The sequence below is a fragment of the Pelophylax lessonae genome, assembly GCF_965119305.1.
Source record: "Pelophylax lessonae genome assembly, chromosome: 1".
Classification (NCBI taxonomy): Eukaryota; Metazoa; Chordata; class Amphibia; order Anura; family Ranidae; genus Pelophylax; species Pelophylax lessonae.
In genome coordinates this window covers 677,969,709-678,113,887 of record NC_138768.1, presented here as the reverse complement: position 1 = coordinate 678,113,887, position 144,179 = coordinate 677,969,709, and the positions used below count along the sequence as shown (strand labels likewise).

Below are 144,179 nucleotides of genomic sequence, written 5' to 3'. Positions count from 1 at the left end.
CTACAACATACCGAAGGGCCAGTATGTTGGAATTTGGAGAAATTGTACCAAGGTAGAGGAATATAAATTACAATCAAATAAATTAACTAAGATGTTTACAGAAAAGGGGTACCTGGAGGAAAAGCTATGTAATAAATGAGGTGATGAATATGGAAAGAAATCTCCTTATGGAAGACAAAAATAGAGTCTCTAATAGTTTATCATCAGATGGGGTAGTTGTACTTGACTACAATATACAACACAAATCGGTGGAACATATAATACAGCATAATTGGCATGTCCTCAAGCAAGATAAGATTATAGGACAACATTTACCAGACAAACCAAATTTTGTGTACAGGAGAGACCCCAACATCAGGGACAAAATTATTAAAAATGTGATAGAACCACCAAAGAACATTACATTTTTCCCATGGGAGCTAAAAGGGTTCAGAGGGTGTGGTCACTGTTATAGCTGCATAAGAGCCCCAAAAAACATAAAAAAGCGGAACAGTTTTGTTAATCCCAAAAATCTAAAGGAGTATAAAATTAAAGATCTAATAACATGCAAAACAAAAGGAGTTGTATCCGCCATAAAAATGCACATGCATATATACATATTTACAATATTAACAAAGGAGTAGACAAGCACCATTTATACAAACACTTTAAAGTAAAACACAACCAAAGCAGTAGAGAAATTCAATTTTGGGGAATTGAAGCACCAAAAAAACATTGGAGGGGTGGAAACTTTGTGAGAGAAATCAGTAAAAGAGAATCCTGGTGGATTCACTAACTGGGGTCTCTAGTGCCAGGAGGGCTCAATAAATATTTTGATCTGGGGTGTTTCTTAAGTAACAGTTAAAATAGCATGCTAATACGGTCTTTATATCCATATATTTGCATATTCAACCATAAGGATATCTATTACACTGACATCTTGCTTCATAAATAATAAATTATATTGTTGACACAAGTATAGTCATTATCCCTATTTAGAGCGCACAATATATATAAGACAATGCACGTATTATAATACATGATATAATAACATCTAAATCCATGTATATTTTTCACAAGAAAAATCTCCCAATTATTAGACATCAAGTGCATATATGTGTTATAAATGATGGTAACTATACACATACACATGTTAAAAATACATAAAGCAGGTATATACTGTATATGTTGAGGAAGATATGTTTATGCTCGGTACTAAATTGTAGGCTTATATATCACTCTCTGTGCACTATTAGTATTTTTGCAGGATGGTTCGTCCTCCGATGAGCAAATATATGCCAACCCATGTAAAATGTTGCAGAAGTATGCATTGCCCTCAGCTCATGTTTGATGGCAATGCAAAGCTTTTGTTGTGGGGTGGTTCGTCTTCCGCTGAGGAAATATATGTCAATCCATGTACAAAAAACTGTAGGTGTATGTATAGCTCTCGGTTCATGATAGCAATGCAAAGTATTGTTGTGTACGGAGTCCACATTATAATATTAGCCTGTCACAGCATCAGTGGTCAGTGACTATGATAGATTTGCGCAGTGTTGGCACCAATTCTATGGAATCTCCATTATAATAATTTTTTAAAGTCGTTTCTTGCATAATCTGTGACCAGTTTTTTGAACTTATATATTATTTAAATGATGGTATATATGAATATATATACGATTAAATCCGTCCAATATTTTATTTTATTTTAATTTTATATTGTTTATTTTGTCTTTTAATAAACTATGTGGTGATTTTAATGTTATACCCGGCATATCGCTCAGAGCAAGATCCCCAAATGTCCATCAGATCCGCACATACTCCTGCAGACTAGAGGTGATTATAAACAGATTATATCTCCTTAGCAACCTGTCATGTAATTAACGCCAGGTGTTCAGTAGATCAGCGGCGTGTACTTCCCCTTCAAACAAAGCCACCTCACTTCTGTAGAGGTGATTACAAATAGATTACATCTCCTTAGTAACTCGACATGGAATCAGCGCCCAACAACTGTAAGTGCGATATACTCATTTTAAATTAAGCAGTTTTTTATCAAAAAAATATTGGCAGTATGAATAGTTCCCTTTCCTTATATGTGAGCCATCCCCGAGGGACACGAGCATATCCACACTATTGAAGGAGAAGCAGCCCAGCCATCACCGAATTGTGAATTGTACACAAGGCTACAATTGACCAAGCTTAAGTGCAAGGTCACATACATTGAGGTGAGGCACCTACCCGAGGGGGGAATCACAACAATTGAGGTGGCACCGTGATTGTTTACAATAAGGATATCCCCGAACACTGGTGATTGGGACTCCCTTCCTTCATTGCACAGGAGCACTTCTCATGGACACTTGTATTTTTATACTAATTTAACATACTAGTACATTCAGCATGGCCAAATTGCATGTCGTTGCAAATTGGCTTTTGTGGGAGTCCCAGTGGATGGGCACTCTTGCAGTGCATCCTGAGATTGCTCATAAAAACCAGGGGGACATGTGACAGGGTGTCTTTGGTGGGAAGCAGAGTCCCAGGAGGAGGCTGATGGCTGGTCTCTCCTCCTGTTGCATATGTAAAGTGGTCTTAGGTAGTCGGCCTAGTGAACCAGGTGTGGAGCTGAGCTGCAGAGGATCCAGTGAAGCTGACCGTGAGGCTGCTGGCAGAGTCTTCCGGGAAAACAGTGTCCGTGAGTACCAGGGGACTTGCCAAAGGGTCTGCCCAGGAGGATCAAAGGCTCAGCTCACACAGAGTGTCAGATTAAAGGGGGTGCCGTATAGAACACTGAAGAGTAGGGACAAAGTGGGTGCCGAGTAGGACCCAGAAGAGCTATTCACAGTACATTACAGTTCATCTAATTCTTCACTTAGTGGCAAGGTGAAGCAGTGGCCTTGCCGCACTCAGCTTTATTCAGATGTCCTAGCAATTGTGCATAGTTTATTCAGTTGGAGTATCCCTCTCATGCCTTCTCCCATCCCAGTTCTCCAATAAAACAACAAAAATCCAAACCCCTGGACTGTTTTCTGACTGAGCCAAGCACTTAGAATATGTTATATTGTCAAGTTGTTTCTATGGGTAACCCAGGGGAATCCGTAACCAGCAGCTCCCATGGGAGTAGTGCTACATTTAGCTTGGTCTTGACATTTAATTTAACCACTTGACACCCCACCACAGTACATTTACTGCGGCAGAGCGGTGCATGCAGGCTCAGTCACGTATATTTTACACCCTTACTGTGACTGCTATAAGCAATAACAGTGTAAAAAAAACCTAATCACCCCCACCCCAAAAGTAGTGCAGTATCACTATGGTGACATTGAGCTACTCTGATGACAGGTTGTTAAAAACAAAATAGAAAAAAAAAATGTTAACAAAAGTTTCAAAGGCTCAGTCACGTATATTTTACACGCCTACTGCGACTGCTATAAGCAATAACAGTGTAAAAAAAAAAAACCCTAATCACCCCCTACCCCAAGAGTAGTGGAGTGTCACTATGGTGACATTGAGCTACTCTGATGACAGGATGTTAAAAACAAAATAAAAAAAAAATGTTAACAAAAGTTTCAAAAATTCAAGAAAAAATTATTAAATGACTTTCTTAATTTTTCAAAAAAAATTTGACAAAAAAAATGTCAACTTCAAAAAACTCACCATGCCTCTTACTAAATGCCTCAGACTGTCTACTTTCTAAAAAGGGGTAATTTGGGGGGTATTTGTACTGTCCCGCCATTTTCGGGGCTCAAGAAATGAGGTAGGCCGTCAGTACGTCAGAATTGATCAATTTTTCAATATGTATATACTATAGTTTGTAGATGCTGTAGTTTTCACACAAACCAATTAATATACTGTATACTTACTGGGATATTTTTTTTACCAAAGACACATTACCATGCCAATGCAACAAAAATCTGTGTATGTCAAGGCGTTGTCGGGCATATTGTAACCAGGCTTTTTTTTGTGGCATTGGTGCAGTAAAGGCTTCTTTCTGGCAGCTCGACCATGCAGCTCATTTGTCTTCAAGTATTGTCGTTTTGTGCTCTTTAAAAACAACCACTCCGTCTTTCTCCAGAACAACCTGCATTTCTCCTGAGGTTATTTTCTTTTCTTTGGCTTTTTCTTTGTATCCTGAACAATTCCTCTGGCAGTTGTGGCTGCAAATTTTATTGGTCTAACTCACCGTGGCTTGTTATCAAGAGATCCCAGAATTTTCCACTTCTTAATAAGTGATTGAACAGTACTGACTGGCATATTCAAGGATTTGGATATATGTTTACATCCTTTTCCATCTTTATAAAGTTCCATTGCCTTGTTACACAGGTGTTTTGACAGTTCTTTTCTGCTCTCCTTGGCTCAGTATCCAGTCTGCTCAGTGCATTCAAGTGAGAGCTAACAAGCTCATTGACTATTTATACACAGACACTAATTGCAAATTAAAAAGCCACAGATGTGGGAATTTAACCTTTAATTGCCATTTTACCTGCATGTGTCACCTTCCAGGCTATGTAAACTTTTGATCAGGGCCATTTGGGTGATTTCTGTTATCATTATGATTTAAAAAGGAGCCAAGCAACTACAGGTATGTGATAATAAATGGCTTCATATGATTATTATCCTTAAATAAAAAATAGTTTTTTGGCATGATCAGTTATGTTTTCAATACTAATGCCAAAATTTCACGATTTCTGCCATGTTATACAAACTTTTGAGCACAACTGTATATGAAGAAATTTGTTTTTATTGCATTCATTTTAAAACAGAAATGTTTTCATGTTTTGTTTACGTGTATAATAAAAAAAAATAAAAAAACCTAGTGGTCATCAAATACCACCAAAAGCTATATTAGTGTGAAAAAAAATGAATTAAATGTAATTTGCTTTGACCGCCCAATTGCCAGGTAAAGTAGTGCAGGGCTGAATAGCAAAACATGCTCTGCTCAAGTGAGTAAAAGAAACCTTTTACTGAGAGCATCGTGTAGATTGTCAATGCTGGTCTTCTTTTGAAAATGCTAGTTACCTGACTGTCTCTGCTTTCACTACTTTCTGAGTCATTGACTAATTATGTAGCCAGTAAAGTTAAAGTTGTAACTACTGACCAGCATGATCTTTTTTTATGTTATTTAACCGAAGAAGCATTGGAGCAACAGGATCAGTATTATAGCAAGGCAGGCAACTAATATTTTCAGAAGAAGAATTTAGTAATGGCACCCTCCCTATTTTTCCTAGCACACGTTCCCTTTAAGGAAAATGTTATACTTAAAGTGATTGTAAAGGTAAATAAAAAAAAAAATAACAAACATGTCTAAACTTACCTGGCATTGCACAGAGCAGCTGTGAACCTCCACTTTTTGGGTCCCCCGCAACCACTCCTGGCCCCACCCCTCTATCCAGTGCCCCCATGGGAAGCCGCTTGACACAGACAGCAGGACTTGGCCCCACCCCATGCTCCCTCGTCACTAGCTTTGATTGATAGAACTGGGAGCCCAGTGCCCCAGAAAAGCCAGTGAGACCCAGAAGTGAGGGGAGAGAAGAGCTACAGATGTGCATGGCGCTGGATCGAATGTGGGCTCAGGTAAGTAAAAGGGGGTGGGGGTGAGGGGGGATGCTGATGCCCAAACATTTTTTACCTTTCTGCGAAGAACGCATTAAGGTAAAAAAATGTTTTGGCTCTACAACCACCTAAAATGTATTTAAATGCAGTATTTGAAAATGATATTGAATCTGGAGTGATAGATGGAGTTTGGTGTTTCTGTCATATGGACTTGGTATCCTAAATTAATGGATTAATATCCTACTACGTAACAGGAAAATGCATATCCCACAAATGAAGAGTATAGATAGCCTGCCAAACTTTTAAGGCAATGAATGCCCCATAGGTCCTTGATTTGAGACTGGCTTGTAGTTTTAATGCTTGCCAGCAGATGTCCCAATAAACCTTCTATAAAAGCCTTTGTACTTCAGTTATGAAAAGCCAACAGTGCCTGTAGACACCTTATGACAGTTGTATTATACAGTGCATATTATTAGAGGAGATTTTTTTAGGTAATTTTTTAAATTTAATTCAGATGTATCATTATCCAAATTGTTTTCAATAGGAAATAACATTGTATAAGAGCTTGACACTTTCAGCAAAAGGTGCATAGTGGCAAGCTATCACACGATATTTTACTTTTTTATTATTAATTTACAAGATTTACATAGCGCCAACAGTTTGTGCATCACTTTACAATGTGAGGGAAGACAATACAGTTACAATACAATTCAATACAGGAGGAATTAGAGGGTCCTGTTCGTAAGAGCTTACAATCTAGAAGGGAGGTTCAAGTGAAACAAAAGGCAATAACCGTGAGGGATGGGCTGATGGAGAAAATGGAGGTATAGTTGTTAGGTGTGGGTAGGATAGGCTTCTCTGAAGAGGAGGGTTTCAGAGATTGCCTAAAAGCTAATAGAGTAGGAGATAATCGGACAGATAAGGGTAAGGAGTTCCATAGGATTGGAGAGGCTCTGGAAAAGTCCTAGAGGCAAGCATGGGAGGAGGTGACGGGGGAGCTAGAGAGCAGGAGGTTTTTTAGAGGAACGAAGAGAGCGATTAGGTTGGTATTTTGAGGCTAGACTAGTGATGTAGCGGGGGGCTATGCTGTGGATTGCTTTGTAAGATGTTAGTATTTTGAATTTAATTTGTTGGGTGAGTGGAAGCCAGTGGAGGGATTGACAGAGAGGAGCAGCGGACACTGAACGATTGGTAAGGTGGTGCAGTAGTTGAGGTGCGAGATGAACAGGGAGTGAACTAGGAGCTTTGTTGTGTCTTTGGGTAGAAAGTTGCCTATTTTGGAGATGTTGCGGAGGTTGAGGCGGCAAGATTTGGACAGCGATTGGATGTGGGGCTTGAAGGAGAGTTCAGAGTCCAGGACAACACCTAGGACCTTGGCATGCGGGGATGGGCTGATAGTAATGCCATCGATATTTATAGAGAGATCAGAGGAAGGGGCACGTGATGGAGGAAAAATTATAAGCTCGGTTTTGGATGGATTGAGTTTGAGGAAGTGGTGTGACATCCAGAACGATATATCTGATAGTAAATTAGTGATACGTGAGGAGACTGAGGGAGAGAGCAGAGGGGTGGATAAGTAGGAAGATAACCAGTGAAGAGTACAGTCACGGAGACCAAAGGCATGAAGTTTTTTGAGGAGGAGGGGATGGTCAACCGTATCAAAGGCAGCAGAAAGGTCCAGAAGTAGGAGTACAGAATAGTGTCCATTGGTTTTGGTCCTTAGTAGATCGTTTGTCAGTTTTAGGAGAGCAGCTTCAGTGGAGTGTTGAGGCCAAAATCCAGGCTGAAGGGGATCAAGGAGGCTATTCTCGGCAAGGTGGCTGCACAGTCAGTTGTAGACCAGACGTTCAAGAAGTTTGGATAAAAAGGGAAATAAGGAAATAGGGCATAGGTTGTTAAGATCTGTTGGGTCCAGTGAGGGCTTTTTAAGTATGGGGCTGACTAGAGCATGTTTTAGAGAGTTGGGGAAGATGTTAGAAGAGAGGGAGAGATTGAAGATGTGGTTTAGAGAGCGTAGAATAGGGCCAGAGGGTGAACATAGCATTTGCGAGGGAACAGGATCCAGAGGGCAGGTGGTTAAGTGGACGTTAGCAAGTAGTTTAGCAACCTCATCTATAGTGGTGGGGTTGAATGAGGAAAGTAGTGATCGCACCTGTGGGCATGAAGCATAAAGCATGGAAGGTATCTGAACAGCAATGATCTCCTTACAAATTGTATAAATCTTCTGTTTGAAGTGGTTGGCAATCTCCTGGGCAGTGAATGAGTCAGAGGGAGGAAGTAGTGGAGGACGGAGTAGAGAATTAAAGGTAGCAAAGAGTTGCCGGGGGATGGATGAAAAGCTGTTAATGAGAGTGATAAAATAGGTCTGCTTGGCAGTGTGGAGAATGGAATTGTATTTTTGGAGGGCAGATTTATATATTTGGTTGAGATCTTTCTGAGACCTAGTCTTACGCCATAGGCGTTTAAGAGCACGGCTATGCTTTTTCAGACTTCTAGTGTTATCTGTTTGCCAAGGTTGAAGGGGTCGGGGCCCGATTCGGTGTGTAGTGAGGGGGGCCAGTGTGTCCAGGGAGCTAAAAGTGAAGCGTTGTAGACAGAGGTGGCTAGGTTGGTGCAGGACAGGGGTACGATTTTGTCAGAGAGGTGGTCAGTAGCAGAATAGAGAAGAGAAGGGTTGAGATGGCGTAGGTTTCTGCGGGTAACTGTAAGGTAGCTAGAGGGAGAGGAGGTGGAGGAGAGGGAGGGAGTGAAACTAATAAGGTAGTGATCAGAGAGAGGAAAAGGATTGTTTCGGAGTGCATAGGTGGGAGAAAACAAGGTCAAGGATATTGCCTTCAGAGTGAGTAGAAGCATGTATCCATTGCTTCAGGTCAAAGGAGGAGGTTAGTCTGAGAAGTTTGGAAGTGGCAGGAGTGTTAGTATTAACAGGGATGTTGAAGTCACCAAGAATTATTGTGGGGATTTCGGAAGAAAGAAAGTAGGGTAGCCAGGCAGAGAAGTTGTCAAGAAAGGTTGATACTGGTCCAGAAGGGTGGTAGATCACAGCTATCCTTAGAGGAACAGGGGAGAAAAGACAAATGCAGTGTACCTGAAATGAGGAGGGTGACAGAGAGGGAGGTGGGTGAAGTACCTGAAAGGTGCTATGGGTGGGGTTAGAAGGATCCCAACACCCCCTCCCTTGTGTCCATTGGGTATGGGGGAGTGAGTCCAGAGAAGACCACCTTGGGATAGGGCAGCAGAAGACGTATTGTCAGATTTGTGAAGCCAGGTTTCGGTGATGGCGAGTAGATTAAATTAGTTAGTGATAAAAAGGTCATGGAGAGAGGTGAGTTTATTACAGACAGAGCGGGCCTTCCAAAGAGCGCAAGAGAAAGGGAGTCTGGTCTTGGGAAGAAGAGAGATGGGAACTAGATTGTGCTGATTGTGGCTGCAGCCAGGTGGTACAGGGTAATGGGTGTGTTGAGTACAGGTAAATGATGGAGGGCTTTGAGGATATGTCTCCAGAGGTTAGGAGAAGCAGAAAGGTGAGGGTGGCAATATGGGAGTGTGATTTATATGAAGGGACATGCCCCAGTGTCCTTGAGGTTTTGTGTGCGTGTGGATTTAGAAATAGCAGGAGATGGTGAGTGCAGTAATAAGGAGAGGACAGAAGAAAGGGTGATATATATAAGCTGTTGGGTGGAGAAGAGGGGTGAAGGAGAAAGAGTTTAAGGATAGAGGACACGGCTGTCAGAAGTGGTAGAGAGTGCATATTACAAGGAGAGAGAGCCGAAGGGGTAAAAAGGTCACCTGTAGCCAGTACGGTGTTTATCTCAGCCTTTCCTTTGTTCATTCACTTTGTGCATTCGCTGAAGTGCAGAGTCAGAAGTGCTCCCACTTATGGAAATATCCCCAATTTGAGAAGAGAGCCCCAAAAGCAAACATGCCCCCCCTTGCAAACGTGCCTTCCCCAAGAGATGCTGTTCTTATATACTGTTAGGGATGGGGTGGGTGCTTTCCAATTATTTAATCAGGAATTAATAAATAAAGGCTGGATAGACAGAGCAGGATTTTCACTTCAGAAACAGATTTATAAGTGGACAACTTATAGAGATAACTCTAAAGGTTAAAGGCTATAAAAGGTTATAAATTAAAAGGTAAGAGATAAATATCCTTTTATGTCTCTCAAAACCTCCAGCTGTAAACGCTCATTGCTTTAGTTCCTGGTTTTTCTCTTCCGTTCTCTACCTGATGTTACATAAAATAAAATGAAAAGCAAAAAAATATTAGTTATTATTACCTGTGCCTGAGAACTATGAAGACTATGTAACCAAACCTCTAGGTTTTTGGACCCACGACTTAAGGTACATGTGCGTAGAATAAAATTTTCAGTGTTTTTTCATGTCCAGGGAGCTGCAGGTAGTGTGTACAGCTGGCCATGGAAGTGCATTGCTCTGTGCACTTCAAAATTCTTTAAATGTAAATGCCCTTTTTCATCAGCCTTTATCAAAGCATACGTATAGATCATATTTTTGGAATGAGGAAAGTATGGGAGTTATTAGTTAGTAAACTGTTTAAATCCAAAAACTTAAGGTGTGACAAATAAATGAATATAGACTAGTGTCTGGGAACAGGCTACAATGTACTGCCTCCGGCTGTGATCTTCATAAAATCTGAACTGCAAGAATTATTATTATTTATTATTTTTTTTTAATTCTTCAAATCTCACATTTGGAGGATCGCTGGGGATGCAGAAATTCACAGTACTAGTTTGTGCTAGTACTAGTTTGAACTATTCCGGGTGCTGCTTGAGTGATTTACTGTTTCTATACTAAACACAAAGGGTTACTTGTCAGCGCCTTCCCTATTCAAGTGTTGCAAAGGCATTTCCTGATTTGACAAGGCTAGGAGGAGGGGCGGATGATGTCATACTCTCATAGGGGGAAGGGATAGCCTAGGTATATACTACACAATATGTTCCCTTGCCCTTTGTCCTATGAGGACTGAAAGAGGAATTTGTTGGGGGTGGGGGAGTGTTAGATAGTGTTTTTTAGTATTACCAACCCTTGCTGCTTCATACAGTATTAAAGCTGAGCTTCACTCCTAAAGGGAAGTTCGGCTTTTTGTCTTCCTCCCATCCTCCTCTCTCAAATTTTCGAACGTTTTTATTTTTTTGGGCGAAGCAGGTACCTCATTTTGCTAGGTTCCCGCTCCCACTTCTGGTCGCATTGCTTAGGCAATTCCACTAGAAGATCTGTACCCCTCCCTGCCCGCAGCCTTCTGAGACACTTCACAGATCCCTGCAGGCTACTGGACCATTTACACAGCGCAGCGAGGCTCGAGCACACGCATTTGGAAGTCGGCTGTGAAGCGGCAAGGAGTCACAGCCAGCTTGCAACACTAAAGCTGGCTGTGACTCCTTGCCGCTTCACAGCCGACATCACAGCTAAACAAGGAGTCACGGCCAGCTTCCAACACTAAGCATGCAGGCGCAGGGGACCCGAAGACCACCATAGAGCCAGCCAGGGTGGGGACAGTACTGGATCCTTGGACAGGTGAGTGTAACTTTATTAAAAGTTGTCAGCTACAGTATTTGTAGCTGCTGACTTTTTTTTTTTCAAAAGGCTGAAGAACCTCTTTTATATTTTTGCCTGATACAATAATTACTTTATGCTATAATAAAACATAAATGTAGCACTTAGAACATTATTAAAAGTCCAAATGTTCTAAAACATATTTTGAAATAGTTCAATAAGTGCAGATCCACACAAAATGGGTGCTAGGAAGGATCCGTCACCAAAGAGAAAGTTCACACTGACCCTTACCCCAAATGATGGACTACTCAATCAAAAGTAGTCAATTGTGCTTAGAAATATTACACTCCAGCTCTCCACTCATATGAGGTAAAAACATCTAAAGTGCTGACAGGATCCACCATAGACAGACTCTTACAGCATGAGCATATGGGAATAAGCAGGAAGAAACTTCATAGCACAGTGTTACTGACAAAGTATTTATTTATAAAGAGCCAATATTCTCACAAACATAAGCGTTAAAATCACATGTAAATCCTCATAGCATTAGTGATGTTTCCAACCAATAAGGTGGCTGACTACCATGCGTGGCAGCGTCACAAGACCAGGCTCCTCCTAATGCGTTTCATCAATCACAGACATCATCAGGGGTGCTTATGTAACCACAAGCAAATTGGAATCTGTTCAACTGTTCAGACAATATATACAAAGGTGAATCACTAGGCCCCATAAATTTGTGTTTCAGACCGTTTTGTTGGGGTACATGTGATGTGCACTTGACATGTGCCAAATAAACAGCATAGTGTGCCTTTATTGAAAAATAATTTGTGTGCCAAAAAGTGTCAAATTGCAATTTATTGCAGGAATGTCAGAGTTTTTGTGTTTATAAATGAATATGTGGGTTGCATTGGACTGGCTTCTTTACATAAGACTAGGTACAGATGCTTACCAGAGGGAGACCAAGCTGGGAGAAGCTTCCGCCTCCCTCCCTCCTCCACTGTCTAGCTGAACAGAGGGTAGATGTCAACAGTAGGGATAAAAGAAAGAGAGCCCTGGTCTAGTGCCACAACTTTTATTAAAATAGAATAAAATAAATAGATACTATTCACAAACATAGGTAGCATAAAGGCTCATATGACAACTCTCCGTATACTCGAGTGATCACCGAGTTTGAGAGAGTGCAACTAAGTTAAGTTGTCAGATGAGTGTTTATGTGACCTATGTTTGTGAGTAGTATCTATTTATTTTATTCTATTTTATTAAAATTTGTGAGACAGTGCACTAGGTCAGTTCATCCTCTTTCTTTTATCTCTACAGAGTTCTGAGTGCAACCCCGATCCCATAGGGCAGCAAGGCTTTAAAAGATTTATCAATTTCTGCAATAGAGATATTGTTCCATCTGGGTTTCTCGCTCATGCACAGGGGATCATTGTTGTAGCTTGGTACACATTAACTGCCTGGCTGAGCTGAGTAGAAGGTAGAAGTTAACTGGTATTTTTCTCCTGATGAGTGTCTGAACAAACACGCACCAGAGGCAGCAGGCAACTCTGTGCTGCACTGCTGCCAACACATCTTTCCCTCCTAGGATTCACTTAATGATCATAGGCAATGGAGGTGAATAAGCACAGTGACAGTGCTCTGGGTGTTGTACACACTCACTGTCATGTACCTGAAAGGAGACTGAATTGCCAAGGTTGGCCTCTCATATCTCCCGCCTTGGCTCCACTGAGGATGAGACAGAGGAAGCATAGGGACAGGTGGGACAGGAGTGCCTGTGGGTGTTGATTGCAGAACCTGCAGCAGGGAATGCGACTCCAAGGAGGCTGTGGAACAAGAGGAGCAGGAACAGCCGTAGTGTGCAGAGGACTGGTCCAGACAAAAGGGACACTAAAGGGGCACTCTACTTATGCTGATGGTTCAGGCAGCTTGTCAGGACTCTGGTGGCTGGAACATACAGCGGTGTACAGAGTTGGTGCAGCAGACAGCCAAGCAAGCATTCGAGTAGTATGGGGAGCCAGGATCAGATGCAAAAGCAGGGTCTCAGGAAATGCCAGGGTCCTCAAGAGGCGGGCAGAGAGGTACCAAGTCATGAGCAGAGCCAGAGACAGGAACGGAGCCAGGTCAAGGGTAAATGACAAGACAGAAGCAGAATCCAGTATCAGGTCAAGAACACGCCAGGTCAGTAACAGGGACAACATGCAGGATCAATCAGGACACAGGTAACAGGGAGAACATGCAGGATCAATCAGTACACAGGACATAGTAAAGATCAGTCAGCAAAGATATGGGATTAGGCTCCCTTTAAATAGCCCGTCTGGCGCCAACAGGAATTTTGCCTGTAAATGTGTTAGCCGTTCTTCGGGAACTACCATGCCCATATCTATGCACCAGATGTCTCACAGAAATTCCCTGACACTCACTGTGCAATATGCTCCTAACAAACATACATCCCTGTACCCAGGAGCACTGTGTGCATATTTGTGTACACAAATATATATGATGCAGTGCAGGGCAGTCAGAGCCAGAGGCATGATAGGAATGACACAACACCAAGAGTGCCAAGGCTGCCTTCTCCTTTAGTACTGTATTAGTAACTTGCAGAGTACTATTCAAATCTAGAGTAGTGGCATAGCTCTTTTGGTGTGACTCAGTTTCTCTTAACTCATTTCATGTATAAGGCTGGTTGGGCTAAAGCAGGGGCCTCCAAACTTTCTAAACAAAGGGCCAGTTTACTGTCCTTCAGACTTTAGAGGGCCGGACTGTGGCCACCAGAAGTAGAAAATGTACAGTCATCAGTGGGAGTAAACAATGCCCCATCTTTGGTGTCAGTGAGAGGAATTCTGCCTCATTGTTGGTGTCACTGGCAGGAACTCTGCCCCAACATTGGTGTTATTGGGAGGAACTTTGCCCCAACGTTGGTGTCAGTGGGTGGATTTATGCCCCTATGTGTGTGTCAGAACATGAAATATTGCCCAAAGGGCCAGATAAAAGCAAGCAAAGGGTTGCATCTGGCCATAGAGCCACAGTTTGGAGATCACTGGGCTAAAGCAATAGGAACTACTGCACGGCTTTAACCATTTGTTTCTCTGTTTAAATTTCTTGCCATTTTATTGAGAGAAAACTTTAGAAACAAGGTCTGATGTCATCTGCATTCTGGAGTATTGTGTGCACCCCCAGTCTTCTTTCCCATTTTTTGGCTTTTGAGGGAAGAATCATTCAGTTACTGCTTCTATTTTGAAGCTCATTCTTGAACATTTAATTTCAGTTCTGTCCTACTACACACCTAAGTAGCTTTGTCAACTTTGGCCATCTGTCACCCTCATCAACACTTTCTATTTCAGTTTGGGAGAACCTTAGCCATTGCCTCATTTTGTGCCTAGTTGCTTACCACTAAACAAGAGGTGCAACATGGTTTTTCAAAAATGCTCAGAGGACAATCCTGCTGCTATGAGTGACCTTGCCCCATTCTATCAGTTCTGGGGGCGATTCACACGTATCCACTGAAGGAATTGACACCTGTTCTCTGGATCTTGGGATTGTTATATTTTTAAGGTCACCCTCTTCAGAAGCTTCTATATCTATGCTGTATGAGACCTGCTCTGTGTCTATGAGACCTTTCTTATTCACCGCTAAATTTTTGTCAGTCTGAGCACAACTGATGGTTGTGCTCTGATGCCTTTTACTACAGAATCGAATTCTGACCTTTTTGGGCTTTTAGAGGCCTCATGCACACTGCAGATAAAAGAAACGACTCCAACAGTCATTTGAGCTGTTTTGAGGTCCGTACACACTATAGGTGTAGGGGAGTTTACAGGCAGACAAAAAAAAAATCCTTTGGGGTTCTTTTCTGCCGGTAATCTCCACTGACCCTAAACTCATGAAAAAGCCTATAGTGTGCATAGACACACAGGCTAACTTGGAGGGGAGTTAACAGGCAGAGAGAAGTACAAGCTTAAAACAGCTCAAAGACCTGTAGTATCAGCCTCTTTGAGCTGCAGTGTGCATAAATTGTCTGAGGCTCATGTCATTGTCTCTGATTAAAGTTGAGAGTCTATGACTGTTGTTTTCAATCTCATTGATGCAGTATACCCTAATATGCATCTAGGGGATCAACCTACTGTACTGGGTACAGTGGGGTAGGCAAACTTTGAGAGATGGAGATCAACTTGCACAACATTGAAGAGATCAAAGAACACTTTTTTTTTTTTTTTTAATTAACTAGCAAGCCTTCAATCAAAGGTAAAGATGGAATAAAGAAAACCTAGAAAAATATACTAAAACTAATGTCACTGTAAAAATATAAACTTAGCCTACCTAAAAGCTTAGTGAGAAACTCAGCACACACTTTCATTCACATTTTTGTGTCTAAGTAAGCAACTTCTTCATACAATTGCTCTTTTTTGGTAAAAGATTAAATTCAAAGGTAAGCAGCCAAGATTATTGTGCACAATGCCCTCAATGACCTAAATATTCATATAGTATTTTTTCTATTTATGAAAATTCCTTTGTATTGAGGTTTCCCAAGCTTTTACAATTCAACCACAGTGCTTAATTTAATGTCTTTTTGGCATTATACAATATGCCATATAAGGGACTGATTAGGTTTGAATGTTCCGCAGAGCAAAATCAGATTTCAAGAAAACACACATATCAAATTGGTGTGCTTGGTAGCTTAGTGACACATTTGTTGAACCACAAAAGCCTTTTTTGAGTTCAGGTGATGAATTCCCACTAAACCCAATTTAAAAAATTTTGATGTATAACTGTAATGCAGTCAGACTGCACAGTTTAAAAAAAAATAAAAAAAAATATCTCTTTTTTATCAGAGAAGTACTAGAGCAAGGATTAGAATACATAGCATATATGAGAGACGAACCGCTGTTCTTACATACAAGCTCTCCTGCGGTCTGACACCCCATTGAATATTGCTCTAATCAACATCACTCTTACTCTCTGTGCAGTGATAGTAATTAGAGTATTATTTAGCAAGGGTGAATGGGCTGCTGCTTGCATGTGAAAGCAGAGGTCTGACTTTCCTAGTGCTGCCAGCAGGGTTCTTCAACTTAGCAGATGAAAAAGTGGCATATTCATTTATTTGTAGCCTGACTGCAATACCATAATGAATTAAGACGTTTCAACTGGGCTTTAATTTTAAGGAAACCTTTGCTGCCATTACCGAACTCTTTCTGGTGATTGCTGATTATCTGGGTTATGTTTAGCCTCTTGGCAAAAAAATGTTTGAGTCGCTAACCTTGAAGAAATATGCACACCAGGAAAGTCAGAGTAAAGTCAGTTGTCTTTATTTGCATTCTTGTTTTAGGTAAGTGACACTAAGGGCTTGATTTTCAAGAAGCTGAGACTCTTCACTCATTAACCACTTGCCTACTTTGCACTTAAACCCCCTTCCCATCCAGACCAATTTTTAGCTTTCAGTGCTCTCACACTTTGAATGACAATTGCGCGGTCATGCAACACTCAACCCATATAAATTTTTCGTCCTTTTTTTCATAGAAATAGAGCTTTCTTTTGATGGTATTTATTCACCGCTGGGCTTTTTATTTTGTGCGCTATAAATGAAAAAAGACCGCAAATTTAAAAAAAAAACATTTTTTTTTAGTTTCTGTTATAAAATTTTGCAAATTAGTAATTTTTCTTCATAAATTTTGGCCAAAATGTATACTTCTACATATCTTTGGTAAAAATAACCCAAATAAGTGTACATTATTTGGTCTGCGTGAAAGTTAGAGAGTCTACAAGTTATGGTGCTAATCATTGAAAATTGATCACACCTAATGTACTGACAGCCTATCTCATTTCTTGAGACCCTAACAAGCCAGGAAAGTACAAATGACCCCCAAATGACCCCTTTTTGGAAAGTAGACATTCCAAGGTATTTAATAAGAGGCATGGTGAGTTTTTTGAAGTTGTCATTTTTTCCCACAATTCTTTGCAAAATAAATTTTTTTTTTTTTTTTTTTTACAAAATTGTCATATTCAACAGGTTATTTCTCTCACATGGCATATGAATACTTACAACTACACCCCAAAACACATTCTGCTACTCCTCCTGAGTATGGCGATACCACATGTGTGAGACTTTTTTACAGCCTGGCCACATACAGAGGTCCAACATTGAAGTAGCACCTCCAGGCGTTCTCGGAGCATAAAATACACTTTTCATTTCTCAACCACCTATTACACTTTTGAAGGCCCTGGAGCACCAGCACAATGAAAAAGCCCACTAAATGACCCCATTTTGGAAAGCAAACACCCCAACGTATAATCTATGAGGCATAATGAGTCTTTTGAACATGTCATTTTTTTCCAGAATCTTTCGGAAAATGTGGAAAAAAAATGAAAACGCATTTTTTTTACACAAAGTTGTCCATTTATAAGATATTTCCAACACATAGCATGCACATAGCAAAAATGACACCCCAAAATACATTCTGCTACTCCTCCTGAGTATGGCGATACCACATGTGTGAGACTTTTTTACAGCCAGGCCACATACAGAAGTCCAACATTGAAGTAGCACCTCCAGGCGTTCTCGGAGCATAAAATACACTTTTCATTTCTCAACCACCTATTACACTTTTGAAGGCCCTGGAGCACCAGCACAATGAAAAAGCCCACTAAATGACCCCATTTTGGAAAGCAAACACCCCAACGTATATTCTATGAGGCATAATGAGTCTTTTGAACATGTCATTTTTTTCCAGAATCTTTCGGAAAATGTGGAAAAAAAATGAAAACGCATTTTTTTTACACAAAGTTGTCCATTTATAAGATATTTCCAACACATAGCATGTACATAGCAAAAATGACACCCCAAAATACATTCTGCTACTCCTCCTGAGTATGGCGATACCACATGTGTGAGACTTTTTTACAGCCAGGCCACATACAGAAGTCCAACATTGAAGTAGCACCTCCAGGCGTTCTCGGAGCATAAAATACACTTTTCATTTCTCAACCACCTATTACACTTTTGAAGGCCCTGGAGCACCAGCACAATGAAAAAGCCAACTAAATGACCCCATTTTGGAAAGCAAACACCCCAACGTATAATCTATGAGGCATAATGAGTCTTTTGAACATGTCATTTTTTTCCAGAATCTTTCGGAAAATGTGGAAAAAAAATGAAAACGCATTTTTTTTACACAAAGTTGTCCATTTATAAGATATTTCCAACACATAGCATGTACATAGCAAAAATGACCCCCCAAAATACATTCTGCTACTCCTCCTGAGTATGGCGATACCACATGTGTGAGACTTTTTTACAGCCAGGCCACATACAGAGGTCCAACATTGAAGTAGCACCTCCAGGCGTTCTCGGAGCATAAAATACACTTTTCATTTCTCAACCACCTATTACACTTTTGAAGGCCCTGGAGCACCAGCACAACGAAAAAGCCCACTAAATGACCCCATTTTGGAAAGCAAACACCCCAACGTATATTCTATGAGGCATAATGAGTCTTTTGAACATGTCATTTTTTTCCAGAATCTTTCGGAAAATGTGGAAAAAAAATGAAAACGCATTTTTTTTACACAAAGTTGTCCATTTATAAGATATTTCCAACACATAGCATGTACATAGCAAAAATGACCCCCCAAAATACATTCTGCTACTCCTCCTGAGTATGGCGATACCACATGTGTGAGACTTTTTTACAGCCAGGCCACATACAGAGGTCCAACATTGAAGTAGCACCTCCAGGCGTTCTCGGAGCATAAAATACACTTTTCATTTCTCAACCACCTATTACACTTTTGAAGGCCCTGGAGCACCAGCACAATGAAAAAGCCCACTAAATGACCCCATTTTGGAAAGCAAACACCCCAACGTATATTCTATGAGGCATAATGAGTCTTTTGAACATGTCATTTTTTTCCAGAATCTTTCGGAAAATGTGGAAAAAAAATGAAAACGCATTTTTTTTACACAAAGTTGTCCATTTATAAGATATTTCCAACACATAGCATGTACATAGCAAAAATGACACCCCAAAATACATTCTGCTACTCCTCCTGAGCATGGCGATACCACATGTGTGAGACTTTTACGCAGTCAGGTCACATACAGAGGCCCAACATGCAAAGACACATAGCATGCACATACCATGAATTACCATGAATTACACCCCACAATACATTCTGCTGAGCAAAGGGTAAACAAAAGCTTACCTGTAGTTTTAGAAGCGCAGTTGTCCACAGGAGTTGAGTCCAGGCAGCAGGCAGGGACTTGATCAGCAACAGTGCATGCAATTCTCCAGGCAAGGATACCAGTCCAGTGTCAGTGCATGCGGCAGGCAGAGGCATGATGGCAGTAAGTCCTGCAGGCAGAAGTAGGGCCTCTGTCGGGATAGAATGGGGACAGGGGTAGAGGCTTCTCCCACCCAAATCGCTTTGAAGCCTCCGGGATCCAGACCCTAATCTGAGAAGAAGAAAAACAAAAAAAATTGTTTTCTTCATCCAGAAAAACATTTCTGGTCCCCTCACATATGCGAGACCCCTGTGGTATGAATCCCACTACTTCCAGAGGCAGGCAAAAATCGTGGTCAAACAGTCCAGGGTCAGTTCCAGAGCAGGCAGAGGTAGGTACAAAATCGGCAGGCAAAGGCGTGGTCAAATAACAGTCCAGGGTCAGTTCCAGATCAGGCAGAGGTATGAACAGAATCAGCAGGCAGAAGCATGGTCAAAAAACAGGCCAGGGTCAGTTCCGGAGCAGGCAGACATAGGTACAAAATCAGCAGGCAAAGGCGTCGTTGTATAACAGTCCAGGGTCATTTCAGGAGTATACAGTGGCATAAGGGGTGAAAGCGGAGGACTTCGTTTACCATACTAATAATTTAGACAAGTATGGTAACGGCGGAAACAGTCGTCTACACAGAGGCCTGGTTGGGAAGGACACTGGGGACAGTAATAGCGGGTGTCTTTTCGAATTCCTGCCTTGGTACACACCCTACATTTTTTCTGCCGTTTTTGGTCTCTTTGTGTGGGAGGGATTTTACTTGGAAAATGGCGTTCAGACAGTCTGCTTATTACGTCAGATCTAATGTTTTCTGGTGGGCCGTTTGGAAATATGAGGGTTGTGAAGATTTCCTCCAGGTAATAAAGGAAGGGTTGGGGGCTTTCGGTGGATTTGCGGTATAAAATGTAGGAATTGTATATGGCCAAATGAAAAATATAAATTGCTACTTTTTTGTACCAATGATAGGTACGTCTTGTGGGTAGATAGGGTTCCATCATTTGGTCGTTGAAATCCACTCCCCCCATGAATAAGTTGTACTCATGTACACATGTTGGCTTTCGGACTGGGCCATTCCTTCGTCGGGATTCCACATAGTTGTCATTGTGGATCGAAGACAACATGTACACGTCTCTTCTGTCCCTCCACTTCACAGCCAGAACTTCCTCATTTCTCAGACTCGCCGTCTCCCCTCTTCTCAGCTTGGTGTTTACTAGCCTTTGAGGAAAGCCTTTCCGGTTTTTTCGGACCGTGCCACATGCAGGAGTCTTCTTTCTGTGAAGGTTTCGGAACAGGGGCAAACTGGTGTAGAAATTGTCTACGTACAGGTGGTAGCCTTTTTCAAGGAGGGGGTAAATGAGGTCCCAAACGACTTTCCCGCTTGATCCCATGTAGTCCGGACATTCAGGGGGATGCAGCTGGGTGTCCTTCCCTTCGTACACCCTGAAGGCATAGGTGTACCCTGTGGCTCGGTCACATAGTTTGTAAAGCTTCACCCCATAGCGGGCCCGTTTGCTGGGAATGAATTGTTTGATGCCCAGCCTGCCAGTAAATTTCACAAGGGACTCATCCACACATATATTTTGGTCTGGGGTAAATAATTGAGGGAATATTTCTGAAAAATAATTTAGAAGTGGCCGAATTTTGAACAGCTTGTCAAATGCTGGGGAATTTCGGGGAGGGCACTGGGTATTGTCGTTGAAATGTAGGAACCTCATGATCATCAGATACCTGGCCCTGGGCATTACTGCAGAGTAGATGGGCATATGGTAGATTGGTTTGGTTGACCAATATGCTTGCAGTTCGTTTTTTTTATTGAGTCCCATGTTGAGGGTGAGGCCTAAAAATATCTTGAACTCCTCCACCGTTAGGTCTCTCCACTCAAAGGGACGGGAATAAAAAGATGTGGGGTTACTTTGGATAAATTGATGTGCATACAGGTTGCACTGGGCCACAATGGACGTCAGCAGGTCCTCCGTAAAAATTAAACGGAAGTAGTCAATTGGGGCAAAGTTCTCAGTGTTGACCTGGACTCCTGGCTGGGCAGTGAAAGGGGGGATGATGGCTTCTCCTGAGTTGGGAGGAAGCCACAGGGGGTTCAGAAGGGCATAGGGAAGGCTGGCGTTGGTCCTAACCCTTTGGGGGCGAGGTGACACCCCACTTGAGCTTGGCCTTTCTTGCCGAGGCACTGTGGTGCTGGTGGATGGCACTGCGGAGCTGGTGGATGGCACTGCGAAGCTGGTGGATGGCACCGCGGAGCTGGTGGATGGCACTGCCTCCTCCTCACCAGAACGCCTTCGTTTGGCAGGCGGGCAGTATTCCTCCTCGTCGGAGTCGGTCTGCGTCCCGCTGCTAATGACCGGCTCGTAATTTACTTTGGAGTCAGACTCTGACTCCGAAGATTCCGAAGCAGAAAGCTCCCTGTCCATGTCCTCACTGATTATATTGAAGGCCTCCTCGGCTGAGAAAATTTTTTTTGCCATCGTTGGTGACACTGATGGGCACGGTGACACTGATGAGCACTGGGCGGCACTGATGGGCACACTGGTGGGCACTGGGCACACTTATGAGCACTGGGCGGCACTGATGAGCACTGGGCGGCACTGATGAGCACTGGACGGCACTGATGAGCACTGGGCGGCACTGATGAGCACTGGGCGGCACTGATGGGCACACTGGTGGGCACTGGGCACACTTATGAGCACTGGGCGGCACTGATGAGCACTGGGCGGCACTGATGAGCACTGGACGGCACTGATGAGCACTGGGCGGCACTGATGAGCACTGGGCGGGCACTGATGGGCACTGGGCGGCACTGATGAGCACTGGGTGGCACTGATGGGCACTGGGCACACTTATGAGCACTGGGCGGCACTGATGAGCACTGGGCGGCACTGATGAGCACTGGACGGCACTGATGAGCACTGGGCGGCACTGATGGGCACACTGGTGGGCACTAGGCACACTTATGAGCACTGGGCGGCACTGATGAGCACTGGACGGCACTGATGAGCACTGGGCGGCACTGATGAGCACTGGGCGGGCACTTATGGGCACACTGGTGGGCACTGGGCGGCACTGATGAGCACTGGGCGGCAGTGATGAGCACTGAGCGGCACTGATGAGCACTGGGCAGGCACTGATGGGCACAGGTGGGCACACTGGTGGGCACTGGTGGGCACACTGGTGGGCACTGGTGGGCACTGATGAGACTGGGCACACTGATGGCACACTGATGGCACACTGGTGGGAATACTGGTGGGAACACTGGTGGGCACACTGGTGGGCACACTGGTGGGCACTGGTGGGCACTGGTGATCACTGGTGGGCAATGGTGGGCACTTTTTACACACTTACGATCTCTCCTCTCCTCACACTGCAGTCTGTGTGTGAGGAGGGAGAGCTGGCAATGAGTGATGATCTCAAATGTTTACATTTGAGATCATCTCTCATTGGATGCCTCGATCGTGACGAATGGCCGCTGTGATTGGCCATTCGTCACGATCTGTGATTGGCTGTGTCCAAGGGACACGGCCAACACAGATTATCCCCGGTGCGCGCTCGCGGGAGCGCGCGGGGAGTCTGTTACTACCGAGGCAATGACAGATGATCTCATATGTTTACATATGAGATCATCTCTCATTGGATGCCTCGATCGTGACGAATGGCCGCTGTGATTGGCCATTCGTCTCGATCTGTGATTGGCTGTGTCCAAGGGACACGGCCAACACAGCTTCTGCCCGATGCGCGCTCGCGGGAGCGCGCGGCGGGCGTGTTTATGGGAGGCCGTTTAAAAACGGCCTCCCGAAAATTCAAGTCCGCGCTGCAGCCGTATATAGGCTGTAGCGCGGATGTGAGCTGGTTAAATAATAGTTATGTTCACTTTCAATAACCAATAACGTGCAGAATAAATAAATAAACATGATCGACTAAATCTTTACTCAATTTACTGAATGATGATTATAAACTCCTTTAGCAAATAAGTATCAAAGTACAATGTATTAAGGCAAAAGGGTAAACATGGCAACCAAGCAAATTGTATTTGCAAAATGAGTTGCAGCAATGGCAGGACCTATATTTCTCCCAGAAAAGGTTTCTTTTAACACATGTTCCTAATTGGCTTAGTTGATGTGGAAATTGCTTATTACATATTTTCTTATTAATATTGTGGCTCACTTATGAGTTCTAAGCCTCCAAATCTTGGTTATGGGTCAATACAAAACATATAAGCAAGGTCACTTTAGCTGACTCCATGCTATAGGAATGTGATTGTAAACTAACTATATGGACACGCCAGCCCACTATTCTCCTTTCAGGAATGTGCCATTTTCCTTAGAAGGTCATTTTGCTCCAGTGGGATCGGGTTGACCGATTCCCTACATTCAAGTCCTATATATATCACAGGAAAAGCTTGCAATAACAGTCTCACATCAGAACTGTCATTAGGCATCTGTCTGAACCTGGTCAATCACACCGCAACAAGCGGCGGGGATTTAATGACGAAACAGTATCTTTAGTGAAGCATTCTTGTTATATTTTCTAATATTATCTCTCATTACTTTTAATAAATGTTATACTTATAAGTATTTGTGTGGTCCTAATTAGAGAATATTATGTTCTGCAGCACACCCACATATTGGAAAAACAAGCCTCCATCACTAAGTATACAAAAATACTTTACATAGGTTTGCGGGACTTTAAATGAGGCAAGTTGATCCTTGATTATATGAAATAAACGTTTTAATATTTTTATAAAAATGGATCATTATTGGCCTCCCATTGTAGCAACTGTTGATTATACACCAGTAGAAAAGGTTTACTTCAATTCATGATAAATGAATATACAAAAAATAGAAAATAATAATGATTATACATTTCAAGGAATACAACATAAATTACAATGACACTGGCAGGGAAGGGGTTAACACAGTAAGTGATCAAGGGGTTAAATGTATACCTAGGGGCATGTTTCTAACTGTATGGGGTTGTGGCTTGTGAAATGATCACAGAGACCTGTGTTCCTATATAGAAGGATCACAGGAACTCTGTGATCATTGCAGAGAGAAGAACGGTCAGCTGTGTACAACAGCTGCCCATCCTTCTCAGTGGGGAACGATCGTGGGTATCAGTCGGCAATTGGAGCCGCCTGCCCCATGCATCGGAGTCCCCACCGGCGGCGCGCGCTCACCCCCTAGAAGCAGGCGAATGACTGACATATACTTACGTTGGTTCGTGCAGGAGGGCCGCCCTAACTGCGGCGGGCGGTTTGGAAGCGGTTAAACTCCGTAGAGCTCAGTGAGGAGAGCTGATTGGATGTAGGGACACACCCCCCTTCACACAGCACACAGGAATAGAGTTGAAGCTGTCAGTCCAGACTGAGTGCTTGAATAACCTCGCCATCTTTTTTTCTCTTGGTGTCAAGAAAACTTATCAGAAGTGACTTATGCAGATAGCAGAGAAATGAAGCAGCAGACAGAAATTACACTTAGTGCTCCTAATTGAGACAAGTACACAGCATAGAGGGATTTGCTTTGTGCCTATTTCATGTCTGAGATTTACAACCACTTTAAAATAAAACAGGTATATATAAATTGATACTTTCAAACAGTAGCTAACTTGAAAGTTATTTTAAAAAGTGGGGGTCATTAGGTTAAATAGCTTTAGCTTTTTATAATCCTGGAATTATTTTGAGTATTTTTACAAAATTGTCATGCTAATAATGACTTTAACTCAGCCAAGTTTTGTTTTGTTAATTTTGGGAAGAGTATGGAAGGATTAGAAACCCTATTGGATCACCTAGAATGTTGATCGGAATGATCCAACTGTTGTACCCTTTTCTAATGTGTACTTTGTTCAATAAAGCTTTTTGGAAAAAAAAAAAAAAAGAAACCCTATCAAGTATTTGTCCTGGTGACCCTTGTCACAAGACATCAAGTGATGGTAAGTCAAAAATTTTATAGTTGTCAACAAGGAGGACAACTGTTTTGATGACAACGGTATAAGAGGAAAATTCCCCTCACTTTTAGTGGTTTATGCTTACTTCCTCTTGACACTGAAAGTAAAAAGAAACCCCTTATAATGAGACGGAGACAACAAAAAACATTTTGGCTATATATAGACTTTAATATTACATAAAAAGGAAACAGGATACAGATTTGGTGCAAAAAATGTACTTTAATTAGTGCTACATGTCTAAGTGCTTATTTGTGGTGACTGTATCACTACGCAGTAATGGTTTCCACAGCTGGTAAACCTAACATTCCATATTACAGTAGGGACATCCTGCTGCTGGCTAAGTAAAGCTTATATTAAAAAGTGCCAAAAAAATTACCAACAACAAGAATGAGTGAAAGGCAGTCAGTTTCTTTCTTACCTCATGCTCCTTACAGCCACAGCTTAGGTAATGATCTGTATGATCCAAATCCAGGAAAAGTAGATCAGTTATGATCAAGCAAACTTATTTGTGAAAAGCGTCAACTGTACTTGTTCGTGTATCCTTGATGCTTGTTATGTCTGGATTTTAATTCTATCAATAAAAGTCCATTCGTTTCCAAGTCAGAGTGCGGTCTACTTTTCCTGGATTTGGATTTTGCTTGGGTTGCGGACCGGACGTGCACCCAACAGTCGGAGACTCCATTGCTTACACCTGAGCGGCTACGATCCTTTTGTGTTAATGATCTGTATGACACGAAAGGATGGATTCGCTGCCTCTTTAGTGCCACTTTAAAACTTTTCTTTTGAGACATCACAGAACGAAGAAGCTTGGAATGAGCTAAAAGACTTTCAAAATTACTGTAGATGTTGTTTTATATCTAACGAATTATATTATATATTCAAACATTAACATATCTACATGGACTCCAACCTGAACACAAGAATGACTATGCATCAGCTCTGCTTCAACACTGTGATTGCAATGTGAGTCTATTATTAATATTAGTGCTTTGATAATACTCATAACAATAGACATTTTGGTGAATTACAATTTACAAAATATTTACACAAAAATGTACAGAATGTTGTAGAATGTATCACTAGTGTTTTACAGAAGCTAGACAGTTTTTACTGTACATATATCTAATATAAAGTTACAGATACATAATAAGAAACACTTTATTTTGCACAAAAAGTTAACTAAATAATCTTGGAAAAATAGCACAATATAGTCAAATATGAAGGTTTTATCTGATTTACATGGGACCTGAAATATGATATACTATTATATGACACATACATAAAAATACCACTTTCCTGTTAATTAATATTTACAAACCTTTGCTTATGTGTATCAAAATCCATGTCTAGCATTTAGTGACATATTACTACAGTCGGACTAGGGTACCTTGTTAAGAGAACTCCCAGCAAAACACAAAATTCAGTACATAAAGTGAGAAGCCTATAATTCCAGATTATATAAATTTACTGCTGATTTTACTCCTTTCGTTCTCCTTTAAGTAAAATGAGTATCGCATATTTTATATTGCTATCATATATATATATAAAGCTATATTAATATAAATAACTCCAACATCATTAGACATATAAAAATAACTAATGTGTAATTATGTGTATTTAATATATATGTTATGGGTGTAATTATGTGTATTTAATGTATTTAATATATATGTTATGGATATTATTAAACAAATCATTCTGATGCTAAGGGGCATTCACAATACCAAAGATCTTTGGTAACCTGGTTGACGTCTGAACAGCTAAACCATGATGAGAAAGGCTACATACAGGTCTTAGAGCAGACCTTCATCATAAAACGAATCTCCTCTTTACCTATCTCCTCCTCTCTCCCTTTCAGTAAATTGGAAATTTGTTATTTATTTATTTTTAACATTTATTGTGCTTCCCTTCCACAATTCACCACTAGGTGAGATCATCTGGGCTCCACCCCGTCACCCACCCAGATTCTGCACGTGCACAGATGTGCCACAGGGCTTGTATTTCCCCCTCAGTATGATAAAAACTGTTCCCTTAACAAGCATAATTTAATTATTATTGGCTTATTAATGTTAACTAGAATCCAATATTTAAAGTCCAATTCAAATTTCAGTTTAAATCAGCTAATAATCCAGATGCCTCAAAAACAAAAGGTGTGCAAAGTCTTACTGTACATCTTCTTTGGAGAGTAACCACAACTAGCATGCTACAGAGAAGGATGCTTGCTTTCTGCATGCAATCATTGGTCTCTCTGTAGAGGTCCAACCCAACCACTGCTGTTTTAAACCCATAGCTTTGCAAATTGAAAAGCTAATGCTCCCTGCTCATTGGAGAGCTCTAGCTTTGACTCTGCAGGGGGCATGTTGGACCTCTGCAGAGACACCATTGCTTCTACACATAGAGCAAAGTTCTTTGCTGGCAGGGAACAGGTCATGACTGCTTTCAGTGAAGGTAAACTGTAATACTTAACACATTGTTTATTTCTGATGCAATTAGAATGTATTTAGCTGATTAAACGAACAGTTTAGTTGAGACTTAACTTCAACCATAACATATATTATATATGTGTACACTTATGACCATATTAAATAGAGACTACTAATTATTAGTTAACTTTACTTAAACATTGCTTAGTGAAACATTATACACATTTTTACAGGCTTTATAATTATTTAGCATACAAATGTGTTGCCTCCAGGGCAAAGAACATTATACTTCAACAAAATATACACAGTAAACACATCTACAAATCAGTATATATAATTAAAACTCAAAATCAGTTCCTAGGTGGGTTGGTATAGCTGAAAAAAATGTTGTGGTCAGAGAAAACAGTTGTCCTCTGTGTACAATACTTGGTCGTTTTCCTGGACTCCTACTTCTTCAAAATCAGAATAATTATTCCTATGAAAATGGACGAATGATAAACATAATCAATAAAAGACCTTTGTTGCATCAATATAATTGTAATTCCTCAGACACTTTGCAAAAAAAAAAAAAAAACAATAACATGTCTTGTTAACTGGTATTACTACTTGTACAACTAAACCTGATGAACTAATTTGGGAGTTGATTTGCTAAAGGCAAAAAGACTGTTCTTTTTGAGAAATTGCACTTTTCAAACACATTTTTCCAAGAACTTAGTTCATGAAACTGAAGCTTTACTGACTCCCAACATCCAATTAATTGCAGAAAATGCTGTTTTTTTTTCATTTGCCTTGCACAAGATTGTATTTTCTTTGCAAATTGAAAATTCACTAAGCTCTGGGGAAAATGACCTTGCAAAATTCAACTTCCCTTGCAAAGTGAACAGCCTTTTTGCCTTTAGTGAATCAACTCTATGGATTATGACACTCTAAACATCACTGCAAATTAACAAAGCCCAACTTTTGTCAAACGTTTTTTTTTTTTTTTTTTGTTTTGGATTGAGCTGGGAAAAGTTAGAGCCTCTCGGTTTTACTGCCATCTACAGTATATCCCTATTTGGTATATTTCCCATCATGCCCTGTGTGGACAGGGAGAGGACAGGAAGTAATGTGGAATTCTTCCAATAGGAACATAAACAAAACACATTTTGTTTGGAAGGTTTAGAAGTACTAACATGTTTTTTATTGATTTATTATTTATTTATGTATTATTTATTTTAGGTACTAGTGCCATCAATTTACACAGAACCTTACACATTTATTGTACATTCACATCAGTCCCTTCCCTCAAGGAGCTTACAATCTAAGGTCCCTAACTCACATTCATACATACTGTACTAGAATACAGACAGGATCCAATTAATCTACCAGCATGTCTTTGGAGAGTGGGAGTATGTGCTTAGTTAATTGACTACTGTTCCCATCATTTCTTGCACAGGTGTCACACGGCCAGGAGGTAAGTAAAAATGTTCTTAAAAATAAAAGATATTTAGAAATCTCCATGATATTGTATAAAGGTCTACAGTACACCTTTATGGCTGTCTATATAAACACTGCTTGCATGTATGATGCTGAAAAAGAGCACATCCGAATATTTAGACATACTGTATGAATCACAGATAATTATTTACAATCCCAAATTATATCAAACCTGAAATACGTAAAATGTTTAGAAAAGCGAAGTCTTACACCCATATTAGTCATACCTCTACATCTGTGGTCTTCCTGGATAAAAACCAGACTTGCATTGGGTCTGTTTTGCCTTTCATGCTAATTGGACCTCTGTACTGTAAGTTGAATTGAGGATCAGCATTTTCAGGACTCATAAGACACCTATAAAATAAAAATAAAAATATTTTGATCAAAGTGAGTTTTAAAATGATCAGTATAGGTTTTATACCAAAGGCCTTATGTCCTGGAATAGGCAGTTCCTCCTACACTACATCCCTTATCTATAGCATGACATGGATAATGGGATTTTGAAAGGTAACATTGTAAAGCTTCCAACACCTAGAGAGATATCAAATAATGCAAGGAGCTAGTATAGCACCACGCCCATATGTGTATAAATAATTCAGTAACAAAAGGGCAGACTTTAAAGGTGTCAGCATACATAAGATAGTAAAATCCCATTTGCATTTCTAACATATACATAAAACATTTTCCATAAAAATATGTGAAAAAAAAATCTTGTCATAACATGCATTATACAAACATTACTGATGCTCCCATTTGCTCCACACACAACCACCTTGCTAACTGCAACAACAACAAAGTAAATTTTTATCAAAAGCATGTCTTAGTTGTATACTGTTATACATTCCATATTGTAATTCTGAGTATTTGGTAGGATGGAGATGACTCTTGTTTCTCAGACATCTAGGTCTACTGCATCAGGAAAAAATGGGGGTATATATTGACTAAATATCCAAAGAAGCAGCAGTTTGAATTTCTTTAAACTTTCTCAGGAAAGCGCAAGGACAGCTAAGCACAAGGCCAATTATAAAGATTCCCATGCAGGGCCATAATTACTTGTACATTGATTTTATTCACCTGGATATTACACACAGATTGCAATAAAACTGAAGAAATGTATGAAGGACTGCCACCTATACAAGTAATTTCCTCATTCTGGCTGGAGTTTGCTGTATGCTTCTTAAAGTGGTTGTAAAGGCAAAAAGAAAATCACTGCCAGCCCCTCTGTTTTATTATGCCATAACACACTATGTACATGTTAGTGTAAAACGATGCCTGTAATTACCTGATCTCATATCTCTTCTGGCTGGTCACATGACCTCTGGCTGCTCTCTTCCTCTGATCTTAGGGCTACAGCGGTCACGTGACCACTGTGCTGACTGCTCAGCCCCTCCTGCTGGAGCCCTTAGATGGGGGAGGGAGAGTGGCTGACCGGCCAGAAAAGATAAGAGATAATGTAATTACAGGCATCATTTTACACTAACATGTACACAGTGTGTTATAGCATGATAACAGGGGCTGACAAGGATCTTCATTTAACTTTACTGCCAGCTAATAATAGTGGCAGGAAGAAGGGATGCTCACACACAGGAACTGACAGGCAGGGGGAGAGGGAGAGAGAAAGAGAAGAGCAGTGGGATGATGGATGCACGTAAACTGACCACGGTAATCAGGGATCATCAGCCATGATTACCATGGTCAGCACACAGAGGGCGACACGGGATAAGGCAGGATCAACCATGTTGTTCACAGTTTAGAAAGGGGCAAATTAGACAGCACAAGCACTGTGCTGTTTAATCTGCTATGAGGGAACAGGACCACTTTTTTTTTTTTCTGTTACAACCACTTTAAGCAGCACAATCCACAGATATATACAATATCTAAAAATCAATATCAACTTCAAGCAAGAGTATACTAAATACTCCTTTTAAGCAACTCATTCAACAATTGTTTCAGCCCAAACATCCACCTAAGAGCCCAAGAGTCTCACCTATTTTTATAGTATAGCAAAAGGAGTGGGGACACCAGAAGTCCCACAAATCCTCAACAATTGGACAGAGGAAACTGCTTGACACCTCTCCTTGGCTTCAAGCAGTCTGGTCTACAATAGCTGGCCATCTACAGTCCTTTTCCTTCCCCTCTGATTTATTTTTACTTGCTCTCTATCTCCTAAATATAATAGGACTTTGCAAAATGTTAAAAGACCACTATAGTAAAAAGTCTTGTATTCTTATTAATTAATAGTTAGTCAATAATCAATAGTTAATACTATTAGTATTTACCGTATTATTTTCTTTTAAAATTGCACCCTGCCCTCACAACTGTCATCCTTTAAAGCAGTCATAACAATGCTAACACTTTTTTTACTAGCAACTCGCCTGGGCTAATTGGGCTTAGTGTATATCATTCCATAGCTCGCTGGCCTGTCAGTTAGCTTTTAGAATGGAATCTCCAGAACCTAAACATTTTTTTATTAATGACTCAGAGAGTTATTAAGGAGCACAGATCCTCATAACCCTGTATCTTTAAACTCATGCCTATGATCTTTATTAGGACTGGATTTTATTAACAAAAATCCCTTGGCACTGAAATCATCCACTGGACGCCAGCCTTTTATAAATGCACACGTAGACAAATAATTTAGAATTGTTCTATCCTGACTTAATTGCCCATAATATCTCAGTCATGCTTTGGGAAGTACAAACATTAAGTGACAAGCCATTTAGGTTAATAAGCTGAGCCATTTTACTGGGCATACATTTATTACATGGAGGAATTTTGCACTTCTCTCTTGTCTTACCCTTGGCTAATCTCTCCTATAAAGTGGCAGTAAATCATATTTGATGCGCCTGGTATCTAGTTACATGTGTCTCACTGTATTTTCCAGCTACAGCAGAAGAAATGTAAATCTTTATCTATTGGAGATTAGTGTGCTGAAATATTAGGCTTTTATAAAAAAAAAAAAAAAAACTTCTTGCATAGTCTCACTAAAAGTTCTTCAGGCTTAAGGAGTATTACCGGCATGGAAATGCAAAACAACGGTAATATTAAAAAAAAATGATGTATGTCTGCAATATGAGAGAAAAAAGGCTGTATAGAAACCAAATTGTACGGTATGTTATGTATGTATGTTCATGGTAACAGAACCGTGCTATCAGAGGCAAGGGTACCTTTAAATTTCATTATATTATTGTCATTCTAAAAAAAGATACTAATGATAGGTATTGATATGCTATGGCTTATTTTGTCATGTTTCCACTTAGAGTTAGATACTGTTTCGTGGGGCTTTTTTTTTTAACCCATAATAGTCATCTTTATGACCATAGCTTATATACAGTATATACTCCATATAAAGTTTTACTGTTTGGACTGCGGATATAGTGTACTTTTTTCATGAATCATTAGGAGCCTTTTTTGTTGTGAAGATATATGTAATACAAGTATTACCCACAGCGCATGTCCTGGGAGAGAAATAATTAAATTCCTGTGAGGGATATTAAATCAAAATATTTTGTGTTACAAAGAAGTGTGTTGTAGAAAAAAATATATAATTGCTATCAGAGCCGTATTGGGTAGCCTCTCAGCTATCTATCCCTATTGGCTAGATGGCATGTATCATTACCACTTTTACCCATATAAAGTGCTTTAACAGTGCATATAGTGACAGTGCAATCATATAGCAACAAATGAATATATATGAAATTATATCAATAATAAATAAAACATCTGTAGTGGAAAATTTACATTAAAAAATTACATTTTTTTTAAATAGTCCCAAAGTTCTGAAATTTTCCCAAAGTTCATAAGGTGGGCAAATAAAAAAAGAGAGATTGGTGAAATACAGTGGTGAATGTCCAATTGATCCAAAGCAAATGGCTACAGTGATAGTGTCCAAACAATGATCAGTGCAGTAGTGGTGTCACCCTCCATGCTGCTGCAATCTGGTGTAGGTATTGAAAACTCACCAGACGGTGTTGACCCCCAATGCCTTACGACAAGTGGGTCAGTAGAGCTTTAAATGGATGTCCAGCGGGGTCCCATCCGTCCGCGCCCGGGTGGTCCTGGTTGCTCCTTTACAAATGGCTCCTGGACAGGTGTAGGTAGAGTGGGTGTTCTTAGGCAGGGTGTATTTTCATGCAGACTGCCCTAAGTAATGGCCACATGTGTCTGCATGAAAATGCACCCTGCCTGAGAACACCAAAGGGCCCATGATGTTGTTTAACCATTTGCCAAAGCAGTACAGATAACAGTGATAGCTAGGTTAAGTTCTATTAAAGAAGGCATTCAAAATAAGTATTGCTGTATTTTCTCACAGAATATGTTGGGATAGCTGAGAGGCTACCCAATACGGCTCTGATAGCAATTATATATTTTTTTCTACAACACACTTCTTTGTAACACAAAATATTTTGATTTAATATCCCTCACAGGAATTTAATTATTTCTCTCCCAGGACATGCGCTGTGGGTAATACTTGTATTACATATATCTTCACAACAAAAAAGGCTCCTAATGATTCATGAAAAAAGTACACTATATCCGCAGTCCAAACAGTAAAACTTTATATGGAGTATATACTGTATATAAGCTATGGTCATAAAGATGACTATTATGGGTTAAAAAAAAAAGCCCCACGAAACAGTATCTAACTCTAAGTGGAAACATGACAAAATAAGCCATAGCATATCAATACCTATCATTAGTATCTTTTTTTAGAATGACAATAATATAATTAACATAGACAAAGCAAATTGTAATTATAAACCTGAAGTGGTATACTATTATCTTATTAAACAGACAACCTGCACCGAACACTTCCAAGATGGTATGCAAAAAATAGTTATTTTATGTATAAATGGTTAAGCAATTGTTTAAAAAAATCTCCACTATCAAGTAAATAGCAGTGATGTTTCAAGCTGTGTACAGCTTGCTGTGTTCCAGGATAGGAGTACCACTGGAAAATTGTAAAAATGGAAACAAGCTAGAGTCCCCATTTAAAGGCCATCTATTACTGGGTCAGATGACAGACAACTTCTTCATAGGAATGAGTAGGGTTTATCTGAGCGAATGCCAAAGACTTTATGATAGACTGGGAGAGTTTTCCTATGGGCAATGCAGCGTGGATCTGCCAGTATAATACTTTGGTGGGGGTGGGGGTGGCATGTGAGAGTCATTAAAAGGATATTTGTACAAAAATACAGTTATCCTTGAAAGTGCTGAACAGTATTAAATATTTTTTTAATGTCTTCAATAGTTGCATAGCTGTTCCTCTTGAAAAAAGGCACAAGTTCATTGAGTTCCAACAATAAACTGGTCCTACCGGTATGTGTATTCAGAAACATTGATCTTCCCTTTTTCCCCTGTTGTCTCTGTTCTGCTGGTCAAATTAACAGTATTTCCAAACAGGCAGTAACGTGGCATTCTCTGACCGATAACCCCTGTCACCACTTCTCCAGTGTGTATACCAATTGTGATCTGGAAGGGAGAAAATAATTGCAAAACAAGTTGTGTTTTATTCATCCGGCAAATTGAAATGTGAACAGAACAGATGGAATTGAATAACAGGAAAAATGTATGTAAAATAAAACATTCACAAGACGAAGCAGTATAAATGCACATCTACTTTGGTTGGAAAAAAGCAATCCTCTACATCAGGCATGTCCAACCTGTGGCCCGGGGGCCACATGCGGCCCAGATCCCCAGGCAATGCGGCCCACTGCCCCCTGACAATTTTTTTTTTTGCTGGGGAGGAAGGAAGTCGGGTGGGGGGCACGGCCACAGTGGCTTCCAACTAACGGTAGGCAAAGGCTGCCTCGGAGGGGGGGGGGGGGGGGCGGACACGAGCATGTGCTGTGCTTCTGACTCCTACAACCATGACCACTTCAAATCACTGAAGTGGTCATAGTGGTTAAAGTGTTCCTTTAATATCTCTCAGAAGAAGTAAACCTCTGTATACGGATTCCATTTCATTTGATCATCCTCTAGTTGTGTTAAATTAGTGCGGGGGGTGCGCCGGTGCGGGAAGGGTGCAGCGGCATTTTTTTACTTATATACCTTAACTATAGTATATATTTTATATGCGGCCCGAGAAAAAGTTTATACACTCAATGTGGCCCAGAGAAGCCAAAAGGTTGGACACCCATGCTCTACATGTTACTTGGGAAAATGCTTTGTAAAAAAAAATATTTGAAGGTGGCGTGGTGCACTACATAAGTTTAAAATATACGTTTTGAAATGGTTTTCTTCTTATTGAATAATAATCACCTGTACAGATTCTCCATCCACCTGAACCTGTCCAGCAATCTCCATCATATCCAGGGCAAGATGGCAGATAGAGCGTGCATGATGAACACAAGGCTCTGGGAGACCACTGACTGTCATATATTTGTCTCCAACTGTTTCCACCTAAAAGAAGATCATGCCAGGTTAAATATCCATGTAATGAATGAACAGCCTGTACAGCTGTAAAGAAAGCATATTCTGCATTTTTGTTTTTATTCATATTTGGAAGTATTTTCCTTTCACTTTGCTTTATGTGCCATCAAAATTTCATCCTAGGTTTAATTTTATTTATCAAAAATCACAAAAAAATATTAAAATTACAAACATTTTCAACAAACTTAATATCTACAAACCGTATAAATGGTTAGTATAAAAAGTAAAAAATACCATACATATTATAAGTTAATACCAAAAGACTGAACATTTAAATGAAGAATTAATTCATTTCTCAATTTGATCTCAATAAAAAAAAAAAAACTAAAAGCAAGCAAAGTTACCCACTTACATGGATTTTTTTGTGGGTGCAAATATCAAACTTATTGGAATATATTTTTGATATTCTGTTAGTTTCCAAACTTTATAAAAAGGAGCATTAGTAGGCATATTTTTTATCACTCTCAATAATCTTCTACTAGGTCAAACAGGAAATGATCAGACAAGTTATGAGAATGTTTGATCATTTGAAACATTTGTGGTGAGTGCAAAAAATTTTTATCTGATCCCTTTAAGCATGCAAAAAAATAAGAAAATGATCATTTCAAGGAAAAATATTTTTTATCTGAAATGTGGACTGTATAAAACAGTGAACTCATGTTATAACTGAAACAAAGTATTTTCATATACAGCTGAACGGTAAGAGCAAATCTTATAGTGAACTAATGCAAAAGTGCTGCATGTTGTGGATCCAGCAGGGCTTAGATACACTTATGCCAGAAAAGTAGCACTTTAGTTTGAAAAGGCCTAAGGGCCGATTCAAACCTAATTTACACAGGAACGAGGTCCGCATTCCTGTGTGATTCCTTCACGTTCCCATGCAGTGAGATTTTGCAGCCCATTCATTTGAATAGGGTGCAAATCACACTGTAATGCATTAAAAGTAGTGCATGCACTACTTTTCAAAAACACGCCACACCAAATTACATAGTACTGTGGTACCATTCAATTTGGTGCCCACAAATGCACTGTTTTTGCGATCTGCGTTTGGGGTGCTGTTAACAATGTATTGGCACATGCAGAAGATGCGTTTTGAGAGCGGTGCGGGGAACACCCATGGAACCCATTGCATACTGGTGTGAACCAGCCCTAAAGTGGAACTGGCACTCCAGATGTTTTGGAACTACATTTCCCATGATGCTCATGCACTCTGTAGTGTAGTTGAGCATCATAGGAAATGTAGTTCCAAAACATCTGTGGTGCCAAGGTTCCCCATCACTGCTCTAGAGCTTTCCAAGACTCAAACTAATTAGGAAATGTTTATTTATGCAATTGCATATTACACAATCTGCATTTTGCATGGAAAAATACTTGTCTTAACAGTTAAGTCTGTTTTGTGACCAAAGTGGCAGATTTAGTTTTACATGATGGTGTTACATAGTTACATAGTAGGTGAGGTTGAATAAAGACAATAGTCCATCCAGTTCAACCTGTGTAGGTGTGTGTGGCTGTAATCATCTCTCATACCCCTGAATGTTCTGATCCTTGAGATGCACGTCCAATAGTCTTTTGAAAGCCACCATACTACCCGCAGAAACCACCTCTTGTGGTAGAGAATTCCACAGTCTTGTAGCCCTAACAGTAAAGAACCCCCCACGTTGCCTGAGGTTAAAACGCTTCTCCTCTAGATGCATTGTATGCCCCCGAGTCCTCATGCAATCCCTTTGACTAAACAGCTTTTCTAAGCTGAGATCCCCATTGAGATATTTAAAAATTGCTATCATGTCCCCCCTCAGGCGTCTCTTCTCCAGGGAGAATAAATCAAGCGATTGCAGACGCTCTTCATAATCAAGGTCCTCCAATCCCCTAATTAGTTTAGTTGCCCTTCTCTGGACTTTCTCCAGCTCCAACACATCCCTCCTGAGGACTGGCGACCAGAACTGGACAGAATACTCCAGATGCGGTCGGACCAAGAGTGGACAAAGAGCTACTGTTTACCCATTTTCTCAGTTTTTCTGCAACTACAAGAGTAAAGGAATTACATCTCAGAACTATTGCAGAACTTATGCTAAAGAACACTTTTAAGTTTTATGCTAAAGGACAGTTGGTCCATTCAGATCAGAATGCGGTGTGTGAAAACCGCTTTTCGTGAGCGGTTCACAACGCACTGCAGTTGTCATCTGTAGTGGGTGTCAATGTTAACTTAATGACATCCCAAATGCAGGTCGCAAATGCAGTGAATTTGCCTGCACCAGATCGCATGGTACATTAGTACCATGTGATCCATTTGCTGTGCTTTTTTTTAAAGTTGTGCATGAACTACTTTTGGAGGGGTCCAGCCCAGTTTCAGCTCATTCAAATGAATGGGCTAAAATTGCACTGCACCTGCATCGCATGTGAACCGCACAGGAACACACAGCGGGTTCCTGTACGATTCATGGACCGGCGCTAAAACACAAAGCTAATTTTCAGCCATGGATAATCTATTACACAAACCGTGTACAGAAAATTAATTTGTCTCTAACTTGCATCAAAAATAAAAGAAGCGAGAGAACAGCAATGACAAGCAATGACAAACATGACAGTTTTAAAAAGTATCCAACAGCACAGAACTTTAGTAGGTAAAACAGATCCCTTATATACATTTTAAATCTCTATTTAAATGTTAACTGTTTATGTGATATAATAACTGCCATTTATAGCGCTGCAATCCCCCTTTTTTATTTGTACACCAGTGTTTGTATATTGACACTAATTGCACGCTGCTGTTATTGACATTGGGTGCTAACATCACTTTTTTATGACTTTTAATATAAGGACACTTACATGTCCAGTGATCCCGTAATTTCTTCACCCAAGCCGCTTTTTCTTTTGGGACCTGTGATGTGTCCCAGAAGACTGTGGGGAAAAGGGGGGGGGGGGGTGAACCTCTGGCTCGGTTCACCACAGCGAACAAAAAACACATTCTCTGTTAGATATTTTTCATCCAGTCAAAAATTAAGTCGCTATGACCCAACTAATGATTAGAAAATGGAATGAACTCTCCTAAAACTAAAAATTTGAAAACAATTCCACTAGGCCAGCTTTTAAGTGGTTGTAAACCCCTACACATTCCCGCAGGTGATATGCAGAGATTAAACAAATCCTCCTAATAATTTGTACCTGTTTATCTGCAGCTATCTCTTCTCTAAAGTCATTCCAAATATGGAATTTAGAAAGCATTTCTCAGCTCCAGAAGGCAGGGGTGGGGATCTGGTGTCATGCACTGCACAGCATAGAGCAGGAAACTGACTATATCCTGAGACCTGAGTGGAGGAATGCACACACACCAACTAACTGCCAGATTTACCAGTTTATGTTTTTCCTGGCTTTTGGAGGTTTTTCTTAAATTTTTTTTAGATTTTTTGTTGTTTTACAAATAAATACTACACTATGAGGATTTTTTCTCTTGCTTCTGTTGATTTATTTGATGAGACTGGTTGAGATTTCTCCACTCCCCCTCTTTCTTGAAGCTTTGGGAGAACTATTTAGTCAGAGAGGAAAGATATTATCATCTGAGGCCAACATTTCTGTCCTATAATCTAGACAGCAATTAATTCTGGTGAATCTGCATTTTAGCTATCCGGTGGAGACTGACTGTGCACAAATAAATATATCGGTTGGAAAACTTTAATTTTTGTGATACTGTTCGGACACTTGTACAATATAAGGACACTTTACATCATTTGTTTTCTATGTTATTTTGAACTATTTTATTTATACTCTATGTATGCACAAATATGGATCTTGATGTATGATTATTAGTACATTTTTGCTATTTCATTTAGTATATGTCATACACGTTTATGTGATATAATAACCATCATTTATAGTGCTGCATTCCCCCTTTTTTTGCATTAAATGTCAGCAGCTACAGTATCTGTAGCTGCTGACTTTTAATTTTTTGGAGGGAACCTGCACAGATCAGCTGCTCGTTTTGTCTCGGGGTGAGGAATAAGCCTATATTCACCCAATCCTTCATTCCCCCGGAAAACAGCAATCCCCCATGGTCCAGCAGTAGACCGTTCCTGGTCTACAAAGCCTGCTCTGGGCTTGATGATGTCAGAAACAGTCCACAACTCATGATCATTGTAGCATGGGTCTTGTGCTGGGAGGATCAGAGGATTAGTTAAGTAAATCTCCTTTCTCCTCGCCCCTAAACAAGCAGCTGACCCATGCAGTGTTGGCACAGCCCCACTGCAAGGAAATTTTTTTTTTTGCTTGGAGATGGGCTTTAACTGTATTGATCAACGCATATAGTCTAGCTTGTTCTCTCCAACTGCTGTTCATTTCACCTTATAGACAAATGGATTTTTTCGTGAGTCTGTCAAGATGTCAAATCTGGTGTAAACGTCATTCAAGAGATTGACAATCTTCATGGCTCCTTCACCAGAAGCATGTTTGCTGCAGAAAGCATTGAAACCCACGATGCCACTGAAAAGGATTGTGACGTTGTCATATCTTTTGGCTGCAACTGGCCTTTTATGTCTGAGCTCGTTAGCAACAGATGGGGGAAGAACAGAGTACAGCAATCTATAAAAGGATAAAAACATATCTCAAGAAAAAAAATCCATAAAACTTAAATAACAACTAGCATAAACCTTTTCCATTCATTCATTCATTTGAATTAAATAAACAAAAATAAATAAATCGCAATTTTATATAATTTTTTTTCATTGAATTATATTTACATTTTATTTCTTTAGTCATAAAAATGTGTACTTAAGAAGGTAAATGAAAGGTTTCTACTGGGAAACTAGAATTCAGACAATTGTCAGAAGGGCTGACCCATCTGTATTTCAATTTGGACTGTAAAATAAGCCTTCATCTCTCTCCTTCATCACTCTTTGAATTGTGTGAGTAACTGATTGTATGTTTGTACAAAGGACTTCTGTATGTACGAGTGACACTGGTCCTATTTCACACTTACATTAGACATTAGATAGTATGTGTGTGGTGGGAGGGGGGGGTGAGAGTAGCTCATTGTAGAGGCATAAGGAGGGGCCATACTACATACAAGTTAATGCTGGAATAATTGGATAAACCTTCACACTGATTGGTGCAGACTATCTGCTGCAAAATGTAAATACACATAAAGTGATTTTAACTATACTAATATCTGTGGAGACACGTGCACTCAGAATGTCCAGTATAAAATGGCCAAAAGGAGGTTGTTGGCACTAAGTATTTGTCATTGACATAACCATAAAATGATGAAACATTTCTCACGTATCAGTCTTTTTCTTCTCATCTTCTAAAGCTCTTAAGGTGTGCTGCAGACGATCAGTCAAAATTTCAAGTTCTTGAGTCAGTTTATATTCCTCCCTGAACTGCTCCCCAAGTAGTACAAGGTCACGGGTGGCATCATGGAGAGGGATGTCACTGAGATATAGACCTCTTCTGGTCAAGTCATCCAAGTTCATTACACTATAAGTAATTAATGCATTGATGATTAACTAAATATACACTTTGCTATTTCAGAAAAAAAAATCCTGGTTCTGCATAAAATATACTTTAAAACTTAAAAAACATACTTTTTTAGTAGAAAATATATAATGCATGCAGCTTGTATCATTAACTTTGACAGGGGCTCTGGAAGAGATCAGTAAACAACTTACTGTCCACAAAAATTGCACGGTTTATTCAAAATTCTATATTTATATTCCCATTTGGTGAGCCAAACTATATGCATAGTTGGTTGGATTTAGACAGGCCTTGGTTATAGAATGGCACAACCACAATACAAAAATAAATATTCATCACTGTTTATGGATACTAGGTGTTCATCATTATTTCATTGATTTTGGTGGTTTCATGGTTTGTGACATGAGTTTTTATTTCTCTCCTTTTTATTGTTTTGGCTCTAATAATGGGGGTGTGTTGTGGCCCCTGAAATGCCTTGGCTGTTTTTTTTTTTGTTTTTTTTTATGGTGAAGTCTCTTTCACCTTATGATCTGGTTCCCATTTCTGATTGTTTCTTTTTTTTTTAATCTCATCATCTCCACTGTGAACAGATACAGTGCTCAGCATAAATGAGTACACCCTTTTTGAGAAGATTTTATCAATATCTCAATGAACACAAGAACAATTTTCCAAATTTTGACAAAACTGAGTTTTACAGAGCATTTGTTTAGCTCTTTACATGAAAGTAAGGTTAATAATATAACCTAGATTACAAGATCTTCAGTTTTATTCAAATTAGTTGATGCAAAAATGAATACACCTCACAACAAAAACTACTACATCTAGTATTTTGTATGACCTCCATCATTTGTGAGCAAATCACCAAGTCTTCTAGGCATGTAATCACCATGTTGGCGACATATTGCAACATCTATCTTTTTCCATTTTTCAAAAACGACCTCTTTTAGAGCCTGGATGCTGGATGGAGAATGACGCTCAACTTGTCTCTTCGGAATTCCCCATAGGTGTTCGGTTGGGTTCAGATCAGGAGACACACTTGGCCACTGAATCACTTTCACCTTGTTCTTCTTCAGAAATACAACAGTGGCCTTAGAGGTGTGTTTTGGATCATTGTCATGTTGGGACGACAAAAGGCACAGAGTGATGGTAGCGTCTTCTCTTTCACATCTGTGAATTTATAATGCCATAAATGAAATGCAGCTCCCTACCAGCAGCACTCATGCAGCCCCACAGAAGGAAACTGCCACCACCATGTTTCACTGTAGGCACCATGCATTTTTCTTTGTACTCCTCCCCTTTGCGATGCCATAGAGTTTTGAAGCCATCAGTTCCAAAAACATTTATCTTGGTCTCATCACTCTAGAATACAGAGTCCCAGTATTCGACTTTTTGAGCATGGGCCCTGGCAAATTCTAGGACCTAGATTTTGCAACGTGTTTTTTTTTTGTGCATGAGCTTTAGGGAGAGGCTTCCTTCATGGATGACACCCATGCATGCCATTCCTCTGCAGTGTAAGCTGTATTGTGTCATGGGAAACAATCACACCAGTTTGGCTTTCTGTTAACTTCAGTGAACTTGAATGGTGATTTTCTTAACCCTGCTCATCAGAAGACACTACTGTCAAGATGTTAACTTCCGTGGATGGCCTGGACATGTCTGCGCGATGGTTGCAGTTCCATCTTTGTTAAACTTCTGTATCTCTTTTGCTACAGTATTCTGACTAATAAGTAAAGCTTTGGTGATCTTCTTGTAGCCTTCACCTTTTTTGTGACATTTCTCTTCATGTGGTGCCATTGCTGACAGCATGAAATGAGAAGGAGTTTTCTTTGAAAAGTAACGCCCTTTTATAATCAACTTTCTGACACCTATTTAATGAATAATTAGACTTGCCTGTCATTGAGTTTATTAGGATTTTTTTGTCTAAAATTTAGATTTGCTCTTAAGACTTTCATTGGGGTATATTTATTTTTGCAACATGGTCTTGAATGAATTTGTTAAGAAAAATATTCTTTTGTGTGTCAAATTTACAAATCTTGGTTGCAATCAATGACCCGCATTTGTGTAAGTATTTTGTAGTAAAGTGTCCAGTAGAAAATGTTGATTCTGAAAGGAAAGTAAATGTTTTCTTACAAATCTGTTGCAGTGTACTCATTTATGCTGAGCACTATATTAAATGGTACTTCTTTCTATGTAATATATAAATATCAATCAGAAAACAGCTCACTCAAGCCTCCAGCACTGGGTGCTCAGACCATGGTCCTCCACTAACGGACACAATGTAAAAAAAGATGTTGTACAATATACTGTACCAATAAATCTATTTCCACAAAAAGTCTCCTTAGAATAATCCAATCTGTTATGGGTGCTAAGTCTAAAAATACATTTGGGGTGCCTTAAAGGAGTTTTAAAGGCAAAACTTTTTTTTTTTTTTATCTTAATGTATTCTATGCATTAGGATAAAAAGCCTTCTGTGTGTAGCAGCCCCCCCCCACCTTTGGCCCCCCTAACACTTACCTGAGGTCCCTCTCTGTCCAGCGATGTCCACAAGTGCCTCAGCCATCCGAGATTCTCCCTCCTGATTGGCTGAGACACAGCAGCGGTGCCATTGGCTGCCACTGCTGTCAATCAAAGTCAGCTAGCCAATCAGGAGAGAGGGGGCAGGGCCAGATTGGGGCTCCGTATCTGAACGGAAACATTGAGCTGTGTCTCGGCTCAGGCACTGAACAGGGAGGAGGGGCAAGGATCACATAAGAGGGACCCGAGAAGAGGAGGATCCGGGCTGCTCTGTGAAAAATCCACTGCAACAGAGCAGGTAAGAATAACATGTTTGTTATTTTTATAGGGATAAAAAACAAGACTTTACAATCGCTTTAATCCCTAGTAAAACTAATATTTTATTACGTATAAAGTATAGCTGGAGCTTTTAATTTATTTTTTCTATAAAGCTGCTCTATAGTTTGCTCAGAGATATTTGACAAACATGACAGCTTACCTTGGAGAGCAGAGGAAGAGAATGTTGTCAGCTTCAGGCAAGTAGATCATCTGTCCTTTCAACCGAAGACAACTGATTTCATTGACAGTCAGTTCATCTTCTGTCTCTGATTTTTCCACATCAAGTAAACCTTCCTTAAATAAAGTATTATGATATGCATTATATTAGAATACATAGTCCCTTTTCTGCACATGTTCCACTTCATTTTAGGACTTTCCAGGTTATTGAGTGTATACTGGCAAACTATCCTTTAGGGAATGTAGGGAAACCCCAGAAGAATTTATCAGAAACCTAACCTAAGAAGAGTTTATTGCAAGCTTGCTTAAGGAAAATGTTCCTGGGACCTTGCCCAAAAAGAATGTACCAGCAAACTAACCTATGAAGAAATTACCACAACCTAACCTAAGGAGATTGTACTGGAAATCTAAACTAAGGAGAATTTAATGGTAACCTAACCTAATGCGATTGTACTAAAATTTAACTGAATAAGAATGTACCAGATATCTAACCTACGTAAAATGTACCAGTAACCTAACCTAAAGAGAACATCCTAGTGGCCTAAGGAGATGTACTAGTAATCTAATCTAATCAAATCAGGATGTTTTGGAAATCTAACCAAAATAGAATGTAGCAGCAACCTAACAAAAGGAGATATACTGGTAATTTACCCTAAGGAAGATCCACAGAAAACTGACCTAAGCAGAATTTACCAGTAATCTAATCTAAGAAGCACGTACGGGAAAGCATCCAAAGGAGAACGTATCAGTAGCCAAACCTAAGGAGAATGAATGTACTGGTAACCTAACTTATAAAGATGTACCAGAAAGCTAACTTAAAAGAGAAGTTTGGGTTTCTTTTTTTTAAAATTTATACTTACCTAGGTGGATGCAGCATCTATCTGATGCTGCATTTGTCCCTCCGCACTGAGAACCAAGTGATCAGACACTGCCGATCGCTTGGTTCTGACAGCTCAGTAAGCAGAGAGCTGCTGACCATCAGTCAGCAGCTCTCTTCTCTGCCCCCCTCCTCACTTACTGGAGCTCTGGGCTGTGGAAAGAGCGGAGAGGCTGGCTGAGAGGCTGAGCCGGGTGTTGGTCCAGGCACCTGGTGGATCCCGACTTCCATTGTCATGATTATGTGGTGCCTGGTACGACTTTTGGGACGTCAGCAGAGAGCGGACTTCAGCCCCCTCTCTGCTGAAAATGGGTCACAGGAGAGATCCATAGGAGATGTACAGCCAAACAATCTTTGGCTGTACATCTCCTTTAAGGGGAAAGTACTTGTAACCAAGCTTAAAGAGATTATACCTGGTGGTAACAAAACCTACTTAGAATGCACTGGTAACCTAGATGAAAGTGTACTAGAAACCTAACCTATGAAAGACATCACCAAAATCATTGGTTTTGATTAGTTAATTACAAAAATACACTATCACTAGTAGTAGGTCCTATAGTACCATGTACAGTAGGTGGAGAGATATGATGCAGAAGTGTATGTGACCAACACATTGGAGGGAGATGGCTGGAGTGGTTCCAAAACACTATAGTGCAGTACCTCTCAAGAGTCCAAAGATTCTCTATGGTAATAGATAAGGAAAACAGAGGGGTCATCCAGAATGTAGCAGTATAAATACCAACTTATTCACACAATTGGCAAATTTCAAGACAATGTAATGATTTTGGGCATATACATGTAGAAAAGTCATTCAGGATCAACTTTCAGGGATGGACCTCCGCAGAACAGGATGAGCTTCCTTGGGAGGGATTGCTAAGACTAAGTGCAGCAAAATGTGAATGAAAAGCAAGCTATGTAAATATCAACTCACAGAATTAAAGGGCTAGGAGCCTTATAATATGTGGGTCTTCTTCCTCACTGGGGTCCAATCGTCCATTAATCATCCAGATGTAGGAAAGCCAAGTGGGGTTCAGCTGTCACTGGAGCCTAATAATGTGGATGGGAGCCCTGGAGAGCACTGGGAGACCACAAAAGCCCAGTCACAAAACGCATAACCATGCCCACACAATGACATCACTTCCTGAGCCACATGCTCTCCACAGTCGACCATCTTGTGGTCTCCCAGTGCTGTCCAGGGCTCCCATCTACAGCCATAGGCTACAGTGACAGTTGAACATAGCTCTCCTACATCTGGATGATTAATGGATGATTGGGCCCACATGAGGTGGAAAACCAACGTTATATGGCTCTTAACCCTTTACTACTGTGAGTTGCTATTTACATAGCTTGCTTTTCATTTACATATTGCTGCACTTAGTCTGCTGTCAGCAGCGTTAGCTCTTCGATTGTCCGGCTTTGCATTGCTCCCTCATGCAGTGTGGGAGATTATTTATTTTTCCTTTTACCATTTTAATTATCTTTTATAATCATAATTGTTTACATAATGGCCCTTAAGGGGATGTTTTTAAATAATAAAAGCCCAAACGTTATCACGCTATGAGGAGCCTGCCTGCTTTTTGTTTCCTCTCTTTGGAACAATCGTAATCACCATTTACCTTGTGGAGGAATCTTACTCCCACTTACAACCAGGAGATATGAATCCAGGTCACAGAGGCCACTAAAGTTTGCTTTGATCTCACTTGGTAAGAGGGATCAACACCGTCTGGTGAGTGGGAATTTCTTCCATATTTTTGCATGAAGGGTGTCACCATCACTGGACTCAATTTATATCTTCACTAAGCATCTGACTTTTTTGACAGGAAGATTGCGCACATTCGGGTGGAAATCAGTAAAGGATTCAATACATTATTTTTGTTGGACTGTTTTTATGGGACTTTGATTTTTATTTCATTTTTTTATTATTTTAATATGCAGTATGTTTTTCACTTATGAGCACATTGGGTGTAAGGGGATATTTTTCTTCATTTTTGAAGAGCACTTTATAATTGTATAAGCAATTTAAAGGTATAAGTGTCATAGTATTTCTGTTGTAACATTTACAAGGAATTAATGTTGTTGATTGGTGCATTATATATATAAAAAAAATTTATAAGAGCTAGTACTGCTGACCGCATAGCGCACACTCTCCTTGTGGTAATATACTAATAACATGGGCACATCCGTGACTTGCAGCAGCTTCAGAATGTTATTTATTTTTACATTTTTTGGCGAGAGTGTATTAACTAAAATCGCATTTAGTCTGCAGCCCCTGGCAGTTACAGCTACAGGTGCTGCAATCCCTCCCAAGGAAGCTCATCCTGTTCTTTAAAGGTCCATCCCAGAAAGCTGACCCTGAATGACGTTTCTATATGTATATGCCCCAAAGCACTAAACTGTCTTGTAAGCTGCCAATTGTCTTGTGCATAAACTACCGTATTTTCTGGCGTATAAGACGACTGGGCGTATAAGGCGACCCCCCCTATTACATGATCTACCGGTAATACTTGTACTTAGGTTACCTTGGAGATATTATACTCGGCGTACAAGACAACCTCCCATTTTTGGGGGATTTTTTGAGGTTCAAAAGTAGTCTTATACGCCATAAAATACAGTAGTTGTTATACTGGTACTATAGTATCTCTTGTTGCATTTTACTTAATATACAATAAATTTAAATTTAGCAGGGAGAGTGACAACCCCCCATAACGGCAGCAGCAGATGTGTAACTCAAGCTCAAAGATGTAACCAATAAATCCCAAGAGACAATTGATACTGGTGTTTTTATTCTATAACATTCTGCCTTTCAGAATCTACCAAAAATAAAATATTACTTTTGGGTGAACTAGCCTTTTAAAATGATACAGCCAACCTTAGTTTAACTCCAGTCTCTTTCCAAATGTAAGTCTATTGTCCTTATTCTCGCTCTGTGTTTATTTATAGGTACAACACGCTTTGTATTTTCTGGAACCCTGCCCAAATATCTTCAATAACTTTAATGTTACTGTAGTCAAAAATTTACTATGAGCCTAAGCTATTAAAAAAAAGGAAAAAAAGTTAAATATAGGAAGATTACATTGACATTAGAAGTATAATGAGCCTAAACAAACCATCTGTCTATACACTGACAAACAATTTTTCTATGGATTAAAGGACCAATGTAACAGTCGCAATCTAAGCAATTCAAATGAGTACAATTATTTTACATCCTTTTTTCTTAAAATTAAGGGAAAGCCAGCAATGAATTGCACAGCCATCACATTAAAAGGAAGGGACACTTCATTAGGCTGGCTTGGCACTATGCAAAGTATAAACATTCAACTTCAGTCTTTACTTGGCATAATGAGTTGCTATGATCCTATGTATTACAAATAAAATCTCACTGTATATTTTAAAATTGTATTTTCCATTTTTTTTTCTTCTGAGACATGAACCATGGATAAACATAGCCTTAAAAGGAAATATACTGAAAATATAGTGGACCTGTATTCAAGCTGGCTGTGTGTTAGAATTACGTATATGCAGATCTTATTGGACACTTATCTAAGTATGAAAAAAGATAGATGATTCAAGAAGACCTGGTGATATCTTGACAATAATACCTGCTTAATGTCATATAGATTTATTTAATCAAGTAAACATTATTTTTTGCAAAATGTAGCACCCAAATCAACAAGAATCTGTCACTGTTCTGACTGCTCTAAACTCCTGAAAAATCTAAGGAAATCTAGTTGGTTGCTATGAGGTACATAATATTGTCATTACTCTTTCCATCATTTTTGTAAAAATGTTTTTAATTTTTACATTTTTACTTTTTTTTTCCCATAAGGTCTTTATTGAGAATAAAAGATAACCAGTATAGAATAATATAATACAGAAACATCAAATATATAGTAAGAGGTTTGCATCACTGTTTTCATTAATCAGAGTAATGAACAGGTATTTTATTTAGTATTAGTCTAAGGTACAAGAAACAAGACTGTTGAGTAATCATCATTAACAGAGTCTTTAATTTGCTATGAGAAATGTCAGTAAGGGGTTTGTGAGATTGGTAATATGTTGAGCAACGTGGTTTCCTTAGCATTCAGAACAATTGGCTATAGGGATCTCTAGGAGATATTATTAATGATTTGTGGGAGCCGAAGAGGCTTGAAGTCTAGGAGCCTAGGAGTGGAAGTGGGACAATAGTCTATGAGTCTTTTTTAACAAGCGGTTGAATATTTTAGTTTTGGTGTAGTTAGGAGCAATCAGGTATGTTTGTGAGTGTCAAGGAGGGAGGCAGAATAAGAGTGGTAGGATAAGGTAGGAGTAAGCTGAAGAAGGGTATTGACCCAATTGTTCAAGTTAGATGTCTGAGGCTCATGTTTGTCATAAACTATCAGTGATGTTGACCAGGAGGTTTCTGTGTTAAAAATAGATAACTCGAGGAGACAAAGAAAAAGGAAAGAGAGAGAGGAGGACAGTAAATGGGGATGAAAAAAAAAAAGAAAGGAAGAGAGAGAAGAGAGGAAGAAGAAAGAAAAAGAGGTGGCGGGGTAGGAGGGTGGGGTTGGGTGTTCCATCTTTCTCTCCCCAGGCTTAATGGAAGAGGTGGGGGGTTATAATCGGGATTGGGAAAGGAGAGTGAATATGATGTTTTGGAGTTAGTCAAGTGGGTTAGTCGAGTCAGGTTATGGGTTGTGAAGTAGGGTTCATTGGGACTTGGTATTCCGTAGCTGACATAAAATGGGTTCAGCAAGCCCATTTAGCTGAGAAATTTGCAGGTGTGTCCCAAGCTATACTGATCAAGCGTTCCATTTCTGCAATTTTGTTAATTTTGGTTAGCAATTCTTTAATTGAGGGGATGTGTGTTGTTCTCCAATGAATTGGAAGACAATGCTTTGCAGCATTGAACATGTGCATGGCAAGTGACTTGAAGTAGATGTTATTTGGAAGGGTGGAGTGGTCCAGTAAGAATTGTCTAGTTCATAAGTGGTCACTTTTGTGATGATGCGATGGATCTCAGACCAGTAGGTTTGAATTTTAGGGCAGGTCCACCAAATGTGTAGGAGGTTTCCCCGGTCTGAGTGGCATCTCCAGCAAGTTTTTGAGAGGTCAGGGCAGAATTTATGGATAAGGGTGGGGTTTCGGTATATTTTTACTTTATAGAGATTGATCTGGACAATGTTGCAGAAGTGCATAGTGTATAGAAAATACTGCCTTTTAGACATTTTTCATGAGAGAACTCAAAAACATCATTGTAAGACACTCTAGTTCTCCAAATCTTATAATAAAAGTAAATGCTACTCCAGATAATTAGAAACCCTTTTTTTGTTCCAGACCACCTTTGGACTTACTAACATTGTAGTACCCCAGTGAGGGTCCTGTAGCTTCCCACTTTTTAAAGTGTATGTAAATGTTTTTTTTACATTTTGATAAGCGTAGGGGAGGGTTAAACCGTTTGAAAAAAAAAATGGGGTTAAAAATCAGGTTCACCTTTGCATTGAAACCAATCAGCTTCCAGGTTTCAGCCCCTGTTCACATCGGCACGATTTGACATGCGATTTGACATGTCAAATCGAAGCCTATTGCTGGCAACTTTGTGGCGCCACACGGATTTCCAAAAGTAGTTCCTGCACTACTTTTGAGGACTTCTAGGGTGATTTCAATAGACATCTGTGCATGAAGCTGCACAGATGTCTTTGGAGTTGCCTCTGAAATCGGATTGAAATGCGGCTTTGAAATCATGCAGTTCAGATGAAGTTCAAAGCTGGTTACCATGCACAGCTGCACCAGATTTTTACACCAGTTTTAGCAAATCAACCCCAATGTTATCCTTATAATAAAAAAATGACCACTTGCCTGGATGTGGTATAAATATTGCACTTGCTGCCTAAAGCCTGCCATACATTGAATGAGTGTACTTAGCCTTACTCTTGTAAATGCCGATGCGTCTTTGCATCGCTGTTGACCCTTATGTGCACATCCAATGTAATTCTAGGAAATATGCCAGACACTCATGTATGGGTAAATGCTAATGCAAAGCAAAATTGACATGTACATGCATGGTCCTGGCAGGCTGTACGTGACACGTGCGGCTCCCCAGGTGCAGGAAGGCACCTGGAGATTTACGCTAGGTAAAAAAATGGCTTAAATACTCAATGTGCAGGAAATCTAAATGTTTTTTTTTTCCCTTCAGTTTCCACTGATTATAACTCAAACCAATATTCTAATTATTAACAGATCTAAATTTTATCTCTAGCCACAAGCTAAAATCCTAAGAACCCTAACATACAGTACTTATGCACACTAGATAAAATACATCAAATCATCGATCAGCCTATTGGTAATATATAAATGTAGAAAAAATGTAGAATGTAGAAAAAGTTGAATAATTATAGTCCATGTGAATCCAGCCACTGTAAATTGTGTCATTTCTCATGCAGCTGGTATCCTAGAGAGCACTCAAGAAAGGATGAGTACTGCGGTACCAGATGTTTAAAGCTTGCAATACATACTGTAGTTCCTCTCCAACAGCTTAAGGCTAGGTTCACACATGTCCGGTGCGAATTTCCCCTGCAAATTTCCTAAGCAGCTGTTTAACAGTTCAGCTGCGAATTTGGATGTGGTTCAGATGCAAATTGTTGGAGCAGGCAGCCAATGGTGTCTTTGTCACAAGCTGGTTGTTAAGGAGCGGGCCAGGAAGCCGGCTGCCACGTCCTTACCAACAGATGAGTTATAAGCTGAATGTAAAAAAAGAACATTGGCGGGAATAAAAAATTGTGACCCTTTTTCGGTCTGGTATGAATTTTAAGGGAAACCCCATGCCAAAATTGAAAAAAAAAAAAAGGGCGTGCTCCCTTAAATCCATACCAGACCCTTATCTGAGCATGCAGCCTGGCAGGCCAGGAAAGGGGGAGGGACCAGCGAGCGCCCCCCTCCCTCCTGAACCATACCAGGCCACATGTCCTCAACATGGGGGGGGGCTTTGGGGCAGGTATGGCTCTGCCCCTCCACCCCAAAGCACCTTGTCCACATGTTGATGGGGACAAAGGCCTCTTTCCCACAACACTGTGCGGTGGTTGTGGGTGTCTGTGGACAGGAGACTTATCGGAATCTAAACCCCCTTTAACCAGCCCCCAAATGCCGCCCCCCCATGTGAATGAGTTTGCCCCCCGGTGTAGATCCATCATCAATCACTATGCCAACCGCCACCGCCTGATGCAAAAAAAGCTACCGCCTTCTGTCTGCTCTGACGTGTGTTAAAAATTTAGGGACAAGGCCACCTGGCAATGTCATCTGGTGGTACTGTCCCCTTGTGACATCACTGACCCAGCATTGACCGGTCGGTGATGTCACAGAGGGTGGTGCCACCAAGTGACGTCCTCAGATAGCCCCACTTCTTACCTATTTAAGAACTGTCACATGGTGGAGCAGGCAGACAGCGGTAGCCTTTGTCGCGGGCAAAGATTTTTTTTTTCCTTTTTTCGGGTCTGGCAGTAGCAGCAGGCAGCGGCATGATTGACAATGGATCTACATTAGGAAACATTTTTTTTTTCATTTTTAATAAAAGAATTGTCAACAACTGTGTCTGTGTTTTTATTTCTTATTGACACTTTTTTAGTGAATGAGTACATGTACCCCATACTCTCTCACATGGGGGGCCCCACAGACCCCCACAACCACCGCCCAGTGCTGTGGGGGAGAGGCCCTTGTCCCCATTAACACGAAGACAAGGGGCTTTGGGGTGGGAGGGCGCTTGATTGCCCCCTCCCCTCTTCCTGGCCTGCCAGGCTGCATGCTCGGATAAGGGCCTGGTAAGGATTGGGGTCGACCCACTCTGTTTTTTTTTTTTTCAGGTTGAATTTGTGTTCAAAACTGATCCGATGTGCAATTCATATGCATTCCCATAGAAGGCAATAGCCTGGAATTTGCATCTGAACCACACCGCAAATTCCAGGCTATGTGCCCAAAAAGACACAGGACTCTTTACAAATTGGCTGTGAATTCCCACTGCCGCTGCACGGCACATATGTAAACCAGCTCCAAAGAAACGCTATGCAAATCGGATGTGGTTCAAAACACATCCAATTTGCATATATGACCGGAGAATTAAGCAGAACTAAACACACTGATTTAACAGTTACCCAAAAAAGTTACATTCAAGGCATACCTCTAAAGATCAATGTCAAGGTTGCCTGTGTGTTTCAAGCCCTCAAATGGCTGGTGTCAGAGATGATCACCATGGCAACTACAGATGCAAATTGAGGTCAGAATGGCACCATCCTATATTGCAAAAGATGGGGAGGTTTAGTTATGCTTTAAGGAGTATGCCTTTTTTTCTTATTAATGGCTAAACCAGTAATGTAAGAAAATGGGTTAAGATCAATAAACTAGGATAATAGTATATCAGATGCCACAATATGTATGTTTTTGCTATCACAATTTTAATCCACATGAAAATTTATTTTTCAAGTTTGTATCAAAACAAAAAGGATCCACTATAGGTCACTTAAATGGGTAGCCATATTCCACTGGTCATAGCAAATCTCTCTATATACAGTGCTTTGAGAAAGTATTTATACTCCTTGAAATTTTCCATATTTTGTCATGTTACAACCAAAAACGTAAATGTATTCTATTGGGATTTTATGTGATAGACCAACACAAAGTGGCACATAATTGTGAAGTGGAAGGAAAATGATCAATGGTTTTCAACATTTTTAACCAATAAATATCTGAAAAGTGTGGCGTGCATTCGTATTCAACCCACTTTACTCTGATATCCCTAACTCTAATCTAGTGGAACCAATTGCATTTAGAAGTCACCTAATTAGTAAATAGAGTCTGCCTGTGTGTAATGTAATCTAAGTATAAATACAGCTGTTCTGTGTTGCCCTCAGAGGTTTGTTAGAGAACCTTAGTGACCAAACAGCATCATAAAGGTCAAGGAACACACCAGGCAGGTCAGGGATAAAGTTTTGGAGAATTTTAAAGCAGGGTTAGGTTTAAAAAAAATATCCCAAGCTTTGAACATCTCATGGAGCACTGTTAAATTCATCATCCAAAAAAACAAGTATTGCACAACTGAAAACCTACCAAGACATAGCTGTCCACCTAAACTGACAGGCCGGGCAAGGACAGCATTAATCAGAGAAGCAGCCAAGAGGCCCATGGTAACTCTGGAGGAGCTACAGCGATCCACAGCTCAAGAGGAAGAATCTGTCCACAGGACAACTATTAGTCGTGCACTCCACTAATCCGGCCTTTATGGAAGAAAGGCAAGAAGAAAGCCATTGCAGTAAGAAAGCCATAAGAAGTCCTGCTTGAAGTTTGCGAGAAGCCATGTGGGGGACACAGAAAAAATGTGGAAGGTGCTCTGGTCAGATGAGACCCAACTTGAACTTTTTCGCCTAACAGCAAAATGCTATGTGTGGTGGAAAACTAACACTGCACATCACCCTGAACACACCATCCCCGCCATGAAACATGGTGGTGGCCGAATAATGTTGTAGGGATGCTTTTCTTCAGCAGGGAGATGGAAGCTGGTCAGAGTTGATGGAAAGATGGATGGAGCCAAATACAGGGCATTCTTAGAAGCAAACCTGCTACAAAAGACTTGAGACTGGGGCAGAGGTTCACCTTCCAGCAGGATAATGACCCTAAACATACAGCCAGAGCTACAATGGAAAGCATATTTATGTGTTAGAATGGCCAGTCAAAGTCTAGACCGAAATCCAATTGAGAATCTGTGGCAAGCCTTGAAAATTGTTGTTCACAGATGCTCTCCATCCAATCCGACAGAGCTTGAGCTATTTTGCAAAGAAAAATGGGCAAAAATGTCACTCTCTAGATGTGCAAAGCTGGTAGAGACATACCCAAAAAGATTTGCAGCTGTAATTGCAGTGAAGGGTGGTTCTAGAAAATATTGACTCAGGGGAGCTGAAAGAAGAAACCTCTCCACACTTTTCAGATAATTATTTGTAAACAATTTTGAAAAATATTTTGTCGTCCTCACTCCCCAACAGTCAGTCAGAGCGGAGTAAACTGTCTTCTCTCCCCAGCCAGGATCTGTGCATTTGGGAGATGGTACCAGAGAAAGATTGTCCCAACAGCCAGGTGAGGGTAAGAAGATGGAGCAGCTGACTCCTTTTCCCAGCAGCAGATGGCGCCGCAGAATAATGATGACACCAACCCAGCAGAAGAGCTGGCAACAGGGCAGAGTGCTGCTGGCCTCTGCCCTCAACTAACAAAGGATGGGTTTCCTGAGAAAGTGGATGGGACTACAGTCATCACTTGTATTCTACAGGGATGCTGGGCAGTCGGCCCAGATCCCCAAAAGCCTGACGAAGTGAGCCCCGCCACCCTGTCTTGTCTCCAGTGGCTGAAAGAACTCCTGGGAGAACAGCCAGTCTATGCTTATCCCCAGTGGCAGGTATGTTCTATGAGAGAGGCAGAGGTTGGCTGAGTGAGTAACGCTGTGTTCCGGACAATTTGTTTGGGGTACTGTGTGGGTACATACATTGGGGGCAGGAACTATGGACTAACTTCGAAGTTAACCCGTTTCAGGTCTCCTCCTGCTTTAGTCTCCTACGGAAAGGGGAGAGATGTGACGGGAGTCTCTTTGGTTGTGGGGCCTGTGGAACCCAGCTTACCTTAGAGAGGTTGGGAAATCCCTGTCTCAGCTCCCTAGGCCCCTGTTATGTGTAGGTCACCCTGTGTCTATTAGGGACACAGGGTGACCAAGGAAATGATGGACAGCTACTTAAGGGACTCTGAGACTATGGTTTGAATTACTTCAAATGGGACGGTAATATTTATCAACCATATATCTCAAGAAATATATGAAGACTATTCCTGGCCTGTTTGATTCTGAACATGTTCATTGAAAGTTCTAATCACATTGGCCTCTGTTCCATGTTCTTCAATGTCAGAGACAGACACTCTGTTACAGGTGGTCTCTTCCTATTGTGTATTCTGTTAAGCCTGACTGTCCCATTGTTAATTGTTAATGAACTCACATGTTGTTTCTATCCAGATGGCTAGATAATTAGTTTAATTGGTTTATTCTATTTCTGTATACAATTTCATCTGCATATGATAATATGATAATGTAATAGGGCACGTGACCTGATGGGGCAATTTGATCAGGAGGGGGATGTCCTCATGTTTGTGTATATATTGTGTGCGACTGTTCAATAAAATGGTTAATGTTTTCCAATCCATACAAGCTAAGTTCAGGCTAGTTTTGTATGGGGGGCAGCTGGAATATCTGATATCTATGTTCAAGACTGGAGGAAGCTGTATACTTATGGAAGCCCACAAACAAGTTGTGGGGTTGCGGTTCTATTACCCATTTATTATTTTCCTTCCACTTCACAATTATGTGCCACCTTGTGTTGGTTCTATCACATAAATACTTTTTCAAGGGATTGTACTGGGCTCCATTCACTAAACAGCATCTATAACCTTAAGATCAGCAGTAAAATAGCTCATAGTGCTTTTCAAAAAAAAAAAAAAAAAATGTTTGCAATGATTTAAAAATCAATGGTAAAATTAGGCATGCATTATTCCATCAAAGTTTGCAGTATTTATCTTATGAAACACCTGTCAGTTTTTTTCTGCTGTCTATGCCCCCGTTAGATAGATTCACCCTCTCTATTTCTGCTGTTTCTCCTTATTAACCACTTTACCGCTGCTCACTAGAGCTCTACTGCGGCAAAGTGGTTCGTTATCGTCTGGCGACGTAGACCTACGTTGCCAGACACTCCCCCTCCTCGGCGGCGCGCGGCGCCGGAGGCTCGCTCCCGCTGTATTCAGTCACAGCGGGAGTCGGGCCAGGGGAGGAGCAGCGGCGATCCCTGATCGTTGGGGAATCAAGTCTGGAGATCCACCCGCTTGTGTAAACAAAGCGGGCGGATCTCCTAAGTGACAGGCAGGGTCAGATTGCAGGGTTCAGCATAGCTGAACCTGCGATCTGTCCCTGTGTCACATAGTCACCTCCCCCCACACATGTCAGTAAGCACCAGGCATACATGAACCCCTCCCTCTCCAATAAAATTAACCCCTTCCCTGCCAGTGTCATTTTTACAGTAACAGTGCATATGTATAGCACTGATTACTGTAGTAATGTCACTGGTAACCCCAAAAGTGTCAAAAATGTCAGTCAAGGGTCCGATCTGTCCGCCGCAATGTCGCAGTCCCGCAAAAAAAATCGCAAATCGCTGCCATTACTCGTTAAAAAAAAAAACACCAAAAACGACAGAAATCTTTCCCTTAGTTAGTAAACGCAATAACTTTTGCTTATTGCGATTTTTTTTACCAAAAAAAAGTAGCAGAAAACAAATTGGCCTAAAATGATAAAAAAAAATTTGATTTTTACATTTTTTTTGGGGGGGGGGGAATTTCATATAAAAAAATGTGAAAAATATAGTTATTTTTTTCCAAATTATCGCTATTGTTTTGTTTATAGCGCAAAAAGTAAAAATCGCACAGGTGATCAAATACCACCAAAAGAAAGCTCTGTTGGTGGGAAAAAAAGGACGTAAATTTCGTTTGGGTATGGCATTGCATGACCGCACAATTGTCAGTTAAATTTGCACAGTGCCAAATCGCAAAAAGTGGCCCAGACGTAAGACAGCAAAATCCTCCGGTGGTAAAGTGGTTAAAAGTGAAAGGAAAAGAAAATCCACATATTGGGTTGACTTGAAACACTAATAGAAGGGAAATCACCCTACTGAATACCAGTTGGTCCGAAATATATAAGGGGTAAGAAACGAATGTTCAGATCTTAAATCTGAAGATGTCCAGAGATATGGTTTGTTCTTTATGGTTGTTCTGTCTCAAAAGATTGATAGTTAACTATAAACAGGACCACAAACATATTGTAAGGTTGTCAGCTTTGAAATGTTCAACAAAAGACATTTAACGTCTGCTACAATCCTGCTGTCCTAAATGCCACATCTCCCTGTGCTCTTTTCACATTTTTGTGTTCTTTATCTACTGAATGCCTATCTCTTTACAGCATATCAGTCTATAGGTTTATTAAAAATCAATTACCTTACTCCGCAGGACAAACACAGTGTTGATGTGAGACAGGATACCATGAAAGCTAATGTCAATATGTGGTCGTACCAAAGTGAACACAGACAGCAGGTTACAATTTCCAGGCTGAAGCTGTAAAATTATGGAACACACAAGAAGAAATCAGATTAAAATAGGTATATTCATTTGGTATTTCTATTTATGGAATCCTAAAAAAAAGCTTGTTTTCTTAGAATACACTGTTTTCAGAAGAATCAGTTCAAATATTTCTGGTGTAAATACTGAATGTCTTCACCTTTCTGATTCTATACTAACAATTTGGATTATTATCACCATGTTAAAGTATAACTTAAGGCAAAACGTTTTTTTTCTTAGTTTTGGATAGAGTGGAGATGGATTAGAACCCCTGTCAGGTTTTTATTGCTGTCTATGTCATCATTAGGGAGATGCATGCTCTCTATTTCTCCCGTTTACTATTATCATTGAAAGGGAAAGTAAAAGAAAATCCCAAGTTTGGGTCCCCAGAAAAGTAATAGAGGGTAAATATTCCATTGGGGACAACAATTCTGGTAACCTGGGGGGCCCCGAGGAATTCCTATAATTTGCAGTGATTTTCTCTCACTTTCTTTTTTGGTTATGGGACAGGAAGTGAAGGTAAATCTCCTCAATAGGACACAGATGGCAAAAAAGCTGACAGGGGTTATAACCCTCCCTTACTCCATCCAAAATGAGAAAAAAAGTTTTGCCTTCAGTTCTTTATGGTATGGGTTGCTACTGACAAAGCTCCCACAGGAGCTATTACACAATCCTCCTTTTTAGGGAAGGATTGGACAAGATAGGTTGGACTCTAGGTGGAGTGACTTCACCAGACCTCAATCAGAGCTGTCAGTGAAACATGGTGTGCATTTCTAGCTACCTGCTCCTTATTCAGACCTACATTTACAGCTGGAAAAGGGAAGTCAAACTTGCTTTGAGCTTCTTAGATGTTATTAGATCAAATACCAAAAGCCAAAAAGTAAGCTGATGTTGGAAAATGGGAAACGCGGTGTCACAATAAACTATGTTCTTTAGGAAAAAAATAAATTTACCATGCCAACCAATCAATGAGGCACCTTGGAGCATTTTGTACAGTACACCTTCTTTAACCTACAACATTTCTCTACCATGATACTATGAAAGACGAATTCATTGTGTTTGGTGCAGACCAAAATTTTCCAGTATTTATTTAATAAGTCATAGAAAATTTACATGCAGCAGACCTCCAGATGTTCTGGCTACAGAAAATGAAAAATTTCCTATCAAACACTTACCGTAAATTTCCTTTCCTGATGGACTCCATGGCAGCATACCTATGGGTTAACCCAGCCTCCACTCCTCCCCTATAGGGCCCCACTCCCGTAAATCTTTGCTTTGAGCCAGAGGTTGCATTCCCTAACTAGCCTACTCATAACTCTGGGAGGGAACTCCTGCTGCCATGGAGTCCATCAGGAAAGGAAAATTATGGTAAGTATTTGATAGGAAATTTTCAGTTTTCCTGACAGACTCCATGACAGCATATGTATGGGAAATAACTAGCCATACACACCTGGGTGGGCATATGCGGAACAAAAGAAAAGGGTTTGTAAACCAAAAATTAACAGAAGATAAAGAGGCCAGCTCTACACAATAATAAACCATAACTGTATTGATCAGGGACCACAAGGCCGCCCTACTGATTACACTAGGAACCACATGCTGCAAAGCCGCCCAGGATGTAGACACACTTCTGGTCAAATGAACGGTCACCATCCCCAAAGGAGGCAAGCCCTCGGCTCTTTGAGTCTGTCGGATGGCCCAGACAATCCATGCCACAATCGTCCTAGATGAGGCAGGTTTCCCTTTGCCCTTTCTGGGAAAAAGAATACACAGGCATTCTGAAGCCCAAAGGAAGCTGTAGCTTGTAGATATAACTTCACAATATATGAGACATTCCTAGAACCAAAGGAAGGCACTGTTGAGAGTCACACTCAGGATTCCCTGTTTACTAGACATGGGCCTAAACCAACTAAGCCACAGTGCGACTTCTAATTGAAAAATGCGTGTACTGAAAAGACCGCTTTGACGTTCCAATAGTCTGAGGCTCAAACTCAGTAGCTTCTTGGATACCCGAGGTCAAGCTTTTAGCATACTTCTGAGGGAATATCTGGCTTCTTCACCAGCTCTTCCTAAAATCCAGACCTAGTCTGTAAAAATGAGCAACCCTCGCACGCTCTGAACTTTGTCCTCTAGACTGTGTCATCTTACGGCCTAGCAGGCGCCGGTCCTGAGGGAGGACCCAACTTGCCAACTGTTGCCTGGGTTACGGTGCTGTCCAGCTTGCCAAAAGATGAAGCTTCCTCAAAGGGATCTTACACTAGGCCTGTTAGAGCCGGGATCAGCAAGCCCAGGCCCCAGCCAAAGCACTCACTTTGCCATAACTGACGGGAGCAAAACCCACACCACTATGCAAATGATGTCAATTGGAGCCTCACCTTGGAAACCGACACCAGCTCCAGCTCATGAACTGCCAAGTTTCTGAAAATGCTCTTGAATACTGCGTCCACATTCTCCTTCCAGGTTTCCATCACTTTAAACATGGCCACAAGAGCACAGGCCAACTTTCAGGCCATTCACTGCATCTTCCAAGGAAGAGCGACATGCTTTATTGCCTCATCAAGGCCTCAACCACTAGAGAGGCAGCATTTAGGTGCTTCACATCCTTATCTCTGAAAAGATAGAGCTTATCCATCTTGCTCAGAAGGGAGGTATATCTCGCGACCTTGTTCCACTCATCCTAAATGATGTCCCTTATTTCTATTAGGAATGGGAAATTAGAATGCTCTCTCTAGAGGTGCTTAAATAACTTTCTCTTGCTTTGCAGGAGACTCTACAGGTTCTCACTCGTGTAAATGCCCCCTTCATTGCCTTGACCAAAGGTGTCACAAGGGCAAAGGGACCCATCTCGCTCTGCCTCCCTTTCTGAGGTCTTCGTAGATGGATGGCTTGGTTAGGATGGTTTCGGTTCGTCCTCTCCGTCCCTAGAGATCACACTGTAATGGCTGTTGAACTTTGCATGTGGCTTGTACCCCACTATTTAAGGGTTTTCTGCACTATGCTCCTCTCCAGAGATTCCATTTGCTGGAAATCACCATCCCCATTTACAACCGCCTAGGCTTAGAATGGCTCACACAAAGGCTTGCCCTCTGGGACCTAAGTCCTGCATTCCCAGCAGGCTCCTTTCTTGGAGCAGGTGAGAATGTGGTGCCTAAAGGAGGATTCAGAGCTTCTGCTATGAAGGCTGGACCTTGACGGTGACCAATGACAACTAAATCTGGAAGAAGAATGTTAATGTAGTGACCTAATGAGGTCTTTATCATCTTGTGCCATGTATTGTCAATCTGACCTAGAAGGCCTTAAAACCATAAAAAGAAAACAAAATAGGGTAGAAAGGAAAGGGTTAAAAACTTAAAAGGAGTGCCCAGGCAAGCAGGGAAAGGAAAGGGTTAAACACACCCTCTCATCCCTGCTATACAAGGGCTGGCCACAAGGGGGGCAGTGATACATCCATAGTGTGGAAACTGCGTGCACAGACAGCCGACCTGCACAGGTCGATAGAACCATCAGGATCACACACACACAGGCAGCACACAAGGGTGTTATTGCAGAGCATATACCTGTGATGATTGCACACAGCATTGAGGGAAACAGCTGCAAGCTGCCCACAGAGAAATCCCCACTGTAATGACACCACCGCTGCCCACAGCATGCATGCGCTAAGTCCCTGGGCATGAGTAGCCAGAGAGAGCGGAGGCTTGAAATGCAAATGCGCTCCAGCTGCCATAGGCTGGAAGACACTAGAGCCAGTGAAGAAAAACAGACAAACACACACAACTGCTACCATGGAATATGCAAAATTAAAGTATACATCACTGCACACGACATTCCCCACGACCATGCCTGGATCCAGAAGAGGGTGCTACATGGGCCCAGGGCATTTATGGCCACCTGCTAATAACAAGGCTCTTAGGCTGTACTGCCACTTTTCCTGCCTATGGCCAAGCTTAATCTCTTCATGGCACCGCATCCATCACCCTTCTCCACCCTGCTAATAGCTGGGGATTGCTGGAGACTCCACATGGCACCGAATCAATTGCCCTTCTCCATCCCGCTAATAGCTGGGGACTACTGGGGACTCCTCATGGCACCGAATCCATCGCCCTTCTCCATCCCGCTAATAGCTGGGGACTGCTGGAGACTCCACGTGTCTTCTGTGGCACAGCTTGCCGAACAACTAGGCCTCAATCGTTGACATTTCATCCAAGGTAAGACTTCAACCATTCTGGTTCTTAGGAAGAGGAAAATAAAGGAACGCGGCATCTGGCTCAGAGCAAAGATTTATGGGAGTGGGGTCCTATGAGGGAGGAGTGGAGGCGGGGTTAATCCATACGTATGCTGCCATGGAGTCTGTCAGGAAAGGTAATTTGATGCTATGGGTTGCTGTCCTTCATGTCAACATTGATTGTTTCACTGACTTATTAAAAGAGCTAAGATGTGATTTTCTTGGTGAAGTAAAGAGCAATCAATCTACTTCATTGTGATATTTTGTTGATGCTATAATTGTGACCTTCAGAAGATTAATTTTTAGTGTTATAATGGAAATTGTAAAATATGATAGAAATGTATGATGTTTAAATTTGCCTTGCCTTTATTAGGAGGCAGAATGTTTTAACGATATAAAAATGATCAGGCTGCTAATAAGGAACTGAATACTTATGAAAACACAAAAAAGAGAAGGCAATCAGAAAAACTGAAAGACTTTTAGCCCATAGTTTATTGTTGCCCTTCTTGGCCATATAGTGTCTTTGGTGTATGTATGTTTACTCAGTTGAACATACTTGTGTTTGTGGCTACCTGGTAAAGATCAATCATATGATTTCCTTATGTACTTTTTTATTGAAAATTGATATCTCTACAGAAATAAAATAATTACCTGTGGCAAGACCCTGTAGATAGCATTCCCACACTGTGTAACAACAAGGTCTCTGTCAAACATTATATGGAATGGGAAAGCCTTGCAGAACGTGTAGGGGCTAATGCGTGATTCCTGGGTCCCATTTTCTTCAAACCTGTCCAGATCCTCATAGAGGTCCTCCTCCTTAGAGTCTTTTTCTTCTATCAAGAATTGGGTGTGGTCAAATTCTTCATTTCTTTGCTGAACAACCTTATCAAAAATCATTAAATTACTGTTATAGTTTACTCTAAAAAAGAGAAATATTGTATCTAGGTAATACTGACTACTATATTTTGAGACTGACTTACTAAAAGTAGTTGAGAATGTTTAAACAAAAATGATTATTATCCACTTATGTACAGATGAAATAAATAAACAATAATTTCCTGATTACATGAATAGATAATTGAAGTAAACATTCTAAACTCCTTTAGTAAAATCATCCTTAGGGCCCTTTCACACGGGCGCTCCGTATGTCCGCAAATCATCCTATTTTTTTGCGGATGATTTAATGTATGTCAATGGCATTGCGGATGTCAGTGGATGACCATCCGCTGACATCCGATTTACTTCCCTTCAGTTCTGTTCCGTTTTTTGGAACGGAAAAGAACCCTATTTTTGTTCCGTTGAAAAAACGGAAAGGAAGCAAAATCGGATGTCAGCTGTGTCATCCGCTGACATCCGCAATGCCCATAGACATACATTATGTCCGTATATCATCCGCAAACAGATGGGATGATATGCGGACATACGAAGCGGATGACACAAGTGTCATCTGCTCCGTGAAAAAAAAAAAGCACCGGAGCGGATCGCAATGCGGTCCGCTCCGTGTGAAAGAGCCCTTACTGTATATGCAGATAAGAAATAACATGTTACATAAGAAACTATTGAAATGCTTGTCTGTCATTCAGCCATATTTTAATTATTTGGACTTAAGAATAGGGGTACTGTTGCTCACAGCCACCAATTAGGATCCATTATTTATTTTTACCAGAGCCTGAAAGCTAACACTTTGCTAGCATCAATTTGTTTTTACCATATTATGAGAGTTATTTTTAAAATACCTAAGATGGATATATTATGAAGAGGCTTATAATGATTTGCTGGAAAAAGGGTAGTATTCTTTATTTCTCTGATATACGAGGATGCCAACACCAAATAACATAAACACCACCAAGGCAGCTACCCCTTTAAGTCTGAAAAACACTTCAAAGATTTATCAAATAAACTAAAAGTAGGCGCTAGCCCTTTACACTCAAAAATAATAAATTATAAAATGATAATTCACAACAAACACTGAAATGAGTGCAAAACAAAAAAAAAAAAATAATAAATTGTAAATAAAACGAATTGTGTGCAGATAATAACAAAACATTCCAATGGTGTAGTTAAATATTGCCAATCACTAAGTCCATATAAGATGTGATTCACTCTTCTTTAAGTACCACAAAAAGTGCTCCACCATGTGCAATTGTATTCCGCACTCACTAGAACAATTTGGTCGCTTTCCTATGTCATTTCAGGGTCTGTGGAACGCACGCCGGCTGTGTGGACACAAGTGGTGCTGCGGGATTAAGCAGTATAGCAAGTGAGTTGTTTATGTTGATGCCTTTTTGTGGCACCATTTTATGTGAGTGCATATAATACACATTGTTTTATCCATGGGTATTTAATAAAATACTATATATTTCCCCTCTGGTTTTTTTTGGTTTATCTATTTATGGTGAATGAGAACTACCAGTGAATCTCAGAAAGAAGATTGGTTGCAAAGGGTAACTCCACAATTGTGACTCAAGTCATATTGTAATTGAATGTTATTAAAAATTACCTTTTCTTTTCAATCTGCAGCCGCTGTAATTTTCTGTAAAGTACAATGCAATATGGCTACCTGGAGGTGTACTGTACACAGAATGTGTACTGACCACACCCCAGAAACATCATTTCCTGCTTGTGTGATTGGCTCATTGATTTTCCCAGAAGTCTACGCTAAAATACCAGTCAGATATCAGGCATCCCCTGCAACAAAAATGTAATTTTTGGTAAGAAACTGATTTCTTCAGAATGACAAAAGGTCCTTGTAATGTTCATAGATCACCCAGAGAGGAATGTGCTTTTCTCAACAAAAGTGGAGTTACTTTTTAAGTGCCCCTATGGCCTGGATTTACTTGTTTGTGGTTGCTTTGTCAGCCAAATAGTTCTGGTTAGTGTGGAATCCAATTGTTTGTCGTGGAGCACTTTTTGTGGTACTTAAAGAAAAGAGAATCTGTCAACATTTTTATATTGACACGATGATTGTCAATATTTAACTACACCATTGGACTTTTTTGTTATTATTTGCACACAGTTAGTTGTAGTCACTATTTTCTTTGGTTTTGCACTTATTTTGGTGTTTGTTGTAAATTATGGTTTTATCACTTATTTTTGAGCTTAAAACACTAGCGCTTACTTTAATTTATTTGGTATACTTTTTGCATTTACTGGAAATGTTTTTAGCTTGAAAAAAACAAACAAAAACAAATTCAGCCACAACATCTAGGGACTGTAAACTGCAATATATTGCATTATTGCTCTGGGGTTTAGTTATCCTTACAGCTTGTTATGTAGGTGACCAAACCCATGAGAAGAATAAACTAACAAGAAATTACACATGGGATTCAAGCACTTACCTTCATATCTATTTCAGTTCCATGGATCTGCTGTGCCACTGTTTTAATAATGCCAATTACAATATCCTGCAGTCCTTCTCTCTCTGAGTAGTAATGCAAAATAAGGCCTTTCCCTTTCTCTGCATCGGTGCACCTAAATGATGGAGCACGCATACCTGGATAAATCGTACCAAGATGGTCATGCAGAGCATCTAAGTTCTGTAAATAGAAAAGTAAACATTAGTGAGCCTTTTTATCCCACACATACTCAACCTAAAGGAATTTTATAATGATATTGGAGATCCCACCTGTGACACCCCCTCAACATATTAGCTAAATGGGGAAGTATATCTACAGCTCTCAATTTCTACCTACAAGTTACATTTGGTATTGTATCTTAACCATAAGATTCCATCATTCTATGGAGACTACATGCTGTCAAACATTGCACACAACAGGCTTTTTGTTTCAAAAAAAAGATGAGTGACCAGGTAAGCTGGATCAACTAACTAATCAGACTTTATAGGCTCAGCATAGGAGACAACAATGTGATAAAAAAGTAAATTTTATTATACAAAATTAGTAAAAACAAAGGCATACAAGCCTTAAAACGATCCACCAACAATTATTTACATAAACTCTACTGAGGTACCAGAAGGAAATGGATACATATCATATAATGCATAATATCATTTGTAGAACTGTTTGCTTCCAGTAACCCAAGATGCCAGGTCGGTCAACGTATCGCCGAAAACACGGTTTCTTCAGGACCCGATACGGCAAGGTAGAGCGACAAATTTTTGCAGTGGAGTTCAATAAAGTACAGTCTAGGGAGCGAGTACAGGGGCAACAGGTCCCAGCATGCAAATGGCGAGGACACGTCAAGGGTCAAAGTATCAAAAGGGCAGAGAGACAACACTGAAGAAATGACATTTTGCTACAATGTAAGGTAGTGAGTGTACAGCTTGTATAACAGTGTAAATTTGCTGTCCCCTCAAAATAACTCAACACACAGCCATTAATGTCTAAACCAACAAAAGTGAATGCACTCCTAAGTGTAAATGTACAAATTGGGCCCAAAGTGTCAATATTTTGTGTGGTCACCATTATTTTCGAGCACTGCCTTAACCCTCTTGGGCGTGGAGTTTACTAGAGCTTCACAGGTTGCCACTGGAGTCTTCTTCCACTCCTCCATGACGACATCACAGAGCTGGTGGATGTTAGAGACCTTCCATTTGAGGATGCCCCAAAGATGCTCAATAGGGTTTAGGTCTGGAGACATGCTTGGCCAGTCCATCACCTTTACCCTCAGCTTCTTTAGCAAGGCAGTGTTCGTCTTGGAGGTGTGTTTGGGGTCGTTATCATATTGGAATAATGCCCTGTGGCCCAGCCCCTGAAGAGAGGGGATCATGCTCTGCTTCAGTATGTCACAGTACATGCTGGCATTCATGGTTCCCTCAATGAACTGTAGCTCCCCAGTGCAGGCAGCACTCATGCAGCCCAAGACCATGACACTCCCACCACCATGCCTGACTGTGGGCAAGCGACAATTGTCTTTGTACTCCTCACCTGGCTGCCACCACACACGCTTGACACCATCTGAACCAAATAAGTTTATCTTGGTCTCATCAGACCACAGGACATGGTTCCAGTAATCCATGTCCTTTAGTCTGCTTGTCTTCAGCAAACTGTTTGCGGGCTTTCTTATGCATGTGCCTTTAGAAGAGGATTCCTTCTGGGATGACAACCATGCAGACCAATTTGATGCAGTGTGTGGAGAATGGTCTGAGCACTGACAGACTGACCCCCCACCCCTTCAACCACTGCAGCAACGCTGGCAGCACCAGTATGAGAGAATGAGAGCGATAACACCAAATGTAACACACCTGCTCTCCATTCACACCTGAGACTTTGAAACACTAGCGAGTCATATGACACCAGGGAGAGAAAATGGCTAATTGGGCCCAATTTGGACATTTTCACTTAGGGGTGTACTCACTTTTGTTGCCAGCAGTTTAGACATTAATGGCTGTTTGTTGAGTTATTTTGAGGGGACAGCAAATGTACACTGTTATACAAGCTGTACACGCAATACTTTACATTGTAGCAAAGTGTAATTTCTTCAGTGTTGTCACATGAAAAGATATATTAAAATATTCACAAATATGAGGGGTGTACTCACTTTTGTGAGATACTGTATGTAAGAAAACTATAGTCTACCAATGGACTCCTGTGCAATCACTCTGTTGGGCTTTCCCCGCTCTATCACTCTATCAGCAACACAGTGAAGTTGATTTACTAAAGGCAATTATACTTTGCACTGTAAGTGCAGTTGCTCTAGATCTGAGGGGAAGCTCTGAAATGAGGGAAGCTCTGCTGATCTCTATCATCCAATCATGTGTAAGCAACAATGCTGTTTTGTTATTTTCCTTGCATGTGATTGGGTATTCTTTGCAAAGTGCAGCTTTACCTCATTTACTAAGCTCTGGAGCAAATGCACTTGAAGTGCATAGTATATTTGCTTTTAGTAAATCAACCCCAGTGTATTTTGATGGCGAAGTCTCCCTGACAACATGGAGGATTTCTCCATCGACATCGGGTGTGTGGAAAAGGGAACTGAGTCATTCTTTTTTCCGCCCAACCAGCTGATTGAATAAAGAAAAAAAAAGACTCACCTAGGGGCTGTTTAGGAGATGACAGTTGGAGGGGGGTTTATATGTGGGTTGGTTTAATATTTTTTCAGTTTACATACAGCACTAGTGTTCAAACCTCCTGATAAACCAAATGTCCAAAATTACTATATTCCTGCATCCCTCAATGAACAATAAATCAATTATTTTTGAAGCTGAATTATAAGCAGACACAAACTAAAGCACCTTCTGTATTCATTAACACGTGGTTACTTTTTTTTTTTTTTTTATTACAAGCAGTTTAAGCATCTCATTTGACCTGGTATCAGCCCCTTGCAAACCCCTATACAGCAGCACTCAGACAAGAAGAAGGAGGAAAGGGACTGGAAAGCAGTCAGGTATGCTGCATGCAAATGTGTTTACAATGAATACTGTATGTGGACAGGAGAAGGGAGCAGAGAAGCAGAGAGATGAGCTCATCAGTCTGCTGCTTCTAATTTCACTGACTAGTCATGGGGCTGGGGGAGGGATAAGACTTTAAAGTGTTACTGAACTGCAGCAGGGAAAAATCAGGTCTTCAGCTTTGCCAGACTGGACTGCACTGCATGGCAAAGTGGTGTAAATCTCAGAACTGAAAGGACAAAAATACAAATCCTTGGGCAGGTAAACAGTCCCCTTTATATATGTATTTCTTGTTCAAGTATTTTATTAAGCTTGTGAACAATGAAAAAATCATATGGAATAACTTTGGTTGTACATATGGTCAAAAAGTCAGACAACGCCTGAAAAGGTGCATAAACAAGAACAATTGCAACAGATATATATGATTAGAGCAACTGGTCAAGAAGTGAGAAATGGAGGTTGGAGCATTGTCAAAGACCCAACGGCAGCCCTAATGGGAACATACTGTGGCGCGGGGTGAAGGCAACACAACCGGCGGCAGGCTATAATAGGATTCTCCTTGTATTAGGAGAGTGTGGGTTCAAGAGTAAAGTTATAATTAGTGATCGACCGTTATCGTTTTTTTTTAATGCCGATACCAATATTTTGGTCATCGGATATCGGGTATCGGCCGATATCTGCCGATATTTAGGGACATGTAAAAAAAAATTTATTTTTATTTTTCTAAAGGTACTCCTTGTGGAGGGATCAGGGGGTCTAAAAGACCCCAAACCCCTCCTCGGCACCGAAAAGCATTAAAAACGCCAAGTTTGGCTGTTTTGAATGCTGTCAGTTTTTTTAATTTAGCCCCGAGTACCCGGAAGTGATGTCATGACATCACTTCCGGGTTTTTTACATGGAGACTCAGGTCTTCTCTTCAGCGGCGGTGGAGGTAGGATGCCCGGTGGGACGGTGGGACGGGAGACCCGGGCCAGCCGCGGAAGGCGGTGGGAGGGGGGGGGACATCCCCTCCCGCTCCTTGTAATGTCAGCCGACCGTCGGCTATGGACACCGGTACCGGGGTGATGCCTCTAGCTGCAGGCATCACCACAGTACAACCACTTTCCATAAATATCGGCAATATCGGTAACCTCAGGGGCCGATTCCGATATATCAGGGAAAGTGCATATCGCCCCCCCCCCCCCCGATATATCGGTGTTGCCAATAATTGGTTGATCCCTAGTTATAATCCATAGTGGGAAGATCAAAAATACGGGGTCAGTATAGAAGAGTACTAAGAGGAGGTTGGGAAGGGGAGGGGAGGTAGGGATAGATTGAATGGTAGAGCTATTGATGCGGAATTAGGGGGATGAGGGTGTTGGGTAAGTATCAGCAGTTTATATAGCCATTGATAATGAGAGTGGTCATCCAACATTCCAAATGGGGGGAAGGCCAGAGGGCATGAGAGACCTGAGATAGGGGGTAATAGTGGAATGGTAGGGGTAAGACTGGCTAGGGCATAGGACCAGAGCCAGTTGGAATATATATATATATATATATATATATATATATTTCATGCATGTATTTAGCCGCTTGCCTGGAGTTTAACTTTAAGTCTATATTTTAAAGCTTGTTCTTCTTTAATGGAACTGTATTCTGCCAAATGTCAATACCATTAAGCGTTCTAACCACAGTTCTTTAAAAAGACTTACATTTCACTCAATTCATTTGCACTTGCATTTTAGCATAATTGATTTTTTGATTTATACAAGTCTTAAAAGCACACAAGAGACCTCTTAACAGAACTGAGATTCACTGACTGTCATTTGTTTTTCATAACTGCTATCGATTTTCATAATGTTTAAGAAATAAGATAGCTTGGCTATTCATTTCCTATCTGTGGTCAATATAAATATAGAATTTAAACTCTCCTTTACCCAACGCCAATTAGCTTGGAACTTTCCATTTAGTTTCCTGATATGTTTGCTTGCTGGCAATGTTAATGAGTGATTTACAAAACAGGAACTGTTTTCTGACCTGCAAAAATTCTCTGACATTGGATCCAAGGACACGCAGTATTGTGTCATAGCCAGATTCTTGGCAAAAAACGAAAAACATATTTCCAAACATTTGGAGAATATCCCCAGCATTGAGATCTGTATGACATTTCAGGGGGGAAAAAAAAGAAAATTAGCATAACTTAAACTTATAAAGGACAATGCACATTTTATAAGTGTTAGTTAAAGGAATAAACACAAAAGAAGTTGAAGAGGTTTTTATTTTTCACTATTGCTGTCATGAAAAGTGAACCGGTAAAAAAAAAAACTGACAAAGAACAACAAGTGATACAAAGTGACTTGAGGGCAGGGTTAAGGTTTACAGATGACGGAACATTCTAAGAGTTGCCATAACAAAGAATACATCTGTAGTCAGGCACACCGCTAGATTGTTAGTACAATGTACCAATGTTATTCAAATTCTAAGCATAAAAGCCATCTCTCATGAAAGGTCATGTTATTTTATTTTTTCTACAAAATATTAGCCTTTCTTTCACAATGACTTTGCTATAAGCCATTCCCAGCTAAACATATTCATTTATAAAACAATTAAGATGTTTTCAATTGTTTGAAACAAGCTCTGCCTTTATATAGATGGCTCTTGTAGTAAGGAAGACTCCAAATGTTTATATTAATGCAAATTTTATGACTGCAGAACTTTTAAGCAACTGTTGGCTTGCTTCAATGCTTTATTAATGCAGAAAGGAACTTCAATAACAGTCAGGAGAACAGACAATGTAAATGGACTCCATTTTCAGGGTTCAAATAGAAATTTTCACATAAAATTATCAGTTTCAGTTATTCTGAAGATAGCAGGCCAACCTGTGTGTTTAAAAATATTCATTTGCTGTGACATTTCTCCTCTGATCCCCTTACTGCTCACACTGCTGTTACATACCAGAATTTCTAGCCTAAAAGGTGCACAAAACCAATATCTCTGTGGTGCTTAACACAAAAATGTGTGTGTGAAAAGATAAAATTAACTTATATTAACCACTTGCCTACTGAGCACTTAAAGCGGAGTTCCGGGCACGAAAACTTTTTTTCAATAAACATACCCCCGGGACAGTCAGGGCTAGTACATTCCACAATGGCTAGCCTCTGATCTGTCCCGCTTCGCACTTACCTGCAAGAAGAAATACTCACTTATAAAATTTCTTCTCCAGCATTGCCATCTCTGTTGTGGGCAGCTGAAGCCGGCGCGATCCTCTTCTGTGTCTTCTTCTCCCAGAATGCGCCTGCACCGGCCCCTCTCGCCACTTCCGGTGCGGCGCCGCATTCCTCCACAGCTTCTGGGCATGCCCAGAAGCTGTTTAGCAGGGAATGCGGCGTCGCCCCGGAAGTGACGAGCGGGGCTGGTGCCGTCGCATTGATTCCTGGGAGCGATGACGTTCAGCTCCAAGGAATCATTGCAAGCCAGGAAGTGACGGCGGAGCCGCGGCACAGAGGAAGGAAGTGAAGAATAGGTGAGTATTTTCTATCTACAATTACAAGGTGAGTAAAAAAAAAAAAAATATATATATATCTAAATATCCAATTCCTTTTCAGGTGAAGGAGACCAAGCGGATGGGCACAAAAAAAAAAGGTTGATTTTGTGCCCGGAACTCCGCTTTAAGCCCCCTTCCTGCCCAGGCCAATTTTCAGCTTTCAGCGCTGTCGCACTTTGAATGACAATTGAGAGGTCATGCAACACTGTACCCAAATGAAACAGTTATAATTTTTTTTTAAACAAATAGAAGTTTTTTTTGGTGGTATTTAATCACTACTGGTTTTTTTTTTTTTTTTGCTGAACAAACAAAAAAAGACCAAAAGTTTAAAAAAACAAAAAAACAAAAAAACAAAACTGTTTTTAAAGTTTGTTAAAAAATTTTGCACACAAGCATTTTTTTTTCTCTTTCGTTGATGTGCTCTGATGAGGAGGTACTGATGGGCCCTGATAAGCACTGATAGGCTGCACTGATGGGCACTGATAGGCTGCACTAATGGGCACTGATAAGGCAGCACTGATGGGTGGCACCAATGAGCGGCACTGAAGGGCACTAATAGGTGCCACTCATAGGCACTGATAAGGCGGCACTGATAAGGCGGCACTGGTGGGCATTGGCCGGTGGCACTGACCTGCACTGGTAAGTGGTGCTGGTGGGCACTGGTAGGTGGCACTGGGGCACAGATTATCCTCTCCTCTTCGGGAGTGATGTCCCTCCAACAGTAGCTGACAGCGTGAGGAGAGAAAAAAAAGCTGATCTCCGGCTGCTGTTTACATCACGTGATCGGCTGTCATTGGCAGACAGCCGATCACGTGGTAAGGTGCCGGGATTGGCCCCTTACTCAGATCTGTGATCAGCTGAGTCTCGTGGACTCACTGATCAGAGAGCAAGCCGTGTGCGACATAATGAGCATTGTGCATTTAAATAAATGGTGAAATAGCAGTACTAAAACATATAATTCACTTATGTATAACAAGGAAATAAACTTTTAATAGAAATATATAAAATTTCAAATGTGAAATTTTGAAAATGAAGAAAGTTGATGTGTGAGAATCCCAAATCACCTCACAGACAAGTGTGCCAGTTCCCTTACCAAACAGTAATGATCTCCAAATGATAAGAGATCAACAGCACAGCCAGAAATCCTCCATTTTGGGGGCCACCAATCAGGATACCATCTCCTATACAGTCCTTCACTGGTTCTCCAAAGCCAGCACCTCAAAGTAATAATTGGTAGGAGAAAGAACAAAGCACCACAGAATAGTATGCTAAAACCACATGATTAAGTAAAGGTAGATATACACAGGCAAAACACAAATTTTTGTGTTGATCACTACAGAGATATTGGTTTTGTGCACCATTTAGAATAATTATCTTTGTATCTTCTCTGTGTCGGGATATCGGTTGCTGACCACAAGGTCCTGCGTGGCTCTGAAAGGTTGCACTATATTTTTTTGATGTGATCTTCTTTGCAATAAAGCTTTTTGGACTGCTTTCGCAAGACCCATGGTGTGCTGGTGAATATATATCTACTACTGACTCAGTAGTTCACATTATTTATTGATTGCTGTATTTATATTTACACTTATAATTTTAGGTCATATTTGTGTCATACATAGCTTTTTGTTTTTTATGGTCAATTCAAGGAAAGTGTAGTGATATGAGCCGAATATCCTCCTGGTTTAACCTCCTTGGCGGTATTCCCGAGCGTGACTCGGGGTTAATTTTCACTGCCAGGAGCGGTAATCCCGAGTCACACTCGGGGTAACATTGCAGAGCTGCCAGCGGAGTCCCCTTACCTTACCAGTGATGTCCTTCGCTATGATCGCCGGCCGGCATCTGACTTCCTGGTTCCATTCCCTGCGAGCAGCGGGGGCGCACGGAAGTGGAACTGGGCAGGAAATTCAAAAAGTATAAACATAAATAAAAGAGGTAATACATTGTAATCTGAGAGGATTACACTGTATTATCTCAGATCTGACACTTGATACAGTACAGTGCCCCTTGCCTGCCATTTTATTGTCATTTGTGCCCATAAAATATAACATGTCATCAAAAAAGCGCCACTTTACTACAAAAGCGCTTTTGGACCAGTTGAGTGACAGGGACACGGAGGTGCTCGCAGAACTGAGCGATAGTGAGTCATGGGGAGATTTGTCGTCTGACACTGACACTGATCTGGCAAGTGAAAACGGCGATGATCCTGCACCTGACCTCAGCGATGTGCGTACTTGGTGCTCTATTGACTGCGATACGGACCAGGTAGCGCCCCCAAGATTCCCGTTCACTGGATCACCTGGGATGAAGGTAGATGTTGAGCATGACAACCCTCTGGCATACCTGCAATTAGTCCCCACTGAGGAGGTAATTGAAAACATTGTCACGGAGACAAATCGCTACCAAGAGCAGCAATCTGCTACGCTGCATGCCAGGTTTTCCAGAAGCAGAAAGTGGGAACCGGTGACCAAAGAGGACATTTGGCAGTTTCTGGGACTCATCATTCTTCAGTGGGTGGTGGGGAAACCGTTCCTGAAATGGTACTGGACCACCAACAAGGTACTGGCCACTCTGTTTTTTGGCACTGTGATGTCAGAATACCGGTTTTCCCTCATCATGAAGTATTTCCACTTCACGAACAATGAAGAATTTGATGACGCCACGCATCCTGCACCCAAACTAAAAAAAATCTGGGAGTTATGGCAAATTAATGTGACCAATTTCCAGCGGACCTACGTGCCAGAAAGGGACGTCAGCGTGGATGAAAGTTTGATGGCCTACAAGGGACGCCTGAGCTGGATACAGTACATTGCATCCAAAAGAGCGCGGTTTGGCTTAAAATCCTACATGCTCTGAGAGTCATCCACTGGGTACATCTGGAATTCGGTCATTTACACTGGTAAGGGCACGAAGCTCAACCCCAGGTACAGCGGCTATGGGATGGCCACATCATCTGTCCTTACACTGCTAGAGCCATTGCTGAACCAGGGATATTGTGTGACCACGGACAATTTCTACACGTCTCCGGAACTGTATGAAGTTTTGCTACAAAACAAGACTGACGCATATGGTACCATTAGGCCCAACTGACGTGACATGCCATCTATGTTTGCCAAGAAAAAACTCAAAACCGGAGAAATGGTTGCCTGGCAGAAGGGTAAGATGATGGCAATGCGATGGTGAGACAAGAAGGACGTGTGTCTCATGAGTATTGTGCACAATACCTCCACTGCCATGGTCCACACAAAAGGTGGGAAAGATGTGCTGAAGCCGCAAGTCGTGATAGACTATAATAAAACCATGGTAGGTGTCGACAGAGCCGATTAGGCAATGACATTTTATCCGGCTATACGCAAACAGCAAAAGAAAATATTATAAGACGATCTTCAGACATCTTCTGAAACAATGCCTTTGGAATGCATATATCCTGCACAGAGCAAAGAGTGACAAGCCTCTTGTTCATTCTGAGTTTATCTGGAAGGTGGCTGAGCGGATTTTTGTCAACCACCAGACGCCATCAGTAGTTGTGAACAGACCATGTACGTTGTGCTGTTGATGTTATCAACCCAGAACGCCTGACTGGTCGTCACTTTGTGGACTACATCCCGCCAACTGCAAAAAAGGCAGCACCTACCAGGATGTGCATAGTTTTCTGCTCAAAGAGACATGGCAATGGAAAGAAAGTCCAAAAAGAAACCAGGTTCCATTGTCCTGATTGTCCTGATTGTGACGTCGGACTTTGTGCAGTCCCATGTTTCAAAATTTATCACACTCAGCCCCGTTCACACTGGGGCGACCTCAGCCCCCGTTCACACTGACAGGTCGCCGTAGGTCGCCTGGCATAGAGAAGTATTAGGACAGGAGATGTACCAGGGGATTGGAGGAAGGCTAACGTGATTCCGATATTCAAAAAGGGCCAGAGACATATCCCGGGAAATTATAGGCCTGTCAGTCTGACATCAATAATATGTAAACTTTTGGAGGGGATGATAAGGGACTATATCGTAGAGTATGCTAAAGACAACAACATCATCAGTAGTAACCAGCACGGGTTTACAAATGGGCGTTCTTGTCAAACCAATCTCTTAGCATTCTACGAGGAAGTGAGCTGTGAGCTAGATAGGGGGAGACCAGTGGATGTGGTGTACTTGGATTTCGCTAAGGCGTTTGATACAGTTCCCCACAAGCGCTTAATTTATAAAATAAGGTCTGCAGGTATCGACAGCAGGGTTTGCTCTTGGATACGGAATTGGCTAAAAGGCCGTGTCCAAAGGGTAGTAATAAACAGCGCATACTCAGACTGGTCTGAGGTAGTAAGCGGGGTGCCCCAGGGCTCAGTCCTGGGACCAACCTTGTTCAATTTATTCATAAACAGCATTGAGGAAGGGATCAGTAGTTCGTTATCAGTTTTTGCAGATGACACAAAATTGGCCAGGGCAATAACTGCACAGCATGAAGCAGATATCCTACAGAATGACCTGGACAAAATTACGGAGTGGGCAACGACATGGCAAATGAGGTTTAATGTGGAGAAGTGTAAGGTTTTGCACTTGGGGACCAAAAACATAAAAACACAATACACGTTAGGAGGGGAACCCTTGGGGGAATCAAAAATGGAGAAAGATTTGGGAGTCTTAGTTGATGATAGATTAGGCAACAGCATGCAATGCCAAGCGGCAGCTTCCAAAGCCAACAGAATATTAGCATGCATAAAGAAAGGGATGTATTCCAGAGATAAGACTATAATCCTTCCACTTTATAAAACTCTGGTCCGACCGCATCTGGAGTATTCTGTCCAGTTCTGGTCGCCAGTCCTCAGGAGGGATGTGTTGGAGCTGGAGAAAGTCCAGAGAAGGGCAACTAAACTGATTAGGGGGTTGGAGGACCTTACCTATGAAGAGCGGCTGCAATCGCTCGATTTATTTTCCCTGGAGAAAAGACGTCTGAGAGGGGACATGATAGCAATTTATAAATATCTTAATGGGGATCTCAGCTTAGAAGAAAAGCTGTTCATTCGAAGGAATTGCATGAGGACTCGAGGACATACAATGCGATTAGAGGAGAAGCGTTTTAACCTCAGGCAACGTGGGGGGTTCTTTACTGTTAGGGCTACAAGATTGTGGAATTGTCTACCACAAGAGGTGGTTTCTGCGGGTAGTATGGTGACTTTCAAAAGACTCTTAGACTTACATCTCAAGGATCAGGAGATTGAGGGCTATGTTAGATGATTACAGTCACACACACCTACACAGGTTGAACTGGATGGACTATTGTCTTTATTCAACCTCGCCTACTATGTAACTATGTAACTATGTAACTATGTAACTATGAAGCTGTGGACCCGTTCTAATAGGAGCGACAAAAAAGGGTCCGGAGCTTCTTTGGGGCGACCCGGAGCGACCTGCATAGACTTCAATGTTATGAAGTCCGTGCCGGCCGCTCCGAGGTCATGGTGCGAGCAGCGCGCCGCGACCTGTGAGGTCGCCCCGGGAAGTAGCGTCGCCCCAGTGTGAACGGGCCCTCAGAATGTTTATTGAATTTTCTTTGTTTGACAAATTTCATTATTTTTTATTACATTATTGAATAAAATTATATTATTTATTAGATTATAATTCATGTTTTTTTGTTTCAAACATTATCACATCTGGGATGTCTACTAGAGTCTTGGTTGGTCAGGTTTAAGTAAATAATTACTAAGAATTTTAGGCCTACAATACATAACACCAAATTTCCATGCAAAAAATTGTACCGCTTTTGGTACAAAATTCCTGACATAATCATACCACCAGGGAGGTTAAGGCTTTTTGTGGTTTTAAGCACAGACCTACCTAATATATCCCTGTCCACACAAAATATACCGTAAGTCATACTGTAATACTGGCAAGAGTTTCTCAACTGATCAACTAAAGCCAGGTCATTGGAAGTCTAGAATTTGTTTCATTCATCGGGTTTCTGTGTTTGTGTTGTTTTACTGAATAATATTTTACTTGCCAATGGTGACCTATCAGGTTGCCCCATGTAACCTGATTGTCACTGATTGGTCAGGTTTGACATATTACCTTATGATAGTTTTAGAGTTAGGCAGAAAACAGGAGTGGAAATATAGGGTGGCTGACATAGCAAATGATTTCTATTCAGCCTGGAAGTACAAAGCTTACTGGTGTACATTGTCTGCACAGAACTCGCTCATCAGTGAAATCATAATCCAAGTAATTATAAATATAACAATATATTTCCATGATAGGGTCACAGAGGGTTGAGAGGATGAGGGAATGTTGACCTTGGCTGGAAAATCCTTCAGCAGTTTTCTTGGAATGGATTTGTCCAGTCTATTAACAAATCATTAGATTTTTTTTTTAATATTATCTTCTAAAGTGGACCTCTCACTAACCTTACAAGTGTCCATAAATGCACTTCTGACATGTCCTAATATTTAGCAACAGTATTATTTTTTTAATGCTCCATTTTTTATATTCAAAAAGCCATACTTGGACTCCAGTTAGTGATTTTTCCCTAGGCTAAGGTAAATGCAACAATGTGCTGCAGGCAGGAAAAAGCATTCTGCAACTTTGTAGCAAGTCAAAATCAGGCATGATCTGTAAGAGTCCATTCACACTAATACGACTTGTCAGGCGACTTGGTCAGCCTGACAAGTCGTGCACCGTCTTGGTCCATTGTGTAGTACAGGAATGGTTCTAATAGGAGCGACACGAGTCGCTCTGACTTAGAAAAAGGGTCCTGTACTACTTCGGGGCGACCTGGAGCGACTTGCATAGACATTAATTTCATGAAGTCCGTGCAAGTCGTGCCGAAGTCGCGCTGCATGCGACTTCACAGGTCGCCCCCGAAGTCGTGCCGCTTCAGTGTGAATGCGGTGTAAAACTTTTGTAAATACAATCAAAACCAGCATAGACCACAATATTAACACATGATTGTGTCCTCTCCAAGCCAGTGTCACATTCCAGAAGAAAAAAGAGATCCTATAAAAGTGCTTGAGACGATGCTGTCCTTCTAGATAGAAAAGGAGATGAAGGCATCGTTTGGGGAAGTATGGTAAACTTCGATAGAGCTAATAAATACTTGTAAGTATTGTAATTTAATTAAAAGCAGAACTAAAGTTCCACTGTAAGAAACAGTGAGCAGACAGGCCTTTATTGCAGATATACACTGTAATAAAATGCCCCCACCTGCCTGCTTGCTGTTATCATTGGCGCGTAAAAAAATACTAACCTTCCACTCCTAGTTTATTCCTTCAACCAGTCCAATTGACATGAGAAAAACATATTTAAACCATTGAGCTTATGCAATTACAGATGGACTAAGCTTCCCTGCCAAAAGAAAATTTAAAGTTTTGTCTGGGCTTCAAATATAGTTTAGGTATCTAAAATAAAACAAATATTATTTATTTTTGGTATAAAATGGATTTTATACAAAATCTTTTTATGCATTTAAGTAATAGTGGTAATACATACCCCTACCCATGAAAAACATCCCCACACCATAATCCCCCCTTCACAAAATGATTTGAACCAAGGCACAAAGCAAGATAAAAACAGATATGGATGAGCAAGTTTGGGGTGGAGGAACTGGACTGGCCTGCAGAGTCCTGACCTCAACCTGATTGAAAACCTTTGGGATGAATTTGAGTGCAGACTGCGAGCCAGGCCTTCTCTCAAACATCAGTGACTAATCCTAAACCTCGTGGACAGCCTTCCCAGAAGAGTTGAAGCTGTTATAGCTACAAAGAGTGAACCAACTCAACATTGAACCCTACAGAATAAGACTGGGATTCCATTAAAGTTCATGTGTAAAGAAAGGTGTCCCAATACTTTTGGTAACAGTGTATATATATATACATATATATAGTGAATACTTTTGGTAATATAGTGTATATACATTAGACTGAGTAGATTAAACATGATGAACCCAAAACTAATTTGAAAGGGGTTTTATCTATGGAGTTACAGAAGTATGGGTGGTTGCCATCATCCCTGAATAATATAGAAAAAATGGTATTGGTTCCTCAGGCCAAAAAGAACATGGGATTGTGTAGGCAAAAAAACGGTTTAAAGGAAGTAACGTTTATTTGTACATTGTATAACAATTTCAATTCATGCTATGAGCACATTATATGACAATTTTCATGCTGTGAGCATATACAGCCAAAAAAAAAAATATATATATATATATATATATATATATATATATATATATATATATATATATATATATATATATATATATATATATATATATATATATATATATATATATATATATAATAATATAATAATAAACCAAAAAATACAATTGCGGTGAGTTATTTGATTGGATCAGGTGATTTCCGTTGTTTGAACTGTGCAGACATCCGGAGAGGATGTGAGTCAAAACAGATGGTTCCGACGCGTTTCGGCTATTTTTAGCCTTTTTCAAGGTATCACCCAATTTTCTATGAAAGTAAACAATTCTCACATTAGAAGAACCCAAAACTAATATTTATATTTTGAAGGGCTGCCGGCAAGCCACAGTGCATACCGGGTTCTCATAGCTCTTAAGAAATCATCCCAGAATCCTCAGTTCCACCCAGAGTGCTGTTGTTAGCCATGTCTACTTACAGTACAATGATATGTACAACCAATCAACCCCAGGTGGCACTACAAGACAGATGCCAATGTTCAAGCCCCTAGTGTGAACACTTCCTTGACAGAAACAAATACAATATATAAATGACTTGCTAGAGAAAGGTCAAGTTTATTAAAGGAATAGAATATTAATAGCCTTATTTATTTATTTTTTTAAATGACATGCTCTTCCTTACAAACTTCCTGAAACAGTTATCATAGCTTCACAGAAGTATATATTTTACTTACTGAGCACTTTGCTTGCTGCTGATACAAGGTCATAGGTTTTAGAGTCATCATAAATTATCCTCACCAAAAATTGACCTTCTTCATCGAGCTGTGCTTCTTTTCTAGAAATGGCAATGAAATTTGTTAGGAAATGCTCATACAAAGGCTCATGTTAAATAGCTTAATTATTACATTACTGTTTCCTTGTGGTTCTGGATAAATCTGGTTAAGGTGGATTAACTCAAGCATGCAGAACATCTCAGTTCATATATTTCTGTAAAAAAGACTTTAAAAGGCATACAAATGCTTATATGGATATGCTGCAATTTCGTTGATATATTTTGATCCATTGGGGATTGATTTACCGAGGGAAATAGGCCATTCACTTTATAAGGGAATCAGTAAACTATCTTGCTTAGTGAATGCCTTAAAGTATTTGTAAAGTCTCTTTTTTTTTTTTTTTAAATATCAAACATGTTATACTTACCTGCTCTGTGCAGTTGTTTTTACAGAGTGGCCCAGATCCTTCTCTTCTCAGGTCCCTCTTCATTGCTCCTGGCCCCTCCCTCCTGTTGAGTGCCCCTACAGCAAGCTGCTTTCTGTGGGGGCACCCAAGCCGAGTCACAGCTTCCTGTGTCCATTCAGAGACACGAAGCCACAACTCAACCCCACTCCCATCTCTCCCCTGATTGGCTGACTTTCAGGGTAATTTGTATTGTTTTTTTTTTTTTTATTCAACTTTTTTGGGGAATTTGACTTTTGACTTTGCTTTTTTTTATTTCATTCAGGGTAATTTGTATTGTTTTATTTTTTATAATTCAACTTTTTTGGGGAATTTGACTTTAGTGTACTTAGTGTACTCTTGCCCTATTTTTTTTCATTCAGGGTAATTTGTATTGTTTTTTTTTTTTTAATTCAACTTTTTTGGGGAATTTGACTTTAGTGTACTCTTACCCTAAATTTTGTATTTTGCTTTTTTTATGCTTTCTATTTTTGCCTTCCATATTCCATATTTCATTCAGGGTAATTTGTATTGTTTTTTTGTTTTTTTTAATTCAACTTTTTTGGGGGGAATTTGACTTTACTGTACTCTTACCCTAAATTTTGTATTTTGCTTTTTTATGCTTTCTATTTTTGCCTTCCAAATTGACCTACCATTTTCATAAAAATTTACCAAACTCTATTGATTTTCCCCACAATTTCAGGGTAATGAAAACTCATAATTCCGCTTGTCCCTAATCCGTTACATATTTACTTTGTGTACGGAGTAAATACTAGCTGTCTGAATGTTATGTTGACATTCTTGGTCAATACTTGGAGTCACTGATGGGGAACGGGTATGCAGACAAGCATTTTTCTCTGGATTTCTCTGAGCTATATATCAGTAAAGCACTAATCCAGAACAAACAGACGTGTAGCATTTTCGGAACAAGGATAGCAATGGAAGCCTCCCTTTATTTTCCTGACAGATTTACCTGAAGATTACTAAAGCAGAATAAACTACAGATATCTGTTAGGCCTGAACAAGCTGTAAAAGTTAGTTGCATGAGGTATTAAAGGATTCATTGTGACATTTTGCTCTAGGTCCTTTTAGTTGTGTTGACTGGATTTTCCATCAGGCTTTATGGCTTCTTGTTACACCTCTGACCTTGAATAAGGGTTGCTGACCTAGAATTAATTTCTTACAGACCACTGCACAAAAATATACAGACAACTGAAAATTTTTCTAGGACACATCACTATAACAAGACTGGACTGCTCACAGCAGTAGTGTGGTGTAGTTATTGACTATAAATCCGATTTGTAAGTAATATTTTATTACGGGTAATAGTACTGATTATAGCACAGGGAATCCTATGACAGAAACATTGCTGGCCAGAATAGCATAACACTTTATGCAATGTGTCACATAGAGGCTAAAGCTGATTTTGTGATGTGTTCTCACTGCATTACAAATGTATAAATGCCCAACGATGCAATTTTCCATGTACTGGCCAACAGGTTTTTAAAGGGTCATTCCATTATCGTGGGGAAAAAAATAGCAAATAAAGAAAAAATAATCTAGCGTATGCAATTGCAATCCATGGGTATTTAATAAAATACTATATACTTTTCCTCTGGCTTTTTTTTGGTTTATCTATTTATGGTGAATAAGAACTACCAGTGAATCCCAGAAAGAAGATTGGTTTAGGGTAACTCCACAATTGCGACTCAAGTCATATTGTAACTGAATCTGCAGCCACTGTAAATTTTTTGAAAATGCAATTCAATATGGCTACCTGGAGGTGTTCTGTACACAGAAAGTATACTGAAGGGGCCCCAGAGACATAATTTCCTGCTTGTGTGATTGGCTCACCAATTTCCCCAAAAGTCTGCCTAAGATACAAGTCAGATTTCTGGCATCCACTGCAACAAATAATGTTATTTTTGGTGAGATGCTCGCGATAGGAATGCGTCTAAAGGGATGCAGCTCCAGCAGATTTCCTCATTAGTGCTCTGCAGCTGCACAGCTGATTGATAATTCTGAAACCACTCCCATTAGACCTAGGGCTGTCTTAATGCATGGACACCCCTGAGCACTGTCCGTGGGCCCCAGGTGCATGGGGGCTGCAAGATAATCTTCCATTACATCATACTTGCCTACTGTCCCGGATTTGCTGGGATAGTCATGCTTTTTACTAAGTTCTCCCAGGATGGCATTGTCCCGGAACCAATACTGTGCCCTTCTGACCTTCCCAGTGCTGTGCCTTTCTGTCTCCTCCCCTGTACTGTGCCCTTTATGCTCAGTTTTTGATTTATGACATGTTTTCTTATTGTTTAAAATGTATTTGATTGAAAGAACAAATATATATATATATGTTTAATTCTATCAACTATACTTTAATTCTTGAGAATAGGTGCATAAATTGTGGCAGGCTGGTAGGGGCCCCAGTGTATTACTTTGCCCAGGGGCCCATGATGCTAATACAATGGCCTTGATTAGACCCACTCAGCACAGAGGCACAGAAGAGCACACAGGGATTTCTTCAGACTAACGAAAGGTAGGAACCTGCAACAATGTTTGTTATGATCCTTGCAATGTACAGAGATCACCCAGAGGGGAATGTTTTTTTTCTCAACAAAAGTGGGGTTGCGCTTTAAGCTTTGTGACTTTTTTTTTTACTTTGACTAGATTTTTTTTTTTAATTTTTTTTCCCTTGCAAGAGATCCCTTTCAGGGTATTTCACTGGTGCTTCATTTTTATAAATGGCGACAAAGATACAGTAAGTATATTTTAAGTGAACCTGTGCCCTGATTATGCACAACAAATTATAAACATATTCAGAACAAACAGTAAAAGCACTTGAAAGCTTTTTTTGTGTTAATGTACACACCCTAACATGTGTTATGCCCTGCATTAAAGTATAACTGAAGGCAAAACTTTTTTTTTTAACTTTTGGATGAAGTGCAGGGGGATTAGACCCCTGTCAGTTTGTTTTGCTGTCTGTACATTACTTAGGGTGATTCACCCTCTCTATTTGTCCTATTTATCATTATCATTGAAGGAGAAAGTAAAAGAAAATCCCAAATGTTGGGTTGTCCCCTGTAAAGTAATAGAGGGGAAATCTTCCTATAGGGACACTAATTCTGGTGACCTGGGGGTCCTCAAAAAATGTCCTTAATTTGCAGGGATTTCCTATTACTTCCTGTTTGGTCTATGGGACAGGAAGTGAAGGGAAATCTCTGCAATGAGACACATAAGGCGAAAGAAAATCTGACAGGGGTTAGAAACCTCCATTACTTTAAAAATAAATATTTTTTTTTTTCCATATTTCAACTTTAACATCTTGCCATAAATTCCAAACAGCTGTAAAAAAAAATTGGAATAACTTAGAAGAAGTTCAAAGATATAGACAGGTACCTGAGGGTTTCTGCTTTTTTAATTCAGGTGTAAATTAAAGTGTTTGTGCATAAAAAAAAAAAAAATGCTTTATTAAATAGTCCCCCAAAGAAAACGTGCATCAGATTATAAAAACAAACACTGTATCTTTGTGCTTTTGAACTCTCTTACCTTGGGCATATATAAGTTAATTAGCCTGGGTGCACACTATTGTGATGTTAGACATCGAATGTGATTCGCACCGCGCTCATGTGCAGATCCCATGCGATGTCTGTACAGATTGTATGGCTGAATTTGCATCGCATTCGCACCAAAATGGTGCAAGACCCTTTTTTTTTTTTTTTGTTCGCACTGCGATCTGTAAACTGATCTGGAGGTGGATTGTATTGACTCCCACAGAGGTTCGCATATGGCAGTGTGAACTGCATGCGAGAGACATGCGATGCAGGAAACCGCACTGGAATCGTGCTGGTTCCCGAATCGCAATAGTGTGAACCCAGCCTTAGTAAGGAACTTACAAAATCAGGCATATTCGTCGTCTGATTTAACATTTGTTTTTTTTTTGTGGTGTGTGTGGGCAAGCGGGTGTGTGGGGGGGAATGTTAATTATGTGGCAATTCATGCAAATCCTTGTCTATTCCACTGATATTAATAGATCATTTACAGTTCACAGGTTCAGAAAGAATGTAATGTCATTTGTTATAGCCAAAAAGCACCTTTCCGGACCTCTGTAGATTTAACGTGATTATAAGCGATCACCTTGTAAAACAACCCATTCAGTTTAAAATACAAATGAAATGCAAAACATTTTTGTATAGATATCAAAAAAACATTTTAAAGAGGAAGTAAACCCTCCTCCGCAAGTTGTACCTATAGGTAAGCCTATGATAAGGCTTACCTATAGGTACTGTAAATATCTCCTAAACATGTACCGTTTAGGAGATATTTACCTTACATGCATCCAGTGACGTCACTGGCACATGCGCTCTGAAGGAACGGCCGCTGGTGCCGTTCCTTCAGAGCCCCGTGCCGTGACCATCGGCTCCCGCGCGCGTGCGCGGGAGTGACGTCACCGCGGCTCCGGCCAATCAGATGGCCAGATGCCGCGATCTCGGGAAGACAGGCGACTGGACATGTCGCCCATCATACAGGTAAGCGGACGGCACGGTGGGGGCTCGTTCTAAGGTAAGTATTTCATAATGAGCTAGTATGCGCGATGCATGCTAGCTCATTATGTGTTTCTCTTTCAGGTCGAAAAAAAAAATTTGTATGGGTTTACAACCTCTTTAAATACCTTTTTTCCCTTTTTTATAAGTAATCACATTACCTCTGTTCTCAGCTGCATAGTATTTGGGGGGGTAAACAGCAGTACACTGAGCTTCTCAGTGAAAGACCAGTGAAAACATTAGGTGGGAAAAAGAAAATGTTTACCCATTTATAAAGTGACACCACACCATCAAACATATTTTGACATCTGTATCAGATTTACTTGGCAAAACACCATGAATGGTTTGAAAATACATGCACTTTGTACTTTTTTTTTTTTTAAGGCGGAGTTCCGGCCTCAAATATCTTTTTTTAACTAGAAAATACCCCTATAATACTAATCCATCGCCCTTTACAGAACCACTATTCTCATACTTACAAGGTGTAGAGTATTGGATTTTAGTCAAAATCTTACTTTTAAAAACTCTGTCTGGGCGCGGCCATCTTGGATGTGGGCATCTGAAGCCGCAGTGTAATCTGCTGTGTCCTTCTTCCTGATTCCAGGGAGTGTTCTGGGAGTTCTTCCTGATTCCAGCCTCCTGGGAGTGATGACAAACAGCTCCCAGGATGCAATGCAAAGGCAGAAGTGATGTTGGTGGCCGTGGCCACAGAGGGGGAAGAAGGAGGAAGTACAATCAAAAATGCCCTGAAAATAAGGTAAGGGACCCCCGAAAAAAATTGAAAATGCCCAATAGTTGATCAGCATAGCGAGCACTCTAGGAATCACTAAAGTTGCAAAATAGGCCGGAACTCCGCTTTAACCTAGAAATGTTTTTATACCATTCGCAACTGTCCAGACAGTTGGCAACATAAAACATATCATATGTAACCTGGAAGGTTAGTGTTAGCCCCCGTTCACACTGGGGCGACCTGTGAGGCGACCTGGTCGCCTCACAGGTCGCCGCAGGTCGCCTCCCATAGGGAAGCTGCGGACCCGTTCTGATAGGAGCGACACAAGTCGCTCCGGCTCAGAAAAAGGGTCCGGAGCTTCTTTGGGACGACCAGGAGGCGACCGCCATAGACTTCAATGTTACGAAGTCCGTGGCGGCCGCTCCGAGGTCGCGGCGCGCTGCTCGCACCGCGACCTTGGAGGTCGCGGTGCGAAGTAGCGTCGCCCCAGTGTGAATGGGGGCTTAACCCATATGAATAAATGATGTCAAAATGCTACAAAAATAAATCTTAAAATACAAAACAACCCATCAATTGCCCAAAAAGTTGTTGGAAACTCAATATGTTTAGACATCACAGTTATACAACAAATTTCCAGACTGGTGCATCAAAGTTTTTTTTTTTTTTTTAGGAGTGGAATTCAAGAAAATAGGAAATAAAAAGTTTTGAGCCCTGCCCTTTTCCAATTATTTTTAACATTTTACGAGGTTTTATTTATAATATAAAGTTCACTGCGCTTGTGCAAAGCACGTTTTCGAACTATATATGGTTTAACACATTTGGAAGACAAACACATTTTTCTGACATGATTCAGCTTCCATAAATCAAAGCAGACAACGTAGTTAATAATTTATACAGTTTTGTGAATGTTCCACAAATGTGTTCTTTTATCTGTATTTATACTGAGCCTAGTGACAAAGAACTGCTATATCTTAACACATTGGTTATTTACATTTTTTCATTACATTGTCAGTTTTTCGAAGGGAAGATTTCCTATAAATTTATTTATTGCAATCCTTTTTTAATATAATGAGAGCAGCATATTCCACTTCATAGAGAACAGAACACCATTCATCAGTTTTAGTTCAATAATTCTCTACAAAAACTTCCACCCAGTGGCGTCGGCAGGGGGGGGCTGACCTGGGCTATAGCCCAGAGTGTGCTCCCCAAAAGCCCCGGGTCTCCTGTTGCTTTTTTAATAAAATGATTAGCCCCGAGTCCCAAAGCCTGGGTTTGGCCGAGAACTCGGGTTACATACCTCAGCAGTGTAAGATTTATAAAGCACATCCAATGATTGGTGGGCAATCCGGGGCAGCCGCAAGGAGAGTGAATGCAGCTGTCAAGTTTCAGCATTGATGTCGGGTGTGGGCGTGGCCGGTATGCCACGCCCACCTTCCTCCCCAGACAGCTTCTGTTTCTCTATGCACGGAACAATGGGGCGGAGCCCCGCATACCGGTCCCGCCCACACCCGAAATCAATGCTACTTGACAGCGGCAATCACTCTCCTTCCTTGCGGCTGCCCCAGATCGCCCACCAATCACTGGATGCAGTGGCGTAAAGGGCACTGTGTAAAGGGCAGGCAGTGGCAGCTCCTTCAGTCCGGGGACTAGCGGGAGCGGAGCCGCGGCGGGAAGGGGGCAGGGCCTCGGCGGGAAGAAGGGGGCGGAGCCTCGGCGGGAAGAAGGTGAGTGCCCATTGCCCAAGTGTGTGTGCTGGGTAGTAGAGGGATGGGGAAGCTGCATATAGAGGAATTCATCTTTCCCTATTCTTTCTGCAGCTGCTGAATAACTGATTCTCCTCTTCTCCGTCCTGCAGGAAGAATAGGGAAAGATCAATTCCTCTATATGCAGCTGCCCCATCCCCTTCCTATACAACTTCTTTTGCTGGCTCACCAGTGCTCTTAACCCCCCCTCCAGTGTTCTAATCCCCCCTCAGTGCTCTTATCCCCCCCCCTCAGTGCTGTTATTCCCCCCCCACCCTCAGTGCACTTATCCCCGCCTCAGTGCTCTTATCCCCCCCTCTCAGTGCTCTTAACCCCCCCACCCAGTGCACTGGACTGCCCCCTGTTCATTAGCCCTCCCCCGGTGCTCTTCAGCTCCCCACTGTGCTTTTCATCTCCCTCCCCCCTATGCTCCCTGTCCCCCCCAGGGCTCTCCACCCCCTGCGCCTTCCAACCCCCCTGCAATGCTTTCCAAACCACCTCTTAATACTCTCCAGTCCCCCACCCCCACCCCACCGTGCCCTTCAGCTCCCCCAGTGCTCTCTGCTTCGCCTGTGCTCTCCGGCCCCCCTAGTGCTCTTCTATCTTCTATCATGTCCTCAGTCTCTGACCATCTTCTGTATCATGTCTGTAGTCTCTGACCGTCTCCTGTATCATGTCTGCAGTCTCTGACCGTCTCCTGAACCATGTCTGCAGTCTCTGACTATCTTCTGTAACATGTCCTCAGTCTCTGACCATCTCCTGTATCATGTCCTCAGTCTCTGACCATCTCCTGTATCATGCCCTCAGTCTCTGACCCTCTCCTGTTTAATGTCTGCAGTCTCTGACCATCTCCTGTATCATGTCTGCAGTCTCTGACCACCTCTTGTATCATGTCTGTAGTCTCTGACCATCTCCTGTACCATGTCTGCAGTCTCTGACCATCTCCTGAACCATGTCTGCAGTCTCTGACCGTCTCTTGTATCATGTCCTCAGTCTCTGACCATCTCTTGTATCATGTCTGCAGTCTCTGACCACCTCTTGTATCATGTCTGTAGTCTCTGACCATCTCCTGTACCATGTCTGCAGTCTCTGACCGTCTCCTGTACTATGTCTGCAGTCTCTGACCGTCTCTTGTATCATGTCCGCAGTCTCTGACCATCTCCTGTACCATGTCTGCAGTCTCTGACCACCTCTTGTATCATATCTGTAGTCTCTGACCGTCTCCTGTACCATGTCTGCAGTCTCTGACCGTCTCCTGTACTATGTCTGCAATCTCCCTCCCCCCTATGCTCCCTGTCCCCCCCAGGGCTCTCCACCCCCTGCGCCTTCCAACCCCCCTGCAATGCTTTCCAAACCACCTCTTAATACTCTCCAGTCCCCCACCCCCACCCCACCGTGCCCTTCAGCTCCCCCAGTGCTCTCTGCTTCGCCTGTGCTCTCCGGCCCCCCTAGTGCTCTTCTATCTTCTATCATGTCCTCAGTCTCTGACCATCTTCTGTATCATGTCTGTAGTCTCTGACCGTCTCCTGTATCATGTCTGCAGTCTCTGACCGTCTCCTGAACCATGTCTGCAGTCTCTGACTATCTTCTGTAACATGTCCTCAGTCTCTGACCATCTCCTGTATCATGTCCTCAGTCTCTGACCATCTCCTGTATCATGCCCTCAGTCTCTGACCCTCTCCTGTTTAATGTCTGCAGTCTCTGACCATCTCCTGTATCATGTCTGCAGTCTCTGACCACCTCTTGTATCATGTCTGTAGTCTCTGACCATCTCCTGTACCATGTCTGCAGTCTCTGACCATCTCCTGAACCATGTCTGCAGTCTCTGACCGTCTCTTGTATCATGTCCTCAGTCTCTGACCATCTCTTGTATCATGTCTGCAGTCTCTGACCACCTCTTGTATCATGTCTGTAGTCTCTGACCATCTCCTGTACCATGTCTGCAGTCTCTGACCGTCTCCTGTACTATGTCTGCAGTCTCTGACCGTCTCTTGTATCATGTCCGCAGTCTCTGACCATCTCCTGTACCATGTCTGCAGTCTCTGACCACCTCTTGTATCATATCTGTAGTCTCTGACCGTCTCCTGTACCATGTCTGCAGTCTCTGACCGTCTCCTGTACTATGTCTGCAGTCTCTGACCGTCTCTTGTATCATGTCCGCAGTCTCTGACCATCTCCTGTACCATGTCCGCAGTCTCTGACCACCTCTTGTACCATGTCTGCAGTCTCTGACCATCTCCTGTACCATGTCTGCAGTCTCTGACCGTCTCCTGTACCATGTCTGCAGTCTCTGACCGTCTCCTGTACTATGTCTGCAGTCTCTGACCGTCTCTTGTATCATGTCCGCAGTCTCTGACCATCTTCTGTACCATGTCTGCAGTCTCTGACCACCTCTTGTACCATGTCTGCAGTCTCTGACCATCTCCTGTACCATGTCTGCAGTCTCTGACCATTTCCTGTACTATGTCTGCAGTCTCTGGCCATCTCCTTTAGCAAGTCTCCAATCTCATACTCAAACTTAAACACATTGCTAATAGTATTAGCTATCTATTTATGCTGAAGGTAGGACTATGCAGGGGAGGGAGGCAGAGAGTGGAAAAGGGGGAACTGTGATTAGAGAGACGGAGGGCAGACTGCAAGGGGCACTGTGATGGGGGGCTGTGAAATTTGTGCAATAAATATTCTTGAAAACATTACAAATATTTGTGGGTGTTTTTACATTTTAAAGTTGGGGGGTGCCAGATATAGGATCCGCCCCGGGTGCCAAATGCTCTAGGTACGCCACTGACTGGATGTGCTGTAATACATTTTCTTTCTAAAAAAACGCAGTGAGTCGGCGCACAATAGAAGAGATCTCAGAAGAAACTCAGACCGAGTCAACCAATCGCAGCAAGACCTCCCAAACTAAAATAAGAAAGGGGTCTCACCATAAATATGTACCAATGTTTAAGAATGACCAAATAAATAATCTATAAGCAGCTAAAAAATCAACTGATTGAAGCAAACAACATATAAAATCCAACTCTTGTAGGCTGATCCGATTCCTTAAAAAAATTCTTAAAAAATCCTTAAAAAAATTCCTATATTCGCCTAGGATATATGAAGATAGGAAAATATATCCAACTTATAGGCAACTCCCAATCTATATTAAAAGACGTGTATGATGCGAATCCTAAAATTGATCCAATTCCTTAACACTAATCATAAATAAGTAATCTAAATATCTGTTCCCAGTGGAATTATGGCTTCTTTTCCTAAAACAATATGAGATGAAAACAGGCTAAATAGTCGCAACAGCCGACTGGATCGCAATACTAGTTCGTAATTCACAAATATAGCCAATATTCTCACAAATGAATCAGTGATGATGCATGTGTACCCAAAGATCGTAAAGCTGTTGCAACTATTTAGCCTGTTTTCATCTCATATTGTTTTAGGAAAAGAAGCCATAATTCCACTGGGAACAGATATTTAGATTACTAATTTATGATTAGTGTTAAGGAATTGGATCAATTTTAGGATTCGCATCATACACGTCTTTTAATATAGATTGGGAGTTGTTTACAAGTTGGATATATTTTCCTATCTTCATATATCCTAGGCGGATATAGGAATTTTTTTAAGGATTTTTTAAGAATTTTTTTAAGGAATAGGATCAGCTTACAAGAGTTGGATTTTATATGTTGTTTGCTTCAATCAGTTGACTTTTTAGCTGCTTATAGATTATTTATTTGGTCATTCTTAAACATTGGTACATATTTATGGTGAGACCCCTTTCTTTTAGTTTGGGAGGTCTCACTGCGATTGGTTGACTCGGTCTAAGTTTCTTCTGAGATCTCTTCTATTGTTCTCTAGTGAGAAATACTAGAGTTGGCTGCATGTAGAATCGGATTAAATCCGAATCTCAGAGTTATATATTTGTCACCAGCTGCAAAAAAACACATTAGAGGAATCCTCCTACTCGGATACACACGTGACAGCGCATATATCACCCTATACTTTTTTAATACATTTACTTTAAAGCAGTCCTAAACACTAAGATATACTCTGAATGTCTTTCAAACATTATTATTGCTTCTGAAAGCATTAAAATCTCTTATTGGGCATCTGCAGGTTTCTTTGGGCTCTAGAGCTGGTAGAAAGTATTACAGTTGTCTTCATCAATCTGGGTTAGACAGCATCAGAGGGAATTTAAAATAGATTTAGTGCATATTAGGGCTCTGGTAAACCTTAAACTACACTCCGAAGCTCATTGAGCACAGCCACGTTTCCCATGCAAACATGTATGTGCAAGTACTGGATGTTGAGTAAGTGAACATGAAGGGAGATTGAACATTAAAATCTCTGGCAGTTTGCCTTTACTAATCACTAGTGGCCCAAAGTCTGACACCTGATGATCATACTTATGGTATATGAGATTGTTGGACATCCCTTTTAAAAACTATGGGCAAGAAAGAAGACTTTCACCCTCTGAATGCACTTGGCATCGTTATTTTTTTCTCTGGTTTGTTCTCCTTTTTTCATTTTTTTTTGTACACCCTGTCTTGCGGCTGCCATTCTTGTCTAGGTGAGAATGACGTCTCTAAGACTTTGAAATGTGTTCACCACATATACCGGGATGCTTCGCTTTCCATTCACAGGCCTGTGGAAGAGGTGCTGCAAATCACAGCAGGACGCTCCTCTTTATACCACCCTATATCTGCCCCTCTGTACTCCTCTCCATATCACCCCATGTCTGACCCCCTGTACTTCTCTGCTCTCCATACCACCCCATGACTGACCTCCTGTACTCCTCTCCTCTCCATACCACCCCATGTCTGACCCCCTGTACTCCTCTTCATACCACCCCATGTCTGACCCCCTGTACTCCTCTCCTCTCCATACCACCCCATGACTGACCCCCTGTACTCCTCTCCTCTCCATACCACCCCATGACTGACCCCCTGTACTCCTCTCCTCTCCATACCACCCCATGTCTGACCCCCTGTACTCCTCTCCATACCACCCCATGTCTGACCCCCTGTACTCCTCTCCTCTCCATACCACCCCATGACTGACCTCCTGTACTCCTCTCCATACCACCCTATGTCTGACCCCCTGTACTCCTCTCCATACCACCCCATGTCTGACCCCCTGTACTCCTCTCCATACCACCCCATGTCTGACCCCCTGTACTCCTCTCCATACCACCCCATGTCTGACCCCCTGTACTCCTCTCCATACCACCCCATGTCTGACTCCCTGTACTCCTCTCCTCTTTATACCACCCCATGACTGACCTCCTGTACTCCTCTCCATACCACCACATGACTGACCCCCTTTACTTCTCTCTTCTCCATACCACCCAATTTCTCACCCCCTGTACTCCTCTCCATACCACCCCTTGACTGACCCTTGACTGAGGGGGCCATTGGGTGGAGCTTGGGCAGTACTTACTTTTAAATATGGGAGGAGCTTGGGCAGGGCTTACTTTAAAATGTGGGAGGGGGTTATCAAATTTATCTTCGGGCTGAAGCCCCTGGTCTTTTTCCCACCTAGCAACGCCCCTGCTTCCACCTGTCATTTTACGTCCGCTTTTACCATAAGCATCAGCTTACATTGAAGAGCCTGCACAGCAAAGGTACATGTCTAATGTATTTCCATTTCTATACATAGGAAGCCTGAAAACCACACAATCAAGTTGCAATGGACTAGTCACCAGTATTGTCTGTGGTCTCTATGCAGCTGAACCTTTCCCCGGAAGATTTTACCCCTTTCATGACCAGGCCTTTATTTGCTTTGCAGCACTGCGCTACTTTAGCTGGCGATTACGCAGTCATGAAAGGCTGTACCCAAACAAAATTTATATCATTTTTTTTCCCCAACAAAATTACATTTTTTTTTGGAGATATTTGATCACTATTGTTTTTTTTTTTGCAATCTAAATAAAAAAAGACCGACATTTATGAAAGAAACAAACTAATATTGTTTACTTTCTGCTATAAAACATATCCAATATGACGAAGGGAATCTGCCTACAAAGGACAGAGAGAAGGCAAAGATGCTAAATAAATTCTTCTTCTCAGTCTTCATTCAAGAATTGGGGGGATACAGTAGCCTAGACTGTAATGTTAAAGTTAATAACACGTCACAGGAAGCACCCTCGTGGTTAACTGAAGACAAACTCAGAACTAGACTTGAAAAATTTAACAAGAATAAGTCAACCAGACCAGATGGCTTACACCCGAGGGTCCTTAAAGAACTCAGCCAGGTGACAGCCAGACCATTGTTCCTAATTTTTATGGATAGTCTACTGATAGGAATTGGTACCAGCTGATTGGAAAAAAGCCAACATGGTACCAATATTTAAAAAAGGGCCAAGATATATCCCTGGGAACTACAGGCCGCTTAGCCTAACATCAATAGTCTGTAAGCTATTGGAGGGGATGATAAGGGACTATATACAAGATTTTAGTAATGAAAACACTATCATTAGTAGTAATCAGCATGGATTCATGAAAAATTGCTCTCGCCAGACCAATCTATTAACCTTCTTTGAAGAAGTGAGCTGCCATCTGGATAAAGGAAGGCCTGTGGATGTGGTGTATCTGGATTTTGCAAAGGCATTTGATACAGTTCCCCACAAATGTTTACTGTACAAACTAAGGTACATAGGTATGGAGCATAGTGTGAGTGCCTGGATTAAAAGCTGGCTTCAGGGGTGAGTCCAAAGGGTGGTGATAAATGGGGAGTACTCAGAATAGTCTGGTGTGGAAAGTGGGGTCCCCCAAGAATCTGTCCTGGGACCAATCCTATTTAATTTATTCATAAATGGATGGGATAAACAGCTCAATCTCTGTATTTTTGGATGATACTAAATTAAGTAGGGCAATAACTTCTACGCAGGATGTGGAAACCTTACAAGAAGGCCTGAACAAAATAATGGGGTGGGCATCTACATGGCAAATGAGGTTTATTGTTGAAAAATGTAGGGTAATGCATTTGGGTGCAAGAAATATGAATGCAAGTTACTCACTAGGGGGAGAGCCTTTGGGGAAATCTAAGATGGAAAAGGACCTGGGGGTCCTAGTAGATGACAAGCTCAGCAATGGCATGGAATGCCAAGTTGCTGCAAGCAAAGCCAACAGAATACTGGCATGCATAAAAAAGGGGATTCACTCCAGAGATAAAACAATAATTCTCCCACTCTGTAAGACTCTGGTCCAGCCGCATCTGGAGTATGCTGTCCAGTTCTGGGCACCAGTCCTCAGGAAGGATGTGCTGGAACTGGAGAGAGTCCAGAGAAGGGCAACAAAGCTAATAAAGGGACTGGAGGATCTCAGCTATGAGGAAAGACTACAAGCATTGAACTTATTCTCTCTAGAGAAGGGACGCTTGAGAGGGGATATAATATCAATGTACAAATACCATACTGGTGATCCTAGCATAGGGAACAAACTATTCAGCGAAAGGGAATATAAAAGGACTCACGGCCATTCACTAAAATTAGAAGAAAAACGGTTTAGCCTTAAATTGCATAAGGGTTTCTATACCGTCAGAGCGGTAGGGATGTGGAATTCTCTTTCACAAGCAGTGGTATCAGCAGGGAGCATTGATAGTTTCAAAAAACTACTAGATGTAACTATGTAACAATAAATAATTTAAAAAAATCGAATTTCTTCATAATTTTTGGCCAAAATGTATTCTGCTACATGTTTTAAAAAAAATAAGTGTATATTGTTTGGTTTGTGTGCAAGTTATAGTGCCTACAAACTAGGGTAAATATTCTAGAATTTTTACTTTTTTATACTACTTATGGCAGCGATCAACGACTTAAAACGGGACTGTGCAGTGGGAAATCTCACACTAACTGACGCTGAGGAGAATTGACTAACTGCCACTGACATCACCAATGGCATTAATACAGTGATCACTGTACTAAAGAAACTGGCTCAGAAGGGGTTAACATCTAGGAGAATCAAGGGGTTAAATATGTGCCTAAGTATGTGTAATGTGTGTACAGTGTGCTGCTTTAACTAAAACATCTCTCAGTTTGAGAAACTGACAAATCGCTCCCTATGTACAGAGCTCTGTGTTGTTTACCAACACAGGGCTCTGGGCTGTGATCATACACAGCCAATCAGCAGGTCCCAGATGTGAATCAGGGGCTTGCTGACAGGCTCCCGCTGTGTATAATCATAGTGGGTGAAGGCCGGGGAGCATGCATGCGTGTGACCAAAACCCAGAAGTAGGCAGCGACCCATGGGTACGTTGCTTTGCCTAGTGGCCGCCCGCCAGCAGTACATTGCGGGCGGGCGCTAAGTGGTTATTGTTTAGCTATGCCTTGTTTTGCACTGTGTCTCTGTGTTCAGACCACGCTCTTGGTAGGGGGGCTAGGCTTAACTTACTCATTTTAGAATTATCCCTCTGATGCCTGGTGATCTAGTGAATGGTGGGGAAATATTCAAGAATTGGAAAGAAAATATAGACAAATCGCAGATCTGAGGAAAATTAGAAAAAGGCTTGCACTGCATGTCCTCAGATACAGCTTCATCTCCAGCAAGAAGAAATAATGTGCAGTATAGTAGAGGCATTAACAAATCTCACTCTAAATTCCCTAAAGACACCTAAAGCAGAGCCTCTAACACAGCAGAATTTACAGCTAAGAGGCTGTAGGCACAGGGGTGACTAGGCAGATTGGCAGGCCAGAAATTGCATTGCTATTTTTCTGGAGAAATTCAAGACAAAGTTTTTTTTCTCAGGAAAATGCTTAGGCACAATTAAGTGAATCCTAAATGTTCCCCACAACATAACAAAGCTCCTCATCTTAAGTTTAGGTCCTATTCTGTTTCAAACACCACTTTATGCATTATAATATCTCCTTCAGACCTTGGTTCATCTAGTCAAGATGGTCACCTGCAGAATAAGCACCCTCCACAGACAGCTCAACTCTCCAATAAGACACTTCACTTTAATGCAACATAGTTTTACATGGAATGTTCACTGGTCATTTGAAGTGCAAAGAGACAATCTTCTAAAAGTAGCACCGTCCCCGTAGGGCTTTCTATGTGATGACTTGTTGGGCCTCCTCTGATTACCTGCAGACAGTCACTTGGAGACAGTTCAAACATCCATCCTTACTCCCAATGACTCATTACTCAAAAAACAGTCCAGGGGTTTTAGTTTTTGGTTTCTATTGTGGAACTTGGATGGGAGAAGTGAATAGTGGGATACTCCAACTATTTACTATTTACAGATGATAATGACAACTCTCACTTGGCCTCACCAGGTTACTTGTGGAACAGTCAAACTGCTTTAACCTAACCATAGTGCCACATGCATGGCAAGGGTTATGTCTTCCTGCTCTCTCTCCAGCAACAGACTTGGTGAACTACATTATCTTCAGGACACTATCTAGCATCCCCTTTATTGACACCCGTCCACTGACTCTTCTAGCTGAAGAGATGGCCCCCCTCAGGACAGGCCCCTTGACACAGATCTGTACTCACTGTTAGCAGATTAAGGTAATTTCCAGTATCTCCCTTCCAGTCAGTGCTGCAGGACCTCTGGGTTCAGTTCCCCTCTAGCTCTTAGACCCTCAGGTCGACCACCTGAGGCTGTATGGCACCTTCTACAGAGGAGAAGGCAACTGCCCCCTCCCTCTGGGACTCCATTCTACAGCTGAAAGACCCTGAGCACAAGTGCCCTTGGCATTTATACAGCATCCCAGCATGCACCGATGCACTTTCCTCTGCCAATTACCAGGGCTGTACTAAATGCCTGTGCACTCATTTCTCAGGTTTCCTCCCACTGCCCAATCTGCCTCCCTATTGGACCAGTGTGAAACACTTCAGACAAACTGAGCTGCACCTGAGCACAATGAGCAGACCTCACTAGCAAATCCTGCTCTCTGGTAGGCAGAAAACAATATAGATTTACCTGACAATCTTTCTGGTAAACAGAAAAGATCCAAAGCTTTACTCTCTCTCTAGCACTTACCTAGGAGGGTACTATATCATCATTCTGCCCAATATGAAGGCTAGTAACTTACTGAGGGTATAAAAAGAAGAAGGAAGGGGGATCTATCTAGGGATTAAACCAACCAACCCCAACATGCAAGTAATCTGGATTGTACCATTTACAGACATTAAATTACATGTTGTAGTTACACTTAATTGTCGCTAGGTGTCACCACTAAGACATTTATACATGCATACAATTCAATGTAACAGTGATGGATACACAATAAGTATTCTAGAACAGGTCCACTTTTCTTATGCACCCTATTAGAATAGACCATGTTCAAGTCAGGTGACAAGATTAATTCTGATTGGAGAGTAACCCTCCTGCACTTAAAGTGAAACTATAGGAAAAACTTTTTTTTTTTTTATATTTGGATAGAGTAATGCAGGGTTATAACCCCTATCAGTTTATTTTCTGCCATCTGCACCCCATTGGGGAGATTTACCTTCACTTCCTGTCCCATATCCAATACAGATAGAGAGATAAATTACCTGTGAATAAGGGAATTCCTTGAGGACCCCCAGGCCACCAGAACTAGTGTCCCCATTGGAAGATTTCCCCTCCATTATTTTTCTGGGGACAGCCCAAAATTAGGTGTTCTAATCCATCTCCACTCTATAAAACGTTTTGCCTTTAGTTATAATTTAAGAATTAGTGCTTAAACTGGATGTTTGAGTAACTTTAAAAGTCTGCACATTCATACATTCCTGATACGTCACAATATACAGCAGAAGTGTCATGTTTTATTAAAAAGCAGTTTTTGAATGCCTCTCAAGTGACTTTGTCTGGAATGAGATCATGTTATCACTTTGCTGCAGGGGGTTGGAATAATTTTCTCCTAAATGGTCAAGTCAGAGAGACTGCAGCAGAGGGCTGATTTGTGCTAGACGTTTGTGAACACGCTCAAGAACTGTACAGGCATTAGGATTTACATGATTGTGTTATCTCTGAGTCAGCATCTCAGTCCAGCAAGAGAAGGCTGGTCCTGGATCATGTCTGAACAAAGATGGTGCCATTGCTCTGGAGAGACAAGTAGACAAAGGCATTGTCAGGTGGAGTACTTTGAGAGTGAGAGTGGAAATGCAAAACTTTTTTTTTCATTTTGGATAAAGCAAAAGAGGGATATAAACCCTGAAAGTCTCTTTTGCCATCTGCATCCCATTTGGGAGATATCTCTTCACTTCCTGTCCTACAGCTAAAGCAGAAAGTGAGAGAAAATTCCTCCAAAGTGAGGGTATCCCTGGTTGTCACCACAGACACTGGAGCTAGTGCCCTCTTTGTAATGTTTTCCCTTATATTTCTGTTCTGTGGAAAACCCAAAATGTGGGATGTTCCTACACTTTCACTTGCTGTGATAATAGTAAATAAGAGAGAAAATCCCTCCAAAGTTAGGGAATCCCTGGTTGTCACCACAGTCACCTAAACTAGTGTGCCCATTGGAAGGTTTTCCCTACTATTCCTGTCCTGGGGACAACCCAAAATGTGGGATTTACTTATCCTTTCACTCTCTATGACATCGGTAAACACAGCTACCCTGACATCTGTGTGGGAGCAGGTGCATGTCCCCAGACCCATACTGTGTGAGTTCAGGGACCCCCACTTACATGGATGCCAGATTGGGAGCAGCGGCTGTGTTTGTGCAGGCGCTATATCCCAACTGACATTAATGGGACTGCCTGCACAGGGATACAAAGCACACCTGTCCAACCATGCGTGGGTAAACACATCCCTTCACCGGAATACACATATGTATGCCCTGTGTAAACGAGGTCTAATTTATAGATTTTTTTATATTTTTTATTAATTGAGTTTGAGAAACAATACTATGCTTGTGTTATTCTCACCCAACAAGTGTTGGCTAATCCAAACAGCCCGAGTCCATAGAACAGCAGGAGTCTAAAAAAGTGGTTGTCAACCTATGAGCTAAAGGGAGCCTCAAATGTGGCCCCTGAAATCATCAAAGTGTCACATATAATGTTCAATATATGTAATGCTTGAGGAACTTAAGACCTAATAGAGGAAATGAGGGTTAGAGAGTGTGGACATGCTACATTTGTGGCTGGGGACATGCTGCTAAAGACAATATGAAACTAGGAACATGGTACATGAGACTAGTAGAGATCAATGCTCTTACCTTAATCAACAAGCCCACTACTGACTGCTGAGGTCCAAAGGGCTGCACATCACATACCACAGGCCCACAAGTGGCCCTCGAGGCACAGATTTGGCACCAGGGATCAGAAGTGTCAAGTCCCTTCTCATGCTCAGTGCAGTGCATGACTACTGGGCTGAAGAAAGTAACTTTTCCAATGAAAGTGGAGAACTTCTCTAAAATGTTGTGCTGTCAAAAACATTTTGTGGACAGCATAATATCAAACATTTTTTTATGTTTGATATATAGTATGTCCAACCAGGCAGCATTATAACAACCTCCAGTTGTACAATTCTGGTGCCTATGCGATTATCAGTGAAAAACAGGAAATGAAGAGGGTATCCCGCTAGAAGTGAAAGCCTCTTTTCAATATCCTCTAAGGATACACAGAGCTGATTTCTAAAAATCGAAGCACAGAAAAGCTTCATTTAGTTCCAGATATTCTTGAACTACAGTATTACTATGGACAGCATCCTTTGTTCCAGTTTTCACCAATCATCCTTTCTATTACAAAGATTAGTTTAACCCCTGTAGCACTTAGCATAAATAAAACAATCAACTAATCACCTGTGCCTACCACAATTATGAATAATAATATATATATAAATCAATATAATATACATATAAACAAACGTGAACAATCTATATATCATCTAAAGCAGGCATGTCCAACCTGCGGCCCGGAACCCGCAGGTAATGCGGCCCACTGCCCCTTGACATTTTTTATTTCTGCTGGGGAGGAAGGAAGTCGAGTTGGGGGCACTGCCACAGAGGCTGCCTCGGAGGGGATCATCCACTAGTTGTGTTAAATTAGTGCTGGGGGCGCTTTAGCACAGGAAGGGCGAAGCAGCGTTTTATTACTTATATACCTTAACTATAGTAAATATTTTATATGCGGCCCGAGAAAATTTCTCTACACTCAATGCTGCCCAGAGAAGCTAAAAGGTTGGACACCCATGATCTAAAGTCTTCCTAACAAATCTTTGTGTCTTCTTTCATTAAATTCCACATGACACACACATGGACAAATGTGAACAATCAATATGTGATCGAAATAGGGTTAACACATTTTTGTGTCTTCGTTTGGTTGTAGCTCTCCACCCACAATTCAAAACACACTCACCGCTTAATTTGCCCTTCTATTTTGGAAAGGCAAATGCACTTGTGTATACAGTACATCTTTTAATCTGAATCCTGAAGATGAGACACTCTCCGCCATTAATTAAGGTGTGTATGCAATTAGAAGTTTGCTGGAACTAGCTAGATATACTACTCCTCATATGTAGCTCTCCACTATTCATATATAGTGTAAAAATACACACATTTATTAACATATAAAGTTATAATACAATATCAAATCACATGTTACTAATGCTCACTGGCATTATATGAAACAGCATGGGCAATATTATTGCTGTTCTCGGTATAGCTCTCCCTCTTTTAGGTCCAGTGGCCACAATGCTTTGAAATGCATATTTGCACAGATACAGTCAGGTCCATAAATATTGGGACATCAACACAATTCTAATCTTTTTGGCTCTATAATAGATTTGAAATGTATTCACTCTGGTGAAGTCTTCTCTTGATTGTTGACTTTGACACACATACACCTACCTCCTGGAGAGTGTTCTTGATCTGGCCAACTGTTGTGAAGGGTGTTTTCTTCACCAGGGAAAGAATTCTTCGGTCATCCACCACAGTTGTTTTCAGTGGTCTTCCGGGTCTTTTGGTGTTGCTGAGCTCACCGGTGCGTTCTTTCTTTTTAAGGATGTTCCAAACAGTTGATTTGGCCACACCTAATGTTTTTGCTATCTCTCTGATGGGTTTGTTTTGTTTTTTCAGCCTAATGATGGCTTGCTTCACTGATAGTGACAGCTCTTTGGATCTCATATTGAGAGTTGACAGCAACAGATTCCAAATGCAAATAGCACACTTAAAATGAACTCTGGACCTTTTATCTGCACCTTGTAAATTGCATAATGAGGGAATAACTCACACCTGGCCATGGAACAGCTGAGCAGCCAATTGTTCCATTACTTTTGGTCCCTTCAAAAGTGGGAGCCACATATACAAACTGTTGTAATTCCTACACAGTTCACCTGATTTGAATGTAAATACCCTCAAATTAAAGCTGAAAGTCTGCAGTTAAAGCACATCTTGTTTGTTTCATTTCAAATCCATTGTGGTGGTGTATAGAGCCAAAAAGATTAGAATTGTGTCGATGTCCCAATATTTATGGACCTGACTGTAAATAGCATACTAACATTGCATTCCTGCCTTAATCATGCTTTGTTTTGTTTAAGACTTCTTCCAATGTGGAACGTGGAAAATTTCAGCTGAGATATCATCGACCCTATGCACTTTCTATAGTCCTTTTAAGACCCTGCAAATTTTGCTTTAGCAGACCATCAATTTTTGAGTTACAATATCACCTCTGTACCAGTGGGTCAGCTACACACCAAAAACAATTTTGGATGTCAGTTTCTTTTCTGAAATAAAAAATTCCTCCTAGCCCTGAAGAAAAAGCCGCTATACACCCCTGATTTCCAGCGCTATACCCTGAGTACTCACTTATTCGCAAATGCAAGGCTGCTCATCTTTCAGGTTCAATCAAGGCTAGCGTACATTCTCCTGTAAGCCCAGGGTAGAGAACAGAGCCTTCACATCTATGGCTCATGGTAGAATGCTACAGAGACTGACACTCTCTACTAAATTTAGGATTGGCCCACTTTGTGGGAAAAATAGAGGACCTGTGACGCCATCAGAATACACTAAGGAAACCTTGAAAAAAGTATGTATGTATATATTTTTTTTAAAAGGATGTCAGAGTGCTATAAGAAAGGGGGGACCTGAGCCTGGAGTTGGGCTTAAAGCAATTGAAAACTGTCTATACCTAAAACAAATCTTACCATATTACAATCCTTTAATGGGATGATTTGAGCCCTAATAATCCATCCTTTCTGGTTATATAAGAAAGTTATAGCCAGGTTTAGGAACCTCTGGTGAAAGTTAGAATGAGTGTAACCTATCATGGGGGTTTGTCTACTAGAGATGTATATTGCCTGTTGTAACTGCTCAGATTCTCTATTTCATTCCTTTATACCTACACTGATAGAATGAAAGGTGAAATCTTAAAGATTGGTGGGTCAGTTGGCCGGTTATGGCAACATAAGCAGTTCTAAATAATAAAGAACGCACAGGTCTGGTAGGGGAGAGGCTTTCTACTGAAGCTGTGGCTACTTTAGAAAGACTTTGCACACCTTTCGTTTTTATGCACCTAGAATGTATTTAGAGCAGTTTTTCTAAACCTTTTTTTCCAGTCAAGGCACCCTTTCAAATTCTGCACAATCTCAGGGCACCCCATTATAAAATGTAAAAAAACGAAACAAATAGTTTTATGTAATTCAGCAACATCCACATATGTAGGACACCCAATGTTACAGCTGATTTATTCTTCCAAAACAAATACACCTTTGCACGCTGGTACTAACTAGTCTTTCAATGTTTCGGAGAGGGGAAGGATAGGGGCAAAAAAGGATGCCGTGCAGACACACAATAATCTGTTTATCAACCGGCAGCTAGAATGTTGTAATGGCGCACAACCTGTGATTTTGTAAAACGAAAAGGCAGACTTGATCCACCTTCTGGCTTCTATACAATTTTTGGGCAATTTTTAGGCATTTTGCTAAGGCACTTCTAAAGAAACATGAGGGCACCCTGTTGGAAAAAGGCTGATTTTGTGTATTTAAACTGAAAGTCCAGTTGGTAAAATAAATAGGTTAGTGCAATCTTCAAATACAACTTGCATAGAAAAAAAAAATCACAAAAACCAATCAAACTTTATGAGTTTCCTAATTGGTCTATTTGCTCACTTGGGGAAATAATAATGTTCTTCTAAAAGGACCTCATTGGATGCCGATGTGTTGGCAGAAAGATATACACTGTTGTAGGAAATTCTATAATCTGTTTTACAATCTGTAAAGTATATAAACTATATAAAGGAATGTTTTCCACTTTAACTGGTGAAGAACTTAAGAGCATTTATTCTTATACACATGCATTGAATGTCATGTAAGATTTAAATGAATCTGGATACAGTGGATGAAAGGCTGAAGTGTGCCGCATTAACATTCTTGCGTGAAGACAAATCCTTGTTGCACACGCAACTCGTAAACCAGAGTTTAATAAAACAGACCACCTAAACTGAAATATACTGTAGATAAAATTGGATGAATCCTCAAAGACATGCCTGAATGCTCATAGACTTGACTTTTTCACCTACATCAGCCTGCATTTGATAGTATCTACTTACACAATGAGTTTGTCACACCTTGGAAGGAGTATTGAAAGTCTAATTCAAATTCAAATTTAGGTATGATTTTTATTGCATAGTTACATTGGTTCAGCTTGGACCAGTGTAGGTAAGCATATATCATACCTGAGCCCTGTGATAGCAGCGATCTTTTAGGTGCTGTACTGAGCGTCTTCTCTTCTGCAAAGTAACCAAAGGTGGTCTCTTACTTGGCACTGCCACCAGAATGCATTGTATTTTTTTAATGGATACAAGGCATTCTCTGATTGGATGAGGTGGAGAGGTGGGTGGTGACATCACAATGTCCAACTCATTCAATCAGAGAACACCTTCTGTGAAAGGCGCAAGTGCCAAGTAAGAATCCCCCTGAGGTTACTAATACTAGAAAATCCACTTGGCACGGGACCTGAAGATTGCTACTATCACTGTAATAGTGCTGACCATGACAGTGATTTGCAGATTCCCCTTCACAGGTATGAGATATGCATACTTACTTTGGTCCAAGCTGGACTTATTATATATTAAAATGCATGCCTATAGGTAGGGCGGCACAGTGGTGTAGTGGTTAGCACATTCACCTAGTAGCAAGAGGGTTGCTGGTTCAAATCCCAACCACAACACTACCTGCCTGGAGTTTGCATGTTCTCCCTGTGCCTGCGTGGGTTTCCTCCCACACTCTAAAGACATGCTGGTAGGTTAATTGGATCCTGTATAAAATTGGCCCTACTATGTATGTATGAATGTGAGTTAGGGACCTTAGATTGTCCGCTTCTTGAGGGCAGGGACTGATGTGAATGTGTAATGTATATATAAAGTGCTGCGTAAATTGACAGCGCTATATAAGTACCTGAAATAATAATAAATAATAGGTCAGTTTTAACTTGCTTATGATTGAGCAGTATTTTTAGGGCAGTGTTTTCAATATAAAGCCAAGAACAAGAACACTGGGCCATGACCTGAAACTAGCAGAAGGAAGGTTCAAAATGAATAAAGTATTATTTACCAAAATAGTAGTTAATGCTTGGAATACACTTCCAGCAGTGGTCGTGAGTTAGTCAACAGTAAGTGGAACTAAACATGCTTTGGACAAACATAGATCTATACTAAGACAAAAAAAAATTGAAAAGAAAAAAAAAACGTAAAAATGGGCAGACTTGATGGACCACTTTTTTATAATTTTTTTTCTGCCATCACTATTCAATGTATTTATGTTTCTAAGCCCATAGCATTTAGGGCTCTGGCAACCTGTGATGCATGTACATCAACCCTGAAGTTATACAGATCAAGATTTTGAGTCAATTTTATTGAATTTACCAACAGTAGACAGACATATCTCAAGCAATTAATTTAGCTAAATGCAGCTTGAGGGCCATACATATTACATGGTTGCTAATGTTGGTTTTAATAGCCAATTGAAATCCTACTATGTGTGGTCTGTTTAGCAGCAATGCTGTTACCAATGATCAAAAAGTTGCATCCATATGAAATAGAGTAGATCATTAACTTACTTGATGTCTTCCCACACTTCTTCGCCATAGTTTCTTATCACCAACAATTCTAAGGCATGGTTGACAAACCCATACTATAAACAAAAAAAAAGAACTGTTATAAACAGTATAAATAAATGAACCTCACAAATACAAGATATTTTAAATCGGCAAGTGACTCAGCCCACCAGACTCCACCTACAATTTCATGTAGAGTAATCCTCTACAGCAGTTTTTTAAACCTTTTTTTCAGTCAAGGCACCCTTTAAAATTATAGACAATCTCAAGGGACCCTTTAAATTATGGACAGTCTTTAGGCACCCCATTCTAAAATGTAAAAATGATTCTAATAGCTGTACTGAATGCAACAACATTCACACATAGGACACCCAACGTTCAAGGTGATTTATTCTTCCAAAGCAAAGACACTTTTACACACTGGTACTTACTAATAATGTTTCTCTTTTCCCTCAAGTTCTCTCCATCACTCAGCTAATATCACCCCAGTGCTGAGGGAGAGGGACACAGGAGGGTCAAACAAGGACATTGTGGAGGCAACAGACATCTTCCTTATTAACTGTCTATGTCATTGATCGTTAGGATGCCAGTGTCTAGAAAGTCATAATGGTGCAAAATGAAAACCCGTGGATTTGTGTAACTAAAAGGCAGGTTTGATCCACCTGCTGGCTTGTATCCAAATTTTGATCAATTTTTATCCATTTTTCCAAAGTACCCTTGAAGAAACCTCAAGGCACCCCTGGGTGCCTGGGCACCCTGATTGAAAAATGCTGCTCTGCAGTACAACTCAACTCCAGGATTACCACTAATGACACTGAAATACAGTATGTTACAGTAGTTCTTGATACCACCCTTCTGATTCTCACTTCATCAGGCTGATAACTCATATTTCTTGTTGCAGGTTTGCATTTTGATGTCACATGCCTATTTTTTTATCCACCTTACCCAGATCCTTCCTGTGCTCTCCTTCTCTTATGAATGGCCTTATCAGCATCCTTTGGATCCACTGCCCAAAAACATGTTAGACTGACAGCACCATGCAATGGTTGCCTCAGGATTCAGAACATCTCATTTTGAGGTCTCATACACATGGATGTTTTTATAGTGTTAAAGGCTCAGTGGTTTGTATCTTAATGCAGGGCTTGACAAATTTGTTTGGAATCTAGGAGCCAGCTAAAAAAAGTTAGGAGCCAGTTTTTTTTTTTTTAACAACAAAGCTTTATTTTCAATGACGAAAATAACTGATCTTAAATTTAAACAGTGTAGCAAGGTTGGGGCTATAGGATATCCAGTGACCAAGAGTAACATATGCCACCTTAGGCCCCTTTCACACGGGCGCCTACGCTAAGCAGAATCCGCATGCTCAGTGGGGATCTCTCTGCTGATCCCTGCTAAGCAGGCGAATGACAGGTCCTGTCGGCTCTGCTATGCAGACACAGCCCATTCTCCTCTATAGGGCAATCAGATGGAAATGGACCGTCTGTTTCCATCCGATGCCATCCAATCCGATTCACTGGACGGATGGTAAATAGAACCACCATCCGTCTGTTTTTGGCGGCGGCTTGCCACTCCATAGAGACTGAAGGGTCCGATCAGGTCTGCCTGAAAAACTGACAGGCGGACCTGCTCAGAAAGCCAGTGTGAAAGGGGCCATCGGCTGTGTGGCATGGCACTGCAGGGAGATGATGAAAAATATGAAAAATAATATATTTTTTTTTTCCCAAACAAAAGATCAAAATATGAAAAATAATATATTTTTTTTTTCCCAAACAAAAGATCAACACATTGCAAGGAGATTGCAAAATGCAATTTTTAAAGTAAGGCCCCTTTCACACGGTCCACATTCCGTTATGGACCGTGCTCTGCTCAGCGGGGATTGATCCCCCCATCCCCGTTGAGCCGGCGGATGACAGCTCTGTCTCCGCACTGTGTGCGGAGAGGGAGGTGTCAGAGCCCTGCTGCTCTCTATGGGGAATTGGATGAGAGCGGACCGCCTGTCCGCTCTCATCCGATCCCATCCGATCCTCAGGACGGATGGAAGATAGGGGTCTCCATCCGTTCGGATTTCACGGACAGGATCGGATGCGGATAGCAGCGGGTGTCAGCGGACATGTCACCGCTGACATCCGCTGCTCCATAGGGCTGAATGGGGCATCCGATCAGATCCGCCTAAAAAACTGACAGGCGGATCTAATCAGAACGCCCATGTGAAAAAGCCCTAACACTCTTTTGCAGAAGTGCATAAATATGTAGAACACATTATCCTTGAACTTCCAGGAGAGAGCGGTGTAAAATGGGATTTAAAAATAAAAATAAAATCAAATAATAACCTCTTAGGAAGGAGAAGGCCGGGCATTGAGAACAAGCAGTGGAAATTCCTTGCATTCCTAGTTACTGCTTGTTGTCATTCTCCCGGCCACCACAAGAGGCCGCCAGTTCCCCATTGGCAGCATCTCAGTGAAGAAGGCCAAAAGCCAGGGCCTCAATTTTTGGATGATGCGGTAGTTTGAGCGCTCAGTGGGGCGCAAAGTGACAGGACATCTCCTGCAGTGCACCCCAGGCGCCAGGTCACTAATTCTAGTCGCACATGCGACCTGGCGCCCGGGGATTGTCGAACCCTGTTTTAATGCATTCATATCCCAGAGCCCCAGTCGGGAGTAAGCACGTACAGGTGCCTCCTTTGCACATGGCAAGGCTAAAGAGACACCTGCAAAAAGGGAGGCGAGGTGAGTGATTGGAGGTCAGGGTGGACAAACAATAAGGATGATGTTTACAGAAGCAGTCTATACAATGTGCATAAGTCCGGACTTCCAGACTTACGAAACTAAAATTTTAAAAAATGGTTTTAGTATCACTTTAAAGTGATACTTTAAAGTACTCCATTCTACTCCAGTACTCTAGTGTTGTCTCTGGCTCCAGCACCATTTCCTTCAGGTCCTGCTTTCACAGGAGAAACTGAAGGCAGCAGAGCCAAAGGCTCCTGCTGCATTAAGCCAATTTCCTGTGAGGAGGAAGTAGAGGATTGGCTTACCATTGCATCCAAAGACACACACAACCCAATTCTGGAGTATGCATGAGCAAAGACCTCCTTAGCACCCAGCTTTATACAGTAACAGGAGGCATTCCAGAGAAGGGAGAAACTGACAGTACCGATGGGGACTGCCACAAGAGGATAATAGCAACCTTTGTGTGCAATATTGTTGCACAGAGCAGGCATTACTTTGTTTTATTAAAAAAGAAAAAAAAAAAAAGATAGCCTTTAGTATTACTTTAAGCCTCAGCTTGTAAACAAGTGCCTGACATATATCGATTAGTAGTTACAAAAGTACCTTTCATGTCTACTGTTGGAGTTATAAATATATTAATAGAAGTACTCAATCTCAGTGTATTTTTTAATAACCATTGTGATATTGGGGAATTTAGCTCAGTGATAAAAGCATTTGTACTAGAACCATGCCAGTTCGAACTGTGGCTCAGGGCTTTCAGCCCACTTTTATTAAACAAAATGAAGGTAAAGCAAAATCCTTTACATCAGGATTTTGCATGCAGGGGTTTCAATTTCACACAGCTAAACAGGTAACAGAAATGCCAAGCCATCTGGCTTTCTATTCAGCAGCACTGCTGCTCTTTTCCCCGATCCCTTAGACCATCCAACTCTTCTGGCTCTCTGGGCTCTCCTGGCTCACTATTTACAGCATCCTGATGTACAGGCCCACTCCCTGGCCTCTCAACAAAGAATCTCCTGGCCACCGGGCCCGAATTCCCTTGACTTGCTTATTCAACTCAGCTCCTCTAGTCCTCCAGATTAGCTTAGCTGTACCGACTCTCTTAGTCCTGTGGGTAAGTAATCTCTCCTCCAACATGAAGTCCTCCCTCATGAGTAGAGCACCCATCTAATGGGAGTATGCCTGTCTCCTGGATAAAGCATAAACCTATTTCCTATATCAAATAGTTTGTGTATGCGCTCCTAGGTCGCAGGATACCTAGGCGCAAAATGATAAAGGTGCCACATCCTTGATAATGGAATTGGAAAAGCAAAAAGAAAGGATTTTGGACTTTATTGGCACCAGTATTAAAAATGTATATTTTTATTATTAGAAAATCACAAAGAACATTTATGACAAAGACAAGAATATTAAAAAGTAACAGACAAACAGTTTACATACAATAAAATAAGGCGGCAAAGCCTCAAAACGGTGTGCAAGTGGAGTCACACAGCATAGTAGGTGATTTACAATTATAACGACAATCACATATATCACAGAGTAACCTATATTCATAAGGCAGCCATAGAGAGGGGTATACAACCGTCTCTGGAGGTCGTCTATACAATGCGGATGAGCAGATGTTGAGTTAAATCCAAGTTGCCCTACATGTTTCGCTTAACACTGTAAGCTTCCTCTGGAGCACGTGGTATAAGCAAACATCTGAAAAGAATTCAGGTGATAAATCTTTATAAATGAAATGAGCCTGGTAGGCTATAGAGAATAACGAGGGGGTTGGTTCGTTGGAGTTGGAGCAAACTGCCTAACACACATGCCAGAATTAACAAGGCTATGTAGGACTTTTATCATCATATGACATGAGTCCTGGTAAAATCCCGGACAAACACAATTAATAAGAGGGTAATAATGAGGCCGGGTGGGAAGGACCCAGAGGCACAGAGGTCCAGAAAAGATATTGAGGTAGGTACACCTCGTATATCTATGGATCCAGATGTGTTAAGGCAGAGATTTGCTCCAGACCATGGCGGTATCTCCCATTCAGGGGGGTCCTTTGGTCATTTGGTCTGGAGCAAATCTCTGCCTTAACACATCTGGATCCATAGATATACAAGGTGTACCTACCTCGATATCTTTTCTGGACCTCTGTGCCTCTGGGTCCTTCCCACCCAGCCTCATTATTACCCTCTTATTAATTGTGTTAGTCCGGGATTTTACCAGGACTCATGTCATATGATGATAAAAGTCCTACATAGCCTTGTTAATTCTGGCATGTGTGTTAGGCAGTTTGCTTCAACTCCAACGAACCAACCCCCTCGTTATTCTCTATAGCCTACCAGGCTCATTTCATTTATAAAGATTTGTCACCTGAATTCTTTTCAGATGTTTGCTTATACCACGTGCTCCAGAGGAAGCTTACAGTGTTAAGCGAAACATGTAGGGCAACTTGGATTTAACTCAACATCTGCTCATCCGCATTGTATAGACGACCTCCAGAGACGGTTGTATACCCCTCTCTATGGCCGCCTTATGAATATAAGTTACTCTGTGATACATGTGATTGTCGTTATAATTGTAAATCACCTACTATGCTGTGTGACTCCACTTGCACACCGTTTTGAGGCTTTGCCGCCTTATTTTTATGTATGTAAACTGTTTGTCTGTTACTTTTTAATATTCTTGTCTTTGTCATAAATGTTCTTTGTGATTTTCTAATAATAAAAATATACATTTTTAATACTGGTGCCAGTAAAGTCCAAAATCCTTTCTTTTTGCTTTTCTTAAACCTATTTCCTGACCGGAGCCTGGAGCTATGGCCATGCCTCACTTATAATGAGTGTGCACACCTTCACAACCTTCAGATCTCCAGTTAGATCTGGACACAGGATTGAAGGCTTCATCCCAGCGAAGACTCTTTAACCAGCTTCCGCCTGCGCTATAGCTGAAAGGGCGTACATAAACATCCTCCCATGATCGCGCTGCCCACGCACACCCTGAGGACTCGAGGTAAAGGGCCAATCACAGTGGCTCTTTACCACGTGATCAGCTGGTTCCAATGACAGCTCATCACGGATGTAAACACAAGCCAGTTATCAGCATTTTCTTTCCTCATGCTGATAGCAGGAGGAGAAAAAAAGAGAGCAGATAACCGGTTTGTGTTAAAGGGACATTGGAGCTGATAATCAAGGACACTGATTATCAGTGTCCTCTTTACCAGTGCAGCCCCAAAAGTGCCCACCACTACTGCCAGTTAGTGTCAACCAATGCTGCCAATCAGTGTCCACCAGTGCTGGCAATCTGTGCCCACTAGTGCTGCCAATCAGTGCCCATCAGTGCTACAAATCAGTGCCTCCTCATCAGTGTCATCTATTAGTGCCAATCAGTGCCACCTTATTAGAGCCCCCTCATCAGAGCCCACCAGTGCCGCTTCATTAGTACCCATCAATGTCAACTATCAGTGCCCATCGGTGCCGCCTTATCAGTGCCTGGGCAGCAAAGGGGTGAAAGTGCCCAGTAGGCAATTTGTTAAAGGCTTTGGACTTCAGACCCTGGTTACAAAACCCAAAAACTGAAAACCCAGTCTTCTTCGTTCAGACACAGCACTCTGTAACTAAGCACTTTGCAACTCAGCACTTTGCGTTAGTGTAAGCCCTGTGTCACATTTCCCTAGCACTGTCACACGAGTTAGCAGGTTTTACTGGCATTTAGAAAGTTTCAGAATACAGGCTAGTATCCCTAGAGCAAGAGTACAGAAAGGTGTGCAGCCTGAATACCCTTCAGCATTAGTGAGTATGGTATGAGAGGAGTCCTGGATGAAGGGGTAGCCCGTGAAGGAATCAGTGCTTAATGCTGAATGGTAGCAGGCTTTTGAGCATCCTCAGTGCATTAACTGGGATGCCAGTACAGAACAAGAGTTTAGTTAAAATGTAGTGAAATACAGTGGGGATCGAAAGTTTGGGCACCCCAGGTAAAAATTTGTATTAATGTGCATAAAGAAGCCAAGGAAAGATAGAAAAATCTCCAAAATGCATCAAATTACAGATTAGACATTCTTATAATATGTCAACAAAAGTTAGATTTTATTTCCATCATTGACACTTTCAAAATTACAGAAAACAAAAACAAATGGCGTCTGCAAAAGTTTGGGCCCCCTGCAGAATTTGTAGCATGCACTGCCCCCTTTGCAAGGCTGAGACTTGCCAGTGTCATGTATTGTTCTCAATCATCGTCTGGGAAGACCAGGTGATGCCAATCTCAAAGGTTTTAAATGCCCAGACTCATCTGACCTTGCCCCAAAAGTCAGCACCATGGGATCTTCTAAGCAGTTGTCTAGAAAACTGAAACTGAAAATAGTTGACGCTCACAAAGCTGGAGAAGGCTATAAGAAGATAGCAAAGCGTTTTCAGATGTCAATATCCTCTGTTCGGAATGTAATTAAGAAATGGCAGTCATCAGGAATAGGGGAAGTTAAAGCAAGATCTGGAAGACCAAGAAAAATATCAGACAGAAAAGCTCGCATGATTGTGAGAAAAACAATTCAAAACCCACGTTTGACTGCACGATCCCTCCAGAAAGATCTGGCAGACACTGGAGTTGTGGTACACTATTCCACTATAAAGAGATACTTGTACAAATATGGTCTTCATGGAAGAGTCATCAGAAGAAAAGCTTTGTCCTCACCACAAAAATCACAGTTTGAACTTTGCAAATGAACATATAGACAAGCCTGATGAATTTTGGAAACAAGTTCTGTGGACCGATGAGGTTAAAATTGAACTTTTTGGCCGGAATGAGCAAAGGTACGTTTGGAGAAGAAGGGGCACAGAATTTAATGAAAAGAACCTCTGTCCAACTGTTAAGCATGGGGGTGGATCAATCATGCTTTGGGGTTGTATTGCAGCAAGTGGCACAGGGAACATCTCACGAGTAGAAGGAAAAATGGATTCAATAAAATTTCAGCAAATTTTGGATGGTAACTTGATGCCATCTGTGAAAAAGCTGAAGTTAAAGAGAGGATGGCTTCTACAAATGGATAATGATCCTAAACACACCTCGAAATCCACGGGGGATTACATCTAGAGGCATAAACTGAAGGTTTTGCCATGGCCTTCACAATCTCCTGACCTCAACATAATTGAAAATCTATGGATAGACCTTAAAAAGACAGCCCAGAAATCTCAAAGAACTGGAAGACTTTTGTAAGGAAGAATGGGCAAAGATACCTCAAACAAGAATTGAAAGACTCTTGGCTGGCTACAAAAAGCGTTTACAAGCTGTGATACTTGCCAAAAGGGGCAGTACAAGATATTAATTTTGCAGGGTGTCCAAACTTTTGCAGACGCCATTTTTTTGTTTTCTGATATTTTGAAAGTGTAAATGATGGAAATAAAATCTAACTTTTGTTGACATATTATAAGAATGTCTAATCTGTAATGTGATGCCTTTTGGAGATTTTTCCATCTTTCCTTGGCTTCTTTATGCACATTAATACAAATTTTTACCTGGGGTGCCCAAACTTTCGATCCCCACTTTACTTATCACTGGAGACCAATTTTTCTCTATTGGGGAATAGAGGCTCCTAAGGCTCAGTCCACTCACAACTGTTTTTCCAATATATGGTAGATACTGCAGCATATAGGGACTCTGAAAGTAAGGTTCCTATGCTTAAAGTGTATGTCAGGGCAAAACTAAAACAAAACATTCTCTCAAAGAAATGCACATTTCTTCATGTTTTTTTGCCTTTACAGACCCTGCAAGTACAAAAAAAAAATACCCAGTGATCTGCAAGAAATGCATTTGGCTCTTAAGTCCCGCTATGGGCTGACAACACACATCATTTTTGAGGACTGAGTGGTGTCAGCCCTGCCCTGTTTTCTTTTTCTATACTACTGAAACCCTCACCCTATCCCATTTTTTAAAACAAAGAGACTAATCATACTTTAGTTCCAAGATAACAACTAGGCAAGCTAATTAGACTTGTTAGGATATCACAGGATGTACATACAGTAGGACACAGGACAGCTCTGAATTTCTGACACTATCAACAGATACTTGTTTGCACTTACCAAAAGCTAGCTAATAGGTTAAGTTCATTGTTAGGGTTTACCTCCACTTTACGCTTTCATGTCTGCAAATGTATTACAGCAATTACACTAAAGTGGTTGTAAATCCTAACAGATACCCAGTGAAGTGACTGGGCTCAGGTGATACACAGAGATTAACCACTTGCCTACTGTGCACTTAAACACCCTTCCCATCCAGGCCAATTTTCAGCTTTCAGCGGTCGCACACTTTGAATGACAATTGCGCGGTCATGCTACACTGTACCCATATGAAATTTTTATCATTTTTTTCACACAAACAGAGCTTTCTTTTGGTGGTATTTAATCACCTCTGGGTTTTTATTTTTTACAAAAAAAAAGAAAAAAGACAGAAAATTTTGAAAAAAAAAAAAGTTTTTCTTATAAGCGAGTAAATTTTGAAAATAAATTTTTCTCCCTCACTGATGTGCGCTGATGAGGCTGCACTGATGGGCACTGATAGGCTGCACTGATGGGCACTGATGAGGTGGCACTTATGGGCACTGATGAGGTGGCACTTATGGGCACTGATGAGGTGGCACTTATGGGCACTGATGAGGAGGTACTAATATGCCGCACTGATGAGCACTGATAGGCGGCACTGATAGGCGGCACTGATAGGCGGCACCGCTGGGCACTGAGAGGTGGCACTGCTGGGCACTGAGAGGTGGCACTGCTGGGCACTGAGAGGCGGCACTGACGGGCGGCACTGATGGGCACTGATAGGCGGCACTGATGGGCACTGGCGGATGGCACTGATGGACACTGATGGGTGGCACTGATGAGCACTGATGGGTGGCACTGATGGGCAGCACCATCAGTGCCCACACTCAGTGCCCATAGTGCTGCCAGTCAGTGCTCATCAGTGCCTAGATGAGCAGGCACTGATGGGCACTGACTGGCAGCACTATGGGCACTGATTGTGGGCATTGATGGGGGCACTGATGGCGGGCACTGTGGGCACTGATGGGGGGGCAATGTGTGTGTTTTTTTTACCTTTAGTAATCAGGGCACTGGTGATCAGTGCCCTGATTACATTTCTCTGTGTCCCCAGCGGCTGTCGGCTCCCCCTCCTTCCTCACACTGCAGTGTCTGTGTGAGGAAGGAGCGCCGGCGATGAGAGATGATCTCATATGTTTACATATGAGATCATCTCTCATTGGACGGCTTGATCACGTGGTGAATGGCCGCTGTGATTGGCCATTCACCACGATCTGTGATCGGCCGTGTCCAAGGGACACGGCCGACACATATTCTCCCCGATGCGCGCTTGCGGGAGCACGCCGGGGGCGTGTCACTGGAGGCCGTTTAAAAACGGCCTCCCGAAAATTCGAGTCCGCACTGCAGCCATATATAGGCTGTAGCGCGGATGGGAGAAAGTTAAACAAATCCTCCTGCATAGGTTGCACCTATTTATCTGCAGTCTTCCCTTATCTACACCCATTCAAAGTGCAGCATTTTTACAGCTTGTCTGAGCTGTCACAAAGCAGGAGGTGGGGAGCTGAAGTTACACTCTGCAGAGCTCATTGAGGAGAGCTGAGAGCTGAATGGAGGAACAGAGCTGACACTGTCAGTCACAGGCTGTGTGCTGGAGCTCCCTCCTCTGTCACATTTCTTACATATTGGGGGTATGTTTACTAAAGCTGGAGAGTGCAAAATCAGGCCCACTACTGCAAAGAAACCAATCAGCTTTCCTTATTTCTGAGTGCACCAGCTTTAGTAAATCTACCCCTTGGTGTCAGGAAAACGTATCAAAAGTGGTTCATGCTAATAGCAGAGGAACGAAGCAGCAGACAGAAATGACACTTAGCGCTCTGGGCTAAGACAAGCACACACTATAGAGCAGTGATGGCGAACTCTGGCACCCCAGATGTTTTGGAACTACATGTCCCATGATGCTCTTGCACTGTAGTTGAGGTTCACCATCACTGCTATAGAGGGATATACTTTGTTTATATTTTATGTCCTATGTTTGCAACCACTTTAATTCACCCTGCTGGGTTGTAAAACACTTTTCTGTTATAAAACATGAAACTGAAGGAGTGTGTGCACAGGAGCACCTATATTATTCAGGTAGCAGTTCATGTGGGAAACAAATTTGGGTGAGAACAAAGGGGGGAACTATGGTGGAGACACATTGAGGCTTGGTTGGTTCATCAAGGGATACAGTCAGGGTGGGTAAGCCTATTGCCCTCCATCTATATATGCCTTAACACTTTTGGAGGACTGAGAAGGCACAGTGAAAGGCCACCATATAAAAGAATATCAAGCTAACATTTATAAACAAATGTGCAAAACCACACAATATTACATTTGAGGATGCAGGTGGCTAGGGAGAATCAGTTGTATCCTGGAAGCCAGAGCTACAACCTCAGCTCCCATTTACAAATGAGCGATTCGTCACATGTTTCCAAAAACACAACACAATAATATTTCTATTTTTTTCTATGGGGTCAGGTCACATCTGAGTAATGTTCAATCATCGATTGCACCAAAGAAGTACAGGAGTTTAGTTGGGAATAGGATTGCGTGCTTTTGGGGTCATATGGGGTCATGTAGCTGCAGGAGGAAAATGGAGGAGATTTGTTTCTCTGTATGCTACCCCTGCCACTCCTCCTATCCGGTTCACTTGTGTTCTGCTGTCTCTGGACCTCTGAGTGCTCCCCTGCCCCCCCCCCCCCCTACTGTGCTTCCCCTCCCCCCACTGTGCTCCCTTCCCTCTCCTGCCGCCTGCTGCAGGGGATGTGTCACAATAGAGAACCAGGAAGGGGTCAGTAAATATGTAATTTAACACCTCCTTCCTAGGAGTCAGTGACATTGTAAAAAAAATAAAATAAAATGATAAAAAATAATACAATTAAAATACCAAAAAATAAAAACTACTGACACCAGTGGGTGAACTTCCAGGATAGCAAAGGTCAAACTTTTGCGACAGGGCCCTGGCATTCCACCACTGTGGGGAGGCCCCAAGATGGTAGGAGGGGGGCCCACTGTAGAACTTGTGAAAGAGTCCTGCTGCAGGACCGTAATAAAGGGCCCCGAAACGAGAGTAAAGGGCCCCAGGATCAGTGAGAAGAGCCCCAGGCTTGAAGGGAAGGGCCCTGGCCAGGGGTCCGGGGGGCCCTTCGTGTTTTTTTGTACTGGGGCCCTGAAGGTTCTAGTTACGCCTCTGAGAAGCAGGATAACTTAGACTGTAGTTGAGCGCTGGGGTTTTAAAGCCCAAATAATTTAGATACAAGGTCTGCAATGTTTACCTCTACTTCAACAGTACAACACCTGTCAGGTTCATCGCCAGTGTCATCACCTTCTCCCTGGCTTCTGCTAGGTCCTTTAATTGGCTAGCGTGGGAAAACGTAACTTCCGCACAGAAGTGTACCCTGAGCTATACAAGCACAGGTAAACGTACATTTTTTTTAAAGACTGCAAGCAGGTAAAATGATTTTTATTGCAGAGACATTGCACATCTCTTCTATCATTAAAGAAGTAGTGTGGGAATGAAAAAAGCAAGCATCCAGTATCTCACGAAAGTGAGTACACCCCTCACATTTTTGTAAATATTTTATTTTATCTTGTAACAATACTGAAGAAATTACACTTTGCTACAATGTAAAGTAGTGAGTGTACAGCTTGTATAACAGTGTAAATTTGCTGTCCCCTCAAAATAACTCAACACGCAGCCATTAATGTCTAAACCACTGTCAACAAAAGTGAGTACACCCCTAATAAAAATGTAAAAATTGAGCACAGTTAGCCATTTTCCCTGTCGTGTGTGACTCCTTAGTGTTACAAGGTCTCAGGTGTGAATGGGGAGCAGGTGCGTTAATTTTGGTGTTATCGCTCTCACTCTCTCATACTGGTTACTGGAAGTTCAACATGGCACCTCATGGCAAAGAACTCTCTGAGGATCTGAAAAAAAGAATTGTTGCTCTACATAAAGATGGCCTAGGCTATAAGAATATTGCCAAGACCCTGAAACTGAGCTGCAGCACGGTGTCCAAGACCATACAGCGGTTTAACAGGACAAGTTCCACTCAAAACAGGCCTTGCCATGGTCGACCAAAGAAGTTGAGTGCACATGCTCAGCGTCATATCTGGAGGTTGTCTTTGGGAAATAGATGTATGAGTGCTGCCAGCATTGCTTCAGAGGTTGAAGGGGTGGGGGGTCAGCCTGTCAGTGCTCAGACCATACGCAGCACACTGCATCAAATTGGTCTACATGGCTGCCGCCCCAGAAGGAAGCCTCTTCTAAAGATGATGCACAAGAAAGCCTGCAAATAGTTTTCTGAAGACAAGCAGACTAAGGACAAGGATTACTGGAACCGTGTCCTGTGGTCTGATGAGCCAAAGATAAACTTATTTGGTTCAGATGGTGCCAAGTGTGTGTGGCAGCAACCAGGTGAGGAGTACAAAGACAAGTGTGTCTAGTCTACAGTCAAGCATGGTGGTGGGAGTGTCATGGTCTGGGGCTGCATGAGTGCTGCCGGCACTGGGAGCTACAGTTCATTGAGGGAACCATGAATGCCAACAAATACTGTCACATACTGAAGCAGACCATGATCCTTCAGATAATAGGCTGCAGGGCAGTATTCCAACATGATAACAACCCCAAACACACCTCCAAGACCACCACTGCCTTGCTAAAGAAGCTGAGGGTAAAGGTGATGGACTGGCCAAAAAGATCTCCAGACCTAAACCATATTGAGCATCTGTGGGGCATCCTCCAACTAAAGGTGGAGGAGCGCAAGGTCTCTAACATCCAGCTCCGTGATGTCATCATGGAGGAGTGGAAGAGGACTCCAGTGGCAACCTGTGAAGCTCTGGTGAACTCCATGCCCAAGAGGGTTAAGGCAGTGCAGGAAAATAATGGTGGCCACACAAAATATTGACACTTTGGGCCCAATTTGGACATTTTCACTTAGGGGTGTACTCACTTTTGTTGCAAGCGGTTTAGACATTAATGGCTGTATGTTGAGTTATTTTGAGGGGACAGCAAATTTACACTGTTATACAAGCTGTACACTCACTACTTTACATTGTAGCAAAGTGTCATTTCTTGTTGTCACATGAAAAGATATAATAAAATATTTACAAAAATGTGAGGGGTGTACTCACTTTGGTGAGATACTGTACATACTCATCTCCATCAGTCTGATGCTGCATCTGTCCACCGCTGGCTTTAAGTCTGAGAACAGAGATGCACATGACCGCTGATCACTCCGTTTTCTTGGTGCAGAGATTGGTGGCTGTCACTGGAGGGCCAGGCTGAGGAGGAGGAGGAGGAGGAGGAGGAGGAGGAGGAGGAGGAGGAGGAGGAGGGGGGGGCTACTGGCTCAGGCTCTCAGTGGTGCGCTAAGAGGCTGAAACCGCTGCCAATCAGCATATCTGGGTGGATCCCGACATTATTGCGGCTCTGTGACATCAGCCAACAGCAGGCTTTAGCATGCTGTCAGCTGATTCTGGGTCACAGGAGATCACAAGTCCTGAATACAAACATGACCAAAAAAAAGCTTTGGCCATACTTCCCTTAGTGGTGGGCCTACACCTTTTGATAAATTATTGATTTAATTTTCAATTGAAATCTCCTGATTGTAAAAATCAATCGATAGCATACAACCCATTCATTTGATTTGTCACACAGAATTGGATTTCAATATGTCATTGAAGGATATAATCACAAATTCCTGATAACATCTCTTTTTTTACCAGGCAATCTCATAATCCGAATAATCAAAATATGACCAAATTCATAAACAAAGCACCTCAGTGCTGCCGATCGATGCAAACTGATCAATAATTTTCTGTTCTGTCCGATCGCATCTGATCTAAATCGAGATCAATTGGAAGGGAAGTTTTGCCTTTTTAACTGTTTGCTGATTAATTTTTTTTTTATTGGATCGCACATCGATTAAATAATAGAAGCAAAGCATGCATATCCATCATAAAAACCTTCCTGATCTTTTTTTTTTTTTTTTAGATTTTAGTTCCTTTTTCATGTTTTCAAAACAATATCTTCCAGCTGCTGTTCCATATGTTTAAATATAAATGTGTCCTGGGCCAGTCTCCTTTTATGGAGGCAGAAAATAAAGTGACGCATTGAAGCCCAGGGCCTTCCTCATACTCACAATCTCGGTTCATGCACTGACGTATACAGTTGTGACTGCGTCCCCAATTATTTACGTTGAAGATGAAGCATAGCCATCTTCCCAGCATATTCCAACCTGATGTTGGATGAAACAGCCCGGATATGGGAGAAGCGATTCATCGGATTAGTATTGTGCACTTGATAGTGTTCTGGGTTTTGCTAGAGCTGTCTAGCTTAGGGGGGGGGGGGGTCATTGTTTATGACAGTCGGGGCTGGAAATGTTACATAATTGGAGACAAAGAAATAATTACGGAAAGAGCAAAAGAGAGGGGAGGGAACATAAAAAGAAATAAATACTGTCGCCTAAAGGGCTGCAGAAAGGGAAAATCCTTTAAGGAATGATATAAAACACCCACCCACATTGGTTGTACTGTGCACTATTCATGAGCTGTCATCACAGCATCTGAATACATGGATGTGAGGCTGCTGATCCATACCGCACCATTGCAAGAATAACCCAATTGTTCATATGAAGCCTTTGCATCCTGGAAATGATTTATAATATGCCCAGGGTGCAGGATAAAATTATAATAATGATAGATAATATACAGAGGGTGCAGGATAAAATTATAATAATTATTTATAATATACCCAGGGTGCAGTGTACTCATCTAATAATGCTATATATATATATACCCTGCATTTATTATCTATCATTATTAGATGAGTACACTGCACCCTGTATATATATATATATATATATATATATATATATATATATATATATATATATATATATACAGGGTGCAGTGTACTCATCTAATAATGATAGATAATAAATGCAGGGTGCAATGCAATCACCTAATAAATATATATATACATATACATGTATATATATATATATATATATATATATATATATACGTACAGGGTGCAGTGTACTCATCTAATGATACATATTATATCCAAGGTGCAGTATAAAAATCGAATAATGAGATGTAATATAGCCAGGGTGCAGAATAACAATCTATTAAAGATCTATAACATACCCAGGGTGCAGTGTAACAATGTAATAGTGACCTATAACATAGGCAGGGTGCAGTGTAACAATGCAATAGTGATCTATTACATACCCAGGGTACAGTGTAACAATGTAATAGTGAGATCATCATATGCACTTACCATCCTGCTAGCTGCTGCCCTGCCCACGGAATGGAACAGAAAGAGTTACTTAGTGACAGTGTCTGCAGCGCTAATGAAGCTTAGGGAAGCTGGAGAACAGACCCGGACACATCGCCCCGCCCTTTATTGACAGGCAGCGCTTCACAGCCAATGACCGAGCGCCCAGTGCGGGCTTTCGCCCAATCCCCGAGCTGACGTTGGTTAGTGTGGAGCGGAGGATGCCTGGCATAACAATGAGCGCAGAGAGCGGAGAATCATCCTCTTCTCTTGTTGCTGCAGCAACGGAAAAGTCACATTCAACTGCTGGGAAATCTTCGTGCTCTGCTGCAGTGTGGGAGGCAGAGGGTTAAAGGCAGGCTGGATGACGCAGGAAGAGATGGTATACACAGTATGCATATGTCACAGACATGGGAATACATGTACATGTGTGTTCCTTCACAGTACAACTGGAGATTGCAATTGGACATGCAGGAAATCTTGTAAAATGAAGGGGGGGAAGTATATGTATATATATATGTGTGTGTGTGTATACTGTATATACAGCTGGTAAAATAAGGTAAATATATTTCTATAGGTGCTATTGGCATGAAATTTTCATCACATTGGTAACAACCCATGCAATCCAAACAAATACGTTCAGAAATTAAGTTATGTGCCTGAACCGTTGATTATTTTCGCCAAATTCTGACCCTACCATACCATCTAAATGTCGCAGCTGAAATTCAAGCTCATCAGACCAGGCAACGTTTTTCCAGTTTTCTATTGTCCAATTTTGGTTAGCCTGTGCGAATTGTAGCCTCAGTTTCCTGTGCTTAGCTGACAGGAGTGGCACCCGGTGTGGTCTTCTGCTGCTGTAGCCCATCTTCTTCAAGGCTTGATGTTAGACATTGTATTCTGCATACCTTGTTTGCAATGAGTGGTTATTTGAGTTACTGTTGCCTTTCTATCATCTCGAACCAGTCTGCCCATTCTCCTCTGACCTCGTCCACACTGAAGCCATAAAACAAAACAAAGAGTGTACACTGACCTAGTGCATTATCCTAGGAACATAGCTTTATTAATGTAAAAAGCGGTACTTATTGTACTCACAAGGTAACAATTGTATCAAAGCTCATCACAAAAATAGCACCATCTAGTCCATAGTGCGTGATAACGAGTGACAGGACAAATGCAGATCCAGTAGTCTAACGCGTATTCAAGGATAAGCCTATTCCTCAGAGCCACAGAGCTGCCGCTTACTGGATATTTTTTCTTTTTCAGACCATTCTCTGTAAATCCTACAGATGGTTGTGTGTGAAAATCCCAGTAGATCAGCAGTTTTTGAAATACTTAGACTAGCCTGTCTGGCACCAACATCCATGCCATGTTCAAAGTCACTTAACCACTTAAGCCCCAGAAGATTTTACCCCCTTCCTGACCAGGGCCTATTTTGCGTTTCGGCACTGCGTGACTTTAATGGACAATTGCGCGGTCGTGCGATGCTGTACCTAAACTAAATTGACGTCCTTTTTTTCCCCACAAACAAAGCTTTCTTTTGGTGGTATTTGATCACCTGTGCGATTTTAACTTTTTGCGCTATAAACAAAAAAAGAGAGTCAATTTTGCAAAAATAACAATATTTTTCACATTTTTTAATATGAAATTCCCCCCCAAAAAAATGTAAAAATCAAAATGTTTTAACATTTTCGGCCAATTTGTTTTATGCTACATATGTTTGGTAAAAAAAAAAAATCGCAAAAAGCGTATTTTGATTGGTTTGCGCAAAAGTTATTGCGTTTACTAACTAAGGGAAAGATTTCTGTCATTTTTGGTGGGTTTTTTTTTAACGCGTAATGGCGGCGATCTGCGATTTTTTTTGCGGTACTGCGACATTGCCGCGGACAGATCGGACCCTTGACTGACATTTTTGACACTTTTGGGGTTACCAGTGACATTACTACAGTAATCAGTGCTATAAATATGCACTGTTACTGCAAAATGACACTGGCAGGGAAGGGGTTAACTTTATTGGGGAAGGAGGGGTTAAGTGTGTCCCTAGGGGCGTGCTTCTAACTGTGATTGGACATGGCTACTGGTGTAGGAACAGTGATCAACAGTCCTACATAGTAGAACTGTATGATCTCTATTCCTACACAGGGGAGAATGACAGGCGGCTTGTTTACATTAGCCGCCTGCCTTTCTCCCTTCACGGCGGACGATCACGAGTGACCGGCGGACATCGGGTCCGCCAGTCATACGCACGGACTTCCCAGGGAACGCTATTGGCTCACGAGCAAGTGACAGGCGAGTGATGTACCCATACGTCACTTTACCTGGCCGGGGCTGACCGCCGCAGTATATGTACTTGCGGCGGTCGGAAACCGGTTAAATCCCCTTTCTTCTCCATTCTGATGCTTGGTTTGAACTTCAGCAAGTTGTCTTCACCACGTCTAGATGCCTAAATGCATTGAATTGCTGCCATGTGATGGCTGATTAGCAATTTGCTTTACCAAGCAATCGAACAGGTGTTCCAAAAAAAGTGGCCGGTGAGTATATATTGAAGTTGGAGATGTGTTCAGGATCTATAGTGTCCTCAGTGTTGGGAAATACAGGCAGACACTTATCCATCATGCCATACCATCAGGGAGGCGTGTAATTGTCCCCAACTTTATTCTGCTGCAGGACAACGACCCCAAACATACATCCGATGTCATTAAGCACTATCTTCGGTGTAAAGAAAAACAAGAAATCCTGGAATTGATGGTTTGGCCCCGACAGAACCCTGATCTCAACATTATCAAGTCATTCTGGGATTGCATGAGGATTTGAAGCAACCTATAACAACAGAAGATCTGTGGATAGTTCTCCAAGTTGTTTGGAAACAACCTACCTGGTGAATTCCTTCAAAAACTGTTGTAAGTGTACCTAGAAGAATTGATGCTGTTTTGAAGGCAAAAGGTGGTCACCCTGAATATTGATTTGATTTGGAATTCTCCTCTGTTCATTTAATTTCCATTTTGGTAATTGATAAAAATAAAATATTATCACTTCTATTTCTGAAAGCATTTAGACCAGGCCTTTTATGGAATTTTTTGTTTATAAGTTTAAATCTGTGTTTTTTGCTAGGAAATTACTTATAACCCCCAAACATTATATTTATACATTTTTAAAAGTGGACTAACACCAATAGATGACGTGGTTCCCCAAATCATCACTGACTGTGGAAACTTTGCACTGGACCTCATGCAACTTGGATTCTGTGCCTCTCCACTCCTTCTCCAGACTCTGGCACCTTTATTTCCAATTCTCATTTTCTGAGATATTTAATTTGGGGTTTTCACTAGCTTTAAGCCATAATCATCAAAATTAAAAGAAAGAAATCCAGGTCAGTAAAGCCAAAAAAATGTCACTCTAGGTGAGTGACCGACTTACATAGTGAATAGTAACCCAGGGTGCTGCACAGTTCATCTGTGGGATTCAGAGACATGCAAATATCCGGCATATTGCTGCACTCCTTGGTAATTTTATTGAAGCAATAAAATCACATCACAGGTATGAAAGGAACATAAAAGGTAACGCGTTTTGCGCTAATTTCAACGCTTACTCAAACCTAGGTGCGTCATATATGACATGCGTCATATCCAGAGGTTGTCTTTTGGAAATAGACATATGAATGCTGCCAGCATTGCTGCAGAGGTTGAAGGGGAGAGACCACACGCCACACTCTACATCAAATTGGTCTACATGGCTGTCGTCCCAGAAGGAAGCCTCTTCTAAAGATGATGCACAAGAAATCCCGCAAACAATTTGCTGATGACAAGCAGACTAAGGACACAGATTACTGGAATCATGTCCTGTGGTCTGAGGCAGAGTTGTATAAAGTACTCAAAACCCATACTTGATTAAAAGTACAAGTGCTTGATCAAAAAGTGACTTGAGTAGAAGTGGAAGTGCTCTATCAAAAAGTGACTTGAGTAGAAGTACTAAAGTATTCAACATTTTTTGTACTTAAGTATTGCAAGTAGTTTTTTAAAAAAATGTGCTACTCAAGTACTGAAAGTAAAAGTACAAGTACTGTGTTATGTAGTTATTAAAGAAAGAAGTCAAAAGTTTGAACATCATATTGTTTTTTATTATTTCAAATGCAGCTTTTATTTATACATACAGTAGCTTTTATTTTCGTATGCGCTGATAATACACATGTTTTGAGCTTCATGAAATCTGCCATCTACTGTTCTGGCAGTGGTAATTTTTATAATTGTAATGAGTAACTATGCAGCACAAAAAAAAAAATATCGGAGTAGAAGTATTGAAATCATTGAAAAAATGTAGTGAAGTAAAAGTGGAAGTAGGAGAAAAGAATTCTACTCTAGGAAAGTACAGATACCGCCTTTCGGTACTTAAGTACAGTAGTGAAGTAGTTCTACTTAGTTACTATACATCTCTGGTCTGAGGAGACCAAGATAAACGTATTTTGTTCAGATGGTGTCAAGCGTGTGTGGCGGCAACCAGGTGAGGAGTACAAAGACAAGTGTGTCTTGCCTACAGTCAAGCATGGTGGTGGGAGTGTCATGGTCTGGGGCTGCATGAGTGCTGCCGACACTGGGAGCTACAGTTCATTGGCACAGCGACGTAGCTTTACGTCTCTGGTCTCTTCAGGGTACAGGGCTCACACACGCATCCCAGCCTGCTGACTAGGGGGACTTAGTGGTTGGGGAACTGCTGATCGGCTGTGACAATCAACACAGGGCTCTGTACAGAGGGAGTGATTTTTCTGTTTCTTCTCCCTGCAAAGCACTACTGCTGCCACTCACTCATCCAATCACCCCCACCACCACTGCCATTCATCCCATCCCACCACCGCTGTCACTGATCACATCCTACCACCAACGCTGCCACTGATCCCATCCCACCACTACTGCTGCCCCTCATCCCATGTCATCCCCCCACCCCTACCACCACCATGGCCACTCATCCCATCTACCCCACCACCAATGCTGCCACTGATCCCATTCCCCCCACCACTGCTGCTACTTATCCCATCCCATCACTGCTGCCACTGATCCCATCCCCCTACCACCACTGCCACTCAGCCCATCCCATGCCCCCATCACTGCTGCCACTTATCACCCCCTTCACCACCACCTCTGCCACTGATCACCGCCCTCACCACCACCACCACCAATCACTCCTCTTGCCACCACCGCTGCCACTGATCACCCACCCTCACCACCACCACCACTGCCACTTATCCCCTCTTCATCACCACCGCTGCCACTGATCCCACCCCTTCACCACCACCACTGCCATTGATCCCACCCCCTTCACCACCACCGCTGCCTCTGATCACCCCCTCACCATCACTGCTGCCACTGATCCCACCCCCTTCACTACCACCGCTGCCACTGATCCCACTCCCCACAAAAAAGCTGCCACTGATCCCATCCCACCACCACCACCTCTGCCACTTATTCCATCTCACCACCACTGCCATTGATCCCATCTTCAATTTTTCTTTGTTAAAAGTCTTGCTTAAGCATAAAATCTTAAATAATCTTCAATTCTTCAATAAGTATAAAATCAATATACATAAATAAATATATACATATTTACATGAAAAAGAAATATATACATATATACAGTATATATATATAGCATATTCTGCTATATATGAATGGCTTTACAGCAAAAGCAAAACTTACAACATGAACATGTCATTACCGGAGAAAATAATCTTAGTAAGACTCACACCACCACACCAGACATCAAACCTGTGAGGTCAAGAAACAAACCAGCTCCCATTATGCATACAGCCCTTCTTCCAAAAGAAGATATTAACCAACAAAGGCTAAGGGAGTGAAATAAATAGTATAGGGAAAGAGCTCCTCACCCAGAGATGGACAGTTCATCAAAGGCAAGTCTAATATTCCTCTACGCCCTTATCCAGACCACTTGAGGCTCCCTGCTCTTCTCAAAACCCCAAATCTCCCCAACCTCACCAAGAATATCGTGCACCACCACCTCAACAGGGAGGACTTTCTTCTGCAGGGTAATCTGGCACAGTGCATTCCACTTGAAGTAACGGACAACTATACAAACTAGAAAATGTGTATCCAAATCAAAATCTCAGCAAGTCGGGAATGCCCTGTACACCCACTCCGCATAATTTATGCAATAGAGAAAGAGGATGCCTAGAGCCCTCCCCATCCTTTTATACACCTCTATGTTAAAGGGACACTGGAGCAAAAAGTGGTCCATAGACTCCACTTTACCAACACATTCTGCTCTAGGATAATTCTGATCATCCACAGGGCAATGCTTCAGGTTCCCTCTCACATAGAGCCTTCCATGGAAAGTGAACCAGGCTTGATCCTTAAACTTCAAAGGAATTCTTCCCAAATTGATTAAACGCAACTCCTCCCTCATTGTGGAGCCTGGGCAATCCCTTAAGGCCAGTGACACACTGAAAGCAGAGCCCAAAATTCTCTTCTCCAGAAGCTTCCTGGGGAGGGACTTGATATCCTCCACTGTCGCCTGCCACTGCCAAAGTATTTTCAGACACAGGACAACATAAGCTGGAAGCTTGCCACGTCAGACTCTCAGAGTTTTTCACTGGCCTGTCATCTAGCGCTGGTCACCCCTAGCTTCTTATTTCTGCTACCATATTGCCACTGATCACATCCCACCACCACCGCTACCACCCATTCCATCCCACCACCACCGCTGCCACTCATCCCATCCTATTCCCCCACCACTTTCACCACCACTGGCACTCATCCTATCTACCCCACCACCACTGCTGCCACTGATCCCATTCCCCCCCATCACCACTGCCACTCACCCCATCCCACCACAGCTACCCCTGATCCCATCCCCCATCACTGCTGCCACTCATCCCATCCCCCACCACAACCGCTGCCACTAATCCCATCCCATCTACTCCACCACCACTGCTGCCACTGATCTCATCCCCCCCACCACCACTGCCACTCATTCCCTCCCCCCATCACTACCACCGTGACTCATTCCAACCCCATGCTCCAAGGGGCCAATGCCTCACCCCTGTACATCTGGATAGGAGGTGCGGTGGGGCGGCATATAGAGGAACCAATCCCCTCTCCACTGCAGGAAGAAAATGGAGGGGATTAGTTCCTCTATATGCCACCCCAACTGCCCCTCTTATCCAAGTGTATGGGGGTGACGCATGGGAATCGATCGCCCCGGGGGGGGGCCCTTCATGGTTTCTTGCATCGGGGTCCTGAAGGTTCTAGTTATGCCTCTGGCGGTCTGGAAGTGGTTAATGGGCTTGCTTAATTTTGTTTGACCCTGTTTTCATCCTTCTACCATCCCTCACTCCAAAAAGTAGTCACACATACCCTGGGAAGCTTAGGCCCCATTTCAGAAGCACGTGTGAGGAAGAAACAGCTTCAAAGCCCAGCCATCACCTTAGCACATGTTTACAGTGGAGAGCTACGCCTGTGTCTTGTCTAAGTGGCAGAATCGCTGCTAAGAACTGGGTCTACTTGCACCTAGTATCTGCCACAAACTTTACTAACTGAAGACACTATTGTTATATTTAATGTATTCTTATTGTATGTTTCTTTCTATTTTTTCTCAGTTTCACCTAACACAGTCTGGTTTATTGGAGGATTGGAAGGAGTTCAGCTGCACATGTCAAGCTGCACACAAGATAACATGTAGCAAGGACAGAACAAAAGCTTGGAGGTGGCCCAATCACACTTATCTACTGTTGTAATTTGTACTTAACTTCAACACACAGTAAAATGTGTTACATACAGTACATTGGTGTGATGCAGCGCCATACAAAGGAGGCATTGGAACCTCTAAAGAAAGTTCCTTTTTGCGTTCATACCTTGAACACACAGTATCTTTGTGATTTGATTGATATACAGTACATATATATATATATATATATATATATATATATATATATATACATACACACTATATTCCCAAAAGTATTGGGACGCCTGCCTTTATACGCACATAAACTTTACTGGCATCCCAGTCTTAGTTTGTATGGTACAATATTGGGTCAGTGCATCCTTTGTAACTTTAACAGCTTCAACTCTTCTAAGAAGGCTGTCCACAAGGTTTAAGAGTGGGTTTATACTATAGAGATATTTGGCCATTCTTCCAGAAGCGCATTTGTGTGGTAAGGCACTGATGCTGGAGAGAAGGCCTGACTGAAAGTCTCCATTCTAATTCATCCCAAAGGTGTTCTAACGGGTTAAGGTCAGATCTCTATGCAGGCCAGTCAAGTTCCTCCACCTCAAACTCGCTCATTCATGTCTTTATGGACCTTGCTTTTTGCACTGGTCCAAATAATTTGGTGGAGGGGGAATTATACTGTGGGGTTGTTTTTTAGGAGTGTGACTGTGCACCAGGGCACAAAGCAAGGTCCATAAGGACAAGGATGAGCAAGTTTGGGGTGGACGAACTTGACTGCCCTGCACAGAGGCCTGACCTTGACCTGATAGAACACCATTTGAAAGAATTAAAGCAGAGACTGCAAGCCAGGCCTTCTCTCCATCATCAGTGCCTGACCTCACACATGTGCTTCTGGAAGAATGGTCAAACATTCCCGTAGACACACTCCTAAACTTATTGGGTGGACAGCCTTCCCAGAAGAGTTGAAGCTGTTAAAGCTGCAAAGGGTGGGCCAACTCAATATTGAACCCTACGGACTAAGACTGGGATGCCATTAAAAATGTTGTATATTATTATGGATTGTACATGTATAGTTATTCCATTTTGTTTGGCAACATGGAACCTTCTTTCAGATGACTTTAATGGTACTATATGTAATAAATCTCTACTCTTTTTCATACTGCCTCATCTAATGTTCCACAGTGTGACAGGAAGTCAGGTAAATCTGTGGATGTAGTCACAGACAGGAGATACATTTCCACCTGGTTTGGAAAGTTCACCAATTACTATAGGGTGTTGGCTGCAGAGATAGCCAGCAGGAAGTTGAAAACTGTTCAGAATGAGGAAATGAAGGCCTCTATAATTTGTCCAAAGGAAGTCTAAGGATTGCTGCCTCCTGCCGCTGTGTGGGCATGGGGAGAGGAGGACTGTCAGATATGTTCCCCCTGAAAGCTGTGTGAGCATGGGGAAGACCTCCTGAAGCGATGTGGCTGAGGAGGGTAACAAGTGTGAAGACTACTCGAAGTGAGGTCTTGGATCGTTTCTAGGTGAAAAGAAACCAATGGACATTTCCTGTATGAAGGGGAAATTAATTAAGACTGAAGACTACTCAAGGTGAGGTCTTGAACTATTTCTATGTGGAAGAAAATAAATGAACTGTTTGCTATGTGAAGAGACAAACAAAGGGACAGGTTAAATGAACATGTGCTGTGTGAAGAGAAAATAAATGGACTATTGAGTGTCTGCTGTAGGATCAGCAAAGTTTGCTCCAACAGTAGGTTGGAGACAGACTTCATTAGATAGGTTCCTGTGTGTGGAAGGTAGCCGCCCACAGTGGCAAGGATTTATTTTGTGTTTTATTTTTATTTTGCTGTTTTGAGGCTTGCACTTGTGTGAAGTAAACTCCAAGAATAAACCAAACTGTTGTTTGCAACCACTTCTCGGCTATCTCCCTGTGTAAACGCACCCCCCAAAGGGGTCATCCACGCCCGCCACCGAGCTAATCAACCCCACATATGGTGGAGGTATGCATTGGTCAGAAGCAGAGATCCCTGCAAAGAAGTGCATATGTCCTGTGAACTTTGTCTGGTGCATGAGATTGCACAATCTGTGTGTGCAGGAGAGAAGATCCTGAAAGAGAAAAAAACATGTTTTAAAGAGACAGTGGTCTCAAAATTTTTGATGAACTTTGTCTGGTGCATGAGACTGCACAAACTGTGTGTACAGGAAAGGAGATCCTGCAAGAGATAGAAAAACTACTAATTTTTAAAGAGACAGTGTTCTCAAAATTTTTTGCTGAACTGTGAAAAATTTATTGTGGAGTAATTGAAGATGGGGCGATCAAAATGCCTGAAAGATGCAAAGATAGCTGAAATGAGAGACCGGATTCTATGGATGGAGGGGATGCTACAGTCTGAACGAGCCCCATCCATGCCTGAACAGAATCTGCTAAAGAGAAAGGTTGTTGTCCCTAGCAACACTGGGGCAAATGCGGATTTTCAGCGGAGCTTTGCAGCTCAACAAAAGGCTCACCAAGAGAGCATGGCAGGCTGGAAACAGAGACGCCAGCAGCAAATGGAAGCCATCGGTTTGGAGGAAACCGAGTATGTGTGCAGGGCTGAGTTGGATGAATTTGAAACGGAAAATGGAAGAAAAGGAACACGCCCTGGAGTTGCTTAGGATGGAGCATAGAAACTTGCAGGCTCAGGTGTTACAGTGGGAAGAATCCACTGCTCTTCTTTTTTCCGAGTTACAAAAATGTGGAGAGACTATAATGGAGAAAGATACCATCCTCATGGAAAAGGAAATTGAAATTCAGACTTTGCAGGAGCAAAGTATGTGTGATGTGTTGGAGTTGCGTAATCAGCTGGATAAAAGTCTTCAGTCTTTGGAAGCTACAAAAATAGACCTGCAGGGGGTGCAGGAACAGAATGTCGCTCTGAAAACGACATTGTCTCTCAGCGACAAGGAGAAAAATTAGAGAGAGGCTAAATTACTGAGTACTGTGTATGAGCTCACTACTTTGAGCAATGTGGTAAATGAATTGCATACGGACTGTGAAAGTTGGAAAGATGAAGCCCAACGTGTCCAGCAGCAGTTAAAGGAGAAAGAAGCCTGTGTGGCAGAATTACAGTCTCATTCCCAGAAACTAGCCAATGAGGTGAAGGCTCTTATGCAGGGAAAAGGAAATTCTGAACACAAGAGAAAAAAAGTAGAGGCACAGCTGCAGGAATCGCAAGTCAAAGTGTCAGAAGGTGACCGATTGTGTGCTAAGCTGTCAGAGAAGGCAAACCAACTGCAGGTTGAGTTGGACAATGTCACAAATCAGCTTTCTCAAGCAGACAGCAAATCTAGAGAAATTGCGGAAGATTTTTCTATCTTGGAATCGCAGCTGCAAGACACGCAGGAACTCTTACAGGAAGAGAGGTGTCAAAGGCTGAGTTTTAGCACAAAGCTCAAACAAATGGAAGATGAGAAAAATGGCTTCCTGGAACAATTAAAAGAGGAGGAGGAAGCAAAGAAAAACCTATCAGAGCAAGTCGCAACACTGCAAGCTCAGATAGTGGATATGAAAAAACGCATGGAAGAAAGCGTTGGTTCATTAGAGTGTGTTGAAGATGGGAAAAAGAAGTTTGATCAGATGCTTGGTGAGGAGAAGACTGTGTCTGCAAAATATGCAGAAGAACGCGACCGTGCAGAAGCGGAGGCGCGTGATAATGAGAGAAAAGCCCTGTTCTTGACTCGCTCTTTGGAGGAAGCTCTAGAGTGTAAGGCTGAACTAGAAAGAGTTAACAAACAGCTGCGTACAGAGATGGAAGGTTTGGTCAGCTCCAAGGATGATGTTGTGAAAAGTGTTCAGGAGCTAGAAGAGTCTAAGCGAGCCTTAGAACAGCAAGTAGAAGAGATGAAGATTCCGTTGCAGGAACTGGAAGAGGAATTACAGGCAACAGAGGATCTGTCCCAAAGAGGGGATAGTGTGCCTGATGCAGTTTTTAAAAGGATCAGTGTTTTGGGGTCTGTCCTGAGTGAGCCTCAGAAATGTGATGACATGTGGCTTGAATCACCCCTTTGGAATAAACCGTTCCTTCAAAAACTTCAAGCATTGGAAAATGTATCATTAGAACTTCAGCAAACAAAGGAGCTGTGTAAGAAATGTGATGATTTCTCAGTTCAGGCTGAAAAACTAGTGGAGAAAACTAAAGCGAAGAAAACTAAAGCAAGTGATATAAATCTGGGAGAAAAAAGCAAACACCACCTAGTGGAGAAAACTAAGGCTGTTGGTGAAAACGTGAAGCAAATGAATTTCAAGTGCCTTTCAGGGAATATTTCCAAAATGGAACTGGTGAAAGACAGGTGGCAGAAGTTTGAGCGTGATCTTGAGATACATTCCATGTGGAGTTCAGATAGAGAAAAGGAACTAGGTGACCTTGAGCGGTCAAATAGTTCAGTAGAGATGCAATTCAACCGAGGCAAGGAAATGCTGGGGGAGCTGCAGGGGAAAAGTGGTGCAATGGCAGAAGGTGCATTGAAGAAACCTGTAATAGACTGCGTTGCAGTTCCATGCTTCTTCACTGATGCAGAGAGGAGGTCTGTAATGGATACCACCCAGATCGCTGGGTTCAACTGTCTGGTGGAAGGAAAGTTGATAAAGTACAGACATTTCTTGGAACAAAGCTAAGTGAAGCAGAGGTTCTCAAAGTGTTGTGGAAATCATTTGTTGATTGCAGAAAGAGGCGTCTTAAGAATGTTGAAGACTTTAAGACTAGCAAAATTTAGTTGCCTATGGATCACGGTCCTCCATGGCGGATAGGACAGACGGTTATGAGGGACAAGCTGTCTGACATTTATGAGAAATCTGTCAATGAAGATGACAAACCTGAGAAGGAGCAAAATGATGCCAAAAAAGCAGTTGAAGAATGTGTATATGAGATGAGGGACAAGTTGTCTGACATTTATGAGAAATCTGTCAATGAAGATGACAGAAACAGTTTCATCCTGAAGCTTAAAGATACAGAGAATTGGTTATATGAAGATGGAGAGGATCAGCCAAAACAAGTGTATATAGACAAGCTAACGGACTTAAAGAAAGAGCCACCCCTACAAGCATTTCAACAAAGGTTAGCAGTTGTTAATGAACTGGGGAGGGAAGATACTAGGAGGCTTATCAGTGAGAGTCAAGAGCAGTGCACACATGCGTGCCTGGAAAACTGTGTCCCAACCCCTGGAGTTGAAACAAGAGGGGGGGGGAGTATGTGACAGGAAGTCAGGTAAATCTGTGGATGTAGTCACAAACAGGAGATACATTTCCACCTGGTTTGGAAAGTTCACCAATTACTATAGGGTGTTGGCTGCAGAGATAGCCAGCAGGAAGTTGAAAACCATTCAGCTATTCAGAATGAGGAAATGAAGGCCTCTATAAGGTGTCCAAAGGAAGTCTAAGGATTGCTGCCTCCTGCCGCTGTGTGGGCATGGGGAGAGGAGGACAGTCAGATATGTGCCCCCTGAAAGCTGTGTGAGCATGGGGAAGACCTCCTGAAGCGATGTGGCTGAGGAGGGTAACAAGTGTGAAGACTACTCGAAGTGAAGTCTTGGATCGTTTCTAGGTGAAAAGAAACCAATGGACATTTCCTGTGTGAAGGGGAAATTAATTAAGACTGAAGACTACTCAAGGTGAGGTCTTGAACTATTTCTATGTGGAAGAAAATAAATGAACTGTTTGCTATGTGAAGAGACAAACAAAGGGACAGGTTAAATTAACATGTGCTGTGTGAAGAGAAAATAAATGGACTATTGAGTGTCTGCTGTAGGATCAGCAAAGTTTGCTCCAACAGTAGGTTGGAGACAGACTTCATTAGATAGGTTCCTGTGTGTGGAAGGTAGCCGCCCACAGTGGCAAGGATTTATTTTGTGTTTTATTTTTATTTTGCTGTTTTGAGGCTTGCACTTGTGTGAAGTAAACTCCAAGAATAAACCAAACTGTTGTTTGCAACCACTTCTCGGCTATCTCCCTGTGTAAACGCACCCCCCAAAGGGGTCATCCACGCCCGCCACCGAGCTAATCAACCCTACAACAGGCAAAGCTCTGTATTTTTGTATATTTGTTTGCAGCACTGTTATTTTTGTGTTCCTATGATCTCCACTTCCAGTCGTTTTATTCACTTCTGATATCTACAATAATTTTGTTGAAGGGCAGGGCTAGCAAATATTATCACTTTCAGTGCTGCAACCCCTGGCCTTTATTTTATACAGTACTGTAAAGTGTAATAGATGTCTTAACAGAACAGATAGCCTAATTCTTCCTCGTACTGCACTACTTTTATAGCATTAGAATAAGATTTACAAAAAATATTTTCCCTTTTAGGCCAGGTATAAATATAAGGTCCTGTTCACAGGGGCAATTCGTTTGGATGCCCCTTGTAGGGTTGTGTGCTACCGACACGGGGATGCACATTTGTGGTGTGCATCTCCATGCCAGCAGTCGAATAGATGTGTATTGGGCCATGCCGGTACTGTTCAATCTGATGATTTTGTCGCTGCCCCATTAATTTTGTATTTGGGTGGTACTGTGTTCAATATGACTCCCCATTTTTACTCAATTCGGTGTTCATCAGACTTCATCATTGTCACAGGTCCTCTATTGCATTAAGGTGCTTTTGAAAATGAATTGCACCTTAATGCACTAATACAGTACATGTATTGATAAGTTAATGTGCTTTGCATTGATTTAGCAGATAAAGTGGCTAGCGACAAAAAAAGAATGTCACAATGGACATTAATGCCATTAATTTTCCTCCAGATGAGCTCAAATGCAAAAATCTTATCATTTGAGTTGAGTATTCTAATAATGAAGACTAAACTGAGAACATTCAGGCAGAGTTTGCTTGGGCTGCAAGGTTGTTGCACCGTCTACATTGGGCCATGCTAAAACCAGTAGCAGGGTCCATTCTGAAAAATTCTCTTTTTTTAACCTTCAAGCTTTTTCTTCTCAGAATGTTCTAAGGTTAAAATTATTTACTATCTAAAGGTGAATTGCTTCAATGTTTTATAGTCCCAGTAAAAGGTTTTTGCCCGCCAAAGTGTGAAACATTTTTTCCTATCTTTACTCTTGAACACCAGCCAATTGTCAGCTGAGCAGGCAGCTGGGATTCATAACATGACAAAGAGCTTTATCAAGTGAGCAACAGAATGACTTTCTCAAATACCAGGGCAATGCTCCTGCTACTCCTCCTTCCATGTCCTCCCTGTATACAGAGGAAGCAGATTCTAGATTGATTTATGCTCCAGGCCATTATGTTCTGCTCCAAAGAAACCATATTATGGCATTAAAATACAGTAGAGGCAGATCATTTGTAGCAAAGTATATAATATTCCAGTAAAGCAAGCAGTTGTTTCGTGCTTAGTTATATTCATTCAGGCACTCTGTATAAAACCCTAGAGTATACCTAAACCATATGTAGCGCCTACCCCCCGCAGGAGCCAATAAAGTTGATGTCCTCTGTTCTGCCAGGACTCTTAAACCCTTTGGTCCCCACTGGCACTCTACAGAGGTAAAGGACCTTGTACACCTGGATAACTTAAGCGTTTGTGATTCACAACAATGTAACATTGCACAGTAAATTAGACCCAGACTACCAGATAGCAGGTTGAGTCGATGCAGTATCTCAAATCCGCTAACAGTGCAAGACTTGTGTCTTCTTACAGGAAGATATTATGACAATAAACACTAAAGGGCAAATAAACACTGCAAAGTTTCATTATTGAGTAAGGCAAGCCCTAGACGGTGCAAACATATTTCCTGCAAACACAGTGCTGACAGGGGAGTCACTTTTGTCGAGCAATTGTCTGCTCCCCTGTGGGGGGGGGGGGGCAGGGGTGGGCAGGGAAAGCTGTCCCCACCAGGAGAGGACAATGATTATTGCTAGTGGCTATAGTAGCTGCTAGCAATAATCACAAGTGAATCTTGTTAAAGCGGAGTTCCACCCTGGAATTTTTTTTTTTTTTTTAAATACCCCCGGGACAGTCAGGGCTAGTGCATTCCACAATGGCTAGCCTCTGATCTGTCCCGGGTTGCACTTACCTGTTAGGACAAATACTTACCTTGAAAACGTCGTGTCCAGCGCTGCCATCTCAGATGTGGGCAGCTTGAAGCCAGCGAGATCCTCTTCGGCGTCCTCTTCCGCCTTCTTCGGTCCCATGATGCCCTGTGCCGGCCCCAACGTCACTTCCGGGTCGCGCGCGTCATCCCTCCACAGCTTCTGGGCATGGCCAGAAGCTGTTTAGAAGGGGGTGACGCGCGCGCCCCGGAACTGACGTCGGGGCCGGTGCAGGCGCAATGATTCCTGGGAGCGATGACATTCAGCTCCCAGGAATCATTGCAGAGCCAGGAAGTGACGATGGACCGCGGCCGAGGAAGGAGCAAGAAGGAAGTAAGGTAAGTATATTTTCTTTGCTACGAGGTAAGTAAAAAAAAAAAAAAAAAATGCGATTATCCATTTCTTTTTCAGGTGACCCGGAGCGAGAAGATGGAGGTAAGTATAAAATTAGGGTGGAACTCCACTTTAAATTCAGCCTGCCCACACACAGTTCGAACTGTCTATGGCTGGCCTAAGTGGAAAACTGGCCTATAACTGGAAAGCCTAAATAACAGTGTTAAACTAAGTTTTAACCAGACTAGCCACTATTGAGCTGGATTAGTTTCAACTTACTCAATAATAATTTTCCTTCGTGCACTCTATTAAAAAAACCTGGATATGGGTATCTGCAAGTGTTCCTGAGCGGGGTACCCTTTAAAGGTGGTGGCAAAGTATATGGCACCCTCATACTAACCTTGGCCAGCTTGCGAAAGGGCACTCTGTCGATGGTGCACAAAAGTCTCTCTCTTTAGGAGAAAGTGGATATATAACTGCAGGCTACTAGGTAAGGGGCAGTCTATGCAGAGCCGGGTGTAGCAAGGGGTAAATGTGTGTCCTCCTCTCACTACTCCTGGCAGGCGTCAGGCCTAGTTTATACAAGCTTGGTGGTCCCAGATGTCAGGTCCTAGAAACAGGTGCACAGTCTCTGGTAAACTGCTGCAGAAAAACTATCCTCCCTTGGACGTAAGCAGGCAGGCACCTGCAACAAGAGCTTTCCATGTGGCACCCTTTTTTCTAAGGTGACTGCAGCACGTCTTACAGCAGATCATCTCAGCACACCGTCCTCTCCCCAAAAAACACAGTATCTCAAACTTTGACCGGGAAAAGTAGTGAAAATCTTCCCTTCTGGTGCAGGGGAGGGACCTGATATTGTCATTAACCAAGGACAGGCCATGGACACTCCTTCGACATTTTATTGGTCAGGGGCATCTGTCAACACCCCTTTGATCCCAGAGAAAAAGGGAGATGCCAAGACAGTTGATAGTTCTCCTCAAGTTTGAGAACCGATAACGCCTTACTCATTGACTGAACTCTGATAACACCGAGGACATTGATTGCAAGTATCCTTCATCCTCAATTCTGCCTTATTTCTCTGTTGCTGAATTATCTCTTTATTTCTTTGAAACGCCCTTTTTCCTGTAAATATTTTATTTGCAATAATTTTGACCTTTTCATTATTACAACCTTATTCTGAAAAGTGTTAACTTTGTCTTTGACTGCTCTATGCATACTAAATGAATCTGTGTTTCTTGAAGAGTGCTACTGAACAATACATTTCTGAATATACCTGTCTGTGGTGACAGTGTGTGTTACTAAGCTTCAGGCACTCCCACCATATATGATACATGTGAGGCTGTCAGTTGTGGTACAGTAATTAGGGTATAAGGACTGTGGTATATGTGTGCAGTGTACATAGCGACAAGGCACAGATTCTGTTTAATGATCCCCCTTTATCCCCTTCATTGTTCAGCAAAATCTCGTCATGCATATCATTTGCTGAGGTGCGCGTATCATTTTTTTTTTTCCCAAAAAGTTTTATTGTGTAAGAAAATAAGTTCAAAAGTTGGTACAAACATATGAACAAGCCAATCAACATTCTCGGTGTTCAATATAACTATAACGAATGTACAGAGATTACATAAGCTAATACAGTCATTTAAGGTAGCAGAATTCAAAGTACAATCATTGACATGTGCTGCGTATCATTTATACTGTTTAACCACTTTACCACCAGAGGATTTTCCTGCTGTACGTCCAGGCCACTTTTTGCGATTCGGCACTGTGCGACTTTAACTGACAATTGCGCGGTCATGCAACGCCGTACCCAAACAAGATTTTTATCCTTTTTTTACCACAAACAGAGCTTTCTTTTGGTGGTATTTGATCACCTCTGCGCTTTTCATTTTTTGCGATATGAATAAAAAAATGCGACAATTTTTAAAAAATAACAATATTTTTCTACTTTGACAGTTAAAAAATATCCAATATATTCAATTTTTGTCATATATTTAGGCCAAAATTTATTTAGCTACATGTTTTTGACAAAAAAATTCTCAATGAGCATATTTTTAACCGCTTTAAGACCGGAAGATTTTACTCCATTCCTGACCAGGCCATATTTTGCGATTCGGCACTGCGTTACTTTAACGGACAATTGCGCAGTCGTGCAATGCTGTACCCAAATTAAATTTATGACCTTTTTTTCCCCACAAATAGAGCTTTCTTTTGGTGGTATTTTATCACCTGTGCAATTTTTACTTTTTGCGCTATATACAAAAAAAGAGCGACAATTTTGAAAAAATAACAATACTTTTCACATTTTTTTATATGAAATTCCCCCCCAAAAAATGTAAAAATCAAAATTTTTTTAACATTTTATGCCAATTTGTTTTTTGCCACATATTTTTGGTAAAAAAAAATCGCAATAAGCGTATTTTGATTGATTTGCGGAAAAGTTATTGTAGCTACTAACTACGGGAAATTTATGTCATTTTTTTTTTAACTAGTAATGGCGGCGATCTGGCGGCGATCTGCGATTTTTTTTGCGGGACTGCGACATTGCGGCGGACAGATCGGACCCTTGACTGACATTTTTGGGGGTACCAGTGACATTACTACAGTAATCAGTGCTATAAATATGCACTGTTACTGTAAAAATGACACTGGCAGGGAAGGGGTTAACTTTTATTGGTGATCAAGGGGTTAATGTATGCCTGGTGCTTACTGACGTGTGTGGGGGGAGGGGACTGTGTGACACAGGCACAGATCGCAGGTTCAGCTATGCTGAATCCTGCAATCTGTCCCTGCCTGTCACTTAGGAGATCCGCCCGCTTTCTTTACACAAGCGGCAGATCTCCACACTCGATCCCAGACGATCGGGGAAGAGTGGCGGTGATTACCGCCTCTCCTCCCCTGGCCCAACTCCCGCTGTGACTAAATACAGCCGGAGCGAGCCTCCGGCGGTGCGCGCCGCCCACAAGGGGAGGAGTCCAGCGACATAGGCCTACGTCGCTGGACGGAATCTAGCCACTTTGCCGCAGTACCAGCTCAGTGAGTGGTCAACAAGTGGTTAAATATCAATTGTCTTAGTTTATAATAGGAGTTTCTGTCATATTATAGGGTGTCAGTAAAAAATGTGCTCCATCATGTATATTTAGCACTGCCCCCTAGAGAGCTGCTGAGAATTACACTTCTTGGGTTCCCCTGGGTTACCATTAGCAACTGACAGCAGATACACGGCATTAAAAGTTCTTGGCTCAGACAATAGGGGGAAGGGGATTTGTTTTTTTGTATTTTATTTTAGAACTGGGATGGGAGAAGGGATGAGTGGGATACTCCAACTAGTAACCATGCACAATACTGAGGACAGCTGACTGTAGAATGTGGCAAGGCCGTTGCTTCACCCTGCCACTGAAGTGAAGTTAAATTGACCGTTCCCATTTTGAATATTCTCTTCAGGGTTAACAACTTGGCACCCCCTTTACTCTCACTGCCTGTGTGCTGACATCCGTCCGCTGACTAGCCACTGGAGTGGTCCCCTTCCTGGGCAGACCCGCTGGCAATCTCCCCTGTACTCACGGACACTGTTTTTCCAGAGTTGCTCTGCCTTCACCTCCACAGTCAGCTTCACTGGACCTCTGGGTTCAGCCTCACCACTGGTTCACTAGGCCGACTGCCTACGACCACCCTCACAGCTGTAGAAGAAGAGACAGTCGTTACCCTCCTTCTTGGACTTGGCTTCCCGCCCAAAGACCCCCTGCCTCATGTGCTCTTGGTTTTTATACTCTATCCCAGGATGCACCTCTCTCTGTGCCAACCCACTGGGACAGTTACAAAAGCCTGTGTGTCATTGGCTAGGTTTCCTCCACTGCCCAAAGAACCTCCTCATTGGATACAGTGGGGACACTCCCTCAGCCCACACAAATCGCACACTAAGCAGGCCTTACTATTAACCACTTTAATACAGGGCACTTCCCTCCCTTCCCGCCCAGGCCAATTTTCCCCTTTTAGCGCTGTTGCATTTTGAATGACAATTGCGCGGTCATGCAACACTGTACTTACACCAAATTTATATCATTTTCCCCCCACAAATAGAGCTTTCTTTTGGTGGTATTTGATCACCTGTGCGATTTTTACTTTTTGCTAAACAAATAAAAAAAGACAGAAAAGTTTGAAAAAAAAAAAAGTTTTTTTGTTTATGTTATACAATTTTGTAAATAAATAAGTTTTTTCCTGCACTGATGAGCACTGATGAGACTGCACTGACAGGCACTGATGAGGAGGCAATGATCGGGTGGCACTGATGGGGTGGCACTGATGGGGTGGCACTGATAGGCGGCACTGATAGGCGGCACTGATAGGCGGCACTGATAGGCACTGATATGTGGCACTGATAGGTAGCACTGATATGCAGCATTGGTGGGCACTGATAGGCGGCACTGCTGGGCACTGATAGGCGGCATTGATGGGCACTGATAGGCGGCACTGACGGGCACTGATAGGTGGCACTGACGGGCACTAATGGGCACTGATAGGCAGCACTGGTGGGCACTGATGGGCACTGACGGGCGGCACTGACGGGCGGCACTGATGGGCACTAATGGGCACTGATAGGCGGCACTGGTGGGCAATAATGGGCACTGGTGGGCGACACTAAAGGATGGCAATGGTGGGCAGCACTGATAGGGAGGACACTGGTGGGCATCACTGATGGGGAGGGCAATGGGGGGCTCCCTGAGCCCTGATTGCCATCCCTGGTGGCCATAGTGGGCATCCCTGGGGTCATAGTGGGCATCCCTGGGGTCATAGTGGGCATCCCTGGGGTCATAGTGGGCATCCCTGGTGGATCTAGTGGCATCCCCCCCCCCGAGGGTCTGCACTGGTAATCAATGATCTGATTACCAGTGCCGACCCCCCCCCCTGTCAGGGGAGCCGCCGATCGGCGCTCCTTTACTCGTGCCTGTCAGGCACGAACTAAGGAAAGCCGATCAACGGCTGTTCCTGTTTTACTATGTGACCAGCCGTGATTGGACACGGCTGATCACATGGTAAAGAGCCTCCGTCAGAGGCTCTTTACCGAGATCGGAGATGCAGGGTGTCAGACTGACACCTCGCATCACCGATCGCCGCTCTGCGCGCCCCCGGGGGGCGCCCAGAGCGGTGTTATCCTGCCGCCGTCATATGACGTCCGGTCAGGATAACTCAACCACATTCCCGCCGTCATTTTGTAATAGGGCGGGCGGGAAGTGGTTAATCAGGCTCCCCTGATAAGCAGACAGAGCAACTATACTTTCTCTGCCTAGTACCTACCTAGGAGGGTGCTACATATGTTTATACAATATTAATGTATTTCTAATTACACGTGAGAACATCTGATTATACAAAGTCTATACAAGCAAAATCCACCAGTTTGCCCATGTTGTCTGTAGATTTAGGCCTACTAAATTTATTATTAAATCTAGTACTGATTTTGAGGTTTTCTTTTTACATTTATCTGCAAATTACTTTGATATTTTTTTATATCAGAAATAGTGATAAA

The 144,179-nt window shown here is 41.7% G+C and overlaps 1 protein-coding gene across 1 annotated transcript; it reads right to left on the bottom strand.

Moving 5' to 3' along the window:
• Window positions 1-27,850: 27,850 nt before the first annotated feature.
• Window positions 27,851-122,714, bottom strand: GUCY1B1 (guanylate cyclase 1 soluble subunit beta 1). Its single transcript, XM_082265615.1, has 14 exons — window positions 122,580-122,714; window positions 106,516-106,589; window positions 81,045-81,145; window positions 70,671-70,789; window positions 65,644-65,841; window positions 62,957-63,187; window positions 57,964-58,080; window positions 44,035-44,168; window positions 40,848-41,045; window positions 39,914-40,151; window positions 35,409-35,549; window positions 34,465-34,619; window positions 29,375-29,501; window positions 27,851-28,146 (listed from the first exon to the last, which is right to left on the bottom strand). The coding sequence occupies exons 1-14, from the start codon at window positions 122,580-122,582 to the stop codon at window positions 28,141-28,143; spliced, it is 1,842 nt and encodes a 613-aa protein (XP_082121741.1). The 5' UTR covers window positions 122,583-122,714; the 3' UTR covers window positions 27,851-28,140.
• Between the last annotated feature and the right edge of the window lie 21,465 nt (window positions 122,715-144,179).

Coding starts and splice junctions, on each gene's coding strand:
- GUCY1B1 (XM_082265615.1), bottom strand. Junction 41,046..44,034: donor CTCTTCCTCTGCTCTCCAAG/GTAAGCTGTCAT, acceptor AATTACTTATAG/TGTAATGAACTTGGATGACT. Junction 35,550..39,913: donor AAAATCCATTTGTCTATAAG/GTGAAATGAACA, acceptor ATCTTCTTTTAG/GTGGAAACAGTTGGAGACAA.